The sequence below is a fragment of the Martes martes genome, assembly GCF_963455335.1.
Source record: "Martes martes genome assembly, chromosome: 12".
NCBI classification, from domain to species: domain Eukaryota; kingdom Metazoa; phylum Chordata; class Mammalia; order Carnivora; family Mustelidae; genus Martes; species Martes martes.
This window is the reverse complement of record NC_137900.1, coordinates 11701979-11813820: the sequence shown is the minus strand read 5'-3', so window position 1 is coordinate 11813820 and position 111842 is coordinate 11701979. Positions and strand designations below refer to the sequence as shown.

General features: G+C 38.5%; 1 protein-coding gene and 1 pseudogene across 3 annotated transcripts; both read right to left on the bottom strand.

Moving 5' to 3' along the window:
• Positions 1-13112: 13112 nt before the first annotated feature.
• SMC5 (structural maintenance of chromosomes 5) lies at positions 13113-110956 on the bottom strand. 2 transcript variants are annotated; one of them, XM_080820328.1, is made up of 25 exons: positions 110642-110956; positions 106229-106370; positions 98295-98347; positions 84344-84506; positions 83079-83213; positions 81192-81332; positions 79678-79839; positions 78468-78539; positions 57638-57893; positions 55752-55906; positions 52272-52385; positions 50032-50126; positions 49269-49401; positions 46979-47152; positions 46713-46882; positions 35035-35158; positions 34560-34682; positions 22197-22322; positions 19485-19529; positions 18980-19075; positions 18444-18548; positions 18110-18229; positions 16753-16932; positions 16575-16670; positions 13113-15476 (listed from the first exon to the last, which is right to left on the bottom strand). In XM_080820328.1, the coding sequence occupies exons 1-25, from the start codon at positions 110827-110829 to the stop codon at positions 15333-15335; spliced, it is 3312 nt and encodes a 1103-aa protein (XP_080676454.1). In that variant the 5' UTR covers positions 110830-110956; the 3' UTR covers positions 13113-15332. The 2 variants fall into 2 exon arrangements, with proteins under 2 accessions (XP_080676454.1, XP_080676455.1); XM_080820329.1 differs by lacking the exon at positions 19485-19529.
• On the bottom strand, positions 103912-104755 carry LOC308352937 (complement component 1 Q subcomponent-binding protein, mitochondrial-like; annotated as a pseudogene). Its single transcript has one exon. The product of its transcript is annotated as a complement component 1 Q subcomponent-binding protein, mitochondrial-like (transcript).
• Positions 110957-111842: the final 886 nt, after the last annotated feature.

The following is a 111842-nucleotide window of genomic DNA, read 5'->3' as shown; positions in this document are numbered from 1 at the left end:
AAAATAATAATGAAATCATACCAAATGTCTATGACTGGCAGAATTATCTAAGACTTACTTTCATTGTATCTGTAAACTAGGTCATGGGGAATAGCTCTCATCTATGTTGAACTTGGGTTTGGACAAACAAAATTCCTAAGAGTTCCATGTGACAGAATTGTCTTGGATCGGCTGGAAATAACATAAATTTTTGATGACGTGACTATCTTTCCACTTGTGTAATCAGCCCGTGTAGCTTGCCTGCGTGTTGGTGTGTCCACCATGAATACCCGTGTTCTGTATCTTCACGAAGCCTTCCCATGTCTCCGACCCCAAACCCTCTCCATTCCAGTAGTGTTCAGTCTGTATGCCATTCACTGCGCCTCAAAATATCTTTGTGGTACACTTTATTTTTTATATTTTTAAAGATGTGTCCATTTAATTTAGAGAGAGCGAGTGTAAGTGGAGGGAGAAGCAGAGGGAGAGAAGCTCAGACTAGACACAAGGCTCGAACTCAGGACCGTGAGACCACACCCTGAGCAGCAATCAGGAGTCAGACCCGCAGCCAACGGCGCCACCTGGGCGGCCCTGGGGTGTGACTGAAAATATCTTCATAGATCAAGTTTCGTTTACTTTTATTTATATTTATGTTTAATTATTCTTTTTTACCTTTTGCCCTCCTTCACCCATTTCTCCTACCCCCCACCCCTCCCCTCTAGCTTCTCCAATCCATTCTCTGCATCCGTGAGGCTGGCTTTGGTTTCTAGGTTCCCCATGGGCCTTTGTCCTTTTGGGTCTTGTATCACTTAGCATAGTGCCCTCAAGTTCCTCTCGTGTTGTCGTAAATGGCAAGATTTCATTCTTTTTAAAGGCCAAATCATACCCCATTGTGTCTATATGTATAATTTATTTGTCCATTCACCTACTGATGGACAATTAGGTTGTTTTAAAATCTTGGCTATTGTAAATAATGCTGCAACGACCGTAGAACTACAGACATCCTTTTGAGTAAGTGTTTTCATTTTCTTCGTATAAATACCCAAAAGTGGAATTGCGGGATAGTAGGGTGGTTCTATTTTTTTTTTTTTTTTTGAGAAACCATTTTACATGCCCACCAACATTGCAAAAGGGTCCCGTATCTTCCCTACCCTTGCCAACAGTGTAGTTCTCGTCTTTTTGATTCCAGCGATCTTAATAGGTGTGAGGTGATTTCTCATGGGGGTTTGATTTGCATTTTCCCGATGATTAATGACGTTGGGCATATTTCCCTGTGTCTGTTGGTCAACAGTAGGTCATCTCTGGAAAAATACATGCCTACAACTTCAGCCCATTTTTTACCCATTTTTTGTTTGTTCTTGTTGTGGAGTTGTGTGTGTTCTGTGTGTATTTTGGATATTAGCCCCTAATCAGATAGATGCTCTGTAAATATCTTCTCTCATTCGCTGCACTGCCTTTTCATTTTATTGATGGATTGCTGTGTAGATTTTTACTTTGAGGTTAGTCCTACTTGCTTATTTTTGCTTTTGTTGCCTTTACTTTTGGTGTCAAATTCAAAATATCACCACCAACACCTATGGCTATGTTGTTGGTGGGTGTTTTGGGTTTTGTTTTTGTTTTGATGGGGAGGTCTAATGGTTTCAGGTCTTTCATTCAAGTCTTTAATCCATTTTGAGTTAATTTTTGTTTATGGTCGGAGAAAGTGCTCTAGTCTTCCCAGCACTATTTATTGAAGAGACTGTCCTTTCTCCATTGTATATTCTTGCCTCTGTCATTGAGATGACATTGAATTGACTGTGTACGAGTGGGTTTATTTCTGAGGTCCCTGTTCTGTTCCACTGATGTGTTTTATGTCAATGTTGTACTATTTTTGATTACTATAGCTTTGTGATACAGTTTGAAATAAGGGAGCAGGATTCCTTCAGCTTTGTTCTTTCTCAAGATTGCTCTGGCTACTGAGCATCTTTTGTGATTCCATAAAATTTTAGGATTGTTGATTCTAATTCTGTAGAAAATGCCATTGGAATTTGGATAGGGATTGCATTGAATAAAGGTTGTTTGGGGTGATAGGGACATTTTAATAATGCTAATTATTCTAATGCATGAACATGAAATCTTTCCATGTGTGTATGTGTGTGTATGAGTGTGTGTGAGATCTTCGATTTCTTTCATTAACGTCTCATAGTTTTCAGTCTCTTACCTCTTGAGTTAAGTTTATTCCCAGGTGTTTTATTCTTTTTGGAGCAATTATGATTGGTATCGTTTTCTTACTTTCTCTTTCTGATAGTTCATTATTAGTGTATGAAATGCCGAACATTTTGTGTATTGATTTCATATTCTGCAACTTTACTGAATTTGTTTATTCTCAGTTTCTGATGCAGTCTTTAGGGTTTCCTGTATATAATATCACGTCATAGACAAATGGTTTCACTTTTTGCTTTCCAATTCGTATGACTTTTTTCTTTTTTTTTTTAAATTTATTTATTTTAATAAATATATAATGTATTTTTATCCCCAGGGGTACAGGTCTGTGAATCGCCAGGTTTACACATTTCACAGCACTCATCATAGCACATACCCTCCCCAATGTCCATATCCCCACCACCCTCTCCCGTCCCCCCTCCCCCCAGCAACCCTCAGTCTGTTTTTTGAGATTGAGTTTTTTATGGTTTGTCTCCCTCCCAATCCCATCTTCTTTCATTTTTTCTTTTCCTAACCCCCCAACCCCCCCACATCGCATCTCCACTTCCTCAAAGAGATCATATGATAGTTGTCTTTCTCCGATTGACTTACTTTGCTAAGCATAATACCCTCTAGTTCCATCCACGTCATCGCAAATGGCAAGATTTCATTTCTTTTGATGGCTGCATAGTATTCCATTGTGTATATATACCACCTCTTCTTTATCCATTCATCTGTTGATGGACATCTAGGTTCTTTCCGTAGTTTGGCTATTGTGGACATTGCTGCTATAAACATTCGGGTGCACGTGCCCCTTCAGAGCACCACGTTTGTATCTTTAGGATATATACCCAGTAGTGCAATCTCTGGGTCATAGGGTAGCTCTATTTTCAGTTTTTTGAGGAACCTCCACACTGTTTTCCAGAGTGGTTGCACCAGCTTGCATTCCCACCAACAGTATAGGAGGGTTCCCCTCTCTCCGCATCCTCGCCAGCATCTGTCATTTCTTGACTTGTTAATTTTAGCCATTCTGACTGGTGTGAGGTGGTATCTCATTGTGGTTTTGATTTGTATTTCCCTGATGCCGAGTGATGTGGAGCATTTTTTCATGTGTCTGTTGGCCATCTGGATGTCTTCTTTGCAAAAATGTCTGTTCATGTCCTCTGCCCATTTTTTGATTGGATTATTTGTTCTTTGGGTATTGAGTTTGCTAAGCTCTTTATAGATTTTGGATACTAGCCCTTTATCTGATATGTCGTTTGCAAATATCTTCTCCCATTCTGTCAGTTGTCTTTTAGTTTTGTTAACTGTTTCCTTGGCTGTGCAAAAGCTTTTGATCTTGATGAAATCCCAATAGTTCATTTTTGCCCTTGCTTCTATTGCCTTTGGCAATGTTCCTAGGAAGAAGTTGCTGCGGTTGAGGTCAAAGAGGTTGCTGCCTGCGTTCTCCTTAAGGATTTTGATGGATTCCTTTCTCACATTGAGGTCCTTCATCCATTTTGAGTCTATTTTCATGTGTGGTGTAAGGAAATAGTCCAATTTCATTTTTCTGCATGTGGCTGTCCAATTTTCCTAGCACCATTTGTTGAAGAGGCTGTCTTTTTTCCATTGGACATTCCTTCCTGCTTTGTCGAAGATTAGTTGACCATAGAGTTGAGGGTCTATTTCTGGGCTCTCTATTCTGTTCCATCGATCTATATGTCTGTTTTTGTGCCAGTACCATACTGTCTTGATGATGACAGCTTTGTAATAGAGCTTGAAGTCTGACTTTTTTCATTTTTCTTGCCTACTTGCTCTAGTTAGGACCTCCAGTACCATATTGAATAAAAGTGGCTAGAGCAGGCATCCCGGTCTTGTTCCTGATTGTACAGGAGAAACTTTCAGATTTTCACCATGGAGTATGATGTTAGCTATAGGCTGGTCATACGTGGCCTCCGTTATGGGTGCATTCCCTCTATACCCACTTGGTTGAGAGTTTTTAATCACACATGAATGTTGAATTTTGTTAAATGGTTTCTCTGAATCTATCCCAACGATCATATGACTTTTATCTTTCATTTTGTTAATGTGGCTTATCCCATCGAGTGATGTGCACATGTTGAACCATTCTTTGGAATAAACCCCACTCGATCATGGTGTATGATCCTTTCAATGTATTGTTGAGTTTGATGTATTAATATTTGGTTGAGGATTCTTGTATCTATGTTCACAGCAGGGATATTGGCCTATAATTTTCTTTTCTTGTTGTGTCCTTGTCTGATATTGGATCCATGTAATGCTGGCCTCCTAAAATGAGTTTGGAAGCATTCCCTCGTCTTCTAGGTTTTAGGAGAGTTTGAAAAAGATTGGTATTAATTCTTTGAATTGGGATAGAATTCACTGGGGAAGCTGTCTCATCCTGGATTTGTGTGTTAGGTTTTTGATTCCTGATTCAATCTCCTTACTAGTAGTTGGTCTGTTCAGACTTTCTATTCCTTCATAATTCAGTCTTAATAGGTTATATTGTTCTAGGAACTTAGACATTTCTTCTTTGTTGTCCTCTGTTTTCTCATACATTTGCTTGGACTAGTCCCTTCTGGTCTTTTGTGCGTCTGTGGTACCAGCTGTAACACCACTTTCATTTCTGATTTTGTTTGATTTCTTCTTTTTTATTTAAGTATAGTTGACATACATTATAACATTAGTTTTAGGTGCACAGCATAGCAACTTGACAAGTTTCTACAGTGTGCTGTGGCCCCCACAGGTGTAACTACCCTCTGTCACCCCACAACACTATCACAGCATCACTGAGTCTGTTCCCTTTGCTGTGCATTTTCTTCCCAGAACTTCATAACTGGAAGACTGTACCTCCCACTCCTCTTTACCCATTTTGCTCATTCCCCCCCACCACCTTCCCTCTGGCAAAGATTAGTTTTCTGTATTTGTAGATCTGATTCTGCTTTTTGTTTGTTTATGCATTTGGTTTTTGTTTGTTTTTTTTTTTTAGATTCTTCAGATTAGTGAAGTCCTATGGTGTCTCTTTCTCTGTCTAACCTACTTCCCTTATTTCTTTGCTAGGTCCTTTCATGTTGTTGCAAATAGCATGATCTCATCTTTTTTTTTTTTTTTTTACAGCTGTGCAATATTCCATCATGTGTTATATCTGTGCTGTGTTGTGTGTGTGTGTGTGTGTGTGTATATATATATATATATATACACACACACATATATATATAAATCTCACATCTCTTTTATCCATTTGTTTGTCAGTGGACACGGGTTGTTTCCATATCTTGGTTATTGTAAATAATGCTGCAATACATAGAGGGGTGCAGATGTCTTTTTGAGTTAGTGTTTTCATTTTCTTTCGGTAAATATCCAGTGGTGGATTTATTGGATCATGTGGTATTTCTATTTTTAATTTGTTGAGAAACTTTCATTCTGTTTTCCACTGTACCAAATGTACATCTCCACCAACAGTGTGTGAAGATTTCTTTTTCTCCCTTCATCAGCACTTGTTACTTCTTCTGGTTTTTATTTTAACCATTCTGACAGGCGTAAGGCAGTATCTCATGGTTTTGATTTGCATTTCCCTGGTGATAAGTGAGGCAGAGCATTTTTTCTTGTGTGGGCCACCTATGTGTATGTCTATTTAGGTCCTCTGCCCACTTTTTAATTGGATTGTCCTTTGTGGTGGTGTTATATAAGATCTTTATATAGATTTTAGATGTTAACCTTTTATTGGATATATCCCTTCAAATATTTTTGCCCGTTCAGTACTTTGCTGTTTTGTTTTGTTAGTGATCTCCTTCACCATTAGCAAAAGCTTTTTATTTTGATGTTGTCCAAATACTTTATTTTTGCTTTTGTTTCCCTTGCCTTAAGAGCTATATCTAGAAAAACGTTGCTACAGCTGTTGTCAGAAAAATTACTGCCTTTGTTACCTTGCAGGAGTTTAATGATTTCAGGTCTCACATTTAGGCCTTAAATTTATTTTTAGTATTTTTATTTTAGGTGTGTGAAAAAGTGGTCCAGTTTCATTCTTTTGCATGTGGCTGTCCAATTTTCCCAGCATGATCTATTGAAGAGACTGTCTTTCCCCCCTTGTATATTCTTGCCTCCCTTGTTGTAGATTAATTAACCATATAGTTGTGGGTTCTACTCCATTCTGTTGATCAATGTGTTGTTTTGGGCCAGGGCCATACTGTGTAGATGACACAACTTATAGCATGTTTGGTAGAATTCATCCATGAATTCATCTTGTTCTTTCTTTTATTACTGATTCGATTCTATTAGTAGTAATTGGTTTGTTTGGATTTTCTGTTTCCTTCTGATTCAGTCTGGGAAAGTTAGGTTCAGGGCTTTAACATTTTGTCTACGTTGTCTAGTTTGTTGGCATATAATTTTTTATAGTATTTTTTTATAATCTTATGTATTTCTGTGATGTTTCTTGTTTCAGATTTTATTCATTTGGGCTGTTTTTTATGAGTCTGGCTAAGGGTTTATCAATTTTATTTATCTTTTCAAAGAACCAGTTCTTGGTTTAATTGATTTTTTAAAAAATGTTTGTCTCTTTTATTTCTGCTCTAATCTCTGTCATTTCCTTTCTTCTCACCTTGGGTTTTGCTTACTGTTTTTCTAGTTCCTTTAGGTGTAGGGTTAGATTGTTTGAGCTTTTTCTTATTTCCTGATGTAGGCCTCTATGGCTATACATGTCCTTCTTAGAACTGCTTTTGTTGTCCAAAGATCTTGGATGCCTGTGTTTTCATCTTCATTTGTCTCCATGTACTTTTCAATTTCTTCGGCTGATCCATTAACCCATTAATTACTTAGTATGGTGGTGTTTAAGTTCCACATATTTGACTTTTTGCAGTTTTTCTGTAAGTGATTTCTAGTATATGGTTGTGATCAGAAAATAGGCATGGTATGATTTCATTCTTCCTAAATTGATCGAGGTTTGTTTAGAGGCCTAAATGTGATCTGTCTCGAGAATGTTCAGTGTGCACTTGAAAAGAATGTATATTCTGTTTTGGAATGGAATGTTCTATATATATCCATTACAGCCATCTGGCCCAATACATCATTCAAAGACACTGTTTTCTTATTGATTTTCTGCCTGATTGATCTATCAATTGATGTAAAGGGGGGGTGTTCTAATTTCTGTCCTTATGTCCATTTAATATTTGCTTTATGTATTTCGGTGCTGTAGGGTTGGGCATGTAGGTATTTACAATTCTTATATCCTCTTGGATTGATTCATCATCATATAATGTCCTTCTTTGTCTCTTGCTATAGTCTTTGTTTTAAAGTCTAAAGAGACTCTAAAGAGAGAGAGAGGTGGAAGCAGGCTCCCTGCTGAGCAGAGAGCCCGATGCGGGGCTCGATCCCAGGACCCTGGGATCATGACCTAAGCTAAAGGCAGAGGCTTAACCCACTGAGCCACCCAGGTGCCCCTAAAGTCTATTTTGTCTGATAAAAGTATTGCTACCCTGGCTTCCCCACCTCCACTTCCATTTGCATTAAATGCTTTTCATCCCTTCAATTTCAGTCTGAATATCTCCTCAGGTCTGAGGTGAATCATTTGTAGGCAGCAATTTTTTTTTTTCTTCTGATCCATTCTGCCACCCTTTATATTTTGATTGGAGCATTTAGTCCATTTACATGTAAAGTAATGGATAGGCATGTACTTGTTGCCATTTTGTTATTTCATTTATTTCTGCTGTAATCTTTGTTATGTCCTCTTTTCTACTAACTTGAGACTTCATCTTTCCTTAGGGTTTATTGAGATATAAAACTTAGATTATCGGGTCTCCTTATTTCTTTATGTGGGCTTTTATTGCTGTGAACTTGCCTATTAGAACAGGTTTTCTGTCCGTTTTCATTTGTCTAAAGGTATTTTTTGATTTCCCTTTTGATTTTTTTCTTTGTTTCATTTGTTAATCATCATCATGTTTAATCTCTATATATGTATGGATTTTATGGTTTTCTTCATGCAATTGATTGCTAATTTCATACCATTGTGGTCAGAAAAGATGCTTGATATTTCAGTCTTCTTAAAGTTATTGTCTCGTTTTTGTGTCTAACACATGATGTATCCTGGGGGGATGTTCCATGTGCACGTAAGACTATATTTTGTTGCTTTTGGATAGAATATTCTGTATGTAACTGTTAAGTCTATCTGATCTAATGTGTTGTTGAAGGTGGTTTCCTTATTGATTTCTTAGATAGATGATCTTTACATTGATTTAAGTTGGTATTAAAAATGTCCTAAGTATTACTGTATTACTGTTCCTCCAATAATAAGTTTATTATACATATATATCATATACATATATATAGATGCACTCCTATGTTGGGTACACAAATATTTACAAATGTTATATTGTCTAATTGAACTGATTCCTTTGGGGCCCTGGGTGGCTCAGTCTAAGCATCTGCATTTGGCTCAGCTCGTGATCCCGGATCCTGGGTCAAGCCCCAAGCCGGGGCTCTCCTTCTCCCTCTGCTGCTCCCCCTGCTTGGGGACGCTCTCTCTCTCTCTGTCAAAGAAATGAGTACAATCTTAAAAAAAAAAAAATTGATTTCCTTTATCGTCATGCAATGCTTTTCTTTTTCTATTATAGTCTTATTTGTTTTAAAGTCTGTTTTGTCTAATGTAAATACAGCTACTCCAGCTCTCTTTAGTTTCCTTTTGCATAGAATATAATTCTTCATCTTTTAGCTTCCACTCTCTATGTCCTTACATTGAAAGTGTATCTTGTAGGCAGCACTGGGATGGGTCCTGTTGTTGTTTAATGCATTTGGCCACTCTTTCTACTAAATTCTACAAAGTAGAATTTAGTCTACTTATATTTAAGTAATCAATGATAGGTATGTACTTGTTTCTTCTGGCTCTTTTGTAGTTCTTCTGTTCCTTTCTTTTCTTGCTTTTGTGTTGTTTGGTTCATTTTCTGTGGTGGTATGCTTAGATTCTTTTATTTAAATACTGTAGGTTTTTGCTTTATCACTGGGCTTATATAGAAAACCTAAATCGATTATCAGTCTATTTTAAGTTGGTAACACTTAACTTTGAGTGCATTCTAGAGCTCATCTTCAGATGAGTGCTCTTCCCTACATTTTAAGTTTTTAATGTCGCATTTTACATCTTTTTATCTTGTGTATCTCTTAACTAATTATGGTAATCCTAGTCACTTTTACCACTTTTACCATACTGGCTTTAAAAGTGATTAATCTTCTACCTTTACTCTATATTTCCTTTCCAGTGAGATTTATTCTTTTATATATTGTTACTAATTAGCACCCTTCTTCTTAGCTTTTATAGAAGTCCCTTAACATTTCTTGTAAGGCTGGTTTGATGGTGATGAAGTCTGTTAGCTTTACTTGTCTGGAAAATTCCTTATCTTTCTTTCAATTCTGAATGATAACTTCGCTGAATAGTGTATTTTGGGAAGGGTCCCCAACTCCCTCCCCTTTCAGTTCTTTAAATATATCATGCCACTCTATTCTGGCCTGCAAAATTTCTGCTGAAAAAAATCTGCTGATAGTCTAAGGAGTGTTTCCTTGTTTTTTTTTCTTTTGGCTTTTAAGATTCTCTCCTTATCTTTAACTTTTGACATCCTCATGATGTGTCTTAGTGTGGGTCTCTTTGGGTTCATCTTCTTTGGAACTCTCAGGGTTTCCTGGATCTTGATGTTTGTTTCTCCAGGTTAGGGAAATTTTCAGCCATTGCTTTTTTCAAGGAAGAGCTCCGTCCCTCTCTCTCCTCTTTCTGGGATTCCTATAATGGGAACATTAATCCACTTGATGTCACCCTGTAAGTCCCTTAAGCTGTCTTTCCTCCTTTCATTCATTTTTCTTTGTGCTGCTCTGATTGGGTGAGTTCTACTGCTTTGTCTTTGAGTTCACTGATCCTTTCTTCTGCTTCATGTAATCTGTTAAACGCCCTGGTGGATAGTTTAGTTCAGTTACTGTATTCCTCAGCTCTGCAACTTCTATTTGGCACTTTCTCATATTGTTCCTCTCTTTGTTAAAGGTTTCACTGTGTTCATCTATTCTCCCCAGTTTGGTAAGCATCTTTATGACCATTACTTTGAACTAACAGGTAGGTTACTTACTGCCATTTCATTCTTCCCCCATAATTTTTTATCTTGTTCTTTAATTTTCAACATACTTTTCTGTTGCTTCATTTTGCTTGACTCTCTGTTGGTTTCTAGGCATTAGATGAAGTAATCACCTCTCCTAGTCTTGAAGTGAATTCGTGTAGGAGATAAACCCTGTTCAATCCTGCCCTAGCTCTTGTCTCTCAGATACTTGTGCTTGTCCAAGGAGACTATTAGGTTTTTAATAGCTCCTAGTAGCTAAGGATGTGCCAAGACCTGAGAGTATCGGAGAGAGGAGACTTGCTTTCCCCCTCTTGTCACCCTCCCCCACCCCTTTTTTTAAACAGTGGCTGGAGTAACTAGGTACATAGTCCCATAGCTAAAGCTAACATAGTCAAGTCTCTTGTAGGCCATGTGACTAAGTTTGGGACAAGACTTAAAGTAACTTGGGCCTTTTGCATACTCTTCAAGAAGGAGCCATGTTGGGGCACCTGGCTAGCTCAGTTGGGGCTCAGTTGCCTTCAGCTCAGATCACGATCCCAGGGTCCTTTGCTCGAGCCCCAAGTCAGGCTCTCTCCTCAGCAGTCTGCTCACACTCTGGCTATCTCACTCTCTCAAATAAGATCTTAAAGGGGGGGGGGGGAAGGGGTTGCCATGTCTTCCTCTTGTCCCTTTCTCCCTTCTTCATTGTTTGGATACAAATGTTGGCAAGAGTTGGAGCAGCTGTCTTGGCCCATGAGAAAGAACCCATCATTTCTTGAGAAAGGTAGAGCAGCAAAATATGAACTAGGTGAGATAGATATCCCAGACTGCTGAGCTCTGTTAGAAAGGAATAAATGTCTATCTTGTATAAGTTATATCCATCTGGGTTTTTGTTACTGCAAAATTTGTACCCTAATTCAGGGGCATATTGGAGCAGCACTTACCCGTAACAAAGTACCTTACATAACCAGCAACTGTTTATGGTATAGCTCCCAACAGTCCAAAAGGCAAGGTACCTGGATGAAAAAGGCAGTACAGCATTCTAGAAAAAACAAGTTCCTCCAGCCCCACCTATGCCACTTACTGACAGTACAAGCTTGAAAAAGTTTTAACACTGCTAAGTTTCCATTAACCTACAGTACAGGGTTGCTGGGTGGAAACATTTTGAAAGTATAATACAGCTTATAAACAAATTATTATTCCCTCTCGTTTACAAAATAACCAAGCTTAGCAATGCTAGCCTAAATCACTCAAATGCTTTTCATGATTTAAGATAGTGAAAAAAGGAGGATGATCTAAGCCACTTGGGGGATTGTTTCCAAATATTTGGAAAGCAAAGAATGCAACATGTCACCAAGATCACTGGGACTAAATTAAGATTTTAAAAATAATATGAAAAGAATTTAAAATGATTCTATTGCAACATTCATTGGACAGTTTGTCCTGAATCTTTTACTCTGAAATGGTGTTTCAACCCACTCCTTAGTATTGGTCAGGAATGGTAAGAGAGGAGACTGAAGGGACAGGGTGCCAAGGGGTCATCTTAACACATGGGCCTGGACACGAACCATGTGTGGAAGCATACTCTTGAGAGGCAAAAGGAAATTAAACTTTACTACTGGATGATCAGATAGGTAAGGTGGTATTTATGGCGGGAGAACATCCTTCATGTTTGTGAGCTGCCCCAGAACAGCCAACACCGAGCCAGAGCTCAGCTTCACCAAATCCCCTTAGAAGGGAGCTGAACAGCGTAGCCGTTTGTTCTCTTTGGAAGATCTGGTTTTTTGTTTTTAAAGCCAGCTTTGTTGAACCCCAAATAATCACCAGTAACTTATTTTGGAGCAGTGAGTGAATCGTTCTATCTCAACAACCCAAAATCCCAGAAATCCCAATTTCCACTGGGAATAAAAAATACGCCTGAACTGTCAAGAGAGTCAAATCCTCCAAATTTGCAATTACAAGTTTTCCAAAATATATGGTGTGACTATAAAGATACTGATATCAATAAATGCAAATTTCATGAACATGTAGGACAAATTTGTACTTAGAAAGGCTCACTCAAAACCTATAGGTGTCTATGCCCTTGGAACAACAGACACAATCCATAAAACAGAATAAAAAAACTACATTAATTGTATTTAAGTGGGAATTCTCAGAACTTGATGTATAAAATACATAGTATATTACATTTTTTAAGATTTAAATCACAAGGAGCACTTGGGTTAGGGTTAGTGTCTGACTCTTGGTTTCAGCTCAGGTTGTGATCTCAAGGTCATGAGATTGAGCCCTGCATTGGGCTCTGTGCTCAGTGCAGTTTGCTTGGGATTCTCTCCTCCTCCCTCTGCCCCTTCCACTTGTGCTCCTTCTCTAAAATTTTTTTAATTTAAATACAAACTGCAATAAAGCTGGAGAAAAAATAAGAGCAAACATTTATAAAGTGTACACTAGGATGCCAGGTGTCCTCATTAGAGACCCCTTAGCTCATCTGCTCCCTCTGACAACCCTGTGAATGCAGAATTATCCTCATTTCACAATAAGGAAACTGAGTCAAGATAGCAGCTTAATGTATGAAGACAAAAAGACTATTGTGAATTTTTTTTTTTTTTTTTTTTTTTTTAGCAAATCTAGTGTTTCAATCTAAAAATGTTTACACTTGTGTTGTACCTTGGCTTCCTGAGATGGCTGAAACATTTTCCATTGTGTTCAGTGCTGCGATTAGACCGTAATTCCCTTGCAGGCAGACAAGAACTAAATCTTCTATGCTTTTGACCATGGACAGACCAGCAAAGGCACACTGAACAGACTTGTTTTTCAGTAAGTGTGAAAACCAGAATGACTCTTAATAAGGTTGAAAGTGTAAGAACAGTTCTCATTCAAAATAACATACACCAAGAGAATATGAAAATATGCATTTATTACCAACAAAGTAGCATTTCCCACAGCGATTTTTTTCCCCAGTGATACACACACACACACACACACACACATACACTATAGCAGGACAAAATTACATTTTCCACATACTAAAGATTCATACTCCAAAGAAAAAAAGCACATGTCCAAAAGACAATCAGAAAGCAGCAAAAAATCTTTTACTTTGAACACTAAAAATCTGTGAATAGAGACTCTCTCCTTAGGCAAATCAATGAAGATTTTCTCTTTAAATATTTTATTCATCAAATCAGACTTTTACTTGGCGTTTTTACAATTTGTTTGTAATTCGAAATCAACCTCTGCAGAAAATACATGAAGTTTTAAGTGGCTGAGAATATCATGTGTTAGACTTATTTTCTTAAAATGATACATAATTGTTCCTTTACAGCTCAAAATCCAATGTAAAACTAAGTATTTGTCCAGTAGAGAAATACAGACAAGGTATGGAGTAATTACTGGCATACGCAAACTGAAATGTATCTTTTTTTTTTTTTTTTGCAAACATGCCTCATCTTCAAGCTCTTGTTTCACACTGATAATCATTTTACAGAAATAAGATGACTGGCACTGACTCAGACAATAAACAAATGACAGTAAGCACATATTAGTAAAGATATTTTGGTGGAAATCAAAGTATTAAACAACAAACATCTGGTAACACCATCCTTTTACTAATAGGTTACCAAGTTTTTCAATGTTTATGTGAGTTGTTACACTAGTAAAAATGTTATTTTAAAATATTTTCATAATACATGCATTAGGCTAAGAGGAGAAGGCTCTTTTAAAATTTTTTTCAAGAAAAAATACCTTTTTAAAGAGAAAATGTCCAAGTAAAGTATATAGACTTATGGTTCATTATTTTTTGACCATTAAGAATATAAATCTCCATGGCTATTTATGAATCTACAAAAGCCAAAGTGAATACAATTCTTCAATTTACTGAAGCTACCAAGTCAAAAAAATAATTCTGTCATTTCTGGCACAGATCCAATTTGCTGTTCAGAGACATGTTCTTGGATTAGTCCACTATCTCACAAGCTTCATTTTTTAAAAGAATAGAATTCGTTTTGGCAATGTTAATTAGTATTAACTCAGAGATACACAAATGATTCTCCCATCTAATTCTTTCCTGCTCAAACAGTTTAAACTAGATTTTTTAAGACAATGGGGTAGGATCAACACTGTAAGGAAAGACCTAAAAGCTTAGGTTCTAGAAACATTATGTTTTAAAAGAAATCAATGCTTCCCTCACTCTTGACATAACACTGAGAAATTTCAAATATAAACTGTAGAAACCAGTATATGAAATCTTAAGAAAAAATCTTAATAAAAATAATTATAAAAATGCTTTTAGAAATTGAAGATGTAAAATACACTTGACTTTAAATAAAAAAACAACAACCAAAAAAACCCAAAACAAACCCCACACATGCTTTACAGGGTTATTCTTTAAAAACTCTTATCACTTGATTTCTTTTCTGTCAACCTTTTGGTTGCTCCTTGCATCATCTAGTGGCCACCTTGTGGCATCATTTCAAAGACGTTCTGCTAACATTTTTGAAGCCCAGTATGTTTTCCCCTAGAGATCCCAATACAATTACAGTGGCAAGTTTTGTAAAATCTTTTCAAAGGCCCATAAAATCCCATTTCCTAGGGGAGATAAGGTAATCCTTTTTAATAGGAAGAAATGAATAGATCTGTCATAAATTATTATTATACATTAGTCTAGACATTTCCATATCAATTTTTTAAAAATTAAATATAACACTGGGAGGAAACTATGACTTGAGCTGTAGAGTCCACTTTAGACTGAGTAATTAAAGTTCCTCTGGAATTCAAGCTCAGAATTACCAGGTCAAGCACACTTCCTGTGACGGGTAACCCCTTCCCCGGTACCTGTGATGTGAACGGTAAGTACCTTTTGCCATGGGAACCCACTGACTTGTGGTCAGAGGGCCAAGGACTCAGGAGAAATTAAGTCTTCCGTTTCTGTTGAACCCATCAGATGGGGTTCCACGGAACGGCGTTACTATGGTGTCAGTTCATCAACCCTTTGCATTTAACAGCAGGCTTCCAAAAATGACCCGTCTCTTAGTCTTAATGAATCTCCTTTTATTCAGGTGAGCCATACGTATAAACAGGATTTAACCAAAAAACCTCCAAAGTTCTTGCCCTTCACTTTTATTGAGCAGGTTGGGTGAACGTGATCCTGCGCCGCCGCCTTTGGAAAGCCTTTAAATTCCATCTGTTGGGCTCTAGCATATGAGGGCCATTGTAGACAAACAATACGGTCATCTTGTCAGAGTAAGGAAGATTTTGCAGGAGCTGTAAGTGTGAAAACAGATGGTCCTATGATGCCATACATTAAGAAGCACAGTTTGCCATCCTTACATGTGTCAAGTCAAATGCTATTTCTAACACTAATGACACACTTAGGAGGCTGGCAATTCAACACGCAAAGCCTACCACAGTGATCCTTACTTGAACTGCCACACCTGATGCCTGGCCTAAAGGATCATCAGCCAGGGCCTGGTCAGCATTCCCAGGCCAAATAAGATCCTACAATTTCCTAGGCTAACTCTGGAAGTATGTTCTTCAGAATTTTCTGAGGATTCATACTTTTAAGTCATGTATCCACAAACAGTTCGCCAGCAACTCGAAGGGCCTGTGAAAGACTGGCAGCCTGTAAGGTATGTGCCAGAAGGAAGGCTTCAAGGCCAGGATGTTTGGTAAACACTAGAGTATTAACAGATCTGGCTCTTCCAGAGGGTATCTGCTGGACAAAGAAGACAGATGATACCGTTCAATAAAAATGTGCATTTGAGATGGGCTCTCCAATGAAATTTTTCATGCCTACTTGGTTTAAAAAATCTGATAATATTAATAAACACATCTTTGAGTATATTGGTCTTACACATTAGCCACAGCATAAAAGAAAATTTCCTGCTGTAATGGTTCTAGCTCGAGAATGGAAAATTCTCTGTAAGGATAATTCTGTTTTTATCCAAGTTAATTTGAAGAGAGGAGAGGTCAGAGTAACTTAAGAGTTCTGCGCCTGGGCAGTGCTGTCCCAGACAAATGAGGAGCACCGGACCCCTAGGGTTTGTGTTCTCCTGCCTCTTGTAAAAACTGCTAAAAGAGGAATTTCTCTAAATGAAGAGTTAAGTGCCAAAAGCAGGGAGGAAATCTTGGTTCCAGAACATAATTCTATGCCTCTTACATTTCTTCTTCCAATAATAAGGTTTCTGATTGAGTATGGCACTGGAACTTGTCCCCTTTATATAAATAAAACTGTAATCTTGTTAGTTCCTTTTTTGGGAGTGTTTCTGCGCATACTGATCTATCAGGCCATAGTGTGCTCCATGATGAGGCCACAGGGGACTTCTGAGTACAATGAGCACTCGTAGATGACTTATTACCTACCTTGGGTGTAATAAAGAAGTACTGAGATGTATTTTCTTTACAAGCAGTATTTACAACCATTTCAAACACCCTCCGCTCATTGATCGGGTCCATTCCCTAAACAATGACAATCACAATGAATACACGTAAGTCGGTTATAAGCTCCAAGAAAGCCCAAGTAAAAGGAAAAGCACCACACCTGATTGATTTCATCAACGACTCTGAACGGACACCGATTAAGCTCCTGCAGAGCCATCAGGTACAACATGGTGGAGACGCTTCTCTCGCCGCCGCTCTGATGGTGCGGCGTCAGCTCGTGCAGCTGGGTGCTGCTGCGAAACTTGACGCGGATTCGAATTCCGTATTTATCGTAGTCTTCCTGTAAAACGGTACAGCACTGACAGGTTACAGTTTGCTCCAGCAATTTCCTACTGCTATTTGGAAAACAGACTGAATAAATCCTGGAAGATCCCGCAAGGCTTGTGGATAACGACTAGTTCTTTGATTCTTTATTGAGTTTAATCGTAAGGAAGAGTTGGCTGAAGTACCTGCTTTATACAGTAACCGAGAGGCTGGAAGGTGCTAACACGCTTTCAAGTGCTGTGGCACAGGGCCTGGCACGTGGGCAGTTCTCTATAAATGACACTTGTTACTACACTCTGTCCCTTAACTGTAAGAGCCCCAGGACTGCAGACAACATCGCTGGGGCAGAATCTCCCGTCTCACCAGGACTGGCAAGTGAGATAATGTTGGCCATTCATCAGCCAGGGGAAGCAGTCGTGGGGCAAGGTTCCTGAGGAACTACCCTGCTTTCTACCCACGCACGTATCGTACATGCAGAATTGCATACAAGCTAAAATACAAAGATGTTAAGCTGTGAAGGAAAAGGATCTTTTATTGTCCTCATTTCTGTCCTAAGGGGAAAAAAAAACTTAGTGGGGAAATTTTTTGACATACACAAAACCAGAGAGAACACTAAAACAAGCTCAGTGTATCACCAACCAGCTTCAACTGCGCGCAACACAGGACCACGCCTGGTTCAGCTCTCGCTCTACCCTCTCATCTTCAGTCACTTTAAAGCAAATCCCAGGTTCGTCACTTTACACATTTCTGAATGGAAATTATTTTACCTACCATTTGCAGTGCATTAATTTACAGCTCAAGGAATTACTAACAAATTTCCAAGTATTTTCATTCCTGGGTACTCTTAAAATCTTGATTAAAAAAGGAAACCACTGATACTGTATTTCAGTTACATTTGCCAATCTCTTTAGGACTCTTCTGCTATGGACAGTGGTAGATTTATAAAGCAAATCATTCACAGCTGAATAACCATTACCTATCTAGAGACAGTTTTAGTAAAGCATTAGTGACTTGTCTCAAATGTCCCAACCCCCCAAAAGTGATGGGCTCCTAGAGGTGGTGTTTTCCTTCCTCTGGACAATTTTTTAGTAAGCATAGTTTTCACATGTATAACTTAAGAATAAGCAATTGGCCCATACTTTTAGCATCTAATTAAAATTACTTGCCAGGAAACATTTCAAATGCAGTATTACCTCGTTTTCTGTATGTAGATCAACTTCACCAGCACACTGCATGGAACTGAAAAAATTGCTGAATTTTTCATTAATTTTTTCTACGAGCTCCTTTAAAGGATTAAGCCACCTTTCTTTTACCTGCAAATCAATTCAATATAAAAGCACAATTTAAAGGCTTACTACATTGACAGAAGGTTGTCCACAAAACCACTTCAGTACCAATCTAGTCATGAGAACACACACACTGCATCTGTTCTCAGAAGCATGTCGTTTCAGGTTGCATTATTCCACATTCCCATACGATACACGATAAGCATGTGATAGAAAGAAAAGGTAAAGGTTAAATAATTACCTGTGAAATGCTTTCCCTGTATTTCTCCAGTTCAACTCTCTTTATCTTTAGTTCCTCAGTTAATTGCTCTATTTCTTCTTCTCTTTTTGTGTATTCTTCAACGACCTGGCAGGGAAAAAAATCATTTAAGATAAATCTACCAAAGGATAACATCACGGGAAATTTTGCATCAATTAAAGCACTAACAGAAAATGCCAATTGTGTTGCATTGTTTGTATGCCATTAATTTATGTTCTTCTACTGAACGGGTTTTTTATCCTTGAAAAAATACACTGCAGTATTTCAGGTTAGCCCAACGGTTCTTTTTATAAAGGAAAGGCACAGAACAGTGTGTTCCTTAGGAAGAGTCTATTTAAAATTCTAATAGATTCAGAATCTGGCATTTAAAGCACATTGTTCCTGCTGTCTAGCTTATTATTACCAAGAGCTCTAGTACAGAGTGGGAGGCGAGTACTGGAGGGAAGGGTGCGCGCATGCGTGGTGTGCATGGGGAGGGGGTGGTGTGCTTGAGGCAGGCAGTAAGAAAAGAGGCCTACTGTCGGATTCAGTCCCGTGAAACAAGAAGCTCTTGATCTTTCTTCAGTTAACAAAGCATCGATTTCATCCAATGTGTTTGGAAGATCCTGGAAAGCCTAAAGAAGAAAGAAATGGTCTGTAATTACAAATAGTCTAGCAAAAGCAGTTTAATTTGAACAGTTAAATATTCTGCTGAGTAAGTACTACGTGTTCAACAGCATGCTAGCACACAAGGAATCAAAGGAATTAAACAGGGTTTTTTGCCTTCAAAAAGCTTACACTTAGTAACACTGGAAAACACCTTAAGACTGAGTATTGGTGTTGAGTATTAAAGTAAGCAGTTCTACCCTACAGGCTATGGGATTTACAGAAGAGAAATACCAGTTCATGCTAGAGGAGCTACAGAGAGTTAAGAGAATCGAGAGGCCTCACTTTCCCAGAAGTCTCTGGGCCTTCAAGCAAGCAGCGGAGGGAAAGCAAGGCAGAGGGGAAACAGGAGCTCGGAAACAAGAAAGCGCTGCATACCATGGGGGGTGAGGAGTTGTGTCCATTTGGAATGGTGGGTACTTGCTGAATTGGTAGAATGGGTCCAGAATATGTGGGGCATTGAAAGAGAGCAAGAAGTTAGAACTTTATACTGTTACTTACGAAGAATGACAAAAGCATCTTAAGAATCCAATTACTTTGACAGAATTTCGCCGTAGCACAGCTGACCCTCAAACAACAGGGTTGGGGGACTGAGCCCCACTGTGTCGTCAAAAATGCCTGTATAACTAACTTTTGACTCCCCAAAAACACAGCTACCGAAAGCTACTGCTGACTGGAAGCCTTCCCGAGAACATCAGCAGTGAGGTAACACGTATTTTGGATGTTACGTATTTTATATACTGTACTCATACACTAAGCCAGAGAAAAGGAAATGTTACCAAGGAAAACATAAAATATATTGATAGCACTGTATTTGTTGAAAAAAAAATTCACAATACAGTTCAAACCCGTGTTGTTCGAGGGTCAGCTGTACTACCTTCTGAGTCCAGGTCCTAGAACCAAGTCAGAACAGACACCTTTTTATCTGGGAGGAAAGCAGTACACGGATTTGCCGGCACAACCTGCACAGTTAATACAACACGAGGTACAAAATCAATCTTGAAACTCTGAAAAAGATCCTGAAATACGACATGAATCTAACATTTTAATCGTTGTCTTTCATCTGTTCAGAAAGCAGTTCAACTTCTCTCAGATCCGAAGTGTCCGTTGTTGATCTGACTTGTCCACTGAGCTCACCCTGGGCTTGAACATCCTCTCGGCACCTTCAATGAATCCCTAGTACGCGTCTTCCAGTGAAGATGGTCCAAGAGAAATCTTCGTGTTACCTACCCTCCCCACCACTTTGAGCCAATCTATTTCTCCTTCAATCTTCTTCGTCTCAGTCCATGGCAGAACACAGGGGCTGGTTCTCTCTCTCACCCCTTCCCTCTAATCCGTTAGCCAGTCCTGCTGACGGTCTCAAAAAGATCCTCATATTGGCAAATGTCCCCCTCCAGTACTGATCCAAGGCCCCTCATCTCTCTGGCCTGGTCCAAAGCGATCATCTTCTCAAGGGTCTCCTTGCTTTCATTCTTACGTCCCTGCCGAATTCCCCACCTGGCAGTCAGAGCGTTCTACACGCTCCAGCCAGTCCCATCACTCCTCTTGACAATCTTCCAGTGGGTTCTGTCTCCACATACAACCTACGCTCCTTCCACGAGACCCTACATGCTCTGATTTCCACCGTCCTTCGTGCCTGAATGATCCTGTCTGGGCCGGACTGAGTATTTCTTCCTCCACGTGAGACATGCCAGGTGTACTTCTGCCTCCAGGGCTCGGGATGCAGCGGTTAGCTCTGCCTGGAAAACTTTTCCTTCAAACTCTCAATTGACTAATTTCTTCTCTCCATTCAGGAATCCTCCATAATAGTATCTTCTCGAAGGAGCCTTCCCTGACACTATCCTCTTACCTTGTTTTGTTTTTCTTCTTAGCACCTCTTGATAAGACATTATCTGTTTTTTAATTTATCTGCCCCTCCCTCCAGACTAGAATATAAACTTTAGTAGAGAAGTATCTGTCTTGTTCAATGCCTGAACATTCATAATATATGAATTATCTTCTAATTTTTTTTCAAAAACAATACAACTTATTAAGGATAGAACCATATTATTCTCTGAAAGAAAAAAAATTACAGATATTGTACTATTATTTATTTTATGACAATTCCATGTACTTGGGAGAAGTTCTAATATATTTTTAGAAATAAGAGCCACTCAATTTGTCTTATATATGTTCCTACTAAATCCCTACTATGTACCTAAAATAGAATCACTCTCTAGGGTATCTGTGTCTCATATAATAGAGTAAAATCTTTGAGGATTTGAAAATTTAATCCAAACTTTTTTTTCAGACATATCATTAGCTATTGAAAGAGATTAGACATTAACTACTGAAATAGGGAGATACACATTTTATTATCTATTGAAATTAAGATAAAATACTTCTTCTAAAAATTCATTTTCTAGTTTCTTCTTTTATTTTGACATTCAGAGGTGGTATGTTAGGCAAGGTACGATCCCTACTTGTCAGGTAACACTTAGGGTCATAGGGCCACAAAATTAATGAAGCAGCATCTCCTTTTACTAACCAAACAGCATGTCAGCACAGAAAATAAAAAGGAAAGGAGGAAAGCCTCTTTTCTCCTTTTTTTACCAACAGATGTTAGCCCCAAAGATCTGGGTCTCGTCAAACCCTAAATAAACACCCTAATTTCCAGAAAGACATTTTTACTTGGCCTTTTTAAAAAAATATCACTTCTGTTTACCATTTCTTATACACCAATCGCCAATGCTAGGTTTCCATAAAAAAAACTACACCCCACTTGACCCTACCTCTTAAAGGTAGGATGGGGAAAAAAGCCTTTTACGGGAAGAATGAAAGTTCTGGAACTGATAACTGGGTAAAGGGTTGCCCGTGCTTTAGTAGCATTACGACTAAGCCAGGACTGACGGATGCCCGTTTGAATACAGTAAAGAAACTCCATTAAGCACAATTACTTCACATACATCCTCAGCTTAAAAACGGGGGGAAATCTGCTGTTTCTTACAGCCTATTCTGTTTCTCATGGCCATTACAATGCCCAGCACACTGAAGCTGACAGAGAACGTAGCAGCACGTGACCCTGCAGCCTTATACACTTGTGATACTTACTGTCTGGTATTCTTGAGGAACCGTCTGCTCCGCACCCAGGTTGCATACTTGCCTAGCTCTCTTCATCAGCTCCTTGCATTTCTGCAGTAATCTCTGTCGACTCTCATCCAGCTCAATGAAATGTTGCTATTGCAAGAAAAAGAAGTTTTGATAATTTGTAGGTTACCGTTACGTCAGTGCACTACGTCATTAAACCACATTAGAGGCATACTTTGGGGACCCTGTGGATTCAGTCCCAGAGCACCTCAATAAAGTAACCATCACCGTAAAGCATGTCCAATGAATGTTTTAGTTTCCTAGTGTGTGTGAAGGTTACATTTACTATACTGTAGTCTAGTAAGTGTGCAATGGCATTATGTCTTAAAAAAATGTACATACCTCACTTAAAAAATACTTCATTGCTAAAAAATGCTAACCACCCCCACATGAGCTTTCAGCAAAGCCACTCAAGGACCACAGGTCACCGTAACAGATATAATAATGGAATATTATACCAGATCTTAAGTATAGTAAAGTGAAGAGTAACAGAATGAGGTTTGCCTATACATCAACAACTGAATTTTAAGAAGCAAATCATCTAAAAGCCATACCTCAAAAATCATGACCAAGATTAGAAAGTTTAAATTTGAACTTACACTTTGAAATATTATCATCACATCATATGACATTAATCCTTAAGAGCTCTGAAATTTATTTTTTTTTTAAGATTTATTTATTTGAGGGGGAGAGAAAGAGCGAGCACACACACACACACACACACACACACACACACACACACAGGAAGAAGGAAAAGCAGACTCCCCACTGAGATCCCAGGACCCTGGGATCATGACCTGAACCGGAGGCAGATGCTTATCCGACTGAGCCACCCAGGTGCCCCCTGAGCTTTGAAATTTAAATTTGCTTTTTTCTGAAAAGTTTAACTTAGCTATATATAATTATACTCTAATACAATTTGAAACACATAGTACATAGGCTTCCTATCTGAAAACTGAGCCCATGAATGTGAAGAGAACTTTTAAATAGTGTTTGGTAGTTGTCCTAGTGCCTTTAATATAGTTATCATTTATTCATGGACCCATTCACTCCTTCACCAGATAATTACTGAGAATCTATTAAATGTCAGTATTTTATTAGGCACTGAACACAGAAAGGTGAAAAAGAAGAAAGACACACAAAATTATTATCATTAGAGAAACAGCTCTACTGTTCATTGAAAGCTTTGTGCTGTGTGCTTCACACATGATTCCCTTACTGCTCACAGTACTGTACAATGATATTATTACCCATTTTGCACGTTAAGAAAAGAATTGAAGCATCTCGTCCAAATTCGCACACTTAGTTGCAGGCTGTCAGGATTCACATCCATGCCTGCTTCTAGCACTCATGCTCTTTTCATTATAGCACCATGCCCCTCGGACAGAGCTGGACAGAGAAAAGCAAAGCCAGAGGTGTGGGGCAGGGGTCAGGGGTGGGGGAGGCAAACAGGAAAGAAGGCCAGAGTGGTCACCGAAGCTAGGACAGGGGAATGGTTTTCAAGAACTGGTAAGCAATTACTAAAGAGGAAGTAGCAGAATGCAGTCCCAGGACAGCTGATTACAAATGTAAGGAGGCATGGGGAAGCCTCCTTAGAGGCTTAGTTAGGGAACAAGAAAACTACCATAGTTGGAGGAGAGGGAAGATTGGAAAAATCAGCGATAAAGGTAGACAAGAGCCCGATGGCAAGTTTCATGGGTAATGAGGAGGGCATCATGGAATGCCTTCTGGGGGCCAAGCTTGTTATAACCACTACCTTGTATGTTAATTAATCTAATCCTCATTATAATCTTTGAGAATGTATTACCTTTCTTACACATGGCTCAGAGATCTTAGGAAACTTGCTCAAGGTTACCAGAATACCAAGTGAACAGGTTCCTAAGAAAACAGGTCTGGCTTGCTCTTCCCGTGAAACCTCCAACTTCAGTCTGCACAAAAAAATACCAAAAGGGTGTGCGAGGGGAATGGTAAATACTATCAATCAGTACCGGTGCCCAGCCACATGGCACATGTATTAAGATCTCTCCGGGCAGAGACCTGGACATGTATATTATTAACGAGGTCCTCAGGTGATTTTGATGTATACAAGTTTCACAGCAAATGAGCTAACCCAAGACAAAAGTCAAAGGAATACGTCCTGGACTGAACTGCAGATACAAAGCTGGCCTGATCCGAATCACGTGTCGGGACGGTTCTCTGAACCTGAGACACATGAAGGAAAACGTTGAAGACGCCCTGCCACACCTGCTTTGCTCTCAGGGCCAATCACACTGAGGCAGCTGTCAATGAGGGCCAGAGAGAAACCACTCACTTCTAGAGTCTTCCATTCCCGCTCCATACTCCTCTGGGCCTTGCCAAAACAAAGCACCAAAATATTACAGCAAAGAAATACCAGAGGTGAACATGTGGGCCTCTGGGCTTGGGAGGACAAAACCTCATCCAACAGTTGCCTTCCACTGAGTGGCAGAGGTCTAATTAAGTATTTACCAGAGAAAACCATTCTTTACGTACATGTTTGTGACATAACTCCTCACAGGGTGCCTGCGCAACACCCCCCGCCCCCACCGGCCCCCACCGGCCCCCACCACAGATCTGAACCATAATTCTTGCTGAGTTTTTCTGCTCAGGGTGGGGAGGGTAGGTAAAGAGCAGGAAGAAGAGAAGCAAACCACGATCCAAGATAATGTTGTAAAGTCAGACTAGTGAAAAAGGCTTTATTAACAATTCTGCTTAGAGTCTAGCCTTTAAACAGGTAATGGACGACAGAAACTTTTCATCTGTGGGAGACCTAAGGGGAGAAAAAGGCAAATTTGCAAACTATGCCCCACCAACATCTCAGAAAGGACTACTCTGCGGGTACATATTCTGAAAGAATAAGTATCATCTTTTCTTGGAAATTCTGAGAAAGTTCAATGGTCCTGAAAGGTGTATAATGACATTGAACGAGGAAAACCTTCTCTAAGAGGGCCCTCTAGTGGAACAAACTGGAATTCATCGCAGATTTTCTTACTAAATACAAAAAGCATATTATACCTAGAATTTATAATAAAGTATTCTATTTAACAATTTATTGAGTCAAAATGAAAATGATATTCTGTATGAAAGGAATGTGAGCTCTAAGTAGCATTAACTTTTACTAAAACACTAGTTGTAAATAAAAACAGTATTTTAATTTTCCTTTGATATAAATAAGCCTCAAATTTCATACCAATTTAATGAATTTCAAATTCAAATGTTAACTGTAGGTTTTACAAACTATCATGCAGAATACATATTTTAGAAATATGAAAAGTAATCTTAATATCAACTTTAAATTTTAATGTCAAATTTGAAATTTAAAGACAGTGGTCTTGACTTACTACTATACAAGATTACAAATTCTAATCATAAGCAATTAAGAAGCGGCAATAATACGGTTTACCTGTTAAATGACCTCTTCTCTCCTCAAATATATCTTAAAAAACAAGTCTCCTGATATTGTGTTGTGGTAGTAGGTAGTAGTCCCATAAGAGAACATTAGAACATTAGATGAAAGCAAGGGGTATCTAAATTTAGTGGGAGGACAAACACATTAAACAATTTCTAATTCTTATAATATTAATTCTGATGCAAACCTATACTTTTTAAGGAAACCCTGGTTTCATGCTAGGCAGTGCACTAAGCATCTTGATATGATTAAATGGAATTATCACAATACCCCTGCAAGGCAGATAGGTATCTTAATACCTATGACTGAAAATAAGAGACATGAACTGAGGGTTAGGAAAGCAGTGCACAGCTTAAAACAAAACAAAAAAACCCAAAACCTCAACCAAGTAACAGGTCTATTGTGTATCCACCTTCATATGTAAACTGACATGCAGTCAGCTTACTAACTTGTCCTAAAGATACTCCAGACACAATTAACAAACCGACACGCACAACCACCTTTCTTCTCTGAAGACGTTTTATAGGCCTGGAACCCTGTTGCCCTCTTGGCCTTCCAACAGTCTGAGGCCCTATCAAACCCCATGGTGGTCAGTCATCCTTCAAGTTCCCTCATGGATACGACCCCTACTGAACATGTCAATCTTCTTTTGTGAACGCGTTTTCATGGTCAGTGTCAAGGACAAAATGGGAAGTGGTAGGAACGGTTCCTTAGTGCAACCTGCTAAGTGTTCAGAGGGACAAGTGGGGGAAAAAAACAACCCATTCTTTTCTCTTGTTTCAAAGGACACAGGACAGCACGAATAACAGTACGAGCATCTGACCGCAACCAGAAAGGAAAAGTAGAAGAATAAGAAAGTGAACGATGAGAGACGTATGCTATACACTTTCATTCGGTCTTCATTATTCCAAAAGCGTGGTTAGGGACCATGGTCAGTTAGCAACACACACTTAATGAGCATACAGTGCAGGAATAAAAGAACCTTCCAAGAGAGATGTATAAAACAATTTTCAGATCATGAAACTCATGGAAAAGAGAAAGAGAATGGTACAAAATACTGCCGAGGAGACGCAGGATACAGTCGGGCAGCATCGGGTCAGAGCAGGATGGGAAACCTGACGAGGGCTGTGCGCGCGTGCGGCTGTGAGTAGTCGAGAGGCTGAGAACCGAGTGGCTATTTCCAGGTACCAAATCTAAAGGGACAAGCTGCAACCAGAGGTTATTTCTTGGGACAGTGTAATATGGCGTCTTTATAAAAAATTAGTGACCGAAAAACTGAAAATAAACCCTTCTCCCGAGAAACTCTGCTACTCTCCGTCGCAGTCGACTCTGCTCAAAGGATTAATATTCCTGCTGCCACTCACACAGTGAGTCCCAGGACGGTAACTGTCCGCTGACACCAGGTCTTGGTACATCCACGTGACCACAGGCTGCTGAAGGGCAGCTCCATTCCAGAGTGGGCTGAAGGTGGGAGATTTACCCCAAAGCCCTCACGATTCCAGGATACTTCTGTAAACGTGACACCAACCTACAGTTCTCTTAGCTCATTAACGCTTAATTCAAAAACAAAGCTTCACGCACAAGGATCCAATGCTGTATTGTGTGGCTGGACTCACTCCATAGAGTATGGGCGCGATGGGTCCCTTTCTTCCTGAAATCTCTTCTGTAACGCCCCCTCCCCCCAAACAACCAGGCTCACAGGCTCAGTCGGTGACAAAACTGTAGGATGGGCTCTATTTTTAATTATTTACCAACAGAACACATGAGGGATAAAGGACTTCGCTCGCACCCCATGAAATAAACACAGATAAGGCTCTGTTTGGGTAGCTAGCTCCATACCCAGCTCCCACAGCACCCTCCCCCCACCCCCCATTTCTGTACTACCTTCAGTTGACCTTCAAACCTGACCTTCAGCTCCTTCTGGCGAGGTGTGTTTGTGCTCGCCTACTACTCTAACGTGCTTATCAGCTAGCAAAATCTTGTTTCTCCCAACTTTTTCTAGCCACTGTTTCTGGAAGCCCATTCTGAAGAGGCTGACTTCAGAAAAATGTTCCCACTCCTCTGAGCGGTCCTCAATTTCCTAAAACTTAGCAGGCCTGTTTCCACTAAAAGATTACTACTCCAGTTCAGTATTAAGCAAAGGAATGTTTCTGAAAAGGGAGGCGCGATGTGAATCATGTACAGACCCTGCCACAGTGTAGCAGACTCTGGGAGGGGAAAAGAGTGGATGATGGATGACCAAGGCACAAGGGGACTTCAAATACAGGACGAGCTTTAAAAATCTGCAACAAACATGGCAAAGTGCTACATTTGTTAGGGAGAAGGGACATGTGGAAGTTCTATTACTCCTACTCTGGTATATCTTCAAAATTTCATAGTAGGAAATGTTGGAAAAAAGACTTTAGTGAAACAAATGATAAACTGCTAAGTTTTTAAGCATTTTTTCAGCTTGGAAATGTAACTGCCTATCAAGGGGACAAGCTGGTGGGTTCTGAGGAACCTATTCAACAGCGAAACCATCACCCTCAATGCAACAAACCTATCTATCCCTTTCAACACTGTGTACCCCTCTGTAACCTACCCCACCAAATCCCCCCAGGCCACGGCTGATTGATTTCTGTCACAGGCCTTTCTACATCCAGTAAATGTCATATAAATGGAATCAGAGTTGTCTTTGGTCTGGCTTCCTTCACCCAGCATAATGAGGATCCATCATATTGTCTCAGTAATTCATTCCTTTTTACAACTGAGTAATACCCTGTTTGTGGATATACTGTAATCCGTGTCTTCACCACTGCTAGACTTTTGTTTCCAGTTTTTAACTATGACAAAACTGCCACCCATTCTTGTACCAGTCTCTCATGGACATATGCTTTCCCTTCTTTTGGGTAAATACTAGGAGAGGAATGGCTGGATCGGCAGGTATATTTTTAGCGTTTAAAAATCTAATGGTTTTCCAAAGTGGTTGTGTACTTGAACTCTCTACCAGGATGTACGTGAGTCCCAGCTGCTGCACACCCTCAGCAACACGTCCGCACGACGTTTGCCGTTCCAGCGGGTCTACGGCTGTAGCTCATAATTCACGCTTCCTTACATCTTTTCATATCCAGCATCTTTTCAGGTGCTCATCTGCTATCTGTGTATTTTCTTTAGTGAAGATTATGTTAAGATCTTCTGCCCATTTTCTGACTGGGCTGTCATCTCTGTATTGACAGTTGTACAAGAGTTCTTCTTACAGTATTCTCCATGTCAGCAAACCTTTTCTGTACAGGGCCAAGGAGCTAAGTATTTTAGGTGTCGAGGGCCCCATACAGAATGTCATGTATTTTTTTTAATCCCTTGAAAATGCAAGAACTAGTAGCTTGCAGGGACTTAATATAAGCAGTTGTTAGGCTCCATTTGGCCCCCAGTAACAGCTGGTCACCTTGATACAAGTCCTTTGTCAGGTGTAACGCATTGCAAATATATGCTCCCTGCCAGTCTGTAGCCTGCCTTTTTTAACAGCGTCTATTGAAAAGCAAGTTAATTTTGTTGAAGTAAAACTTGTAATTCCTTTTGCCTTACAATTTGTGCTTTTTGTGTTCCACTCAATTTTTCCCAAACCAAGAATTTTTTTTTCCTTCAAAAAGCTTTTAGCTTTAGTTCTTCCATTTAAGTCTATGGCCCATTTATATATGGTAGGAGGGTAAGGGTTGTGGCTCATCTTTTGTACACGATTATTCAATTGTTCCGGCACTATTTGTTAGACTATTCTTACTCCATTGCATTGCCTCAGCTATCTGTGCCAAAAAACAATCGACTGTATATGTGTGAATCTATTTCTGGTTTCCCTGTTCGGTCTCACTTAGCCATATACATCTATTTTTACACCAATACAATGATGTCTTCATTATTGCAGCTTTATAATAAGCCTTAAAATTAGGAAGGGTGAGTCATCAAACTTGGTCTTTTTCAAAGTTCTTCTAAGTCTACTCCATTTTCAAATAACTTTGTCAATTTTTAAAAGCCCCGCTGGGAATTTTATTGAATCTATACGAGAGTTCTGACATTTAAACAAATCCTGGACCTTTTTTGATCCATGAATACAATCTCTCCATTTATGTAAGTCTTATTTTAATTTCAGCAAGATTTTGTAGTTTTCAGCATATAGGTCTTATAAATATATCCCTAAGCATTTCATATTTTTGATGATATTGCACACAGTAGTTTTGTTTTGTTTTGTTTTTTTGAGTAGGTTCCACACTGAGTGGGCAGCCACGCAGGGCTTGCATTCAAGACCCAAAGTTAAGGGGCACCTTAAGAGTCCGTTAAGTGTTCAGCTCACGATTCTGGGGTCCTGGGATCCAGCCCCAAATCGGGCTGCCTGCTCAGAAGGAAGCCTGCATTCTCCCTCTCCTTGTGTATACGTTCTCTCTCTCTCAAATAAATAAGTCAAATCTTAACCAAAAAAAAAAAAAAAAAAAAAAAAAAAAAAAAAAAAAAAAAAAAAAAAAAAAAGACCCCAAGCTAAGACTGAGCTGAGATCAAGAGTCAGATGCTTAACCAACCGAAACAGCCAGCTGCCCCACAGAGTACTCTTCAACTTTGATTTCCAATTGTTTATTGCTAGGAGATGGAGCCACATCGGATTCTGAACTTCTATACTGACTTGTATCCTGCAACCTTGCCAAATACACTGACAGCACTGATTCCTTAAGATTTTCCACAGACATAAGTCTGTCTGAAATAAACAAGTTTTTCGTTTTGTTTTTTTTTCTTCCTTAGTGCACTGGCTAGATCTCCGGTGCAATGTGGAACAGAACTGAGTAGTGATGAGCATTTTCCTTATTTCCAGTCATTAGGGGAAAGCTTCATTTCTTCCTCAATGAGTACGCTATGAGCTAGTGGTTTTGGATAATTTCCTTCTACTCCTAGATACACAAAGCTTTTATCATAAAAGATGCTAGACTTTGGCAAATATTTTCTCTGTATATAGTAAGACAATCATCTGGTTCTTCTGTAGTTGTTCACATGCTGGATTACACTGATCAATCTTCAAATGTTAGATCAACCTTGTACTTCTGAGATAAACTCACTTGGTTAGTTGGATTTTACTGTTTATATACTGTTGGATTACTAACATTTTTTTCCCCGAGATTTTATTTTTAAATCTTTAAATCGATGCGGGGCTCAACCCCAGGACCCTGGGATCATGACCTGAGCTGAAGGCAGATGCTTAACCAGCTGAGCCACCCACGCGTCCCTCATTTGCTAACTTTTTAAATCAATTTTTGCAGCTATGGTTCATGAGAGACACTGGTCTATAGTTTAGTCTAGTTTTGATACTGGAGAATGCTAGCCTCATAGAATCTGTCATGAAGTACCCCCCACCCCCCTTCACCTTTTAAGACTCTTAGGTAGAATTGTTAGTCTTCCTTCTCCCTGGAATTCACCAATGAAGCCTCAAGGCTGGAGTTTTCCTTGTGGGAAGGTTTCTCAGTGCAAATTTAATTTCTTTAGTCAATATAGGGCTATTCTAATTAGCTCTTCCTTCAGGGACTTTTGGGGCTTGTAAAGAGTTTGCCCATTTCTTTTAAATTGTCAAATTTACTGCCTGAAAGTCGTTCACCATTCTCCTAATACCCTTTCAGCGTTTGTGAGCTCTGCAGTGCTGTGCTCTGTTTCCTACTGGCTTCCTCTTCCAACACTGTGGCCTGGAAACTCTCTGGGCAGTAAGCAAAGGCCATCACAGGGATCATCTTGCCCTGTTTTCCCTTCCCTCAAAAATCACTGTCCTGTACTTCCTGGCATTTTTAAATTTTTGATTATGGAAAATTTCAAACATACATGAAAGCAGAGAGAGCAGTCTAATAAACCTTCAGGTACCTATCATCCAGCTTCAACAATTCTAAACTCAAGACCAAGATAGTGTCATATATACTCCATCTAGATTCCCTTCTTCCCCGGAGGATTTTGAAGACATTCCAGACATTGTATTTTCTTCCTAAATACCAAAACAATGTATTTTTGACTTTAAAAAAATCCATAACCACATTATCAAACCTAAAAATGTCAATGAATTCTAATATTATTCAGTTTTCAAACTTCCACTTCTTACGGAAAAAAAAATTTTTTTACATTTGTTTTGTTCAAATTGGGATCTAAATTATGTCCATTCATTTTATTTGGTTAATATATTTTTTAAGATCTTTTCCACTTAATTAGGTTCTCTCTCCCTTTTTTCCTTTTCTTATACAGCAGGCACAAATCATACATGGCCATTAAGCACTTAAAATGCAGCTAGTATCACCGAGAAACTACATTTTTAGTTTAATTTAAATTAACTTAAAAATAAAAACCAATACTCCAGCTATCAGAAAATGTTTAGTTAGAACAACTTGGGTGCATGAATTTACTTTTTCAACTGTAAGTTTTACAAAATCAAAATAGATTCAAATATTTCTGATGACAATTTATCACCTAAATTGAGATCTAATTATAAACTAGAATATTCTAAAGACTTGAAACTGGTAGTTTTAGAGCTGTGGTTCTGAAATGGGAGAACCACTTGTCCCCCAGGGTACATCTGGCAATCTCGTCACAGCTGGAGTGGAGAGGGACAGACTGCTGTCATCCAGCAAGTAAAGGCCAGAGACACTGTGTTTACACATTCTCCAATGTGTACAGCCCCCACACTAAGACTTCTCCAGTGGACAATGTCGGCAGTGCTGATGGTGACACACCCTGGGCCAGAACTTAATCAGACTGAAATAATTTCACATTATGTCTTTCTGAGGGTATGCACAGAAGTATCTGTTTTTTTGTTTTTGTTTTTCTGTGTGTGTGATTGTAGCAGCTAATATGATCCCCTGATTCACTGGCAGCTGCAAAGTGCTGTCAGTCTATTACTGTAATTCCCTCTGCATTTATTATCTGAAATGCTTCTGTAAAGAGGAACTTTTCTTACTTATCCTAAGTAATATATCACCCAGGAAATTCTGGATAAATGCTAGACTCTTTCCTTGCCATTTTTCAAAATAATGAGCTGCTTCTCCAATATCCTCCAAAGGGGACCAATTTTGCTATTTTTTTAAAGTATCACTGTGATTTCATAAATATAGATCCTTTTGATATTTTGGGTTTCTGTGATTAAGAAGAAATCCGTTGGGCTCTATATCCTCTTGTTTAAACCTTTCTCAGTCTCTTTCTTAAAGATGTATCTCACATTCTGCACCATATTGGAACTTGGAAATGGGCTTTTTTTAAAAGATGAGTTACATCCTTATACACTTCATGACAAGACTGATGTTTGGCCTTAGTTCTGTCATTTCATGTCATATTTACTTTTGGGGCATATATGTATATAAATAAAATATCTAATCTCTAGTGATATGATATGTTTTATCTCCCTCTCATTTTCTTTGTATATCTTTTGGTATTTAGGCAAGTTTGCACAAATACCTTATATAATGTCCTTTGTCCTTTGTATCTTTTTTATAATATTGTCTGTTGGTTCCCACTACAAACAGTATTGAAATTCTTCCTTATTTCTGTCTCCCAAAGCACCCACTTTGAAGTAATATCATTTTATTTCCTGATGATACCTATGGGACAATCTGGGACTATATTCTGTTTTACTTCAACTGTCTCTCTTCCCCCGTTTCCAGTGCTGTGTGTCAGCTATGCTCTCAGCCTTAAAGCCATGTAAGACCAGTTTTACTGTCTCCTTCGTCTACTGCATGGTTCTGGCTCTCAGTAAGCAGTGTGCTTCTGCAAAGCAGTTTACTTTGGTTGGAGGGTTCCCAGGGCCTGGACTGCCACTGCACCATCTGACCTTTCTAGGGCCTACAGTCATATCCCAGTTTCAGCTGCTCTCAAACTGATCTGCTGAGCTTTCCACAGCTAGTGGGGCCTCCTTCGTTTAGAGAGGAGAACCTGTGGGTGACCTCATTTTTGGGTTCCCTGAACTCTCCCCCTATCTACCACGTCCCTTATTCTTACCCACTGGTATTCTGGCATTCATACATGTTGTGTAACAAAGAATTAGGCCTTTGCCCCTGGTGTTCGGGACGAGACTCTAAAATCCTGGGAATTTTCGGAGAGATGGGTTACTCAGGAGCCCACTCCTTGGATCATAGCTATGTTCAAGCTTAGGAGATGACTCAAGAAAGGGATAGACAATGCCAGAAAGACAAATCATGTGATCAGAGGATTGGGCGTTAAGTCATGGGATTATCTTGACTTACTGCTGGAGCCTGCAGGGCAGGCTTCTGGGGGACTAACACTGGGTGGTTAGGGGGAAAGTAAACTGTTATACACCAAGAGGGGTACTTTGGAACTCAGTTTTGTTGTCTATGTTGTTCATGGGTTGGTGGCTCTTATCCTAGTTGCTCTTCTGTTTTTGGGAAAGGATTTGGAAGACTCAAAACTACGCCACTGCCACTCGCACTCTGCCGTCAGTTCCTTGCCGGCATTTTCATTAACTTTAGGGCATCACGTTTCACCCCCTGTACGTTATCTTCGTATTTATCATTTCATGCATCGATATTACCAGAAGATTAAATCCCCAAAACCGTACGCTAAAGCCACTCTTGGTGATGACTAACTCATCGGCACCGTATTTTATGGGCTGTACAAACTGCAGTAAAGGCCACCAGCTGCTACCTGCTGGCAGGGGGACTATAATTTATATGGGTTAAGAGAACACACAGGAGACTCTGCCTGTCTAGTGACTCTGTACGATACCCTACACCGTACCTCCGCCAGTCAAATAACATAAAATGCACAGTACAGTGTTTCAAATAATGCTTCCTCATCCGCAAAATGCATTAAATGCGTAAACTAAAGAGCATGTAACGAAATGCATATCCCATGTGATGACGCAGAAACCCCGTCATAAAAAAATAAAAGCAAAACTGTACCTCTGTGAGACGGAGTTGTGATGAAGCAGCCATGTAATCAGATTCTAGTTTGTTCTTCTCAGAGATCACTGTAGTATTTTGAAGAATTAAATCAACTTTTTGTATATGCAAAGAAGTACAAATCTAGGAACAAAAATCCCTAAAAGTTTAATTTGTTTGACAACTAAGAAAAAAAAAAGTTTTAAAAAATGTATAAACCATGACAAAGAGAACATTTTTCTAATGCAACTGATAGCTCAAATCATTCTTTTTACAATTATTTCTTAAAAGAGAATTTTTCGATGTTTTTCTGTATGTTTAAATGAATCATCTGGAACATAATAACTTAGCTTAATGAGTGCTTTTAACCCATTTACTGACCTAAAATGAAAAATGTCGAAGTTAAAAATTATAGTAAAATCTTAGCAAGAGCTTTTTTAAATCTAACTTATCTACCTGCTATAAAAAAGTGACTAAAATTAAGAAAATGCCTTACCTTTACAAAGTTTGTTAATTCAGTAACAAGTTTTGCTTTTTGAACATTTATTTCTCTGATTTTGGTACTTGCTTTTCGCTCTTCCTCCTCAAGGTTGCAAATATCCTGTTCCATCAGCTTTAAACTGTATGAAGCACATAATGATCGAGAAATCAGAGTTAACACAACATTTGAGCCCAAATCCTTAGGTCTCCTGCTGTTTGATGGGCTTTTTAAGCCATATGACTCAGACATAAACACTACTAGCTTCTAGATTAAACAATCTTGTTAAGTAACCACTCAGGATCGAAAAGTATTTGTTGAGATATTATGCACCCAGCACAGCTGAAGTAATGATGGTGGTAATGGTATAGGATCTGGCATCAGGAAGATGGATTTGATCTCCTCTTTGCCACTAATGACCAGTATAACTAGACAAGTCACTCTTTTTTAAAATTTATTTGACAGAGAGACAGACAGAGAGCACAAGCAGGCAGAGTGGCAGGCAGAAGAGAGGGAAAAGCAGGCTCTTGGCCGAGCAGGGAGCCTGATGCAGGGCTCAATCGCAGGACCCTGGAATTATGACCTGAGCCAAAGGTAGCTGCTTAACTAACTGAACCACCCAGGCACCCCTAAACAAGTTACTCTTCTAAACTTTAGTTTATCTATAAAGTGGAAAAAGTAATAGTACTTCCCCTACAGAGCTATGATGAAAATTTTATAAAGGTGAAATATGTAACACACTTAGTACAGTGCCTGGCCCTTCACTGATGAATATTATTTACTAACCATCATTGCGAATGTTGTTTACACACAGTCCCTTACCTAAAGTAGCTTAACTGGGGAGATCTGCTTAAAAAAAAAAAACATATAGCAAAAAGATAATACAACCCTAAAAATTAATATTGCTTTGCTATTCAAGGTAAAGAAACTAAGGACAAGAAGTTCCCGGAGATCATGTGTAGTATGTGGTTAAGATGTGTTTGACACCAGTCCAAGTTCTTTTCCACCCTACCACGTTGCCTCCAGGGTAAAAGCAGGAACCCAGTTTGGAAACAGTAATACACAAGAATGAACAAGTTCAGCAGATGTTGTAGACAAGGGCCTGAACAGTACATGAAAGAGAGACTAGAGGAAGCCAGGGAGGTGAGGTGAAATGGGTCAAGTGAAAGGAGACTGTAAAAAGTTGAAAGTCAATTTAAGGAAAGGAGTTTTATAACTAGAGGTGATTAACTATAGGTATGAGAAGCAGGCTGGTGATGGGTATGAAAGGCCCTTTCACTACAAAAAACCACATTACACATTAGTTTTAGACACCAGGTCCAGCAGAACAGTCAAACAGGAAAGGTTAGGTATCTTGCAGATGATGAAAGACAGGAATGAGGACAAAGGTGAAGGCTGAAAAGAGGCTTAGAGATGAAAACCATCTAGGCAGCCAGACTAAATAGTATCTTGCTTTAAGCAACAAAGGTACACTGTTATTTTCCCTAATTGTTAATGGATAATGGTTTAAAAAAACAACAAAAAAAAACAGTAAAGAACAAATTCTCTTAATGCATTTCATGTATGATTCAATTTAGGAATGTGCTTAAGAACACATACTACATTAGGTCAAGGTAAACAGATACCTTAGCTCAAGGCAAGTAAGCGGTCATTCATTATCAAAGATTGACTATGCCATTAATATCTAAATCTTTATAGCGGGGGGAAAGGATAAACACAACAAAAAGTCAGGTCTGAAGCAGACCATGGGGAAAACCTTTGAACTGGAAGCCATGTTCCCTTCCCCTAGAATGAACACCCTAGCAGCTTTTATCCCCTCTTCTATATCCCAGTTTCTACAAAACATCCAAATATAACAGAATGGATAAGGGGTTCCGAAGAGTGCTGCCTGGGTGCTCCCAGTAAGCCAGCCGTCTTCCTTCAGCTAAGATTTACACTATTTGCATATTCTGTGGAATATGTTATCATTAAGGCAAAGGCAGACATAATTCCAGTTGTAACAGGGAGATTTCAGCTGAAGGAGTGGGATAAACCTCCAGGTGCCCACTCTCTTCTGTGAAAAATCAGCATCTGCTCCTCGTTCCCTTTTACTCTCTTTCAAAATCAGTGAGAAAATGCATAGCCTAATGGTCTGGACTGATCATCTCGCTGCCAGTACCACCTTCTCTCCTCTCCCACCAATCCAAAGTCAACGGACCTCTTATTCTGGATATACGTCTGGGTCAGTCGTTCTCAAAGTGTGGTCCAGAGGCCTGTGGGGATCCCTGAAACCACTGCAAGGGAATCATGAACTACTCTCACTGTTGTAAGAAGACCTCAACTGCCCCACTGACTGTAGTGATGTTTGTAACGATGGTATAAAAGCAATGGTGAATAAAAATACGCTAGTGCTCAGGGACACATCTAGGTAGAAGCACCAAAGTGCACTCAGCATTGTGAGATTCTTCAGTGCTGTGTCCTCAAAAATTTCAGAAATGTCCAATTCAATTAATATTGCTGATGACAGTAAACATTAGCTATTAAGTCGTGAATCTTACATATTTTTATTTTTTACTTCAAGTATAACTAACGAATTAGTTGCAGGTGTGAAACATAATGGTTTCATGTCTGTATATATCATGAAATGATCACCACAAAAATCTAGTTAACATCTGTCACCATATGTAGTCATAAAAGTTTTTTTCTGATAAAGAAAACTTTTAAGATCTACTCTCAGAAGCTTTCAAATATGCAATACAATATTATTAACTAGTCACACGCCACACATTACCTTCCCGTGAGTCTTTATCTTATCCTGGCAGTCTGGACCTCTTGATCACCTATTTTATCAACCCCCAGCTCTCCTCTCCAGCTCCCCCCCCCCAACCCTGCAACCACCAATCTGTTCTCTGTATCTATGCGTTTCTGCCGTTCGTTGGTTTTTTAGATGGCACTGTAACTGAAATCATATGGCGTGTATCTGACTTACTACACTTAGCATAATACTCTCAAGTTCCACTCATTTGTCACAGAAGATTTCCTTTTCTCATGGCTAAGCAGTAGTGCAGCATGTGCACACACACGTGCATGTGTCTGTGTGTATCTCACTCCTTCTTTACCCATTCAGCCATTAATGGACACTGAGGGTGCGTCCGTGTCTTGGCTCCCGTAAAGAATGCTGCAATGAATGAGAGCACAGACAATCTTTCAAATCTGTGCTTTCATTTTCTTCGAATAAATACCCAGAAGTGGAATTACTGGATCACGTGGTACTTCTATTTTTAATGTGTTGAGGAACCTCCATCTTGTTTTCCACAATGCCTGCACCAATTTACATGTCCACCAACAGCGGACAAGGGTTCCGTTTTCTCCGCATCCTTGCCAACATGTGGTATTTCTTGTGCTTTGATAACAGCCATTCTGACACGTGTGACCTGCTAATATCCCTGATATTATTTAAATATCAATCCAATGTGGTTATTTAAATATCCCTGATGATCAGTGACACTGAGCACCTTTTCAGGTACCTGCTGACCATCTGTAGGTCTTCTTTGGAAAAAACGTCTGTCTATTCAGTTTCTCTGCCCATTTGTTAATCAGATTGGGGTTTTTTTGCTATGAGTTATAGGAATTCATTACATTTTAGATATTAAGCCCTTACTGAACACAATATTTCCAAGTATTTTCTCCTGTTCCATAGGCTGCCTTCTTGGTGTGGCAATGGCTTCCTTTACTGTGCGGAAGCTTTTAAGTTTGATGTAGTCCCATTTGTTTATTTTTGCTTTTGTTGCCAAGGTCTTGGGAGTCAGTTCAAAAAAAAAAAAAAAAATTACTGTCCACACCCATGTCAAAGAACTTACTGTTTTCTTCTAGGAGTTTTAGGATTTCTGGTCTTATATTAGTCTTTAATCCATTTTGAGTTGATTTTTCTGTTTGGTGTAAGCTTGTGGTCCAGTTTCAATCTTTTGCATGGGGCTGTCCAATTTTTCCAGCACCATTTATTGAAGAGACTATCCTTTCTTCATGGTTCACTCTTCTCTCTTTTGTCATAAAGTAACTGACCATAGATCCATGGATTTACTTCTGGGCTCTCTATTCTGTTCCACTGATCTATGTGTCTGTTTTTATGTCAATACCTGTTTTGATTAATATAGTTTTCTGATACAGCTTGAAAACAGGGAGCACGATGCTTTCAGCTTTTTCTTTCTCAAGATTGGTTTGGCTATTTGGTATCTTTTGCGGTCCCATAAATTTTTAGGATTCTTCTAATTCTGAAAAATGCCAATGGAATTAGGAAATAGGAATTCCACTGAATCTATAGATTGCTTTGGGTAACATAGATACTTGAACAATATTAATTCTGCAAATCCATGAGCACAGAAAATCTTTCATTTATATCGTTTAATTTCTTTCCTTAATGTGTTATGGTTCACTATAAGGTCTTTCAAATCCTTGGTTAAAATTATTCTTAAGCATTTTCTTTTTGGTGTGATTTTATAAATGGGACTATTTTCTTAATTCACCTTTGAGTCCGTTGTTAGTATATGAAAATGCAACAGATTTTCATATGCCGATTTCGTACCCTGCAACTTTACCGAATTTGCTGATTTGTTCTACAAGTTTCTTTTGGTGCAATATTTAAAGTTTTCTATGTAAAATCACATCAGTCACAAAAAGCGCCGGTTTTATGTTTTTCCAATTCAAATGCCTTTTATTTCTCTTTCTTGGCTAATTGCTCTGATCAGAAATCCTAATTTCTAATACTATGCTGAATAAAACTGGGGAGGATGGGCATCCTGGTCTTGATCCTGATGTTAAAGGAACATATTTTATTTCACAGTTGAGTGTAATGTTAGCTGTGGATTTGTCACATACTGTCTTTATTATATTCAACTATGTTTCCTCTATGCCCACACTGTTGGGAGTTTTTATTAAAAAATGGGTGTTGTAGTTTGTCAAGTCCTTTTTCTGCATCTATTAAGATGACAGTATTTTTTTTTTTTTGCTTTCTCTTTTATTCAGACGTAGCCATAGCACTTATAGCATCTGTACATAGAAAATTTGTACCTACACAACATTCTGACATTAATTACTATCCAATCATTCTCTGAAAAGGGAGAGGGGCTCGGGAAGGGGTCTACTGAGTCTACTAGACTATCTTCATGGCATCACTGTGCCCTGAACATGACAGTGATGTGTCCTGTAATACTTGAAAATAGGTATAGAACCAAAGGTTACTAATACTGTTAGTGCCTTTCTGATTGACTGGAGACCATGTTTCATATCTAAGCTTAATATTTGGCAATACACTTCTTCCCATCAAAAAAAAAAAAAAAAACAAACCAGGAAAGTCCAACACTATCATCCCCCCACTGGCTGATGTTTAACGTATATTTGTAGCACTAGGCAGCATTTTCCTCACTAATAACTAATTCTAGGAACGTGAACATTCAATACCGCTTCTTGTGAAACTACTAAGATTTATCCCAGCTTCAGATCCTCTGAGCAACTCTTCATGGCCAACCCCTTCCTCCCTTGAGGTCAGAGGGGACATATGTCCTACCGTGGCTGCAGCTTAGAAGAGCAGGTCTAACTGCCAGTCCCGGGCTGACTCCTGCTGTTGTGGAGACTGGTGTTGCTGGGGATGGGACTTGGGGAAAGTGCCCTGTTGGGGTGGCAATGCAGCAGAGAGGATAAGCTGTTTCAGGGTTGCTCCAGGGGAATTCTTCAGGCCTGTAAACACTGCTCAGGAGCTGGGTCAACTGAGCCTGCGATGGGTGCTGAACTAGAGCAAGCTGGGAAGTCCGCTGCTGCTGCGTGATGGACAACGTCTGCGTCCGCTGCTCTCAGGAGCAGAAGTAGGGCAGCCACCGCCCGTCCCGTAAGCATAGTGCAAAGCACCACGACCATCCCACAAGCTACGGGAGGAGGGACTCATGTAATCACTAACCACAAGCTGCTGACCTTGAGAAAACCTTGTGTGTGTCCTGAATGAATGGCATTAGTGCAGCCCTCTAGGCTGCTTTGTGGCATTCGAGATGGAATCTGGACCCTGCTCCAGCTATGAAATCGTCACAGGGTCACACAGCAGGGCTCTGAGAGTGCTATGTGTCCGGCTCACGGTGCCAGCTCAGCGCGTTCGTGGACCCTGACTTGGTGGACCTTGTCAAGTCCGCTGCTGAATCATGTTGTGTGTGCCACTGTGTCCAGTATGCAGTCCACTTTCATTCTGGTTAGTGTGAAACCTGGTCCTTAAAATTGAAGGTACATGTTGCTGGATGTTAGATGAATTTCCAGAAGAAAGGTGAACATTCAGAATCCAAATTCGACTCGGGGCTTGACTGTTATAAAAACATCTGCAGCCCTTAACCACGGGCCATCTGAAGTTTGACCTTCAATGTTCCTTAGTTTCCTTGTGGCTGGTGAGTACTTGCCTCTGTCAGCCATGGCTGTCGCTCCACCTGGTCTGTCAGATGCGGCGCGGCTTGTAATTGGGCTAAAAATGGAGACTGAGCCAAGGCTTAAGGAACTGGGAAATTTGCAGCGTGACACCTCACTGGCTGTACCAATGTCTGAATAACAGACTGACTAAACAATGACCTTCTTTGTTAGTCTTTTCAGGAGCTGGTAAGCTGGTATATGGCGTCTGGGAGGAGTGCAGGTATCTGCTGGGTCCCTGTTGGTGTTGGGGAAGGGTCTGATTGCTGTGTAAGAGGATTTTCTTGGATTCTGGAAGGAAGCGGAAGGAGTTGGGCTGTGATCAAACCTTTCCAATGCTTTCTCGAGGCTTGACTAGGTCTATACAATCATCAGACCCAGAATCTTGGCTTTTGTCAGTGGTCATCTCAGGAAGAGAGTCTTCAATGCCAAGTACTCATCACCCCTAACTTCCGCATAATTTAGTATGAGGTGAGTACAAACAAAAACTCTGGCCTTGAATTCTATTGAAGATCAATGATATAGTGAGTCTGAAGCCAAATCCGCTGTGGTCCTTTGTTCAGAAATGTGTCATAACAGGATATAGCTTTTCCCATACTGCATTAAGTGCTTGTGACATTTCTGGCAAATGTTCTAGACCATCACGTGATAATTATAACTGGATGTTCATAGAACTTTAAATGTCCTATCATAGGTACTTCCTTGGGACCTAGCAATAAAATTCTAAACTACGTCTAGATGTCTAAAACTATTCGTGAAGCTCTTCGACAGTACACATCCTGGATGAACTAAGTGGTAGCTGATCTGACGGTGGCTGCAATACAATCTCGACCATCTTAGGGCCTATCTGTGCTTGTATAGTTCCTTTGAAACCATTCTTTGCTGAAGTGGATACACTGTTTACTGATTCGATATTTCCTATAAATTACACATATTCATAGGTACACGACTCTTTTGGTCTCATATGCTTCCTCAAAGCATGTGACAACAGAATTCTGATATTAAATACTCCAGTGTTAATGAGTCACTTTCCAGCAGATGGGTAGAGAATTTTTTTTTTAAACCACTGAATGTTCCCTCTCTGGGATAAAATACTTTGATCCACAAGATCAAATGGTAAATATTGAAGCAATGAAGTTATATTCTCTCAGACACAAATAATATGCTTCCATCAGTCCTGTCATGATGGCTGGAAAACAAAACAAACATCAAAAGCCTCGAACACTAATTGTGTAAATTCTTCATTATTGAGGGATGTAGGTTTCCGGTCCTGTCAAATGTCACTGGCATCTGACTGTGCTTTGTTTTCAGTAAAAAAATCAGTGCTCTTCTGCATAACAGATTTCCATTTATTCTTCTGTGAACTCTTTGCGCTTCCTGGATCTGGATGTCTGTTCCTTCTCGAGGTTAGGGAAGTTGTTATTTCTTCTTCAAATATGTGTTCTGCTCCTTTTTCTTCCTCCTTCTGTGACTCATATAATGTGAAATTATTCTGCTTGATGTTGTCCCATTGGCCCCTTAAGCTATTTTACTTTTTAAAATTCTGTTTTTGGGGCACGCGGGTGGCTCACTGAGGTAAGTGTCTGACTCTTGCTTTCAGGTCATGTCATGATTCTTTGGGTCATGAGACTGAGCCCCACATTAGGCTCTGCGCTGAGTGTGGAGCCTGTTAAGATTCTTCCTCTCCTTCTACCCCCCACCCCCACCCCCACTCCCACTCGCACTCATGCGCTCTCTAAAAAAAGAAAAATGAAATTCTTTTTGCTATTGGGTGAATCCTACTACCCTGGCTTCCACATTACTGATTTTTCTTCTGCTTCATCTAGTCTGTTCTTGGAACCCTCCAGTGTATTTTTTAATTCAGTTACTGTATTCTTCAGCTCGGTGAAGTCTGTTTGGTACTTTCTTATACTTTCTCTTTATTGAAGTTCTTGCTGTGTTCATTCCTGTTGCAAGTTCAATGAACATTTTTATAACCATTACTTTGATTTCTTTATTAGGTAAATTACCACCATTTCATAACAGTTCTTTTTCTGGTATTTTACCCTGTTCTTTCATTTGGAACATACTCTTCATTTCGCTTGACTCTGTGTTGGTTTCTAAGCAGCAGATGAAACAATCCTCAACAAGTCTTGAAATGGCTTCATGGAGATGAACCCTGTCATTCAAACCTCCTCTGGCTCAGTGGTGATGTGAACCTTTGGGGTGTGAGCAGCCTGATTTACTCTCACCAGCTCCCAGTTGCTGAGAGAGTGCCAAGTCCTGTAAGTGTTCCAGAGGAAGGGATCTCAGTCTATTCCTAGTTTCAGGTGGAAGAGAAGCCAGAAGCTAGGACCTCAGGCAGCAGCTTTTAAGGCATGCAAATATAGATCCAGTCCTATGGGACCACCATATACCCTGCTGGTCTACAGACCAGGCAACCTGGAAGTGTCCCCTAGGAAACTGCTGGGAAAATCAGGGCTCCACAGGAGTGAGCTCCTTTCCGGGAGGTACTGGTGAGCTTCAGCAAGGCCAACCAAGAACAAAGATGGCATCTCCTGGTCATGTTCCCTGAGAACAATTTCGTAGCTTCTAGATATGTGGTAATCCTGAAGCCCCTGCAGCTGAAGTTCTAGGACAAGTAAAGAGGTCTTTTTCAGAGGAAGACTGGAGAAAGTTTCAGACTGCTGTCTGTAAAGTGCCCTGGGGATAGTAATCTGCCAAGAAGATTGTTTCAGACCCTGGGGCGCCTAGCTCTGGCGGGGACTGGAGGGGTGCCATGCACCCACTGCAGGTTAGAGGGAGAATACAAGAGTGGTGCCCACCAGTGCCTGTGTCCCAGGAGGGATTCCCATTAGGCTCCTACCCCGTGGGCAGATGTTTTTTTTTTGTTTTTTTTTTTTAAGACTTTATTTATTTATTTGACAGAAATCACAAGTAGGCTGAGAGGCAGGTAGAGAGAGAGAGGCGGAAGCAGGCTCCCCACTGAGCAGAGAGCCCGATTCGGGGCTCGATCCCAGAACCCTGGGATCATGACCTGAGCCGAAGGCAGAGGCTTAACCCAATGAGCCACCCAGGCGCCCCACCTTGGGCAGATGCTTTAAGATGAGAAATGAACCTCCACCACAAACAGCCTAAGCACTTTTCACGCTTCTGCTTCTGCTCTGGGTCCTGTGGTGAGTCTTTGCATGAACCCTAAAAAGAGCAAAATCCGTTCTTTACTGCTGTATTGTTCTCCTGTGTATAAGCCCCACTGGTTTTCAAAGCCAGACATTTTGGGGACTCATCTCTCTGGTAGAGGTCCCAAGAGCTGGGGGTGCCTGACATGGGGCACAAACTCTTTGCTCCTCAGGGAACAACTCTGTATCTGATATCCTTCCCAAGTGCTGGTCACGCTAGGCACAGGGTTTTACAGGAGATCCTGTCCTTGTAGTTCCTACCCTTCTGGCTGTGAACCTTACATCCTTTGTTACAGAAGAGCTGCTGAGTTTGTTTTCAGGTCTTTTTCAGAGGGAACATTTTCATATGTAGCTGTTGATTTGCTGGGTCGGTGCAAGGAGGGGAGTTCAGTATCTTCCCATGCTGCCATCTTGAACCACCTCCCAGTGGTAACTGAGTATGTATCTTTTTAATAGTCCATGTGACTAAACAGAAAGCACACAGGACTTACGATGCATACCGAAGTATGATGGTTGCCTCACAGAAAAGCACTTGTGTGACTGCATTGGGAGCTGAACTAGATTATTCTTTCAAATAAAAATGTTAGGGGCACCTGGGTGGCTCAGTGGGCTAAAGCCTCTGCCTTCAGCTCGGGTTGTGGTCCCGGGGTCCTGGGATCGAGCCCCGTATCGGGCTCTCTGCTCAGCAGGGAGCCTGCTTCCTCCTCTCTCTCTGCCTACTTGTGATCTCTATCAAGTAAATAAATAAAATCTTAAAAAAAAAATGTTATTTCACGAAAGAAGTAAGACAAACTATCGTTATTTAGACTTAAGTATTTGGCAGATTTTACTCCCCCCACCCAAAGTGAACAAGTGAGTCTATCACTTCAAGAAAAATAACTGCCAATATCTGTCAACAATGATAAACAAATTTCATGTGCAATTTATATTTTTGAGGAATTTGTGTCTACCACTGTGAGCCTGACAGCTTCCCAATTCTTAAAAGATTCTTCTGATGGGATTGGAAATCGACATTATTTTTTTATATTACACAATAAAATATGTCAACGTTTGAAAGACCAACATTTTCTAAAGGACTGATGCATGATGTACAAAATTACATCATGTAAAAGATCCACTTACAGTGCAATGGACTTTAACATAAGAGTAATCTACTTCCTGATTCAGATTTCACGGTGCAACTGAACTTCAACAAACCGCATCTTGGCAGGTTGTGATACAGTATTAAAGAAGACAATAGACAAGTATCTGAAAAGTCTATTAAAGTACTCCTTCCTTTCCCAGCTACAAATCTATGTGAGGCCATGTTTTCTTCAACTATTTCAAAGAAACCTCTCACAAGAGACTGAAAGTGAGCGCATATGAAATGAAAGCACTCATTTAAAGAGACTGATAACAATGTAAAAACAACTCCACTCTTTCTGCTAAACATATTGTTTAGAAAACCATGGTTTTTCCTAAATATTTTAAACATCCCCAGTTTTAATTACTGATGTGGTAAACACCAATGATATAAACCATACCAATGTAACTTCTAAGCATGGAAAGGGGTCCAGGGATTAAAAACAGCTAATCGGGACAGGAAAACTCACGCCACTTAAGATTCACCAACTTTTGCCCTACACACAATTTTGGGGGGATAAAATGTGTTTGTGGGAATTGCATCATCATGACAGGGTCCAGGCACATGTCAGAGATACTGCAGCTTTGGTTCCAGACCACGGTAAAGGGAGTCCAAAGAACTCTGTGGTTTCCCAGTGCATATAAAAGTTGTGTTTACAGTATACTGTAGTCCATTAAGTGTGCCACCGTGTTATGTCTAAAAAATACTTCACTGCTAAAAAATGCTAACCATTACCTGCGCTTTCAGAGTCCTGATCACTACACACATATTGTCAGAATCACCAAATGTGATAAAGAGGCACAAAGTGAGCAAATGCTACTGGAAAAATGGTGCCAACAGATCTGCTTGACACAGGGCCGCACAAACCTTCAATGTGTTAGGCAGTACCTGCACAGCACAACAGAACAAGGTAGGGCTGTGTAACTAATAACAATACCCTCAGAGCGCCCTGCCAGCCCCCACCAGAGACCCTGCTGCCCAAATAGGCGGAATCCTACCTTCCCAGTTTGGAACTAATTTTTTGTTCCAGTTGTCTTTTCTTGGTTTTCCTTTCAAGAAGCTCCTTCTTCTTTTGTCTAAGCTCATTGTCTTTGTGTTCTAGATGTCTGTTTCTCTCACATAGGGCAATCAACCCTGCTTCCACTGCTTGCAATTTTCTATTAATTTCCTACAAAAATATTCAAAATTGGTATTTTAAAAACAATTCTAGTTAAAGTATGACAAACCCAGTTAATATTCTCTTTTCATACTCAAAATAACCAACCTTTAGCTGTTCTTCTAAGTGTCGTCTTTGCTCAAGATCCACAGTGACTGTGAGAAACTGGGCTACTTTCAGGGATGTGTTACTGGAAATGACTTTATTTGAATAAAAGGAAGTTTTCACCACATACTTTTCTTCTGCTGTATACATTTGTTTTAACCGGGTTTCTTGTATTACCTGGCACAGACATCAAACAATGTCAAACAAATGTTAGTGTACATTTAATGAAAATATTTTTAAAAGGACTGAAGCATTGGAAAATACAGATCAAGTGAATTTTAGAAGATCAAAACAGATGTACTTTCAATTTTTTTTTTTTTTTAACTTCTCCAGTTACATCCTTAAAAAAGTGGCTGATACACTTCGGGTTATCATTTTGGAAAACACTAAAGAAGAGAGAAGGGAGAAAACCCAAACAACAGTGGCAAAGGCGGCTATTCTTTTACTTGACTACATAATCTCTCCCAAATAAGTGTTCTTTTGGAGTTTTGTTGGGTCTACAGAAGAGATACCAGGAACCAGCTGCCCAGGACACACAACTGTGGTAGCTCACCTAAGTCACAGATTCTCACCTTCCCTCAGTTATATTGTTCACAGACACATAATCATATTTAATTCCTAGAAACACTTTAAGGATCTCAATTTTTTTTTTTTGCATTTTTCAGAGAGCTTCTCTCTCAAGAACTTAAACAAGAAGTTCCAAGAACTAAAGCACATTCTGAAAACATAACATTATTTTATATATTTCTGGATACTAATGAAGAGCAGGCTTTCATAATACAGTTTTTTCTAATCTCTAAAGTTGCACTACCAATACTCTTGTGGCTTGTTTTTATCCAGAAGTTTAGAGTCTAAGTAAAGAGATAAGGCATACTTAAGCACACTCAAGTTTAACAGGGTATAACCTGGCATCCGCAAGTTGCGGAATAATTTGGAATGAAGGGAAGGCAAGAAGAAGTTAGGCTTAAGTTCTAATAAATTTAAACTGACAGAAACAGTGAGGGAAGGGCCCTCCCAACAAAAAGGACATCATGACCAAAGGCTGGCAGGAGACAATTTAACTAAAGGGGAGAGTCTTAGAAATTAATGAGAACAAGTCCATAAAGGGTCTTATACATACATATGGTCTTGTCCTGTTTTCTAAATGACAGGAGAGGTACACCCACATGCAAAGTCCTAATATTCATTTCCTCAAATATTCCCCAAAATGAAATTTTTAATCAAAGACACATGTAACTTATTATAATCAGCTAAGTGGGGTTTTGTTTTTGTTTTTTTCCCCCCAAAACAGCTGGTAATGAGCCCTCATTTCTATCTTATGTCAGTTAAGTATCAAGCGTCCCTAAATTACAAATGAGTTGCCGTAGGGATACTGGTATACTATGTGGTAAACTTTTAAAACACATTTTGTAATAAATACAATATAACAACTAGTAATTGGTTCTCTAACTGGATCCTAGATGCTTATAAGCAAAAAACACGCCAAGTGATGTTATGGAAAAACCTGTTCTAGATGAAGAGATTTCTTTCCTGTTTCTGCCTGTGACAGAAGCAACAAATGTAAGGTGAGTCCTGGAGACTGTTTATATGAGGAGGAGAGAACTCCCAGCATGAGCAGAATATAGGAACTACGAGTGTGTGCTATGCTAGCCAGGAAAGGAGATCCTATGAAGGGAGGTCATTCATACCGGAGATGATCTTCAGGGGCAGCTTTAAGAAAGGAAGGGCTTACCAAAACAGTTCTACACCCAGCCTACTGTTCTAACATATACTTTCTCTGAAAAATAATCTGGAATACAAGAATTTAAATGATTAAGCCAGTAATATAATGTCTGAACACAAATTTGCCAAACAAGACAGGTGTCTCTTTTTAGGCTTCAACTAAAGCACTTCCTCTAGGTAACTCCACATCACTTACATGCATCATATAGTATTAGTCAATAGTCACTGTTTTGTGTGTATTAAAAATGTAAAATACAGGGGCGCCTGGGTGGCTCAATGGGTTAAAGCCTCTGCCTTCGGCTCGTGATCCCAGGGTCCTGGGATCGAGCCCCGCGTCAGGCTCTCTGCTCGATGGGGAGCCTGCTTCCTCCTCTCTCTCTGCCTACTTGTGATCTCTGTCTGTCAAATAAATAAATAAAATCCTTTAAAAAAAATGTAAAATACAAAGAATTTCTGTGTGGCTTAAAATAACAGAATGTGCTACTTCTTTAAATATCTCTAAATTTTTGCTTGATGTTTTTATGCTAAGAAGTGTTAACAAAATGAAGTTCTAGATCCAGTACTTTCTTACCCGTTCAATTCTTTCTCTGGTCCTTTCAGTTCCTACAGGAACTTCATGAATATGATAATGGCAGCAAAGGAAGCTCATGACGGGATCAGGGGCATCAAATAATTCTCGCAAGTAAGAGAAAAATCCATACTGTCTGAAATGAGAAGCACTTACTAGATATTTCTTCTTAAAAAAATATCATGTAAAGAAATCTGATAGTTGAAAAGTGGCAACTAAACAATAACATAAATTAATGATGGTACAGCAGAAATTTCTGTGTATTTTAAAATCACTTAATATTGTGATTAATGTTGAGACTGATTTCCTTGTCAGAAAAATTTAATATAGTCATCATTACAAACTATTAATCTCTTTTGTTTCTTCCATTGGTTTTATATTTAGAATGTTTACTTACATTCAGAATTAAGATATTTACTTATAACTGTTTCATAATTGCAAATTTTCCATTTAGTCCTTCTGGAAAGCACTCCTGCATTATGAAGTGATGATTTGTTTCACTTTCCCAATACCTAACCAACTATTTTAGTATCTTTCATTCAACTATCCAATATTAATCCACTGATCTGAAACATCACCACCATATAGTAAGTATTCCACGGTTTATCTGTTCCTAAATTTTTCCTAATTTAATACTTAAGTAGAGATCCTGAGGGAATAATACAGCTTATAACATATTTATGTGAAAGATAATATATTTAAGAGCTAAATGGTTATTCAATATTCAAAGTAACAGGTTAATTCTAAAAACAGTTTCAAGACTTACTTTAGCTCATTCAGAGATCTTGAAGGTGCTTTGTCTGCATAGGAGCTCTTGGGAGCAATAACAGCATTTACTCTTAATTTTTTATTGTCACGAATCTGAATATAAGGGAAAGAAAATATTTTAACTACCATACACTATCAATTAAAATGATTTTTTTAAAGTTATATTCCAACTGGTGTTAGGATAGGATAGGATGACCAAAAACTGGATACTTAATGGTACTTTCAAGCAAACTTTTTAGTATGATGATGACCCTATTATTACGTGTTTTTACAGAAAGTATTTATCAGTGAAAATAGTAAAAGAAATATGCTCTAACAGTTGAGGAAGCAGTAATACCAAAACTCTTCCAGGAAATAAGAGGAAGTGCAATGGCCATTTCCCAAATCACTTTATGATTCTAGCATAATCTTGATACCAGAACATGAACAAAAGCCCTCATGAATACATATGCAAAAATCCTTTACAAAATATTAGTATATGGAATCCAGCAATATGTGAACAGTACACATGACCAAGTAGAGTTTATTCCAGAAAGGTGAGATTGATGGAATGCTCCAAAAACCAATCTCACTTAAATCAATGAAGTACAAAACAGATGCAGAAAAATATGATAAATTCTCGGCAAACTAGGAACAGAAGGAAACTTCATCACCCTGATAAAAGGCATCTAGGGTAACTGCATAGCAGACATAATACTTATTATACACAGTAGTATGGGGAATGGTACTCTAATAGATAGAGTATCTATCTATTAGATATTAGATCTATCTAATAGATAGATCGTAGGAGGTGGTTATATACGATAAATTTCACCATTAAAATACAAAGTCACACCTGTAAGAGGAAGTTCTAGTCCTGTTGAGGAGAAGCTACGGAAGGTTACTTATCAGAGCACACACACAAAAATAAAGGTCAAAATTTCAGGAACCCAGGTCACATTATCCACATAGGATTCAAATCCTTAGCACAAAAGAAGCCCGAGTTTTTGACTCAAAAAAGGCACTCGGTGTTGGCTAAGCAGGCCATTTCCGATAGAAAGCAGCCAAATGCACCCGACGGAATGCCCTTCATAGCATGCCGCATATCAGACTCGTAATCTACGGAAGCGACTTCTTCAGAAAGCTCTCACACCAGAACAAAAACTCCTGGCTAAGCTTAAATAATACCAAACTACACAACTGTCTAACTTTCTGGAGTGCATTCTATAATTTTAAACATGCAACTTTTTATGCAATTACCATATATTCACATTCTCTGCCAACTCCCAAACCAGGAGGGCAATATGGTAAAAGCCAAAGCCAAAAAAAGTAAGGATTCTTTCCAATCACTAGCGCACCACAGAAATAGAGGACCACCGACGTGATTCAGGGTCCTGTCCTCATTTATACTTGCTGACAAAGACTTAAACGAAACAAAATCTAAACCCAATCTTTAGGGCTTTTAAAAGGTGACATACACAAAAGGAAAGAAAGCTGACTGACAATAACAACAGCTAACAATATATATATATATATATCGAATATATATACATATATATTATAGATAACGTAACAAAAATAACCACAAACAAGCAGTATTCTACACATCTTTTCATTTATTAAAGGATTTAACCCTCATAGCCATCTTTTGAAGTAGATCATATATCTACATTTTACAGATGAGGAAATTATGGCATAAAGCATTTAGGAAACTTGCTCAATTTAGTAGCAAAGCCAGAATTCAAATCTTGGCAGCCTATCTACAGAGTCTATGCCTATAACTACTAAGCCACATTGCCTGGTAGTGGCTTAGACTCCCAGGGTGTTTCGGTAGCCAGATATAGAATTCTCATTCTTTTTGAAGAGGTTTTATTTAAAAGCAACAACATATTGATTCCCATGCTCCCCATCAAAGAAAAACCGAGTTCAATCCAGTACATCTTCAAAAAGGATGTCGAAGACCAAAAGTCCATCATTATGGATTTTTTGCTCTTAAAACAGTATGACAGAATTATTCGAACTCCAAATAACTTCAAAACATGTTACAGATGGAATTATGGGCTGTTTTTTCTCTTGCAAAACAAATTCATTCCCCAATAATGACAGAGATAAAAAAAGAAATTCACAAAATCAAATGATTTTATACAAAAGTTACTGCTGGCATAATTAGTCGCTATTTTTTGTTTTAGTTTGAATTTAAAAACTGAAGTACCAGAAGGTAAGCACCAGGTGAGTCAAAGTATTACACTGGTCACTTACCTCTTTGAGGAAAACCTCCATATCTTCTTGACTCTCAAATACAAAAGCTCTCAAGTCATTTGATGAAATATGATTTTCAATGTACTTGGCATTTTTATTATCTTTCATATTGATCTAAACAAAAAGAAAATATAAGTAATATAAGTTAATTCTCATGAAATTCAAACTGAGTACTAGAACATAATTTTGAGTTATTTAACAAGTTTAAATTCAACACTTAAGGGGGATAAAATCTGGTACTGAAGACTCAACATTTTAAAACCTCTACTTAATTTAGTACCCAGAAACATCTAATACATCATAAAACAAAGAATAAGACTTGAATAAGCACCTGATGCATATCAATTTTGATTTTATCTAAGAAGTAACTATGTTCCTTTCTAGTCAACCCTCTGGAAAACATGTGAAATGGCTCCGAAGGTAATCTAAGAGTATAAACATTTTTCATCTTTCCCCAAACTTTTACTATTTGTCTTCTTAATCTTCAAGAGGAAGTTATATATGGCAATAACTGATCAGTATAAAAACACAAAGAATTAAAATACAACTTTTAATAGTGCTTTCAAGAGAAATCCTAGGCTTGTACCACTAGGATTTATTTTTTAAGTATTAACAAACCAGGCCCTTCTGCATGTGAGGTTCAATGCTATGGAAAATACTAAGAAGGTCAAGACAAAAAATCAATATACTTTTTGCAGATGCTAAGTTTAAAAAAAGCAAAAAAGCAGAACACTATAATAAAGATCCGTAACAGAGGTATATGAAACGTGCTCTCTTATGGAATTTCAGGGGGCAGATAGATTATCTTCAGCAGATGGAAATCTGCCTTCTTGAAAAAAAAAAAAAGATTTGTGAAAGAAGGTATTTATGTACCGTATATATAAAACACAGCATACTACTGGTGAAGAGCTAAGACTCTGGAGTCAGACAGATGATGCTTCAAATCATATACCCTTAAGTCTCTGAAAGTTTCAGTCAGTTCATCACCAAAATGGGCACAGTACAATAGTCTACATCTCAGGAACAAATGTGGATCAAGAGAGCTAATAAAAACATTTTAGTACAATGCTTGTCATATACACATTGGCAAGTATTACTCTCCATTTTAAACTACAAAATATCAGCTAGCACTAAAACAGAAGAAAACCGACACACAAGAAAGTCACAAGAAATACCTGAACTTAAACACTACAGAAATGTAGCCTCTATTGCTCCAATTTTTTTTTTTTTTTGGTAGCAATTACTTCATCAGAAGCAATGGTACAAATGAAAGAGAAGTAGGTGTTAGCTACGACTTATACAGAGGGTAAAATAACCCCACTGTGACTGCAGAAGTCCCCTTTTTAAGAAGAGCTGTGGCTAAGTCGGCCTAAGACGGGGCTCTCATTATCACTCCTTTACCAGAGTTCCCCTTTACTGGGGCTTCCACCTTGTGTAAGTTGGTGATGTGGTCACTCAACTCTTTGAAGAGCGTCACCTGCTCATTTAGATAATAGTCTCAAAAAGTCACATGAATAGGGTCATTTCCGTCCCTGCCCAGTTTATGCCCTTCCAGTAGCAATTGAGTCACACCGTTTTTTCCCCGGGTAATGCAAACTGCTCTGCACTGAGTCTGGCGTCCTGACATCCGGAAGGAAGATTTTACCAATTTGTTGGTTCTGCAGCTTCACCAGCTACTTAGCAAGCTCCTCTTGTGAGACGGGTAAAGAAAATATTTGGCAAAGTTCAAGGCCACTGTTTCACAACCCAATAAAGACAGAGTGGTAGGCAGAGGAAACACTGTACTCCAAGGTCAAAGGGGGGTTGTTGGCAGACTCGTAGTTCAGTTTTTTAACATGAAATCTTTCTATACAACCTACCTTAGAACCTGTTTTATAAATTCATTAATAGATCATAAATGTCCTCTTATATTAATAGACACCAAGAATGACTTTTTAATGGCTGCATAGTATTCCTTTCAATGGATCTAGTTTATATGACCAGTCCATCTCTCTGGAAATTTTCTTCTTTGCCCCATCATCATTTGGGCTATTATAAACCCTGCTGTGAAGAACAGAACTATAAGTACTTCTTTGCACAATTCTCCCATTCTAGACTGGGCTGGTTAGAAATAACTCAGGAAATGGACAGTTGACAAGTAATATGGCTAAAATTTTAAGTTTATGGATTGCTAACTTGTCTACATTGATGACATTTCCACTAGATATTGAAGGATTAAGTGTATATGTTGGGGTGGGGGAATACAAGGGTATTCCAGAAAGGATAAAAAAAGCAAGACTGTTCCTTTTTATTTCAAAGTTTCAAATATAATTTGAAATATAAATATATGCCAGCTAGTAATCCCTGTTGGTGACAGGCTACTACTATTGGGAGATAAAAGGATGGCAAATTTACCAAAGTTGTGAATTATAATTTTGAGGTTGACATTTTAATAAAAATCTGTTAATTACTTGCATTATAAGTTATTAAGGCTCAAACTACTTTCTTTTATTTTCTTTCAGTCCTTACCAGATTAATCAAAACAATAATGTCTACATCCAAAAAAGATATTCCCTTCTTGATCTGGCAAAAATACTCTAATAATACATACCTGAGCAAGAAGAGAATACAGTATTATGCATATTAACTTTGCTAATATAATCTAGTAAAAAAAGACAACTACATGAAATGATTTTAAATAATAATACAAATATGAATTAAAGAAAGTAGAAGTTTTCATGAATCCTAAAAGGATCTATAGTGTACTCTTTCCGAAAGTAAAAAAAAAAAAAAAACTATAACCCATCAATAACAATCCTTGAGTCATTTTGGGTTAAGTTTTAAGTTCATATTATACCTAACTATATCACTGTCAAAGAATGTGGTTTTTACTTTATTTTCTCTTTCCACGGCCAAACTTTTAAAAATATTTTAGATGGAAATCTTCCTAGCCATTCCATGGCCACACTTCATTAAATGATTTACTAAACACAGCTTATCCTATTCTAAATGACCCATGATCATCAGAAAGAGCTAGCTATCAAAGGTTTATGTGGTCAAAAGACTGCTGGCTGCATTCTCAGAATCCTAAGAATGCTCGATTATTTGTAGGTGACTTCCTCTTCAACTTCTGTTGGGTACCCCTCTCAACATAGTTATTTACAACAGTTTCTAGCCCTTCAGGCAGCATTTAATCTATGGCCTGCTGTAATCCAGTAACTGCCAGAAGGAACTAGCTGACTGAACTAATTTTATACATGATTCTTGGTCAATAAGCTGACAGTTATATACTCTGACAAAGTTCAAAGACTTATTGGTCAAAAGTCAGGTATGGATTCAGCAGCACATCAGTAGCCACAAGTCTGAAAATGGGAAACTAAGGTGTTAATAAGACTAGGAATTCTTAAAACAACAAAAAATCTGTATTAGAACAACAAAAAATCTATAATGAATACAATAATGAAACCAACAGATGCTACCACAATGAACAAAATTTCTTACCGTGAGCATTATAGGCTCACAGACTCTTTGCTTAAATTTGTCCCGGTTATTTCTTAGCCATAAAACAGCATCATATGTGTCACGGTATCTTTGCCTCAGCTTATCTTCCTTCTGATTCATAAGATTGTCAAATCGTACAATATTATCACCCACACCTAAAAAGGAAAGTAAAGTTATTAGTTCTCTGAAAGCTTTAATTAGTGAAATAATCCATTAGTAATACAAGATAACTTAGATCCAAAAGTTAGCAATACCACTCAGCAAGTACCCACCACAGTGAGAAAGGACCACCATGGATAAATTGTTATCAAATTTCCAAACACTTGAGATAAAACATGCTCTTTAGGCTATCAAAACTAAAGAGGTCATAAAAATAAGTCAGCAAAAAAAAAAAAAAAAAAAAAAAAAAAAAGTAAGAAAACACTACATTTCCTAACATGAGATGATCACAACAGGCCTTCAAAATTCTGAGAGAAAAATTTTCAACATAGAGTCACATATACAACAAAACCAAGAGAAGAGGATCATGAAATAAAGGCATCTTTAGGGATGCAAAGACTCTGAAATTAATCCCCAAATATCTCTTCCTACAAGGTTACCCGAAGATAAGGGAACAATGTAAGAACATACTAAGTAATATAAGAAAAACAAACAAAAAGTGCACAGAATTCAGGAATAGCTTTACCCAACACAGAAAAGGATCTGTGACGAAGCCCAAGAAATCCCAGATGACTGCCTACTTTCTTTTTTCTTTTTAAGGAAATATTAAAGTAAATGGTTTTTTAAAAGGTAAATTAAAACTTAAAAAAAAAAAAAAAGCCATCAGTGAAAGGAAATCCCACCCTAGCGCATTACCCAACTCTACTGTGAACAAGTCTCACTGCTGCAAGAATCCTTAGTATTTCTAGCTTTTAGAATTAACCCATAAACAGAGCACATAAAACTCAATATGGTTCTCAATGTTTTCAGCCTTGAAAATATAAAAACCAGAGCACAAATTCGAGGACTTAGAATGTCAGAGGAGCAGAAAGTGAAAAGGATGAGTACTAGTATTTCAGCTTACAAAGTGTACATTCAAGCAATATTGACAACTGTTTGACGTAAGATATAATGGTATCATAATCAATCATAAAGGTTAATGATTAGTAACTAATACTACTAATCCCACTCGAGGAATTAAAATAGGATAGGAACTGTTATGAGCCAAAATCTGTATCTCAAGTTACAAAATAGCAAAACATAGTATTAAAATTGATTAATCAAGCCATGGTGAAATAACATGATAAAAATATAAATAATGGTCTACTGGAAAAAACTGCTGAGGTATTTAAAAATGCATACACCTGAGAGTGGGTATGATCTGAAAGAGGTGGAGGAAACTCTGATAAACATACAAAATGGGGGTTGTTTTCTTTCTTACTGATCTTAGTCGTATACACTGAGTAGTTAGAACTTAAAACTTCTTCTATCTGTATAATGTTATAAATCAATTTTCATGGTCCATAGGAAAGAAGAGCAAAGATGAAATCAAACAGATTTCAAAAGGGCAAAGCTAATGGAAGGTTCTGAAAACTAGAGTGAAGAGCTTAAATTCGATCTGATAAATAACAGTGACTCTGTGAAGAAAATAAAGGAAACCATTTTTCCAGAATTAAAATCAACTGTCATAATCTGACATACATAAGGCAATGGTTAGCCAGTCGCAAAGCACGGTATATGCTACCTATAGGTGATTAAGGCATTAACTTGGAAAGACCAAGCTGAGCTTTCTCAACAAGGGGATTTGAGCAGCTAAAGACATGGTACCAGGGGAAGAAGAAAGCCATCAACAGAAATAGATCTCCATTTTATAAACATCTCTTCACCCTAAGTTTCATAAAACTTACTCTTTCTCTCCTTCTCTAGGCTCTCCTTCTCTCCTCGCTTATCAATTACCTCGCCTTCACATAATGCCTTTTCATCTTGAACTCGTCTCAGATCATTTGTAATGGCATCAATTTGGGGCTGAAGATTCTCACAGTTTTCTGCGGTCTTCAGTTCATTCTGCAAATCCTCTATCATCTTCCGAGTGTTACTTATCCTCCTCTGGCGGTCGTGTTCTTCATTCTGTTTTACCGTTAATGCCTGCTGCAGTTCCTCAATCTGATAAAACAAAGAAGGATGGTACAGGAGACTGTGTTTTTCTCTCTTGCTTTATAAGGCTTTTATAGTAATATAGTATTTAAAATGCAAACAACCTAATAATGTGGGTGTTATCCTAACTAAAAGGTACTCTGCGGTAATTCAGAGTGTTACTCCTACCAGACCACCTGTTATCTTTATTTGTTCACTAATAACATCCTAAGTACTGAGAGCAGTGCTTAGCATATCGTTAGCACTTATTAAATATTTGCTCAATAAACAAAATATTTGTAAAGCCAATTCGCAGATTTCTAAATACTGACAGAAAATAAATTCATATCACACACCAGAAAACAATTAAAATAGCATTTATATGTATATGACAAACTTTGAATAAAGCAGTAATAACAGAAATGATAACAAAGGTTATGTCACTCTTAATTTTAGACAAACTTTTTTTTTTTAGGATTTTATTTATTTGAGAGAGTGAGCGAGTGAGAGCAAGTAAGCAGAGGGAGAGAGAGAGGGAGAAGCAGACTCCCTGCTGAGCAGGGAGCCTGACCCGGGGATGGATCCCAGAACCCTGGGATCATGACCCGATCCGAAAGCAGACGCTTAACGGACTGAGCCACCCAGGTGCCCCTGAAACTATTTTCTTTCAACAAAATTATTTACTAATACTTGAAATTAATATTTTGAGATTAATCCTCCAACTGTATGTTTAGATTCGTTGACATATTCGAGGTAAATTGTTAAAAAAAAAACAACCCAGATCATATAAGATGCCAGCAGATTTTTATCAAAACCTTACAAAGTCCACCTAAAAGTTAAGACTTTAAGACACACATGCATACACAAAAATATACATGTATAGAATCCTAGTTGTGTAAAAAGTACAATTTCATAATAACACATCACATAACCCGTTAGCCTGCCTTCATTCCAAGTCCTATTTACTCCCTTTCTCCCGCCCCGTTACCAAAGTAGGATCAAATTCATTATATGGAAATATGGAAAGAAAACTAACTTTTAACAAATAATCATCTATAATCTTAATATCCTTAAACCTTTACATTTTAATACCTACTTATATCTTTTCATGGAACATATATGTTTTATGGTATCACTAAAAATGTATTGAGAGCAGTTTCTCATTTCTCCCATGTCCTTGGCAAAACAAAATTTCGTTACCTGTGTAATGTCCTGTTACATGGCTATAACACATTTCAGCCCGTTCCCTACTGTTGGACATTTGGGTTGGTACCAATTTTTCCTTTCTGAAACTTTAACTTTGACAGTGTCAAGAAAATGAACTGAAACATCCAAAATCCCCTTTCCTATACCAAACATGCAGAAGGCAGAAACAGTGAAAGTTAAAATACATATCTGTGATTGAAAGTTAACAATGTTCAATGGACCTAAAAGAAAGAAGGAGACAAGAAGCCATAGTGTCCAGCCAGGGAACCCATGAGGTCCAAGGCAATGGGAATAAATAGGGACAGAATTAAGAATCACCAGACACGAGGCGCCTGGGTAGCTCAGTCGTTAAGCATCTGGCCTTCAGCGCAAGTCATGATCCCAGGATTGCTCCCCTCTCAGCAAGGAGCCTGCTGCTCCCTCTCCTTCTGCCTGCTACTCCCCCTACTTGTGCTTGTCCTCTGCCAAATAAATAAAAAAAAATCTTAAAAAAAACAAAAATCACCGAACATGTGAAGAAGTCCAGCTCCATGAAAAAGGAACAAGAAATGTAGCAAACAAAGCCTTTGTACTCCCAGCAAAACAGAGACCCATCAACCTACCAAAAATCACTGGGGCCACTGAAGAAATCTGTATGACTACCTGACTTAAGAAACTGGGAAGCAGCCCAGGGGACCCCATTCTTCCAGATAAGTTTCCCGAACTCTAATTTATGTGCAGTTCTCATCCAGAAAACTTCCATGACTAATCCCATCATACTCAGGTTTTACACCAGACACCACAGGTCCAAATTCCTATATCACCAATTATCTTCAACTTCCATGAATGTTCTCTCTTGTTCTGACACTTGGCTATTCCTGAAAGACATTCTCCCTAGAATCCTCTCTAAGGTGACCTCCTGCCACAATCCTTCAGAGGTGGGGAGGGTGTTAATCCTCATTAATCCCTACCGTACTATATCCTCCATTAACTAAGCCCCACTTTATTTCCCTTGAAGACTGTGGTATCAGGCTTTACCACCCATCATCTCTGTTGCTGTGTTAACTAGCTCACCCTCAATACCCTTCCTCACTCCATTCATTGATGATTTAGCATGCCAATTATTTTCCTCTCCGTACACTGAAGTCCCACAGTCTAACTCTTTGGCCTCTGTGTTCCTGGATTTCTTCACCTTTAACCATCTTTTCCTAAACCCCTCATCAGCTACCTATGGTTTTACTTCAGATCATGTAAAGCACCACAAGTCGTACACCTGAAAACCATTTCTACAATCCTATTCTTTCAGTCCCCTTTACTTCCATTTTACTTACTGTAGTATCCAAACTATTCTTTGACTCCACAGGGTCCTGCAATCCAGTGACCCGACCATCTTTTCACAATCCATTATCCCCTTCATTTCTTCTCTTTAACCTACTGAAGTTCTACAACCCAGCACAAGAACCACTCCCCTGCAAAGACTCTTGACCCTCTACCATTCCTATGTCACACCAGCTAGGGAAAAAAGCACAGTCTCTATTAAACCTAACTATATGCCTTCTATGTATCTGTATCCAAGCAGCTGAACTGATTGAAGAAACTCTCCAAAAACTCATCTCACTTTGAATTCATGGCCACAAAACTTAAACAGGAACTCAAAACTACCAGACAAACCTATTATATTTCTCTAATAAATGTGTATGCTTATTCTAATAGGAGTTCACAGCTTGGCCTCCTCCCTTCCTCAGTTCTTTATTGCTGTAGGCCCTCTACTCACTCAGCTGATAACTTTGTCTCATACTTCATGAACAGCATAATTAAAATCAGTGCTATGATCAGAGTACTATTTCTGTTTTACAATCCATCACCCTAACTCTATCTGTACTCAATTCATTTTATCTTGTACAATATAAGGAGAGTCCTTGTAGCTACCTAAGTCTAAGACTACTCCAAGCAGTGTTTCTCTAATTACTTATGGTGAAGGACCATTTTAAAAAAAGTTCCAAGCCATCAAAAGTCAACTTGTATCAATTACAACCACAATAAATTATTAACAATCATTTTGGAAAACAGCTTGTCAATTCCTTCAAAATATTATATTCTATTATGATATTTTTGATATCCTACTATGATATTCTACTCCTAGGAAATTATCAAAAACGAAAGCACATATTTATACAAAAACTTGTACAAGAACACTCATGCCAGTTTACTGGTAATAGCCCCATGCCAGAAATAACCTTAATGTCCATCAATAGGTGAGAAGATAAACAAACTGTGGTCGCAAGGGAAAAAATACATTAAAGCAAACAAAAGTTAAAATACAACATATCAAAATTGGTGGACACAGCTAAAGCAGGAATGAGAAGAAAGTTTATAGCATTAGGTACATATATAAGAGGAAAACTCTCAGATCAAGAACCCAGAAGAAGTGCCAAATAAACCCACATTGAGCAGAAAAAAGGAAATAATAAAAATACAAACAGATATCAATAAAATTAAAAAGGGGAAAAACAGAGACAATCTATGAAACCAACAGCTGGTTCTTTGAAAAAAAGCAATAAAATTAACAAACCTCTAGAAAGGCTGCCCCCCATCCCAAAAAGAAGACAGAAATTAACAATATCAAGAATGAAGCAGGGGTATCACTGTATCACTACAAACATTAGAAGGACAGTAAGAAACTTTATGTACACAATTGGACAATTTAGACACAATGTACCAACTCCTCAAAAAATATTAGCTACCACAACTCATTAAATATGAAATAGATTATTTGAATAGCTCTCTATTAAAATTCATAATTTCAAAACTCCCCCAAAAAGAAATCTCAAAAACCCAGATAGTATCAAATATTTGAGAATTATTCCGAATGTTTAAAGAAGAATTAACACCAGTTCTACACAATCTCTTCCAAATACAAAACTGAAGAGGAGGGAACACTTCCCATTTTATAAAGCTAGATGGTATTCTGACAACAAAAGGAGAGACAGTATAAAAACAAAACTATAGAACAATATCCCTCACAAACACAGACTATTAGTCAACAGAATTCAAAAGTATATAAAAGAATATTTATATGCCACAGCCAAGAAGGATTTCCAGGAATGTAAGGTTATTTGATGGTTAAAAAAAAAATTAAGGTAATGCATCATATTAATAAGCTAAAGATGAACATGGACACTGTCGTATCGATAGATGCAAAACAAAAAGCACTTAACAAAATCCAACACTCAATCAATATAAATACTCTCAGAAACATGGGAAGAGTGGAACTTCCCAAACTTGATTAAAAAAAATCTATATGAAACCTACAGCTAACAATATACTTAATGGTGAAAAAAACTAGTTGCTTTCCTCCCAAGATCAAGTACAAGATAAGAATGTCCACTTCTGCCATTCTTATTCAACACAGTGCTAGAAGTTCTAGCCAGTGCAGTAAGGCAAGAAATTAAAGGAATACAAATCAGAAAAGAAAAAATAAAGTCATCCCTACTTGTACATGACATGCTTGCCTATGCAGAAAATCCCAAGGTCTCTATTTCTGAAAAGGAGAGAGGAAAGGAAAAGAAATACTTAGGTGTAATCTTACAAAACACAAAGGACATGTATGCTGAAAACTACAAAACGCTCACTGAAGAAATCAAATATCTAAATAAACGAAGACATACCGTGTTCAAAGATTGGAAGACTCAACCCAGTAAAGATTTCAATTCTCCCCAAATTGATATACACGTTTAATGCAATTCCTATTACAATCCCAGCAACATTTTTCTGTAGATATAGAAAAGATTTGGATGTCATCAGGAATGGCAAAATCAAACTATGAAAATCCTCTCCTCCATAAAAGCAATGAAAACACTGACAAAAATTGTCAAAATTAACTTTTTTGGAACTCTGGAATTTAATCAAAGGCTTATAATTACCTGGAGACTGTTTATTCCAGAAAAATGCCTGAATCTTGGTAAAAACAGCAAGTCTTGTGGGATTCTGAACAAGCCCCATTCCCTTCTCCAGTTCCATGGCAGCCTTAAAAATCAATGGCCCCCAACTACAGTGAAATCAGCAACATAACAACCACTGGAGAGGCCAGAAAAAGGTTAAAAAGGTTTCAAGTTCTCATTCTTAGAAAACTACCATTATCTGATCTATCTGCACTTCTGGAAAAGCTTACTACAAGGTCTATCTTTATTCAGCACGACTCCACAGTTTGCAGCCTTTACCCTGAAGGCATTTGCTAAAAACAATCAGTGGCAAGTGTTTAATACCACAGCTATTTCATGAGGAATAACAGTTGTGGTAAACAATAAACTTTCCAAAAAAACCTTAAAAAGCTGGAGAATGAGACACCTGTGTGAAACTTGAGAAACTCCTGGGGAATCTAGAAGGCTACATGTATGAGCAGACAGTGTGTATGTGTAGGACTGTGCACATGCTCAAGACTGGAAAAGACCCTAAGCTCTCACAAAGGTTCTGCGTACACGAATGTTTTACCTTGAGGCTATGCGCAAATTGGAAGCGAAACCCAAAACAGAGCTGTAAACTAGCACTGGATATTAACCAAACCTTGCAACAATTCAGAGAGCACTTACTGAATCTTGGTACACAGTAAAAACACTACCCTGCTGTGTGTTGAAGGTGTGACCTAACATGCACGAGGAGATCCTCAACAAAGACAGGGAGACATCCTGGTTGCAGTCATTTAAGGAAATATCTGACCAGTACACTAACTCAGCAGAGACTTCAATAGTCACATACAACAAAAAATACAAATTTCAAAGAATTAGTTAGGAAAGTAACTAAACAAACTGCAACAAGAAGCCTGGGGAGGGAAGGACAACTAATTTCAAAGTTGCCACATCATGTTACTTAAAATGCCAATTTCAACAAAAATTACAACATTTTCAACAAAAGTATGGGCCATACACTGGAAAAAAAAGCAGTCAACAGAAAATATCCCTGAGGAAGCCCAGAAATAGACTTACAAAGTGAAGACTTTAAAACAGCTATTTTGGGGCGCCTGGGTGGCTCAGTGGGTTAAAGCCTCTGCCTTCGGCTCAGGTCATGATCTCAGGGTCCTGGGATCGAGCCCCGCATCGGGCTCTCTGCTCAGCGGGAAGCCTGCCTCTCCCTCTCTCTCTGCCTGCCTCTCTGCCTGCTTGTGATCTCTGTCAAATAAATAAAATCTTTAAAAAAAAAAAAAAAAAAAAAACAACAGCTATTTTAAGAATGTTCAATCAACTAAAGAAAACCATGTCTAAAGAACTAAAGGAAAGGAAGAGAACAGTGTCTCATTGAATAGTGAGTATCAACAGAGGAAAAAAGTATAAAAAAGAGTGAACTAGAAATTGTGGAGTTGCACAGTACAATAACTGAAATAAGATTCACTAGTGAGGCTAAAGAGATCTGAACAGGCAAAACAAAGGAAACCTGAAGATCCGTCACTTGAGATTATCCAGTCTGATGAAAAGAAAAAAAATGAATGAAATGTGTAACAAAGTATACCACTGTATATCAAACTATGCAGAACAGGAGTGTCAGAAGAAGAGAAGAGAAAAAGGCAGAATGAATATCTGAGGAACCTAACAACCCCAGAATTCCCACAGCTTGGATCTAAAACATTCATCTGCATGCCCCAGAAGCTAAATAACTTCCCAGCAGGATAAACTTAAGGAGAGTCACCCTGAAGACCATCATAGTTAACTGTGGAAAAAACACTGAAAGCAAGAAAAAAAGTAACTCATCATGTACAAGGGATTCCCAATAAGATTAAAAGCTGACTCCTCATCAGAAACCAGGGAAGCTAAATACCAGCGGGATGTCACATTCAAAGTGCTGGGAAAAAAGAACAAGAATTCTCTATCCAGTGGAAACTATCCTTCAGAAACAAAGGATAACTTAAGACATTGTGAGATAAACAAGAACTGAGAGAATTCGTCATTAGCAGGAGCACCCTACAAGAAATCCTAGTCTTTCATGCCAGAATGAGAGGACACTGGAGAATAACCTGACTCTGTACAAAGAAAGAGCATCAGTAAAGGTAACCACACAGTTAATATAAAAGGGAGTAAAAATGTATCTCGTTTGTAACTTTTTTTCTCTTATCTGACTTAAAAGACAACTGCTGTGGTATTAATAGAAAATATTTATTTTCTTAGTCCCTGGTCCCTGGCCTGGAGTTCTTAAAACCCTTGAAATCTCCTGAGTGACAGAAGCAGCTTTTGTTATTCATACCAAGCACCCAGGCACTTCTGACCACGCCTGATTTTATGCTAATAAGATGAGTCTTGGAAGGGCCCCCTAGATAGCTTCAGAACTGAGACTGGCTTCAGGAAGACCAAGCACATGGATTAGAAGGCTGGAACTTTTATCCCCACCTCCTGACCTCAAGGAGGGGGAAAGAACTGAAGATTGTAAGTTTATTTACCAATGGCCAAAAAATTTAATCAATCATGCCTACATAATGAAACATTAATAAAAAATCCTAAACGATAAGGTTCTGGAGCTTCTGGTTTGGAGAACAGGTCAATATTCTGGGAAGGTGATGCAGCCAGAAGAGGGCAAGAAAGCTCTGAACACTACCTCCCATACCTTGCCTTGTGCATCTCTTCCATTTGGGGGTTACCGAGTTGCATCCTTTATAATAAACTGGCAATTGCTAAGTATAACATTTTCCTGAGTTCTACAAGTCAATGTAGCAAGTACCAAACCTGAAGAGGGGATGTGGGAACCCCTGAATTTGTAGCCAAGTCAGGCCAAAGTGCAGGTAACCTGTGTCCCGGGTCCTTGAGACTTATGTAGGAAGGAAGGGCTGTCCTGCTAACTTGTAGAGTCTGCTCTAATTCCAGGCGGTTAGTATCAGAATTGAATTGAATTGTAAGACACTTAGTTGGTGCCAGAGAATCAATCATTATTGTTACCAAAACAAAACTATATGAAGAAATAATGATAAAAGCTGTGCTGATAGGCTTATAATAATTAAAATACAATTTGTAGGACAGGAAGAGCACAAAGCAGGGAGAATGGAATGGAGCTATATAGGGGCAAAGTGTACGTACTACTGAAATTAAGTCGGTATATGAACCAGATTGTTATAAATTAAGATATTGTTATTCTAAAGGCAGCCACTAAGAATATAGCTCAAAAAATACACAGTGTAAGAAACAAGGGAATTAAAATGGTACAACAGAAAACATTTAACATAAAGTAATAATGGAGAACTAGAGGAACAAAAAAGTCCTAAGACACTGAAAACAAATGAGCAAAACGGCTAACGTAAATGCTCCCTTCGTCAGGAATCACATCAAATGTCAATGGACTAAACACTCCAATGTAAAGGCAGGGAGAGGCAAAATGGATACAGAAGATGGCCAAGTAGGAGGATCCTGAGTTCATCTCCTCCCATGGACACAAGATAACAGCTACAACTCTACAACTAACCCTGAAAACAATCTAAAGACTAGCAGGACAGACCCTCCCCAGTCAACTGTAAAGAGGAGGCCGCATGGAAAAGGAGAGGAAGGACGGAGACACTACTGGAAAGTGAAGCCCTGGAGGTAAGAACCGCAAACGGGAGGGACACTACAAGCACGGAGAAGTGAGAGGATCAGACCCCACACCAGGCAGTCCCCGCAGCGGGGCCTGCACTGGGAAGACGAATCCCCATAACATGTGGCTTGGAAAATCAGCGGGACTTGAATCTGAAAGAACCAGAGGGCAACAGGAAACTCAGTTGCTGCCCTGAAAGAGTCCACAAAACAGGGACGCCTGGGTGGCTCAGTTGGTTGGACGACTGCCTTCGGCTCGGGTCATGATCCCGGAGTCCTGGGATTGGGTCCCGCATTGGGCTCCCAGCTCCACGGGGAGTCTGCTTCTCTCTCTGACCTTCTCCTCGCTCATGCTCTCTCTCACTGTCTCTCTCAAATGAATAAATGAAATCTTTAAAAAAAAAAAAAAAGTCCACAAAACAAGGAACTCCGTGAGACACAGCCCAGAGTAGCAGTCTGAAAAGCACCTGGGGTATAAAAATGAAGGTATAAATGAAGGGGATTTACTGGTTAATCTTAGAATGTGTAAAGGGACAGGGATCTTCGGGAGAGTTCTCCAGGAACAAAAGTGCTGGCAGATGCCACTTCTCTTTTACTCCACCAGCTTACATAGCCCGACACCTGCAGAAGCCAGAGCTGACACTCTCCCATCTATCTCGCCAGCATCATGTGCTCCACCCAAGCATTCCCGAGGACTTAGGCATCCAAAGCACTGCTCCCGCCTCACCACCCCCTGGAGGCACCCCCAGCAGATACTGGTGCCACTCTAAAGCGACTCCTGCCCTGTAGAGGAGGGAGATGCTCCAGCGGCTCAGACCCTTAGCTGGCCGTGCAGGAGCAAGCTGTGCCCTTCGATGCTCCTGCAACTACCGCAGGGAGGCGGATGAGAGACTCGTAGGCTAATGGCCAGCCCTGCCCACCAACAAGCCTGAGGCAACCTCAGGCCTCTCAACAGCAGAGACCAAACCCTGCCTAGTACACCCACAGCACATACTTGGGGTCCTAGCAGTCAGCTAGGCTGAAGGCAACAGCGTTTCAGCCTCAAGAGCAGGATATATGCAGCCCGCACCGAGGGCACCTCTGGAGACCAGGGAGGGCAAGTACGATAGGGTACCACAGGACCTCTTCTACTCAAGGCCCTGACTTTCACAACGAGGAGATATATAGCTAGCTACCTAACAGACAGAAACAAACACAGAGTCGGGCAAAATGAGACAGTAATATATCTCAAATGAAAGAACAAGACAAAAATCACAGTAAAAGAGCAAAATGAAATGGAGGTAAACAATATACCTAATAAAGAATTCAAAATAATAGTCACAGGAATTGAGATGTCAGGAAAGAGTAGATGATCTCGATGAGAACTTCAACAAAGACAGAAAATACAGAATCAGAGCAGAAGAATTTAATAACTGAAATTAAAATATATATACTAAGGGAACTGACAGCAGATTAGAAGACACAGAAGAATGTATTAGTGATCTGGGGAACAGGGAATGGAAAGCAGTCAAGCTGAATATCAAAAAGAGAAAATAATACTAAAAAATGAGAACAGATTAAGGGAACTCAGCAACATCATCAGGTTGAATATGCACATTATAGGGATCACAGAAAGAGGAGCGAGAGCAAAGGGGGCAGAAAACTCATTTTAAAAAATACTAGCTGAAAAATGTCCTAATCTGGGAAGGAAACAGACATCCAAGTCTAGGAAGCACAGACAGCCCCTAAACAAAATGAACCCAAGGAGGACCACACCCAGATACATAATAATTAATTTTTATGAGGAGAATTTTTAAAGGAGCAAGAAACAACAGTTACACACTAGAGAAACGCCATAAGGCTATCAGATGATTTTTCAGCAGAAACTTTGCAGGCTAAGAGGGTGTGTCACTGATACAGTCTAAGTGCTGAAAAGATAAGACTCACAACTAAGAAAACTCTATCCAGAAAGGTTATCATTTAGAATAGAGAGACTTTCCCAAACAAACAAGTTAGATGAGTTCATCATTAAATTTAAAGGAACCTTTTTTTTTTTTTTAAAGATTTTATTTATTTATTTGAGAGAGAGAGATCAGAGTAGGCAGAGAGGCAGGAAGAGAGAGAGAGGAGGAAGCAGGCTCCCTGCTGAGCAGAGAGCCCTACGCGGGGCTCAATCCCAAGACCCTGAGATTATGACCCGAGCCAAAGACAGAGGCTCAACCCACTGAGCCCGGTGCCCCTAAAGGAAGCTCTTTAAGTGCAAAGACAAGCCCATAATTAGAAGAAAATTATTAAAGGAAAAAAGTCTCACAGTTAAAAGCAAACATATACGAAAGGTAGATCTGTCATTTATTTGAGAGAGTGAGTGAGTAAGTAAGCGGTAAGCGGGGAAAAGCAGAGGCAGAGGGAGAATCAGACTCCAGGCTGAACAGGGAACCCCATTGGGCCTTGATCCCAGGACCCTGAGATCATGACCTCATGACCTGAGCCAAAGGCAAACACCTAACTGAGCTACCCAGATGCCCTTGATAAATCACTTATAAAGCCAGTTTTCAAAACAACGAATACTAAAAATAATTATACCTACGAAACTTAGTCAAGGGATACACAAAACACAAAGATGTGAAGTATGGCATCATATACATAAAATGTGGAGATGGAAGTAAAAATGTAGTGACTTTAGAATGTGTTCAAACTTAAGCAACTATCAACTTAATATAGACTGCTACAGACATAAGATGTTATATATGAGCCCACTGATAACCACAAATCAAAAACCTAAAATAGACACACACAAAATAACCCAGAAAGGAATACAGGCGTAACACTAAAGAAAGCTTTCAACCATAAGGTAAGAGAAGAAATGAACAAAGGAGCTAACAAAAGCAGAAGACAATTTAAAAAAATGGCAATAAGTACACACCTATCAATAATTACTTCAAATGTAAATGGATTAAATGCTCTAATCAAAAGATGGGGCGCCTGGGTGGCTCAGTGGGTTAAAGCCTCTGCCTTCGGCTCAGGACATGATCCCAGGGTTCTGGGATCGAGCTCCACATCGGGCTCTCTGCTCAGCAGGGAGCCTGCTTCCTCCTCTCTCTCTCTGCCTGCCTCTGCCTACTTGTGATCTCTCTCTGTCAAATAAATAAATAAAATCTTAAAAACAAACAAACAAACCAAAAAAAAAAAACCCCAAAAGACAGAGAATGACTAAATGGATTAAAAAAAAACAACAACCAAGACCCATATATATACTTCCTTCAAGAGACTCACCTCAGACCTAAAGACACACAGACTGAAATGAGGGATGGAAAAGATATCCCATACAAATGAGCAGGAAAAAAAAAAAAAAAAAAAGGCAAGGGTACCAATAGGTATATAAGACAAAATAGACAATAAAACAGAAGCAAGAGACAAAGAAGAGCACCACATAATGATAAAGTGATCAGTCCAACAAGATGTAACAATTGTAAATATGTAAGCACCCAACATAGGAGCACCTAAATACAAAAAGTAAATATTAACAAAGTGTGAAATACAATAATAAAGAACTTTAACACCCCACTTACATCAATGGAAAGATCATGGAGACGAAACAACAACAAAGAAACAGCGGCTATGATCATTTAGATTAGATGGATCTAACAAATATACACAAAACAAAACATTACATCCCAAAATAGAAAACACATTCTTTTCAAGTGCATATGGAACATTCTCCAGAACAGATCACATTAGGCCACAAAACATGTCTCAACAAATTTAAGAAGACTAAAATCCTATCAAGCACCTTTTCTGACCACAATGATATAAAACTAGAAATCAATTACAAGAAAAATCTGGAAAGAACACGAACACATGGAGGTTAAACAAAATGCTATTCAACAATGAATGGGTCAACAAGAAATTAAAGACAACAAAAAAATACATGGAGACAAATGAAAATGGAAATACAGTGAGCCAAAATCTTTGGAATGCAGTAAAAGCAGTTCTAAGAGGGAATTTTATAGTAATACTGGCCTATCTCCACAAGGAAAATCTCAAACAATCTAACCTTACACTCAAAGGAGCTAGAACAAGAGGAAAGCAAGCTTAAAGCTAGGTAAAGGAAGAAGATGATAAAGATTAAAGCACAAATAAATGAAAAATGGACTAAAAGAAAGATAAAAGAAACCAATAGTTGGTTCCTTGAAAAGATAAACAAAATTGTTGAACTTTCAACCAGACTCATCAAGAAATAAAAAAGGGAGAGGACTCAAACAAATACAATTTGAAACAAAGGAAAAGAAATAACTGACACTACAGAAACACAAATAAGAAAATATTGGGGCGCCTGGGTGGCTCAGTGGGTTAAAGCCTCTGCCTTCGGCTCAGGTCATGATCCCAGGGTCCTGGGATCGAGTCCCGCATCAGGCTCTGCTCAGCAGGGAGCCTGCTTCCCTTCCCCTCTCTCTGCCTGCCTCTCTGCCTACTTGTGATCTCTAATAAATAAATAAAATCTTTAAAAAAAAAGAAAATATTATGAAGAATTATAGGCCAACAAATTGGACAATCTAGAAGAAATGGATAAATTCCAGAAACATATAATCTCCCAAAACTGAATAAGGAAGAAACAAAACATTTAAACAAAATAAACCAAACACTAGTAGTGAAATTGAATCACTACTCAAAAATCTCCCAGCAAACAAGTCCGGGACAAAATGATTTCACAAGTGAAATGTACCAAACATTTAAAGAAAAGGTGGTATGTATTCTTCTCAAACTATTCCAAAAAATGGAAAAGGAAAGAAAAAGTCCAAATTCATTCTACAAGACCAGCATTACATGAATACCAAAATCAGACAAAAAGACTACCAACACACAAAAAAACTGCAGGCCAGTATGTGATGAACATAGATGAAAAATCCTCATCGAAGTATGAACAATCCAAATTCAACAATACATTAAAAGGATCATTCACCAGGACCAAGCTCAAATTTTTCAGGGGATGTAAGGATGGTTCAGTATTCACAAATCAATGTGATACATCACATTAACAAGAAGGATAAAAATCACATCATCACCTCAATACATGTAGAAAAAACATTTGACAAAATACAACATCCATTCATGTTTAGAGAGAAACATACCTCAACATAATAAAGGCTATAAATGAAAAGCCCACATCTACGTCATACTCAATGATGAAAAACTGAAAGCTTTTCCTCTAGGATTAAGAACAAGAAAAGGACATCCACTATTATCACTTTTATTCAACATAAGACACAAAGTCCTAGCTGCAGCAATCAGACAAGAAAAATAAATTAAAGACATCCAAACTGGTAAAAGTAGTAAAACTGTCACTATTTGCAGATGGTATACTATATATAAAAAGCCCTAAAGTCTCCACCAAAAAACTGTTCAAACTGATAAAATAATTCAATAATACTGCAGGATAAAGAAATCTGTGGTATTTCTACACACTCATAATAAAATAGCAAAAACGGAAATTAAGAAAACAATCCCATATATTACTGCACCCCCAAAATATAAAATACCTAGGAATAAATTCAACCAAGGAGGTAAAAGCGTTATACTCAGAAAACTATAAGACACTGATGGAAGAAACCAACTGACACAAACAAATGGGAAGATAGACCAAGCTCATGGAAGAATACCATTAAAATGTTTAAACTATCCCAAACAACCCACAGATTCAATACAATCCTTATCAAAATATCAAGAGCATTTTTCACAGAACTTTTACAAATAATACTAAAATTTGTATGAAAACACAAAATATCCTGAATAGCCAAAAAATTTTGAGAAAGAACAAACCTGGAGGTATCTCAATCACAGATTTCAGGATATACTCCAAAGTTATAGTAATCAAAACAGCATGGTAACAGTCGAAAAACAGGCACATAGATCATCAACAGTATATAGAGAGCCTGGAAATAAACCCACACCTATAAAGTCAATCTACAACAAAGGAGGCAATAATATACAAAAGGAAAAAACAATCTTTTCAATAAATGCTGAAAAACTTGATAGTTACATGCAAAAGGATGAAACTGGACCACTTTCTTAGACCATGCACAAAAATAAACTAAAAATGGATTAAAGACCTAAATGTGAGACCTGAATACCACATAACCCCTACAAGATAAAACAGGCATCATGTTGCCTGATTTCAAGCTTTACTACAAAGCTGTGATCACCAAGGCAGCATGGTACTGGCAAAAAAACCAGACACACAGACCAGTGGAACAGAGTAGAGAGCCCAGATAAGAGAGCCCAGATATGGACCCACAACTCTATGGTCAAATAACCTTCGACAAAACAGGAAAAAATACACAGTGGAAAAAAGTCTCTTCAATAAATGGTGCTGGGAAAATTGGACGGCTATGTATAGAAGAATGAAACTTGACCATTCTCTTACACCAAACACAAAGATAAACTCAAAATGGATAAAAGACCTCAACGTGAGGCAGGAATCTATCAAAATCCTAGAAAAGAACATGGGCAGTAACCTCTTCGACATCAGCCACGGCAACTTTCAAGATATGTCTCCAAAGGCAAAGGACAACAAAAGCGAAAATGAACTTTGGGGACTTCATCAAGATCAAAAGCTTCTGCACAGCAAAGGAAACAGTCAACAAAACAAAGAGGCAACCACGGAATGGGAGAAGATATTCACAAATGACACTACAGACAAAGGGCTGATATCCAAGACCTACAAATAACTCAAACTCAACACCCAAAAAATAGATAATCACGTCAAAAAATGAGCAGAAGACATGAAAGACATTTCTCCAAAGAAGACATACAAATGGCTAGCAGACACATGAAAAAATGTTCATCATCATTAGCCATCAGGGAGATTCAAATCAAAGCCACATTGAGATACCACCTTACACCAGTTAGAATGGCCAAAATCAACAAGACCGTAAACAACATGTGTTGGAGAGGATGTGGAGAAAGGGGAACCCTCTTACACTGTTGGTGGGAATGCAAGTTGGTGCAGCCACTTTGGAAAACAGCATGGAGGTTCCTCAAAAAGTTGAAAATAGAGCTATCTACGACCCAGCAATCGCACTACTGGGTATTTACCCCAAAGATACAGATGCAGTGAAAAGAAGGGCCACCTGTACCCCAATGTTCATAGCAGCAATGGCCACAGTTGCCAAACTGTGGAAAGAACCCAGATGCTCTTCAACAGACAAATAGATAAAGAAGATTTGGTCTATACATACAATGGAGTATTATGCCTCCATCACAAAGGATGAATACCCAACTTTTGTATCAACATGGATGGGACTGCAGGAGATTATGCTGAGTGAAATAAGTCAAGCAGAGAGAGTCAATTATCAATATGATTTCACTTACTTGTGGAGCATAAGGAATAACACGGAGGACATTGGGAGGTGGAGAGGAGAAGTGAATTGGGGGAAATCGGAGGGGGAGACGAAGCAGGAGAGACTGTGGACTCTGAGAAACAAACTGAGGGTTCTGGGGGGGGTTGGGGGGGTTGGGTGAGCCTCATGGTGGGTATTAAGGAGGGCACATATTGCATGGAGCACTGGGTGTGGTGCATAAAAAATGAATTCTGGAACACTGGAAAAATAAAATAAAATAAGATAAAATGAAATAAAGATAAAACAGGCAGTAATCTCTCTGACAATGCCCTTAGCAACATATTTATGGCTATTGTCTCCTCAGACAAGGGAAAACAAAAGCAAAAAATAAACTATTGGGCCTATTGGTGTACCAAATACAGTTACTGGTACACCAAAAAAAAAAGCTTTTGCACAGTGAAGGAAGCCATCAACAAACAAAAAGGCAACCTAGTGAATAAGAGAAGACATCTGTAAATGATACTTTTGATACGAGGTTAATATCCAATATATATAAAGTTATTATGCAACTCAACACCTCCCTCCCAAAAAACAAAAAAAAAAAAACAAACAAAAAGCCCTCAACCTGATTAAAACATAACCAGAAAATCTGAATAGATATTTTTCCAAAGCAGACATACAGAAGCCCAGCAGATACTTAAAAAGAAGCTTGGGGTGCATAAACGGCTAGCTTTAGGGTCCAACTCTTGATTTCAGCTCAGGTCATGATCTCAGGGTCATGAGATAGAGCCCCACATTGGGCTCTGTGCTCAACAGTAAGTCTGCTGGAGATTCTCTCCCTCTCCCTTTGCCCCCCCCCGCCCCCACCCCCAGTAAAACAAATAAGTAAAATCTTAAAAAAAAAAAAAAAAAAGACACCCAACATCACGCATCATAAGGAAAATGTAAATCAAAACCACAATGAGCAATCACTTTACACTAGTCACAAAGGCTAATATCAAAAAGACAATTGACAAGTGTTGGCAAGGACATAGAGAAAAGGGAACCACTGTGAGCTGCTGTTAGGAATAGAAATACTTTAAGATCCAGTAATTCCATTACAGGGTAAAACAGGAACACCAGTTTCAAAATATATATGCACCCTATGTTTACTATAGTATTACTTAAAATAAGCAAAATGTGAAAGCAACCTAAGTGTCCGTCCGTAAATGAATGGATAAACAAGATGTGTTTTGTGTGTGTGTGTGTGTGTGTGTGTGTGTGTGTACACAGACTCTTAAGTCCAAAAAACTGGTGGTTGCCAGAGGGGAGGTGGGTGGGGGGATGGGTGAAATAAGGGGATTAAGAGATTAAAAACTTCCACTTATAAAATAAACTATACAAATGAAAAGTACAATGTAAGGAAAACAGTAATACTGGAACAACAGTGTATGATAATACACAATGCCTACACTTAGCGTGGTAAGCTACGAGTAGTACACAGAATTACTGAATCAATGCTGTACACCTGAAACTAACATTGTATGTTAATAGTTATTTCAATTAAAAAAAAAAAAAAGAAAACCCATGATACGCAAGAAACACATTTTAGATTCGAAGACACAGGTTTAAAGTAAAAGGATGAAAGTTGATATAATCAAATAGAACACTTCATTTCCCCTGTCCTAGCAATTCTCATTCCAGTGACAGGTACCGCTATCCAACCGTGAAGTCAAAGACGGGATCCTCTATTCTTCTACAATTGAATTCTTCAATCTACTCCCTGAGAAAATTCTGTGGTTCAGTTTTCTAAATTTGCTTGTCCAGTGCTACCATATGAGGTGAAGCCAGCCTTGTAACCGAACTCTGCTTTTATTTTTGTCCCTTTCAGTCTACTATCCATAAGGCAATGCTGAATGCTTTTAAAGCATATGAAACAGCATTTCTCTCCAGCTTAAAAACTTTGAAAGCCTTCTCTGTGTCTCACTGCATTTAGAATCAAATTCAATTTCCTTTCTTTTTTCTTCAAGGGTCTAATATGGTCTCTGCCTAGCTCTCGTATCTGCTACTTCTCAGGAACAAAATGGGACCTCCCGGGACACAGAGGAAGGACAGCCAAAGTGTTGAGAAAAAAAATAATTTATAATTTAAAATTCAGCAATATTAATATTCCAAAATGAGTGCAAAAGAATGTATTTTCCAACATACAAGTACTCAGAAAGTTCACCATGTCTCTAAAACACCCATGGAAAATATCTGTCGAGAAAAAAAAGTCTACCTCCTAAGAGGCAGAAGAATGAGAAAACAAGTAACATGATCAAATAAACCAGCCAAACATATTAAGTCTAAGTCAGGACAGACCATAAAAAATAACATTTTTTAAATAAAGACAAGTAAAATTTCTGAAGGTATGGATACGGAGTAGAGAAAGTATCTGAACTAAGTGGGAGAATAAAAATGCTAACTTAAAAAAATACATGTTATTTAAACTTTAAGAGTAGTCAACAGAAAAGGCTTAGAATATACAACTTTAGGGGGAAAAAATGAAGGAAACCTTTATCAACAGCAACAAAAAAGAGAAAGGAAGAAAGAGGAGCAGGGAGGAGGAATCGAACAAGCAGCACAGGGAGGCAAAAACAACTGTTAAGTGGACCTGGTGAAACTCCCTTCCTGATGACAGCGTCACAACACCACAATGACAAAAACTGCAGAAAAAACCCAGTACATACTACTCTCAGCAGATAAATCAAAATATGATGCAAGAAATAAATTAAAAAGACAGCTTTAAAATCTAGGAAGCAAAAACTAACATAATTATTAGGAAAAATAGACAAATCTACACTCATAGAAAAAGGTATCTCACTTTAAAAATGGATAAATTGGGTAGGTAATAAAGTATTTATCTGCATAATGTACGTATAGTAAACCTGTTCTAGCATATACATAATTTATACATACATATAAATATATAGACTGAGTAGACATTACTTATTACATACAAAACATGCACAAAACCAAATATACAAGTCCAAAAAGATCTCAAAATACCTAAAATAAGGTCATAAAGTCCACAATTATTAAACAGAAAAATAGAATTCTACATTCACACTTTGAAATTCCATACCCACAGAAATTAAAACAGTAAGAACTCCTGTACAAGCTTAAATGAATGAAAATGTTTAACTGAAAATATGAACTTTTAAACAGAAAAGCAATAAAAGCACTTATCAACATATACGAGACATACCCAAGTGATAACCAGAAAAATATTTATGCCCTGAAATGTATTTATTAAAAGTTAATAAAAGTGAAAAGCGAAATAATTTACGGAAGTAACAAGCCCTGGTAACTATGCCTAGGCAAAAATAGACAATCCTGGTCCAAGGAGTATTAAACTACTTAAAAAGTCAGCATAACTGAAAAACCAGTTAAGGATGGAACAAAATCAAATTTTAGGTCCATCTCACATGGTGCAAAAAAATGGTAAAAACAAGATTTTCTAGTTGAATCCAGCAACGCAGTAAAATATCAAATACAATTTGCAACAGAAACCTAACGATGATTCAACGTTACACAACGTAATAACCTGTATTCCTGTTTAGAGTTTTAAAGATGAAATCCTTATGCCTTTTCCCTCCTAAACTCTAAAGAAATATTAGCAATGGAGTACAAAGGGTTCACTCCCATGAGGAACAACAGAGACGTCGTCAGCAACTGGAGACCTCAACGGCATTCAAAAGAGGAAAGACAGCGGAGGGACGACAACAAATAACTCCTTTTATAGGAGCCACAGTGTGACGGCGATGAGAGAAAAGGGAAAGAAAGGAGGACTCTTTCAAAACAAAAAAACCCATTCCAGAGCTTCTGGAGAACTCAGAGATGTCAAGTATAAAAGACAACATAGAGAACCGGACTGCCCTGCCCTGCACCTCCTGACGCCCTGCCCCCAGACCCCATCCTAGACACCCTGAGCACTTAGCCCTGACAGCCCAGCCTCTGCACAGTTTATGAGAGGCGCTTGGGATCTGAAGATAAAGGCACAGAAAAAGGAGTGAAGCTGCAAACTGGAAGATTCACATAATGCTTCAACCACCAGGAATGTTTCAAGTTATACGTCTATTCCTAAGAAAGGTCATTCAAACTTCAGTTTCTGAATGGCTCTGAAGAAGCCTACTTTCTTCCACAGCCATCTTAAAATGATTTTGCCATCAAGCCCCACCGATGCACAAAGAATTTATTATCGACTTTTTAACGTCCTACCCTTAATGTCAACAGAATATATCTCTTAAAATTTAATTTTTGCTACTGAGATAACTAAATCCAATTTTACCATCACTCCAATAAACTATAGTCACTCAGCTGCAAAGATCACAGTGCCTGTCTAAGAGTAGTCTTGAGAATTTTTCCTCATTATCTTCTGTGCAACTGCTCTACTTCCAAATCTCAGTATCCCTCACAGATTAAAAAGGAAAATGAGGAGGGCCTTAAACAATTTCCAAACATAAAGTTGTCCCATAATCTAGACCTGAACACAAAAGTTAGGTCACATTACCATAGTAAAAATTTCAACACAATCTTACCTGCTTATCTTTCCTTTCTATAATATCTTGCTTTTGTTTGCATTTTTGAGAGGTCTCCTTAATATCTGTTGCCTATAAGATTGAACCAGAAGGAGGGGAACATAGTTAAAATCTCAAGCAAACCATTATGAGGCCTTATCCATCCAAATATCAAGTTAATCCACAAGGCTTTTCATTTCTTCCAAACCAAATTCAGTTACCAACCAAAATACTAACTTACTTACAAATCTATAAAATGTTATTTACTGATATTAAAAATAGCCATGGCAATATGCATACATGTTTCTTTATCCCTTCCCATGTATTATCTCGTGGTAGTTCATCTGATTCTAAAAAAACATTCTATTAGGATAGCAGGGTCCATAGTTCAAACTGTTCTTCAAAATCTTGGACTCCAAAATCTCCCTAAAGGTCAAAAGCCATGACCATAAAAATTTTTAAGTTTAAAATTTTTAAATAAAATTTTTAATAAATGGAATATTCCACATGCCATTATACTATTTATTCTAAAAACATCAGGTTTTCTATGATAAATTCATAGAAGAAATTCAATGTTTCCAGGAATACTACTCTGAATCCTCTTATTAAAATAATCACATTTTGGGGCATCTGGGTGGCTTGGTCGGTTCAGCATCTGCCTCTAGCTCAGGTCATGATCTCAGGGTGCTGGGATCGAGTCCTGTATTGGGCTCCCTGCTCAGCAAGGAGTCTGCTTCTCCCTCTGGCCCCGATTCACACGCTCTCTTGATCTCTCTCAAATACAATCTTTAGGGGGAAAGAAAATCACATTTCGGTATGCTCTTTTGTATGCTGGAATATCTTAAAGTAGCAACCTGCCCAAAGTGACGATTAGGAGCCTGAAAGCCCTGTGGTGGCAGACTTGAGTTAAAAAACAAACGAAAGCTACAAGTAAATTCACAAAATTACTTAGAAGACCTGGAGAGTAGTTTTTGTACTTGCTAAAATACAGAAAATTCTGGGGCACCTGGGTGGCTCAGTGGGTTAAAGCCTCTGCCTTCGGCTCAGGTCATGATCCCAGAGTCCTGGGATCGAGCCCCGCATCGGGCTCTCTGCTCGGCAGGGAGCCCGCTTCCTCCCTCTGTCTCCAGCTGCCTCTCTGCCTACTTGTGATCTCTGCCTGTCAAATAAATTAATAAAATCTTTAAAAAAATAAAATACAGAAAAATCCTAAATTGAGCCAGCAAAGTACCTTCTCTTTGATTCGAGCCTCCAACACCTGACGGTGCCTCTCAATTTCTTCAATTCGACGGGTCATAGGGATCTGCCCTTCCTTAAGTTTCCTCACCTCTTCCTTCACTCGGTCTCGAGCTAGTTTTACTTCTTCATACTCCTGACGAACATTTTCATACTCCTTGCAATTAATTCAAGAAACAGAAGTTAATGCACTACTAGCTTAAATTAACACATACACTAAAATCGAAGTGCAGGCAGAAACCAAATCTATGAAAAGACTGTTTTGATACCCTTTTGGCAAGTCTACTCATATAAAATTTACCCTCTGAAACAACTTCAGAAATAGCGAATACCAACAATGACTTATTAAGAAGCTTGATAATCACTCAGTTTATCTCCATTACTAGGCTGGACTCCAACTTCCATGGTTCTGAAACTTACACAGTAATTGCTACTAAAATGAGGTTTTCCTCTAGTCTCTCAATAAAGAAGAGATATGAGAATGTATAAATCAACAAAAGAAACTCAGTTATGAAAAGTAAAAATGAAAAAACAAAGGAAAAATGGATCAAAAGGAGAAAAAAATGTGGGTAAAAAACGATGCTTGTCATGTCACAGGAATTAATATTTGCTAAAAAACAAAAGTGCAGTGCTCAGAGAGCATACAGTAAGAATGAGAAGAAGAAAAATAAGAAAAGATTACAAACATTAAAATAAATTTAAAAAAAGGAAAAAAGATTGAAATCAATCTCAGAAAGAAAAAGATAAACCAAAAGACTTTAAAGGAGAAAGATAAAGTAGATTAAGGGTAATAATGGGCATAGGAAAATGTAGTCAAAACAAGCTGTAAAGCAAAAAGTTTAAGAATAATGGAATTATGGGACAGGGTAGGGTGAGGGGGTGGCAGAGAAAGGCCACAAATACAGCCACATGTTTTTCCATTCTAGTAACAATTACCTCCATCCTAACCCTGGAACAAACATTATAAAACTTTGTAACATTATAAAACTTTCTTACTTTGTTCCGCCTGTCAAAAAGAAATGCACTGAGGAAATGGACTCTTTAGCCCAAACTGTGGTCATAAATAATATATATACACTGCACAGTGATTAAAAGGAACAGTAGCCCCAATAAACTCAGGAAGCCAAAGTAGAGAATTCTAGTCCATAGCCCGCAGCTGTACCTGAACTTATTAGTGGTACACACCAAGTAAATTCTCTGTGACCTGAGGATGCTCAAAGATTTAATTTTTTGTGTAAACATTTTTAGCTCATTAACATCTTATAAAACAAACTGTTGAGGATTCAAATCTGGAAGAATTAAGAGCACTATCCACTGTTATTTGTTACACAATAATAGTAACAGTACACACCTATATCATAATACCACCAATAATACAAAATTTATTATGATATATAAGGCAAAAATGAACAAAAGCACCTAATTTGAATACAGAGCAATCAGTACCTTCTTTATAGTTTTTCTGCTAGTTCAAGCACACTATTTTTGCCTCAAATAATTAAGACTTACCACCCACGGCCTTTTCGCTTCAAGCATCTCAATCAAATCTAAATGCCGCTTACGTTCATAGAACCTCTCCACATCTTGTTTATATCTTTCATTCCTCTGAATCATTTTCTCTAGATATTCAGTTTTCTCTTTGCATGAGGTCTAAAACAAATATTTAACAATTAGCTTAACTGTAAAGACAACAGGCCAGATTCTTTAATGATGAAAATGAACAATGCTACCAAAATTTCACAATAAAGAATTTCACAGGCGTTCTTAATAACTGTGTACAACTAACATGCATACCTGAGCTCTGGTCTAGGCCCTGCAATTTATTAGTTGTGTGACTGTGGGGAAGCCCCACCACATCTCTAAGCCTAGCCTCTTCCTGCCTGAAGAAAAGACACTTATCTGCCCCACTCACCTCAAGGGTAGAAGCAACACACTTACTCTAAGCGCAAAGTCAACAAAAGCTATAATGTGATATACAAATGAAAACTAGTATTATTACAATTAGTATGTTATGAATACCCATGACTTAGGGCTTAGAAATGAGAGGAAAGAAGATAAAATTTGCCCTTTAGGCTGTGAGTTAACAAATACAAAGATGTACTCAAAACCTAGCAGGATAAGTGGCTACATTCCTTCAGGGGATGGTACTAATTTCAGAGAGTGTTTCCGATGGTGTACAGGAGTCCCTCCCCTTATTTGGGGGGAATAGAGTCCCAAACCACTAGAGGATGCCTGAAACTGCAGACAGTACCAAACCCATATATACTGCTTTTTCCTGTACATGCATGCCTATGATAAAGCTTACTTTACATATCAGGCACAGTAAGAGACTAATAACAAGAAAATAGAGTAACAATAAGCAGTCATAAAAGTTAATGAATGTGGCTTCTCTCTCAGAATATATCATCATACTATCGTCACCCTTCTTGTGATAATGTGAGATGATAAAATGCCATGTGATGACATGAAGTGAGGCATTGTAACATAACGTTAGACTACTGTTGACCTTGTGACCATTATGTCAGGAAGATCATCTGCTTCTGGACCACAGGTGACTGCGGGTAATTGAAATGGCAGGTAACTACAAGCATGAATAATGGGGGACTACTGTATCAGACTGTTCCATGGGGGCAAGGTACAAAGATGGACAGAGTATCTGAAGAAGCATAAAATAATTACTACTCCTTTGGTCACGGACTCTGAAAAAGTATAATAAATTATAATAATTTGCATATTATTAAGTATGGACAGTTACAGTTGAAGAGAAAGCATTTGTTTATAAGATATCTTATGAAAATTTACTGAATTTATTTTAGTGGCTGAGACATGGAAAATGATTCATTAAACAAAACACCTCTGCAAATGATATGCTATAAAAGGATATTTTAATTTATGCGTTTATTTAAGGTGAACATAAAAACAACACTGCAACTGAACATAGAGCTCTCTACAAAGTCTACCCTCCTGCAACTCAAAAAATATGAGAACAGGTTCAACAGAAACACTACATCAAAAGCTACAGGTTCATTGCTGTATTACACAAAGCCTTGTGCCATCCTGGCATATGGCCGGTGTTTTAAGAAATACTGAATGAGTAAAAGAATAATACCGAAACTTCCTGAGAGAAATAAATACTTTAAAATACCATTATTGGTTCCTCAGAAATTCAATTAATAACATGTATTTGATGAAATGGTAGTCAAATTTTTCAAACTTTTTTCAACTCCAATTCTCACTTTCTATGACTTAATTAATGTCAGCAATACAATCCCAGGTGGAAAAAACCCACAAATATATGAAGCCACTCGATGAATCAGAGCTACTATTCACCCTACCACATTGTGAAAGATGGAAATCAGTCAGGGACAATAAAATTAGTTGTCTGTTTATAAATACCTCTAGTTGTTTTTCTTTCTCCCTGAAGTTTTTGAGTTCACAATGGTATCTGTGCATTTCTGGAGGACCAATAGACTTCTCAGTAGCTTCAAGGAGTTCAATTTTACTCAGTTTAGCAAATTCTCCAACTTTATCCTAGAGCATAAAAGTTAAATATCAGCAACTATTATCATTTTTTTTTAAAGACTTATTGTTAGAATGGGAGAGGAACAGAGAAACTTAAGCAGACTCTGAACTCAGCAGAGAGTCCAATATAGGGCTCGACCTTACGACCCTGACAACATGACCTGAGCAGAAACCAAGAGTCGGACACGTAACTGAATGTGCCGCCCAGGTGCTCTGCAACTATTACCATTCATAAATATCTTCAAAACATATTTCACTCAGTGATCACGCTTGTTAAAATGAAACACATTTAAAAGAAAAAAAAAATTGTTAAGATGTGCAATATATAAACTCTGTCCTTCATATATTATTCCTTAAATTGATAAAGGGTATGAATTGTCATCTAAGAACCTTTTAAAATTTTCTAGCTCAATATTTCTAGGGTAAAGTGTTTATATACATATAATAAATAGCTTGGAGATAAAAAAGAGTTCCCTGGACTGAAACCATCATCTACCACACATCAACTGGAATGTTAGAAGTTAAGAAAAAGGATATTTATAACAACTACCTCTGGACATATCGGACATCAGCTAACAATGCTTTCAAATTTTAAATTTTTATTTAATTTGGACATATGTAATCAAGTCATTGTTTTTGAATTGAAAAAATGAACTATAATTCAGTCACTACACAGCACTCAAAGAAATTTAACATTTCATGTGCATCTTCAGGATATTTTTACTAAAACTTAAAATATAACAAAGTTTTAGAATGCACATCTATAGATTTAAGAGTTGTAGTATATCACATATTTCATATAAAAACATGATTAAGAAGTTGTTTATTACCAAAATTTTAAGTGCCTACAAACTGTAGCACATGGCCATGCAAGTTACTATACTTAAAAACAATACTTTATTTCCTTTACCATATTCTGTAGTTTAGACTTTCAGCTTTTTATGAATTGAAATCTTCCAAATTACTTCAATAAGATTATGAGATGAAACACACCTTTTACAAAGAATTGTTAGAAAGTATTAGTTATGACGCTTACTTTAAATAGCCTCTATTACAATATCCCTTGAAAAGTATTTAGATTCTGCTATGTCATGAAGAGGACACAAATTCTACCATGTGTACACTTAATTCTCTCATACCTGAGGTAGAAATTGGCAAAGATTGCCCACTTGAATGTTTAAAGCTGCAACTTGCTCTTCTACTACTTTCTGGGTTGTAGATTTTTTGTTGATGAACCAAGACGACTGATTTTTTGCCACGTCAATCTCACGGGTAATTACAAGATTTCCTGAAGTTCTGAACCTAGTTAAAAATAATTTTAAAAATCTTTATGTTCAAAATACATATATCGTTTTAGAAATATAATTTCCAAAATTCTCTTGCAAAAAAGGTTGCCAGACAGGATTATTATAACTTTTATTCTTTTTGAAATTTTGGCCCCTCCAAAGAAGGAAACCTTGATAATTATTGGTAATAATACATAATTGATCACAGGTAAGTTACCACTTTTTCAACATCATAATTATTTAAACAATTAAAATAAAACAAAGCCAACACTAATTTCCAAACACTGACAGAGGATTTACATATCTGGAGTTATTTATCCTTTAATTATTATTCTCCAATCACATGTGTTGACTGCAATTCAAAATGGGTTGGTATATTCAACCATACAAAATTAAGTAAGTGCTGTAACTTCCTCTACTGGAAGATAAATGAATGAAAACCAATTCTTGCATAAGCAGTTCCAGACATCAAAACTAGCCTGGTCATACAGGTAGCCCATGCCTTCCTTGTCACGTACTCCACTCTGAATTCAGAGGGGACTACATCATACGCCCTCTTAAAGGAACATTAAGCAATACAGAATCTGAAAGAAGGGTATTTACTTATTTCTTGCTTTTAGAAGTACTACTGCTCCACACCTCCCATCCATCTTCTTCACTGGGAATCAGCAGCATGTGGTAGAAAGATAAATTATTGGTATTCAATGGCTAAATGACAATGATATTTTGTAAATGTTGTGTATATAGACTATACTGTAATCAGAACACTCCAAACATTAAGGTTTTAGAACTTTAAAAAAAAGTAATTTTAAATTTTCATTTCCAGCAGGATGACTAATGAAGTACTCTGTTGGTCTTCTTGTTCTGAACTACAAATAATGAAATATTAAAATATGTTCACAAATGCATTTATGAGTTAGCATGAAAGCAAGTAAATCTGGCCTAAATCCCAGGGCAGGTGGAGTTGAAAAATGAAAACTGGCTTTTATTTAGGGAGTATCTGTTCCACCAAATAACCTTACACATTCATTTTCATAATCTCCTAGGAGAGGAGCTACAAAGGCCCCAAACTACCCAAGGTAGAGAGTCTAATAAAAACCATCCCCCAAAGACTATACCCTCAATGTAAGGGTAAACTAGAACTACTCCATAATCACCACTACCACCACCGCCAACACCACTGCCACCACCGACAGTGAGGTAAACTGCCTGTCTCAAACTATGGCCTGAACTGCAAAAAAAACAAACAAACAAACAAAAAAAACCCCACAATTTCTCCTGAGGACAGTTAATAACCTCAACCCAGTCTCAGATGTATTAGTATACTTAAGTCAGTTACATGACATACCTAGGGTTCCAAAATGCACAAACTGAGAATTGTGTATATTTTGATCCTGGATTGAAAGTACCCAGTAGTCTGTTGTATAAGTTAGTGAAAATTCCCTCAGCAGGAATCCACCTTTACCCTCAAAAAATTAACACAAAGTTCAAAGAGAAAGGGGCAGCTTACTGGAAACACACATACATGAAAACAAAACCAAGAGTAAGAACTAGCAGAAATAACAAAGTAGAGTCATACCGAATGAATGGGCAAATACAGAATAAGGAAATTCACTATATTTCAAGAAATAGAAGATTGAAAATATTTACTTATATCTGATCTAAATTAGAACTAAAGGGAAATGGACCTAGAATGCAGCACAAAGACATAAAAAGATGAAAAATATGGAGAATGGTAAGAGACACAGATGACTGAGTAAGAGAACCTAACATCTAATAGGAGTTCCAGAAGGGAAGGAGACACAAAGGGTCAGTGGCAATATAGGAAGAGATAATAGATAAGAATTTTCCAAACCATAAATTTAAGAAGCACATTAAATCCCAAGCAAATAAATAAAAAAATAAATCCACATCTAAATATATGATGTGAAACTATAAAATACCAAAAACAGGATTTTAAAAGACACTTGAGCCACATGAAACCAATTCCCGCCCCCCCCCCAACAAAAGGCACTTGAGATAAAGAGAATTACTGCCAAAGAAACTAGGATTATATTCACATCTGAAGACTGTGGAATTATACTTCACATGTGTTGAGAAAAGACTTATCAATGTAGAATTTATATCTACCAAATACATCTTTCAAGACTTAGAATGGGTAGGTCAAGATGGGGGAGGAAGAGCAGGCTGAGATGACATCAGGTAGCAGGAGATTAGCTAGATCGTTATTAAACCATTCCGAGCACCTACAAATCCAACAGGAGATCGAAGAGAAGAAGAGCAGCAATTCTAGAAACAGAAAATGGACCACTTTCTGAAAGGGTTTTTTCTTCTACAAAATTTTGGGATACAACTTCTTCTAATAGATCAAAATATACCCTAGGGACGCCTGGGTGGCTCAGTTGGTTAAGCGGCTGCCTTCGGCTCAGGTCATGATCCCAGCGTCCTGGGATCGAGTCCCACATAGGGCTCCTTGCTCCGCAGGGAGCCTGCTTCTCCCTCTGCCACTCTGTCTGCCTGTGCTCGCTCTCTCTCTCTCTCTCTGACAAATAAATAAATAAAATCTTTAAAAAAAAAAAATTCTCTTTAAAAAAAAAAAATATATATATACCCTAAATCTAGCACAGGGTTTGTTCTAATCTCCAGCCTGAGCAAATTCTCTCCACTTTCTTTTCCTTTCTTTTCCCAACCAACTTATCAACTCCTTTTTGGAGTTTTTTTTAAATTTTCATCTTTACAGTCATATTCCATCCCTTCACCATGTTTACCCTTATTGTGTGTGTGTGTGTGTGTGTGTGTATTTTTTTTTTTCTTTCTTAAAAATTTTGGGAGGTAGTTTCTTCTAAAATAATCCAAAAATAAATAATAAATAAATAAAATAATCCAAAATACTCCCAAAATCAAGTGGGTGGCTCTGTTCTATTCACCAAACACATATATTTTCTTTTTTAAATTCTTTTTTGAACTTCTTTTTAACCCTTCTCCCCACAATTTGAGGTCTCTTCTGATTTGGTTAATGCATATTTTTCTGGGGTCTTTGCCACCCTTTTAGTATTTTATTCTCTCATTCATATATTCTTATCTGGGTAAAATGACAAGGCAGAAAAACTCACCACAAAAAAAAGAACAAGAGGCAGTACCAAAGGCTAGGGACCTAATCAGTACGGACGTTGGTAATATGTCAGATCTAGAGTTCAGAATGATGATTCTGAAGGTGCTAGCTGGGTTCAAAAAATGCATGGAACATATTAGAGAAATCCTGTCTGGAGATATAAAAGCCCTTTCTGGAGAAATAAAAGAACTAAAATCTAACCAAGCTGAAGTCAAAAAGGCTATTAAAATGAGGTGCAATAAAAAATGGAGGCTCTTACTGCTAGGATAAATGAGGCAGAAGAGAGAATTAGTAATATAGAAGACCAAATGACAGAGAATAAAGAAGCTGAGCAAAAGAGAGACAAACAACTACTGGACAATGAGGGGAGAATCTGCGAGATAAATGATACCATAAGACGAAACAATATTAGAATAATTGGGATTCCAAAAGAAGAAGAAAGAGAGAGGGGAACAGAAGGTATATTGGAGCGACTTATTGTAGAGAATTTCCCTAATGTGGCAAAGGGAACAAACATCAAAACCCGGGAGGCGCAGAGAACCCCCCTCAAAATCAGTAAGAATAAGTCCACACCCCGTCACCTAATAGTGAAACCTGTCTTAGCGACAAAGAGAAAATCCTGAAAGCAGCCCGGGACAAGAAGTCTGTAACATACAATGATAAAAATATTAGATTGACAGCAGACTTATCCAGAGACCTCGCAGGCCAGAAAGAAGTGGCATGATATATTCAGAGTACTAAATGAGAAAAACATGCAGCCAAGAATACTATATCCAGCTAGGCTATCACTGAAAATAGAAGGAGAGATATAAAGCTTCCAGGACAAACAAAAACTAAAAGAATTTGTAAACACCAAACCAGATCTACAGGAAATACTGAAAGGAGTCCTCTAAGCAAAGAGAGAGCCTAAAAGTAATAGGCCAGAAAGGAACAGAGATAATATACAGTAACAATCACCTTACAGGCAATACAAGGGCATTAAATTCATATCTCTAAATAGTTACCCTGAATGTAAATGGGCTAAATGCCCCCAATCAAAAGACACAGGGTATCAGATTGATTGAAAAAAACAAAACCCATCAATATGCTGTCTACAAGAAACTCATTTTGGACCTAAAGATACCTCCAGATTTAAAGTGAGGGGGTGGAAAACAATTTACCATGCCAATGGACATCAAAAGAAAGCTGGGGTGGCCATCCTTATATCAGATCAATTAGATTTTAAGCCAAAGACTATCATAAGAGATGAGGAAGGATACTCTACCATACTCAAAGGGTCTGCCCAGCAAGATCTAACAATTTTAAATATCTATGCTCCTAACATGGGAGCAGCCAACTATACAAACCAATTAATAACAAAATCAAAGAAAAACATCGATAATAATACAATAATAGTAGGGGACTTTAACACCCCCCTCACTGAAATGGACAGTTCATCCAAGCAAAAGATTAACAAGGAAATAAAGGCCTTAAATGACACACTGGACCAGATGGACATCACAGATATATTCAGAACATTCCATCCCAAAGCAATAGAATACACATTCTTCTCTAGTGCATGTGGAACATTCTCTGGAATAGATCACATCCTGGGTCACAAATCAGGTCTCAACTGGTACCAAAAGATTGGGATCATTCCCTGCATATTTTCAGACCACAATGCTCTGAAGCTAGAACTCAATCACAAGAGGAAAGCTGGAAAGAACCCAAATACATGCAAGCTAAAGAGCATCCTACTAAAGAATGAATAGGTCAACCAGGAAATTAAAGAATTGAAAAAATTCATGGAAACAAATGATAATGAAAACACAACTGCTCAAAATCCATAGGACACAGCAAAGGCAGTCCTGAGAGGAAAACAGAGACACAAGCCTTTCTCAAGAAACAAGAAAGGTCTCAAATACACAACCTAATCCTACACCTAAAGGAGCTGGAAAAAGGACAACAAAGAAAGCCTAAATCCAGCAGGAGAAGAGAAATAATAAAGATCAAGCAGAAATCAATGAAATAGAAACCAAAAACCAACAGAACAAATCAACGAAACTAGGAGCTAGTTCTTTGAAAGAATTAAGAAAATTGATAAACCCCTGGCCAGACTTACCAAAAAGAAAAGGGACCCAAATAAATAAAATCATGAATGAAAGAGGAGAGATCACAACCAACACCCAAGAAATACAAACAATTATAAGAACATATTATGAGCAACTATACGCCAGCAAACTTGACAATCTGGAAGAAATGGATGCATTCCTAGAGACATATAAACTACCACAACTGAACCAGGATGAAATAGAAAATGTGAATAGACCCATAACCAGTAGGGAGATTGAAGCAGTCATCAAAAATCTCCCAACAGGGACACCTGGATGGCTCAGTGGGTTGAGCCGCTGCCTTCGGCTCAGGTCATGATCCTGGGGTCCTGGGATCGAGTCCCGCATCGGGTTCTCCGCTCCACGGGGAGCCTGCTTTCCCCTCTCTCTCTGCCTGCCTCTCTGCCTACTTGTGACCTCTGTCTGTCAGATAAATAAATAAAATATTAAAAAAAAAATCTCCCAATAAACGAGAGCCCAAGGCCAGATGGCTTCCCTGGGGAATTCTACCAAGCATTTAAAGAAGAATTAATTCCTATTCTCCTGAAACTGTTCCACAAAACAGAAATGGAAGGAAAACTTCCAAGCTCATTTTATGAGGCCGGCATTACCTTGATCCCAAAACCAGACAAAGATCCCATCAAAAAAGAGATTACAGACCGATATCCTTGATGAACAGAGATGTGAAAATTCTCACCAAAATACTAGCCAATAGGATCCAAGAGTATATTAAAAGGATTATTCATCATGATTAAGTGGGATTTATTCCAGGGCTGCAAGGTTGGTTCAACATCCATGAGTCAATCAATGTGATATAATACATTAATAAAAGAAAAACCAGAAACATATGATACTCTCAATAGATGCTGAAAAAGCATTTGACAAAGTGCAGCATCCTTTCTTGATCCAAACTCTTCAAAGTGTAGGGATAGAGGGTACATACCTCAATATTATCAAAGCCATCTATGAAAAACCCACCGCAAATATCATTCTCAATGGAGAAAAACCAAAAGCTTTTCTGCTAAGGTCAGGAACATGGCAGGGATGTCCGTTATCACCACTGCTATTCAACATAGTACTAGAAGTCCTAGCCTCAGCAATCAGACAACAAAAAGAAATTAAAGGCATCCAAATCGGCAAAGAAGAAGTCAAACTCTCACTCTTTGCAGATGATATGATACTTTATGTGGAAAACCCAAAAGACTCCACTCCATAACTGCTAGAACTCATACAGGAATTCAGTAAAGTGTCAAGATATAAAATCAATGCACAGAAATCAGCTGCATTTCTATACACCAAAAGTAAGACAGAAGAAAGAGAAATTAAGGAGTCAATCCCATTTACAATTCCACCAAAACCATAAGATACCTAGGAATAAACCTAACCAAAGAGGCAAAGAATCTCTACTCAGAAAACTATAAAGTACTCATGAAAGAAACTGAGGAAGACACAAAGAAACAGAAAAATGTTCCATGCTCATGGATTGAAGAACAAATATTGTGAAAATGTCTATGCTACCTAAGCAATCTACACATTGAATGCAATACCTATCAAAATACCATCCATTTTTTTCCAAGAAATCGAACAAATAATCCTGAAATTTATATGGAACCAGAAAAGACCTCGAACAGCCAGAGGAACGTTGAAAAAGAAAGCCATAGTTGGTGGCATCACAATTTCAGACTTCAACCTCTATTACAAAGCTGTAATCATCAAGACAGTATGGTACTGGTACAAAAACAGACATATAGATCAATGGAACAGAATAGAGAGCCCAGAAATAGACCCTCAACTCTATGGTCAACTAATCTTTGACAAAGCAGGAAAGAATGTCCAATGGAAAAAAGACAGTCCCTTCAACAAATGGTGTTGGGACAATTGGACAGCCACATGCAGAAAAATGAAACTAGACCATTTCCTCACACCATACACAAAAATAGACTCCAAATGGAGGAACGACCTCAATGTGAGACAGGAATCCATCAAAATCCTTGAGGAGAACACAGGCAGCAACCTCTTCAACCTCAGCCACAGCAACTTCTTCCTAGAAACATCACCAAAGGCAAGGGAAGCAAGGGCAAAAATGAACTATTGGGACTTCATCGAGATCAAAAGCTTTTGCACAGCAAAGGAAACAGTCAACAAAACCAAAAGACTACTGACAGAATGGGAGAAGATACCTGCAAACGAAATATCAGATAAAGGGCTAGTACCCAAAATCTATAAGAACTTATCAAACTCAACACCCAGAGAACAAATAATCCAATCAAGAAATGGGCAGAGGACATGAACAGACATTTCTGCAAAGACGACATCCAGATGGCCAACAGACACATGAAAAAGTGCTCCATATCACTTGGCATCAGGGAGATACAAATCAAAACCACAATGAGATACCACCTCACGCCAGTCAGAATGGCTAAAATCAGCAAGTCAGGAAACAACAGACGCTTGCGAGGATGTGGAGAAAGGAGAACCCTCCTACACTGTTGGTGGGAACACAAGCTGGTGCAGCCACTATGGAAAACAGCATGGAGGTTCTTCAAAAAGTTGAAAATAGAGCTACCTATGACCCAGCAATCGCACTACTGGGTATTTACCCTAAAGATACAAATGTAGTGATCTGAAGGGGCACGTGCACCAAATGTTTATAGCAGCAATGTCCATAATAGCCAAACTATGGAAAGAACCTAGATGTCCATCAACAGATGAATGGATAAAGAAGATGTGGGGTGTGTGTACACAATGAAATACTATGCAGCCATCAAAAGAAATGAAATCTTGCCATTTGCAATGACGTGGATGGAACTAGAGGGTATTATGCTGAGCGAAATAAGTCAATCAGAAAAGATAACAAACATATGATCTCCTGATATGAGGAAGTTGAGAGGCAAAGTGGGGGATTTGGGGGGTAGGGAAGGAAAAAATGAAACAAGATGGGATTGGGCAGGAGACAAACCATTAAGAGACTCTAAATCTCACAAAACAAACTGAGGGTTGCCGGGGGAAAGGGGGTAGGGGAGGGTGGTTGGGTTATGGACATTGGGGAAGGTATGTGCTTGGTGAGTGCTGTGAAGTGTGTAAATCTGGCGATTCACAGACCTGTAGCCCTGGGACTAATAATACATTATATGTTAATAAAAAATTTTTTTAAATTTTAAAAAAGAGCAAAAGAACATCATTTTCAGACAAAAACTGAACATTCCACTAGAAGATCCTCATTAAAGAAAACTTAAAAATTTCCTCTGGTGGAAAGAAAGTGATCTCAAAGGAAATAACAAAAATGCAAGAAAAAATAAAAGCAAGACAAACCAAAAACACATGAGATAATTCTAAACAAACACTGACAATAGAAATTGATAGTAGTTATTATGTCTAAAAGAGTTTAAAAGACAAGACAAAATTAAAATAGTTCAAGTTACTCAAATAAAAACTCTAAGGTCTTTATTCAATAGGAAGATACAGACATTTTGGTCTAGACTGAAATTCAAGTATATGTGTTAAAAATTCTAACAACTGCTAATACAAGAATGAGTAATTTCCAAAATAGTAAAGAAAAATTACACAAAAATCCAAACAAAGTCAAGAGAGAAAAGAAATACTGAAAAATATAACAAATAAAAAGCACAGAATAAGGCAGTAAAAATAAGTCCCAACATATAAACCAATAAATGTAATGGATATGCACTATTTAAAAGGCTATGTAGGGGTGCTTGGGTGGCTTAGTGGGTTAAGCCTCTGCCTTCGGCTCAGGTCGTGATCCCAGCATCCTGGGATCGAGCCCCGTATCGGGCTCCCTGCTCTGCAGGAAGCCTGCTTCTCCCTCTCCCATTCCCCCTGCTTATATTCCCTCTCTCGCTTTATCTCTCTCTGTCAAATAAATAAATAAAATCTTAAAAAAAAAAAAGGCTATGTAAACACCACCCAACTATACATGTTGAAACGAGATATAAAAGGTATTAAAAACTTGAAATTAATGAATAAAAAAAGATAATTTGGAAAACACTTAAAAAAGAAAGCTGCCGGGGCACCTGGGTGACTCAGTGGGTTAAAGCCTCTGCCTTCAGCTCTGGTCATGATCTCAGGGTCCTGGGATCGAGCCCCACATCGGGCTCTCTGCTCAGCGGGGAGATTGCTTCCTCCTCTCTCTCTGCCTGCCTCTCTGTCTACTTGTGATCTCTACTAACAAATAAGTAAATAAAATCTTTACCAAAAAAAAAAGAAAGAAAGAAAGAAAGTCGCCAACTACACTAGTGGCAAATTAAAACATATTCTAAGGGAAATGCATCAAAAGATAAAGTCAGTACATAACAGAAAGTTCAATTCCACTAGGAAGATAGAAGTATCTGAATCTTAGCTGTATCCCGAAGCTAAAGCAAAAATTGATAGGACAAGGGTAACTGATACATCTACATAAAGGGAAAATGTAATACACCTTTCTCAGTAATTAAAGAATCGATCTGATGACTGAAATCAGCAAAAATATACAAGCTTTAACAATATAATTAATCAGCTTGCACTAGTGGACAGAGAACACTGCACATAACAAGAGCAGGATACTCAACTCATTCTTTCAACCCAGGGGGTAACAATTATGTAAGCTCACTACAGAAAGGATGCCTTAACGAATTTCCAAGGGTTGGTATATGACCATATGTTTACATATATTACTATATATTACACTATGTATTACTATAAGATTATATATATGTATATATAATAAAACATACACTATACACTCTACATATAATACAGCAATATATAATTTTACTATGTATTATTCATTATATATGCTATATATAGTGTTACTATATATTATATATATTACTATATATTGGACCATATACTATATTACTATAAATCGGACCATACAGTAACATGTAATATAGAATATATACAGTAAAAATATAACATGCAATTTTATATTTTTATAATTTCTTTTTTACCACAGAACTATCAAAGTGGAAATCAATACTAAAATAACAAGAAAATTACCACATCAGAATTTGAAACAACTTCTAATTATGAACTCAAAGAAAATGAACAGAACTGAAAAATAGGAAAATGTTACATACCAAAATTTGGGAGAAAGAACTCAAGCAATATTGAGAGGGAAATTTTTTTGCCTTAGATGATTACACGAAGGAAAACAAAAGTAAAAATTTGTATAAAAATATCCATATCAAGAAATTAAGAAAAAAACAAAAAACAAAAGTTTCAAGAATTAGTATAGAAAATAATGAAACAGAAAACCATGATGTAAGACAAAAACCACAAGGCAGAAACTAATTCACTGACAGAGACTGAGGAAACAGACAAATCAATTTTTTCAAATCAAGGAAAAAAAAAAAAAACAAGGAGGCTAAGACTACTACAGAGGACACCTAGGTCATGCCACTTCTCTGCTCAAATCCTAGTGGGTTCACAGCTTACTCAAAATAAATGCAAAGTCCTTACACTGGCCTACAAGGCCCTATGAGCTGGCTCCTTGATATTCTCAGACCTTATCTCTCACTATCTTCTTGTTCAATTCAAGGCAAACACACTGGGTACCACTTCAGTCTTTCTTAGTATCTGCAGATGCTGACATGCTGTTTCCCCAAGTATCTCCATACTCAACGCCTTATCTCCTTCAAGTCTTTGCTCAGGTACTTTCTTCTGAGTGGGAACTTTCTTGATCACCCTATTTAATGCTGTAAATTTCACTCTGGCACTCCCTCCCTATCCTCCTTTTCTGCTCAGTCTTCTACCTAACACTAATTACTATCCAATGTCATATGTATTTTACCTATGTATTTATCTGCCCCTCCCTCATGGCCCTCACCATAAATTCCGGAATCTCTATCTCCCCTTCCCCTCAACAAACATATACTCAAATACTTGAAAATGACCGCATATACGTATGCTAGACATTATTCCATCCACTGTTCCATTCAAAGAGTGTATGACCAGTCAACACATTGTTCAATAGCAGTAACAATTTCAACTAAGGAGGAGCCATTTATTGTTTGTATTCCCAACAAGTGACCACAACGTAGCTAAGAGTTTGGGGAAAGGGAGACCTCCCCTGTAGTTCTGGCAACAGAACTCTGGTTTTGCTCACCAGTTAAGATTATTACAGCTAGTAGTTATTATGTACCCAAAGTCTACCTTTTTAGATAACCAAGAAAACAACTGGGCCTTGGTGATGCAGAGCAAAAAATCAGAAGTGCTTAACACCTGCGGCCACCCATAAAGGACTTTGAAACGTACATATTAATACTCCCTCTGTATTTTATACATATTAATATTCCCTCTGTATTTTATAAATATACCCGGCACAGTTTGTTTCAGTTGCAGTACCTAAGAAACCACTGTGAGCTATGGACAGCAACAAGGCTAACATAGGAATATTTTTGGCAATTTTATAAAAATGACATATAACTCATATATCATATAATCCATTTTATATATATAAATCCATGCTTTTTTATTGTGGTAAAAGGTACATAACATAAAATTTACCATTTTAACCATTTTTAGGTGTAGAGCTGAAGGAGTATGTGTATCAACAACAGTTTAACATATGTACACGGTTCTGCCACCATCACCACCACCTAATTCCGAAATGTCATCACCAACCCAAAAAGGAGCCCAAACCTGTTCAGCAGTCACTCCCCACTCTCTCTTCCCCTCATTCCCAAGCAATCTATTTCGTCTCTGTGGATTTGCCTATTCTGGACCTCCCGAAGACGTGGAATCACACAGTGGGCAGTACTGGTGTCCGGCTTCTTGCACGAAGCATGCTCTCCGGGTTCCCCCATGTTGTCAGATCTATCAGTGCTTTGTTTCTTTCGACAGCTGAGTAAGATGTTCTTTAATGAATACATCACATTTTGTTCAGCCATTTATCAGATGGTACACTTTTGGAGGGTTTGTAAGTTTTCACTATTAAAATTAGGAAAAAGCTAATTTTGTCCAAATGAGTAAACATTCTCTAGAATAGCAACTGGATCGAAGATTATTTAAAATCTATTATTACTGCCGAATAAGATGTACTGCTTACATTCCCACGTGCATGACAGGATTCGCTTCTCTACACCTTCATATTACTAAATTTTACTTAAAAATTTTTCTAAACTCAAAGGAAAAAATTCTCATTTTGATTTCCTTCAAGACTCATGAGTTTTAACTAACGAGCTGTATCCTTTTTATACTTATTGGCCATTTATTTTACTCAGTGTTAAATTTCTTTGCTTATATTCTGTAAGTTGTTTGTAATTTTTACTGACTTGCATGACACCGGTATTTTGGTAACTTTAAGACATGTACATGTTATTTGTGCTGAAAATGTTTTTTCCCATCATTCATTTTTAATTGCGGTACCATTCTTTTCAACTGGATTTGTACAGAATCTAAATTTCCGATCTTCCTTTTTATGGTTTTTAGGTATCCTATTCTGCTTGAAATAGCCTTTTCCTTTCCTAGGATTTAAAAAATAATATACATTTTTTCTATTTTTTTCAAAGTTACATAGTTGTTCACTCAGCCTTTAGCACCTCTAGATCTATGAGTCAGATGTTTGATAAAGCTCTAAATTTATATTTATTAAAATTATTAGCCAATTAGTTCACCTCAATTCAAGTAATTTATAGCCCACACTTAAACTGCCATCTTTATAATAAATTCTCATATACATTTAGATCTCCCTGCTTTTTTCAATCTGCTTCTCTAATTTTCTGTACTAATACCTTATTATCAAGAGCTTTATAATATACTTTAACATCTGGTACACAGACATCTTAGTCATTATTCTGCTTTTTCAAAATCTTCTTGGGTTTTCCAGAACATTTATTCTCCCAAATGTACTTTAGAATCAACTTGTACACTTACCTGTTGATACTCTGGTTGGAACCGTATCAAATTTATATATTAATTTGAAAGGACTGAAAATGTTGAAAGTGAATATTTATGTTTCTAGGAACACAGTATGCTTCTCCATTTATTCAGGTCTTAGTTTTGTATCTTTCAGTAAAACACTATCATTACATTTTAATAAGTTGAGTATAATCTTGTTTTCTCTTATTTCTATGTGTGCCTATATTTTTTTTACCTATTTCTCTTTACATAAATGAAGCATTCTCCCACTTTTTGAGTAAAAAGATCATTTCCCCATATGCTATAAAAATGATGAAGCTATCAGATGATCTTTAAAAGCTACTTAAGCTCAAAAATTTCACAACTTTCTATAAACACTCCAAAAAACAACACTCACTAAAAAATCAACAAAAAAAAATCAACTAAACAATGAGTTTATCTGTGTTTAAAAGACTGAGAGTACATACACTAAGGATGGTTAACTGGTTTCATCTTGAATACTAACTCTGACACATCAGAAATGGCTGCCAAGAGAGGTAATTTCTTCAGGAAATCTACTGAAAGAAAAATCTTACAATTTGGATTTTAAAAGATGCATTAAAAAATAACTTATCTGGATAAACCATCCTTTAACTATTATTTCTAATAGTTATGCCATAATGCTATATTTTCTAAAGTCATCACAAAAGCATGAACATAAAGAAACTGTACAGGAAAAAGGGGTTTCAGCAGTTTTGACACTTACAACTCAATTTCAACCATTCCTTTGGAACATCCTCTCTTCACAAAAAAACCAACCTAGAGCAAAAAAGACAAAGTGCACTCAGTGATGACATTCCCATGTTATATCACAGATTCAGCAAAGTCATTATTGTCACATTCAAATCTTTTCAGTAACTATTTTCTCTGTCCACTCTCCTCATTTTCCCAGATTTGGGAAATTGTTTCCATTGTTTCCTCCCACAAGTAACAATACTATTAGTTACCAAATACGAGCATTCCAGGTGCCAGACAGCCTCTTACAAAGGTTATGACAAAGCCAAAAGGTGATACAGGGCAAGGAACTAAACCCACATAATATGGCCCCAGGGTCTGTGTACTTAGCCTCTATCCTAAACATCTTGGTAGAGGCAAAAAAAGCCAACAGGAAAAGAGGTTCTACAGTTTAATCACAGGATTTACCAAATCTCCTTATTCCCCCTGGAGACTTCTCTGGAGATACAGATTAAATATTAACAACTATTCTAATATCCTGTTATTAATGAGGATGTAATTGTCATTTTCTTAAAAAGAGGAATACTCATAGCAAATACAATTTAAGTACAATTTACATGGTAAAACAGACCTATTTAGTCTAGTTTGAATACATGTACAGGCACAAATTTGAAGAGAGACCTTGGGCCTAAAAAATACCATACTGGATCTTCAATCAGGCTCTAAGTAAGTAATTCTAAAAAAAAAAAAAAGTGGAAACACACCTTGCAAAGAATTATCCTTATGACAGTGCTAACAGCAGTTAGGACTGCAATTAGAATCACAACAGTGAACATTTATTAAGCATTACCATATGCTACCGTGCTAAGCCATTTATAATTCTTAATACTCAGGAGCAACTGTAAGAGATATGTATTATATCCATTTTACAAATGATGAAATGGAGGCCCAGAAAGATGACAAAGGAGGTCTGTCCTTGTAACTAGAAAGTCCAGTTTAATGATTAAGAGGACACACTTTAACACACCATCCAGGTTCCTATCTCAGTCATGCTATAAGCGTGTAAGTTGCTGGACTCTGACCAAGTTACTAAACCTCTCTGTTTTAGTTTCTTCATAAACAGAAAAACAACAGCATTTTTGTAGGAGTGGTATCTGCTCATTAGCTTGTATCAATTAAAATATTTGGTACCAGTAAGAAAAAAAAAAATCACAAAGCAGTTCTTATTATAAAGTATATATATGGATGGTACAGAACATGCTAGTATTAAATTTCCCTGTTAAGATTTAACTATAAATACAACATAGAAGTATTTTTGCTGAGAACTTGTGCAGCCCCTAAACGCATGTAGTGAAACCCAAAGGTCTGCAATCTGTCACGTAAGAAACCCTGTGCTCCACAATCTTCTTTAAAAAGCATAGTACTCAAGGATAAGGTCTGTCTTCATGCCAAAAATAAATGGGAAGATTGGTGGAAACTGTTACAAACCAATCCATTCAGTTGTACAAAGTTTGGAGTACAATCCAGCAGACCATTACGCAGAGATAAGGATTTAAGAAATGATTTTTAACAATTAAAAAACTGCACATCTGTATTTATAAAAATCTGGTCTCTGGAAGTTATCTACTCCAACCCCCATAACTTTAAAATAAAGAAAAACTGAAGTCTAGACAAATGGTGAAGGTCAAAAGTTAATTATTAATAGAGCAGTACCTATGAGTACTCTTAACTCATAAATGCCTCCCATAGAGCATTTAAAGAAAAACACACATATACACACATATTTTGAATAGATTTATTAATAACCTTAAGGGTATATGCTTCAATCTTCTAATCCTACATTAAACTGTAAGCCTGGCTAAGAAACCTATAATACCATTTTAATAATATTGCAATATTCCCAGTAGTTTTAGAAAAATATAAAGAATCATTTTAACTTTTACAACTATTTTGCAGTGGGATAACTCAACTTGCAAACTTCCTTTTTAAAACAGAATTTTATGTGAAATATACACCAAATATGACATATAAACTTCATATACTGCTTGAAGCAACAGTAAAACTACCAAGCACCTACCACAAATTAAAGGAACTGAAAATTAACCGTGTATCTGACATTCCCTGTAGAACTCAATACTATTGTATCCTCTCTCAACAAATGTAATCCTGACTTGATCATCCTTTTGCTTCTCTCTAGTTTTGCTATATACATATAGCTCTTTAAATATTAAAATATTAAATATCAAATACTTTATTTTGTGTTTTGACCCTTATATAAATTCATATTACAAGTATTTTTCCAAAATAGCATTTTTCCTTAAAATTATGTTTTTGAGATTTAACCAATGAGCTAAGGATTATTTTCACTGGGATGTAATATTCAATTTTGACTATAATAGGATTTATTTAAAAGTAATACTGCTATAAATAGTTTAATACTTTTGCCTAGTATTAATGTACAATGGCTGTCTAGGAGTAGAATTTTTGAGTGATTGGGTATATGCATCTGCAAATTCACTAGGTAATGCCATTTTCCAAGACTATATATTTCTATTCCCACCAAGAGTGCATCAGAGTTCCCACTGCTCCATCTCCTTATAAGCACATTGCATCACCAGAATTTTTGAGGAATATACTTTGCCAGCATTAGTGTGCATTTTTCTGAGATTGAAGTTGCGTATCTTTGAAAATATAGAGTTGGCCCTTGAATAACACTAGGGTTAGGACTACCAACCCCCTGCACAAAAATTTGCATATAACTTTGGACTTCCCCAAAACTTAACTACTAATAGCCTAGTGTTAACCAGAATCCTCAGCAATAACAAGCAGTTAATACATATTTTGTATGTTACGTGGACTATATACAGTATTCCTACAAGTACAAAAGCAAGTTCCTGAGAAAATCATATGGAAAACACATTTACAGTATCATACTGTATTTACTAAAAAAAAAAAAAAATCCACATATAGGTGGATTCACACAGTTCAAACCGAAGTTATTCAAAGATCCACTGTACTTCCTGGCTGTCTGAGCTGCCTCTTCTGTGAAGTGTCTAAGCACATATTTTGTCCTTTCTTAATTGTTACTGTTTTGCTTATTAAAAAGTTTAAATACCTATCTTTCGTTATATGAGTTATATATACCCACTCCCAGTTTGTGGCTTGTCTTTTTCTTCATAGTGTCTTTTGATAGAAGTTTCTTATTTTTATCAGTATTTTCCTTTTCAACCTATACTTACTTAAGAACTTTTATTTAACCCAAAGTCACAAAGATATTCTCCTCTACACCACTATCTCCTAAAACCCTTCTAGTCAATCACATTTAGATCTTCAATCCACTTGGCACTGACGTGTGTTTATGTGTGAAGACAGAACTTAATTTCTTTTTTTCCTACCAATTTCCTACCAACCAATTGCCACAGTGCTATTTATCCGTCTTTTCCCCATTCATCTACAATGTCAGTCATCATAAATCAAGAGTCTACTCATCATGGCTTTGGATCTGCACTTTTTATTCTGTCATAGCACACTGGTCTGATGTATTTCCCACCAATACCACAGGTTTGTGTTTTCTTAATACAGTTGACAATGTTACTAGTTTCAGGTACAACAATGATAATTCTGTACATTACATAATGCTCAGCATAGTTAAGTGTAGTTGTCACCTGTAACCATGCAAAGTTATTACAATACCAGCCACTGTATTCCCTATGCTGTGCTTTTCATCCCCATGACTTACTTGTTTTATAACTGGAAGTCTGTGCCTCTTAATCCCCTTCACCTATCTTACCCAACCCACCTCGTCTTCCCCTCTAGCAACCACCAGTTTGTTCTGTATTTGTTGTTCTGCATTGAGTCTGTATTCGAGATTCCACATATTAGTGAAATATGGTATTTGTCTTTCTCAGACTTATTTCACTTAGTCTAACACGCTCTAGGTCCATTCATGTTGTTGCAAACGTGAAGACTTCATTCTTTTTTATGGCTAAATAATATTTTTTTAAAATATATTTTTTAAAGATTTTATTATCTTATTTATTTGACAGAGAGAGAGATTACAAGTAGGCAGAGAGCTGGATGCGGGGCTCAATCCCAGGACCCTGAGATCATGACCTGAGCCGAACGCAGAGGCTTATCCCATTGAGCCACGCAGGCACCCCTCTAAATAATATTCTATACAACGTTTTCACTAACTATTACAACTTTGTGTTAAGTCTTGGTATCTGATAGGGCAAGTTTTTCCATTTTGTTAAATTTCTGTAGGAGTATCTTAGCTATTCTTGGCCATTTCTTTTTTTCACCTAAATTTTAGAACTTGGAATTTGCTATAGACAGTATTGGGATTTTGACTGGAATGATGCTCAGTATGTTTATCAATGTGAAGAATGACATTTTTATAGTAGGTCTTCATGCCCATTAATACACATACAGTGTATCTGTCCATCTAATCCAACTCCAATATTTTCAAATAAAATTTTATACTTTCTAAATATAGGTCTTACATGTCTTTTAATTTATTGCTATGTTACTTGCACTCTTCATGCTACTATAAATAATATCTATTTTTAATTGCATTTTGCTGTTCATTGTTAGTGTATGGGAATGCAACAGATTTTTGTTACAGAATCTTATAACTAGCAATCCTAACAAATTTCCAAATTAATTCATCAGAAGGCTTACGTGGAGTCTTCTGTGGTTTTCATTGCAGACTTGCATAAAACCTGTAAATGACAGTTTTCCTTCTAACTTTATCTTTTGTATTACCTCACTGTTCCACCTAGAACGTCCAGTACAATGTTGAGTAGCAGTGTGAGTAGGTACCCTTGTCTGAACTTGCTGCATATTTTCACTTGTCTTTTATGTAATTTTAAAAGGTAGGTATTTTCTACTCCTATTTTGCTAAGAGTTTTTTTTTTTTAATCAAATTACTGTGGAATTTAATGCTTTTTCCTCTACTGAGGATCATCCAGTTCTCCTTTAAAATGTGATATGTAAAAAAAATAAATAAAACAGGAGATGTTAACTTTTTTCTAATGTTCAATCTCTCATTCCTCGAATAAATTCTATTTGGTCATGGTGTATTATGTATTTTATGTATTAGATTCAACAGACTACTGTTTCTTTCTCTTGAGATTTTTGCTCCTATATTCATAAGTAAAGCTATCTTTTCTCATTCTCTCCTTGATATATTCTGGTACAGTCATACTCTGTGTAAAACAGGAAATGACTCCTTTAAGAACTAATGGATAACTGTCTTCGGTGTTCTAAGAAAAAAATTAACAGCTGATTTTTTTCTACTAAGAGTCCATTTTGATCATTTATATAGTTGTAGAAACCTATACGTTCACAACTTTAAGAATTTAAGCTTTACTACCATAAAGTTGTTCATAAATTTTTTTTGTTTAGGGAGGAGATAAGCCAATTTTATTGTCCCTATGTCACACAAAAATCTAGGAACAAAAGATTTGAGCTGTAGAAAAGAAATAAATGAACAGTAAATTAGAGGGCAATGGAAATAATTTAAGTTTGAAAATTTTCCATGATATTAGGATGAAAACCATTTCAAAATATGTGTGTGCCTGGCTCAGAGTAGGCTGTTCCCTGGTCAAAGCTTGCCATAGAATTAAGGTGTTCGAGGTCTTGCTGCTCTACTGGCTTTTGACAAAACGTTTGTGATCGTAGAGAAAAGGAATGTATTCCTGGTGCTGTAGGTCTGTGCTGAGCTCTACCAACTCATCTGCAGAAATGTTACCCACCCACCCACCCATCTGCCGGGAAATCCATCAGGTGGTCACATAAGGCCCAGTCCAGGGATCAGTGTTGACCGTGTAATTCAGATCCTTCCACTCAGACTCAACAGACTGAAAGCTCACTTCCCTGTTGGAGGCAGTATCGCTCTGGACCTCCTCTTCTTGCCCAGCCTCATCTTCTGGGCAGTGACAGTCCAGCATGGGGGCTTCTTGCCACCAGTCTTCACAACTTCAACCACAAAACTGGGAACGGATGTCAATCAGGCTGTTCTTCAACCTTCTGCCCTTGGAGGGCTCCTCCTCCCCATCCAACGTTGGCAGGATACTACTGTTAATGTCGAAAGCCACAGTGATCTTTTCTCCAGCAACTTTCTGCACTAAATTGGCTTCTGACCCATATACTTCCAGCTCCCAACTTCCAGAACTCTTGGGGGGGGTAATTACACTTTGGTATCTCCCTTTCCTCCTCAATGTCATCATTCAGCAGTTCAACAAAAGCTTTGTGCCCCTGGGTGTGCAGTGTGCTGCAGGGGCAGGGCCCAGGAGAGCGCAGCAGACCGTGGGCAGCATGGGCCCTTGCCACCCGGCGCCGCACAAAGGGCCGCATGTATGGCCTGGGGGGCATGGGCTGCAGCGGCGAAGGCAGCAGGGTGGGCTGAGACAACAGGGCAGGCATGGCGTGCGGTGGCTCAGTGGCCGCAGAGCCCAGCAAGCAAGGCACTGGGCATGACAGCAGCAGCATCGCAGTAGCTGACGGAGGAGGACCCTACAATACTCTCATCATCATTTAAATCTCTGCTGCATTCTGGTAATGGCCTGGCGGTAGGCATCCCGACAGTTCACGAACACTCCAGTTCTCCTGCAAGCCCGCAGCAGAACTGCATTTGCTCCTTCCCTCTGATGGAAGGTGTGGCCTTTTAATGGCCTTTGTCCAGTGAAAATGTGAGCCGAACAAATATTTATGACTTTTTGGAAGAACTTTTTACAGCCAGTTCCCTTTACCCAGGTGGCAATCACAGGACAATGTACTCAAGTGAAGACTCCATCAGCCTAGGTACCCAATGACCACAGCCTAGACCGGGTCAGTAGCAAGAACTACTAATCTGTATTTTTAAACCAAAATTTCAGGGTTGTTTCGGCCACCATGTCACCCTTTATTACTTTTTTTTTTTTTTTTAAGATTTTATTTGAGAGAGAGATCACAAGTAGGCAGAGAGGCAGGCAGAGAGAGGAGGAAGCAAACTCCCCACTGAGCTGAGAGCCCGATGCAGGGCTTGATCCCAGGACCCTAGGACCTGAGCCGAAGGCAGAGGCTTAACCCACCGAGCCACCCAGGTGCCCCTATTACTTTTTTTATATTCCTTTTTTCTACTTTATCTATGCCCCACAACCTTCTCTAGAAATTACTGATTTTGGTGGGGGGGTGGAAAAAATAGATGAAGGAGATGAAGAGATTAATTAACAATCTTTGTTACATAAAAATAAGACACGGGTATGTAATACAGCTGAAGGAATACAGTCAATAATATTGTAACAACTTTGTGCAGTGATAGATGGCAACTAGACTTACTGTGGTGACCATTTCATAATGTATATAGAATATTGACTATATTGTACACTTGAAACTAATAATATATGTCAATTATTCAAGAGAAAATAGTAATTTTCTGGAGGATTTTTTTTTTTTTTTACTCCACTATATTCAGAGCTAACAATCAGATAAGTAAGCAACCATATGTCCCATTCTGCGGGGTTATTTTTCCTTCTAAACACAGTGCTTGCCTTCTAGTTTTACCTTCCAGTCTTTCCCTACCTTCAGGACCCCCAATTCAGAGCAACCAAATGCCTTTCCAGTGCAAAGTCAGCAAATGCCCCTGGGGGAACAACTCCAGAGTTTGCTGAAGTCTTTGGATCTGCACAATTCTGCCTCTGCTCTTGGTAAGTTTGCTTCATCTTTCCACAAGCCCAGCAATACATTTAAGATGACATTTTACACTATTCCTAAGAATTTTAAGCGTTACATACTCGGAGAGCTCTCTAGGTATATAGTCCAAAATACTTCTAGAAATGGCAATTCCTCCCAGCAGTTCTACCTACCAACTTCATTCTTTACTTTCAAGCTCTACATCTGTGTTATACCCAAGGAACTGAGAGAGATCTGTTACTAAAAGCAAGTCACAACTCCGAATTTTTTTAAGTACTTAAGTTAACTCACCTTATCTGCCCGTCCCATGAAAGCAGGTTTGCCTGCCAATCCAAGACAAATGGCACATACGATGCTAGACTTTCCTGTTCCGTTAGCTCCAATGATCATATTCAGATGGGGTCCAGGAGAGACTTCACAGATATCATACGTTCTGAATTATAAAGAGGTAAAATTACTAAGACATAAGAATATTTTCTTTACAAAAACATTTATTTCTGATGTTTTCTACAGGCTTCCTTGAATTGCTTTAAAAGCCAGCTGACCTTACATTTTAATGTTATTTATACATTATTAATAAACTAGAGAGAAAAAAAATCAGTGGAAAAAATGAGAAAATGATAATGCGTATCTGAAATAAGAGAATCAGTGGGAAAATAAGATTTCATAGGCTCTTTTCAATTATGTCTGTTGAATGAAGTTTGATATTATTTATCCCTTTCATGAGAAAATTTATCAAAGCCACTGTAGAAATAATTTTTCAAAAGATTTTATGTAAGAGAAATCACGGCTCATCTTAAATCTGTGGATTTTACATTTATATTTCTCTGGAATTAAAATGCTTCATAGCAACTTCTCACATTTTACTAACTGAAACAATCCAAATTTCTATTCCAATCAAACATCTATCAACTCAGTGGTTTCATTTTATTATTAATTTTTTAAAAATCCATTTCTTTCAATATGCTGCCAGAGATTCACCAGAATATCCATGTTTAGTCCATGTTCAAATAAATGTTACTCCTATGGAAAGAAACAAGAATGCATCATCACCAAGCACTTCTGTAACATTCCCTCAAACCAGAAAGCTGCCGGCTGTCCAGCAGTTTTAATTAACTACCTGCAAGGTAGCACCTAATCCTTATTAGTCACCAAGGACAACTGTGGCAAAATGTCAAACAAACAGACTCAGATAATCTTCTACTTTGTCTCTGAATACCCTGAATTAGAACCCATAAGTAATAACCTGATAAAAACTGACCCAGCTACTAATCTGCTAGGTATGTCGGTAATATAGGCAAGCACACTTCCACTTCAGTGCTCAGAGAAAAATAATGTGAAGTGCCATGTGGTAATAAAAGTAAATACAGGGAGTCAACAAGTATTTTCAGACAGGTTTCCAGCCCCACATCTCAACACAGCATCTACCTACTTTATCTTTTCAAATGCTTTGTTCTGTTGGAAGCCGGATCATAAAGAAACCCTTAATATAATGATTAAAATGAAACTAGTTTGGAAACTTCAGGCATCTGGAAAATGACCAGCCTTGGAACTATTTAATCCCGAAACATGAACCCTGATTCTTTCAACTTTTTAATTTGCTGCTGTAAAATCTTTGTGCCCCTGTTTTACTAAAACAGTGATGTAACTGATGTTTAAGATAAGAATAAAAACAAGAGGAAAAAGGAGAGGAACTCCTGGCCTATAACATACACATAGATATTATCAATAGAAAGTTGCCCCAAAAAACCCAAACAAAAACAAAACCACCCCACACATCAAAACAAAACAAAGCCTCACACTTTAAAAAAAAAAAAAAAAAAAATCAATTTGTCTGACTGATTTTTATTGGGAATTCCCTTTTTGTGAGTTTCCTTTTCTCTGAGCACCTCCTGAAAAGAACTGTTGTCAAATGCCTGCCCTCTTCTCCATCTATGTATACTTTGCCTGGTATCTCATATTCTCCATGACTTCTAGTAGGACTGACATGCTCAAAGTCAGCCCACGTGACCTACAGATGAAATCACCACTTCCAGAACACTATGTGGATGTTGCGGAACAGTCACCTCAAACTTCCCACATTCAAAACTAAACCCGCTATCTTGCTAATCCCAAACCATTCCTGTGGTCTCTTATCTTCATCCCATTGTCCAAATCAGAAACCTAGGCATTAGTTTTGCATCATCTTTAATTCTACCATCTCCTTCCTCTCCGCCCCCTATCAATCAACAAGCCACCAAGTCATGTTGGTAGACATGCAGTTCTGAGATCACTCATTAAGAAAAAGGGGAAAAAAAACAAAACAGGACTCTCTTCAGAATTTAGCTCTTGCATCATCTTTTTCTACTTTCTACCTCCTTCCCATGTTCTCTAACCAAACCTCCAAATTCTACCTATCATGAACTTCTTTCAGTTTCTTGACTATCTTTATGTTATTTATTCTGCAAGCCTTTGCACAAGCTATTCTGTCAGCCTAGAAACCTCTCCTTCCATTCCCAATCCCATGGACTTTATTCACTCCTAAGAATTCCTCCAGTAACTACTGTCTTTCAGGCCACTTCAGTTCTCTAAGCCCACCCCTCCTCCCTCATTCTTAAAACTCAGAGCCCTCTGATCATGAAAATAAACGGGGTAGCTCTGCACAAGACAGCCAGCCAAGCTTTATTTCCTCACAGTCATTCATTCTTCTAGGACTTGCAAAATGTTGTGCGTACCCTGCTTCAAAGGGTACAAGAATTCCCAAATGCAGAATAAAGTAGGCTCTTCGCAGTCCTGTCACCCAACTCGAATGTAGCAGATAATATTTTTGAAACACTTTCCCCTTAGGCTTCTTAGAGAATACTCTCCCACGGCTCTCCTCTTACCTCCCTGAACGGATTCTTCTCTGTCCCAGCTCCTCTTCTGCTCACGCTTACATGTTGGCATTTCTCCAGGATGCCGTAGCTGGCCTTCTATTCCTATTTATATTTCCTCTGGAGCCAGCTCAACCATTTCTGCAACTTCAAGAACCACCTATACGCATGACTTCCAAATCTCTCACCTGTTTGCATTTTCCGGACCCTTAAAAATACTGCTTATGGAAGATCTTTTGTAGACACCCCACAGGAAACTTCAAATCGCAGGATCCACAAAGCATTCATTATTACTCTCCCCAAATTGCTCCCGGTTCCAAAAAGGACCACATCTGACCAACAGCAAGACAGAACTTGAGAAAAATACTGTGTAACTCTCTTACCCTCAGGCCACCTAAACTGTAGCCAGATCCTGCCCAATCTTCTTTCCACTACTTCCCACGGTCACTCCTAGGTTCAAACTCTGATCATCTCTCATTGATGTAAAAGTCGTCTTGCCTCCAATCTTGTACCCTTTCTAAATCATCCCGCACTCTGCTGGGGGGAGGGGGTGTGGGGGTAAAATGGAAATAACATGTCACTCCCTGCTTGAAATGCATCCTGGTTGCTGACAGAATAAAGCTGGAATTCCTCAGCACAGAAAACACGGGTCCTCGGTAGCTGCCTACCTCCTCAGTATCATCTCTGTCCGCGACACTCACATCCTACGTTCTACCCATACTCAAATACCAGACACTTCCTAAAGACGACCAACTGCTTCAGGCAGTTCCTTCTGTCTACAGTGCTCTTCCCTGCAGACTTTGGTGAACCTCCTGTACAAAGCCCTTTCTCACAGTTAGGGCGGAAATTAACCGCTTCATCCTTTGTGCCCTTAAGGCATCCTGATATACATAGATCTTGTTAGGGTAGGTAACCCATTTGATTTTATCTATCTTTCCTGATCTGGATTCAAACAGCAATTCAGCTGCCTATTACAGCAGAAACATGGATAAATTAAGCGTTCTGAGCTCGTCTCATCAAAGAGATTAAGAGTTGTTATAAGGTGAGAATCAGAGTATTGTGTAAATAAAGCATCTACTTCTATACCTGGCACATGATAGATGGGGGGGTTAAAAAAAAAAAAAGAACGATGGTATTATTACAATTCTGTTATCCTAAGCCACCATGTGCAAGCTTGAAAAAAAAAAAAAAGACCGTGACCAAACAACAAAAACAAAACTGTAAGATGCTAGAGAGATACACAGCATTTGTGTTAAAACATATTTACTAAATCCTAAAATGATTACTGTGATTATTAGTTGTCTGGAAAAGCAGAAAAGGAAGCGGGGAGGGGGGAAGCTGGGATTTGGAGGGGTCAAGGGTCTGCCAGGGGGCCCAACAACTGAGAGGAGGCTTATTTTCGTGTACATTTGCACCTCCATCCGGGACAGCCTTCACCATTTTGTCCGCCTAGCAACCGCGGACTCCGCCACAGCATCACTGCTCCCCTGATTTAACTGTTGCTTCCGCGGAGTTCCCGGCGCCCGCACTTTTGTGAATTACAGATTAGGTCCTTCCTCCGTAGGCCGTGACTCGCAGGCGGCAGAAATCTATTCCCCACCACGTCCCCGGCCCGCCGCAGGACGCCCTCCGAGAACGTTGGCTGAATGAATAAAAAACCCGCAGCACACCAGACGCACACGGAACCACCCCAACGCGGACGCCCATCCTCACGGTAACCCCGGCTTGAACTCACCGCCGGACCCCCAGCCAGGCGCACAGCCGCCTCCCGCCTCAGCCAGCCGCGCAGCCTGCGCCCCCCGCCCGCGGGCCCGCCCGCCTCCCCGCCGCGGCGCGGCCTCCGGCCACTCACAAGAAGTTCTCCATCACGATGCGGACGATAGAGCCTTCCACGAAAGGCCTGGACGATTGCAGCGGCAGTGGCGCCGGCGGGGCCGAGCTCTTTCTCTTGCTCGGGACCTCCGACGAGGGATCTCTCAGGAGAGCTCTCTTGGAGGGCAGGGTGCTTGGGGTCGACGTCTTCCTACTCGGAGTCGCCATCCTGGCTTCCCCTCAGCCCCGGACGCGCTTCCGTTCCCACCGACCTGCAGCCTCGGCGCCCCTGCGCCCGGCTCCCGCGCGAACTGCCGGGCGCGCGACACCGCCCGCGAGCCCGCCCCGCGCCTGCGCAGTCCCGGTCCGGCGGCGTCAGCCGGCCGCCGGGCCCCGCCCCTCAGCCCCGCGCCTCGGAGGCTGGAGGCCACGGGAGCTCGTCGGGGGGGCGCCGGGGCGCGGGCGCCGGCCTCGGTGTGCGCGGCTCTCCGACCTTCCTCTCTGAGCGTTTGTGCATTTTTCAGAGTTGGGTTTTTCTAACTCAGAAAAAGATGTCAACTGCATTTAGTACTTTGGAAGCCCTTTCAGCGCTCCGGGGAAGCTGACCCGCGAGAGAACGGACGGAGGCAGGCGGTGGCACTCGGGGCGGCAGGCGGGCGACGACCGACCAGCCTTGTCCGGGCACCGATCGAGCAGACCCGGACTCGCCTGTCTTTGGCTTTTCCTCTTCTCAGTTTGCTCCCTGTTTTCCTTCAGGCAGGTCCCGGGGTCCGAAAAGGGAAACTCCAGCAATGGCCCTATGCCCGCGCCTCCCTGAAGAAGCGTCGTGCGGAGCCTCCACTCGTGAACGGACGGCACCGCACAAACTCTGCCGGCGGAGACCCCACCCCCTCGCTCCCTCCTTCCCTTTTAAGGCTTCCTGCCCCGAGGTTTCTAGAGATCCACGAGCTAGAACGCACGGGCTTCGGCGAGGCGTGCTTCCACTTCCACCTGCTCACCTGCCCCTGGTTAACCTCACGGGTCAAGGAAGAGGGGCTCCGAGGCTTCGCAGCTCCTCGTTCACGCAGCTAATCAATGTCTGACCTCCAAGAGGCTGGGGCTGCGGCACAGAGGAACCCGGTCAAGGGTGCGTGTCGGAGCCCTTCCTTTCTGGTGTGGGAGACAGAAAAAGAACCCGTGAAGCCGCAAAGATCAGGGTGATCCCAGGCTGGGCTAGGTGATCTGAAAAAAATAAACAGAAC

Bases quoted from the DNA above. Each gene is read 5' to 3' on its own strand.
- SMC5 (XM_080820328.1), bottom strand. From the start codon at position 110,829: ATGGCGACTCCGAGTAGGAAGACGTCGACCCCAAGCACCCTGCCCTCC. The intron at 106,371-110,641 runs GTGAGTGGCCGG...TTTATAATTCAG, and splicing joins ATCGTGATGGAGAACTTCTT to AACGTATGATATCTGTGAAG. The intron at 34,683-35,034 runs GTAAGGCATTTT...TTTTGTTCCTAG, and splicing joins AATTAACAAACTTTGTAAAG to ATTTGTACTTCTTTGCATAT.